The sequence below is a fragment of the Hyperolius riggenbachi genome, chromosome 6, assembly GCF_040937935.1.
Source record: "Hyperolius riggenbachi isolate aHypRig1 chromosome 6, aHypRig1.pri, whole genome shotgun sequence".
NCBI lineage: Eukaryota > Metazoa > Chordata > Amphibia > Anura > Hyperoliidae > Hyperolius > Hyperolius riggenbachi.
Window position 1 is genome coordinate 351,071,038 of NC_090651.1, and position 119,943 is coordinate 351,190,980.

Sequence of the window (119,943 nt, forward strand, 5' to 3'; positions counted from 1 at the left end):
GTATACATTGCCCAAAGCTGGCTCCCGGCTGGCATCTTCTCCGCATCACGGCATCCGTGTATAACTTCCTGTGTCACTGCAGTGACAGCGGAAGTACAAATAGAGGGCGCTCTATTTGAATTTCCGCTGTCACTGGAGTGACAGAAAGTTATAGGCGGATGCCGGATGTCGTGATGCGGAGAAGATGCCAGCCGGGGGCCGGGAGGTGATGCGGAGAAGGTAATGTATGTGGGGGGGGGGGGGGGGGGGACAGGCGACAGCGGCAGCTCAGCAGATGGTGAATCGGTTTCAAGCTGAAATCGATTCACAATCTGTTTGCAGTAAAGGCAGCGATACGATCCCTTTCTGATCAGATTCGATCAGAGAGGGATCTATCTGTTGGTCGAATCTGATGGCAAATCGACCAGTGTATGGCTACCTTTAAATATCAGGTATGTAAATGGCTGACTCAGTCCTGACTCAGACAGGAAGTGTACAGTGTGACCCTCACTGATAAGAAATTCCCCTTTGCATCTCTTTCTTGGTAGTAGAAATTACCTACCGCGAATCCTATGTTATTAGGCAAACCAGAGCGATGACAAAATCACTAGCGATTTGCAATTTAGCATCGCAATCGCCGCTAGTGGAGAAGGGCCCTGATAGCTGCTGCGGTGTGAAGGTGAGCTGGCTACCTATACTGAAAGGGGGTATGAAAAGGAGGGATTAAAGAGAGTCTGAAGCGAGAATAGATCTCGCTTCAGACCTCATATATAGCAGGGGCACGTGTGCCCCTGCTAAAACGCTGCTATAGCGCGGCTTAACGGGGGTCCCTGTCCCCCCAAACCCCCTCCGTGCAGCGGGGGAGCGCTTCCCGGTTGGGGCAGGGCTAACCGCCGCAGCCCTGCCCCATGCGCGTCTGTCAGACGCGTATCTCCGCCTCTCCCCCGCCCCTCTCAGTCTTCCTTCACTGAGAGGGGCGGGGGAGAGGCGGCGATGCGCGTCTGATAGACGCGCTGGGAGGCAGGGCTGCAGCCATTAGCCCTGCCTCCAGGAAGAGAGACAGCCAGCGACCATTTTCCGACCATCTTTTGCGGGGGGTGGGTTGGGGGTGAAGGGACCCCCGTTAAGCCGCGGGATAGCGGCGTTTTAGCAGGGGCACACGTGCCCCTGCTATATATAAGACCTGAAGCGAGATTTAGTCTCGCTTCAGTGTCTCTTTAAGGGAGTCATCTGGCTACCTATACTGGAAAGAAAGGGGGAGGAGTCATCTGGCTACCTATACTGGAAAGAAACGGGGAGGAGTCATCTGGCTACCTATACTGGAAAGAAAGGGGGAGGAGTCATCTGGCTACCTATACTGGAGGAAGGAGGGTCATCAGGTTAACTATACTAGAGGAAAGGGATCTGGCTACCTATATTGAAGGGGGGCGGCTGGTGACAGTGGCCTTGTTTGGTAAAGAGTACAAACCCGGCCCTGCTGATGACTTTGATTCAGTTCTGGCCTGCATACAATTTGATGACAGAGAATTAAAAGGGTTTTTTTTTTTTTTGTAACATTTTATATTTCAGAAATGTTTATTGTATTATTACAATGTAGAAATTGATGTGCTCCTCATTAGGGAGGGTCACAGAGATGCAAACAGAGTATGGTCGTGCCCTGAAAATTGATCAATAGTATTCCTTTAAAAGGAAATAAATATGGACGCCTCCAAATACCTCTCACTACAGTTGTCCTTTGTTAATTGTATACTTTTTTTTTAATTCACTTTAATGAATATGCAAATTCGCACAAAGAAAATGAGTTTACAGAGGTGATCACAGAGTGTAGGGAAAAGCTGAAAATGCATGCAAAATACCAGGCCAAAGGTGTTTCCTGCCTTAATATTAATAATAATAATCTGCTTGATGCCAGTGTGATTGCACCTGACTGTGTGGTGCAACCTGCCTCCTTCTGGTCCCACAGGGAAAAGCAGGCACAGCCATGTAAAGATGCCAGTGTGATTGCACCTGACTGTGTGGTGCAGCCTGCCTCCTTCTGGTCACACAGGGAGTAGCAGGCACAGCTGTGTAAGGATGCCAGTGTGATTGCACCTGACTGTGTGGTGCAGCCTGCCCCCTTGTGGCCACACAGGGAGTAGCAGGCACAGGCTTTTAAGGAATAATATTGAACCTCTCGCTTATCCAGCACACTGGTGATCTACCGCTGGATGGATGCGGTCAGCGCCGGTTCTAGACTTTTTGATGCCTGAGGCAAACTTGTGAGGATGCGCCCACGAAATGGAATGATCGCACAGCACCTGACGTTATAGCTGCGGTGAGCCCTCAGTATAGGTTAGCCAGGTACAGTTGCCCCCAGTATAAGTAGGTAGCCAGGTACAGTTGCCCCCAGTATAGGTTAGCCAGGCACTCTCTTCACTTCCTTTTTCTCCCTGCTGCTGCCCCCAGACTTCTGCCGCCTGAGGAAGTCGCCTCACTTTGCACTTCCCATCTGGACGAGCGACTCCTTCCCCTCTGCATCCTTCCATCACACAGCAGCCTGACTCACACATATGGCCCTTGTTCTGCTGCTCTTCTCTGTGTATCCGGCAAGGCACAATACTGAATCCCAAGTGTAAGATAGAAATTATAACTACAGTCCTATAACCAGTAACAGCCTCACATACAGCAAATATATAAACGTCCATCGCCTATTGCTACAGCTTATGTCTCGCTTCTAAAGGGATTAGGGAAGGTCACCGATATATCCATCTTCCTTCCAGCATCCTTATGGCTGATTCTCCCTGCAAGAGCTTGTTCTAAGCACTGGTGCATTGTGGGAGATAACAGTCACTCACTTAAAGAGACTCCGTAAAGAAAAAAAAACCCTGGTGGGTACTTACCTCGGGAGGGGGAAGGCTCAGAGTCCCAATGAGGCTTCCCCCACCCCTATAGCTGCAGGCAGTCCAGCGCTGGCTCCCCCAAATCCTCCCACGATAAGCTTAAAAGGAACCTAAACTGAGAAGGATGTGGATTTTTCCTTTTAAAATAATACCAGTTGCCTGACTCTCCTGCTGATCCTGCGTCTCTAATACTTCTAGCCACAGCCCCTGAACAAGCATGCAGATCAGGTGCTCTGACTGAAGTCAGACTGGATTAGCTGCATGCTTGTTTCAGGTGTATGATTCAGCCACTACTGCAGCCAAAGGCATCAGCAGGACTACCAGGCAACTGGTATTGTTTAAAAGGGAAAACATCCATATCCCTCTCAGTTTAGGTTCCCTTTAGCAAAGCTTGATTTATTTACCTCTCCTGGATCCTGCGCAGGCGCACTAGCCACTCTCTGTCCGGGTTAAGGCAGAAATAGCCGAGCCCGATCGTATCCACTCTGCTGCACAGAAACGAGTCCTTTGCTGCTGCGCAGTAGAGCGGATACGATCGGGCTCAGCTATTTCCACCTTAAAGAGAATCTGTATTGTTAAAATCGCACAAAAGTAAACATACCAGTGCGTTAGGGGACATCTCCTATTCCCCTCTGTCACAATTTCGCCGCTCCCCGCCGCATTAAAAGTGGTTAAAACCAGTTTTAAAAAAGTTTGTTTATAAACAAACAAAATGGCCACCAAAACAGGAAGTAGGTTGATGTACAGTATGTCCACACATAGAAAATACATCCATACACAATCAGGCTGTATACAGCCTTCCTTTTGAATCTCAAGAGATCATTTGTGTGTTTCTTTCCCCCTGCAGCTATCTTCCACTGAAGTGTCAGGCTGTTTCTTCCTGCAGAGTGTAGACAGCTGTGCCTGTATGTAATTCCTCAGTATGTGAAAGCCCAGCCAGCTCAGAGGAGGATTTATCCAGCTTGTAAAAGATAAGAGAGAAGAGAGAAGCTGCACTAATCTAAATAACACACAGGCAGTGTGCAGAGAGGGGCCTGGAGGGGGGATATGCATCACAGAACCACAACACTGAAGAACTTGGCAGCCTTCCAGACACAGGCTGACAAGTCTGACAAGAGAGAGATAAGTTGATTTATTACAGAGATGGTGATAGTAGAACGTGCTGCAGAAAGCCAGAACACATTAGAATAGCTTTTGGAACTTGTAGGATGATAAAAAACAGGATGCAATTTTTGTTACGGAGTCTCTTTAAAGGGGAACTGAAGTAAGAGGTATACGGAGGCTGCCATATTTATTTCCTTTTAAGCTATACCAGTTGCCTGGCAGCCCCGCTGGTCTATTTCTCTGCAGTAGTGTTTGAATAACACCAGAAACAAGCATGCAGCTAGTCTTGTCAGATCAGACTTATAAGTCTGAAACCCCTGATCTGCTGCATGCTTGTTCAGGGGCTATGGCTAATAGTATTAGAGGCAGAGGATCAGCAGGACTGCCAGGCAACTGGTATTGCTTAACCACCCTGGCGTTCTGATTAAATCGCCAGGGTGGCTGCGGGAGGGTTTTTTTTAGATAAAAAAAAAACTATTTCATGCAGCCAACTGAAAGTTGGCTGCATGAAAGCCCACTAGAGGGCGCTCCGGAGGCGATCTTCCGATCGCCTCCGGCGGCAAGAGATAACACGGAAGGTCGCAATGAGCGGCCCTCCGTGTTTCGCTTCCCTCGTCGCCATGGCGACGAGCGGAGTGACGTCATTGACGTCAGCCGACGTCTTGACGTCAGCCGCCTCCGATCCAGCCCTTAGCGCTGGCCGGAACTGTTTGTTCCGGCTATGCTGGGCTCGGGCGGCTGGGGGGACCCTCTTTCGCCGCTGCACGCGGCGGATCGCCGCGCTGCAGCGGCGATCAGGCAGCACACGCGGCTGGCAAAGTGCCGGCTGCGTGTGCTGCTTTTTATTTGGTGCAAATCGGCCCAGCAGGGCCTGAGCTGCAGCCTCTGGCGGTGTTGGACGAGCTGAGCTCGTCCAGACCGCTCAGCTGGTTAAAAGGAAATAAACATGGCAGCCTCCATATACCTCTCTCTTCAGTTCCCCTTTAAGCCAAAAGAAGAGCCGCTAGTGCGCCTGCGCAGGATCGCAGTAGGTAAATATTTACCTCGCCGCACTTCATGGGACCCTGGCACTTGCACCGTGGGACGGAGGAGGACGGGGGAAGAGGCTTTCCCCCTCCCAAGGTGAGTATCCCCCAGAGGGAATTTTTTTAAATTACAGATTCACCTTAAAGAGAACCTGAACTGAAAATAAAAAGTCTAAATAACCATACACAGGTCATACTTACCTCCTGTGTAGTCTACTACTCAATCTCTTTCTCCTCTCCTGCGTCCTATTTGTCCGCTGTGATCAATGGAATTCTCCGTCCTCCATTTTGAATATGGCCATTACCCCATAACAGCTTCCTGGTCAGTGCACTGTTAAACTGTAACATCACCCACTTGAGCCATAGGGAAACATGGACATTACCTTGCACATTCAGTTGTAACTGACAGCAGCTGATATATAACTGACAGCAACTGGTGTATTTCAGTTCTGACAAAATATTGTCAGAACTGGAAGGGATTATTGTCAGATGAAAATGGTGAGCTTCTGAGAGGAACTGATGGTGAGGCAAGTATGTAATATTCATTTGCAGTTATGTCATGTGTTTATTTTAAACAATTTTACTCACTTCAGGTTCCCTAACTTCCCTTTAAAGCTGAATTATTGCAAATACATTCTGTTTTAACTACCTAAAGACCGCCTAACGCCTATTGGCGTCAAGTCCTGGGGCTCTAATTTGCATGACATCCTGTGCACGCTGCGCGAGCATCTCCTGCTCAGGGGGCGGAGCTCCGTCCCCTCTTCAGTCTCCGAGCGGCTGCGTAGTCCACATAGACGCAAGTGCGACTGCGCAGCTCTAGTGCTCTTCCCGCCGCATCCTTGCTACAGGCTGTGCATGGATCGGGGGGAGGCCCTAAAGCTGCGCAGCCACAATCACGTGTATGCGATTGTGCAGCCGCGGCAAGCTCCGTTGGCCATGTTACTGGAGGAATAAGAGCCCGACCTGGGCGGTGGAGTCTGGAGCCGATCAGGGGGCCAGTAGCAGAGTGGGGACTCTGCGGAATTAAATGGAGGGCGCAGATGGCGTCCTCCGTAGATTCAAAATAGACACAGGTACTAAACTTTATTTTATACCATTCAGCTCGTAATTCCTTTAAGCAATATGATTTCATAAAAATCACTCATAGCATTGCATTAGCAAGATCTTTTCAAATCACTAGCGCTAAAAAAGCTCTTAGGCTCCCTGCACACTACATGCGATTCTGATTTTTTTAAAATAGTTTTTCACATCCGATTCCGATTTTTAATCGTTACTGCAATGCTGCATTTTTTCTGCATTTTTCTGTTGATAGCATTTAGGGAAAATCAGAATTGCAAATCGGAATCAAAATCAGAACCGCAGTGTGCAGGGAGCCTTACAGTGTGAACCAGACCCTGTACCATGCAGCCAGCGGGGTGATACCTGGAGCAAGCATGCAGCAAGGAGAATTACACCTGCAACCAGCATACAGCTAGTGGAGTCACACCTGGAACAAGCATGCAGCCAGTGGAGTCACACCTGGAACATGCATGCAGCCTGTGGAGTTTGTCCTGGAACAAGCATGCATCAAGGAGAATTACACCTGGAACCAGCATACAGCTAGTGGAGTCTGACCTGGAACAAGCATGCAGCCAGTGGAGTCACACCTGGAACAAGCATGCAGCCAGTGGGAAAAGGGGTGGCCAATTGTTACCAACCAATTAGGTTACAGCAGTCACTGGTTCAATCAGGTTTGATGAAGCAGACTAGGTCTACACGCTACTCACATCCAGCCAATCAGGGACGTGGGCATCAGTCAGCCATAAAACTGATGGAAGCAATGAACGTCCGCACATAGGTGTAAAATAGGGCAGCTCATCCTCACAAGTTTACCCCCCTCCCTTCCATCTCTGCTGCCTATCAATCCTGCTCCCTATCAATATGCAGCAGCAGCACGGTGTCCACAGGGGGTACCATGCACCCGCTTCTCACTGGTCCCTGGTTGATTGGAGGTCTGACGCTGCCTGTTACTTGATAGGCAGCGGAATAGACAGGCCACAGCAGGTGGGCGGCACTGATCCGAGGTCCTCATCACGGTGAGTGAGGTGGGGGTTCCTGTCACTACCTAAAACTGGGGGGCCCGTCACTAAATATGGGAGGCACCTGTCACCACCTAAAGGGGGGGCACCTGTGTCAGAGGCGCTCACGATCTAATCCCAACCATAGTCCTAGTCTAATGTCCCACCACCATTGCCAAGATCATGTAAAATTGGCTCCACCCATGACCACACCCACATCCAGGTTCATGGCCACCCCTATTTTTCAGCTACACGCCCCTTTTCCCCTTACTTTTTGATGGAAGGTACTTGAGAACTTCTGCAGAATAATCGAAATTCAGGGGATCATGAAGGGTTCCATAGGTTTTTTTTTTTATTATTATTATTTACTTTTAGTATAAAAATATGTATTTTGTCAGCAGAATATGAAATACAAGAAGTTAGCATTTTAAGCATGTTTCTACATGCCACCTGCTGGCAGGATAGGTCATTTATTATTAGTTGGGTAAGGTTCCCTTTCTGCTGTAGCAGATTCTCTGCATGATTCAGCCAGTACATGAATCACAGGAATGTATGGTGATTTGCAGTGGCCTAGCTAAGGAGCTGTGGGCCCCGATGCAAGGGCCCCCAAGCACTCTATACATAACAATTGATACGGTGCACCAAAACCTGCAAATGGCAACTACAGTGTCAGAGGTGCAAGAAGGGGATGGGGAGCAGTTTGTTAATGATTACCACTATTCAAAGTATCTATAGAAGTGATTATTATGAGCACAGGACCAATAGAGAGCTAATACTGTAGTTGAGGGAGGGCCCTTTGGGGCTCCTCTTGCCCAAGGGCCCCGATGCGGTCGCTACCGCTGCACCCCCTATTGCTACGCCCCTGGTGATTTGGTATCATGCTCCAATTTGTTAATGGATTTGGAAACCTGGGTTTTAATTGTTTTAATTATTTTAAGCATCTGCCATTAGGAATAGTTTTAACCACTTGACCACTGAGGGTTTTTCCCATTGAGGACCAGAGCACTTTTCACGTTTCAGCGCTCCTTCCATTCATTCGCCAATAACTTATTCGCTACTTATCACAACTACATGATGTATATCTTGTTTTTTTCACTACCAATTAGGCTTTCTTTGGATGGTGCACTAGGCTAAGATTTTATTCAAAATGCATTTGAATGGAAAGGAACAAAAAGAAAAAAAAAAAACAGTAAAAAAAATTGTTATTCCTCAGTTTTCAGCCATTATAGTTTTAAAATAAAACATTCTACGGATGATAAAAGCCACACATTTTATTTGTCCATTTGTCCTGGTTAATGAAACGTTTAAAATATTTCCCCAGTGTAATATATGGCGCCTATACTTTATTTTCAAATGAAGGTGCATTTTTTAAGTTTTGTATCAATCATTAATTACAACCCCGTAATTTAAAAATAGTAATATACACTCTTTGCATACGTATTAAAAAAGTTCAGTCCCCAAGCTATGTTTTTTTTCTAAATTGTCATTTTTTATGTACTATGGGAGAGGGTGGGAGGGAAGGAGTTAATTTTAAATGTAATTGTGGGTCTTGTAGGTGTAATGTATGTAGGTGTAATTTTAATATTTTGCCATAAGATGTCCTCGTGCATTATTTCCTATCAGAGTACTATAAGCATGCTAAACGGGAAGTAATGCGTTTATGTGTTACTCTGGAAGATACAATGACGCAGGCATCTCGTTGATGCCAGCGTTCATTGACACGAGGACTTAGATCAGTGAATGCGTTCCCGTTAATCAATCTCCCTGCTAACCGGCAGCAACGTGAACGAGTGTGGGAGATGTCGCGGAGAGCGCACGAGGCAGATCTACGCCCCTGGAATGGAAAACACCCTCCTGTGGGGCTTAGATATACTGCCTCAGTTTCATCAAGTGGTTAAACCTGTTCCCCGGTCATATTGGAACATGGTGAGGGTTGCTGCAACGTTAGCATATCAGAGTGTAGTAATGGTGAACCTTGAGCTCACCACTTTAATAAATCCAGAATATGGTAGTTTGAATTTGCAGACACATTGCTCCTGTACACTCTGCTTTCTGCAGTACTTGCTATGTTCTGTTATGACCCAGTCAAGTCCTGTAGTCCTTGGCTTGATACCAAACAGCAGATCATGTCTAGAAAAACCTCCAGGCCAGGATTTCTGCATCACTGATGTTCCCTAGACTTTGATAAAAAAAAACTTCAGAGGTCCGGTTTAGGAGAGGGGAAAGTCACACGAAAGCCCCCATAGGTGAGAACAGGGGGCGCTATTAAAGTGGACCCAAACCAAACATTTTTTGACACACACAAAGATAAATAAACACTCCTTCAAGCCTATGTGCATTTCAGTGCATGCTTTTCACCCTTCTCTTTTCATAACTAGGGTTATACAGGTGGCAGCCATTACTTCTGAGCTTAGTAGGAGGTTTCAGATCATGGGTGTGTTTGTCATCAGCTACCCTCCCTCACAGGGGTGTCATCTATGTGAAATCTCACACAAGCGGAGATCACTTCCCCTGTGACATCATCAGTAACAGCCTGTGGTTTTTTTTTTTAATCTCCTCCACCAGTCTGCCAGATTCTGTCCCGGCAATATGAAAGGAAGGGAGGGAGTTCCTCCAATAAATGTAAAATATTTTAAATTCATCATCATGCAGCTGAAAAAAGGCTGCTATTTATCATTATAATTTAGAAAATAGATTTTATTTCTGAAATCTTGTATTTTTAATTTGGGTCCACTTTAAGGATACCAAAAGTGACCATGAAGATGAAATGGTAGATCTTAGCCTGTCTACTCAAGTATGGACTGCAAAATACTCCCCATCTCCCTCCATGAATGATTAACTGCACAGAGCCCTTGTTACTCATTTTTATCACCCATTCTAAGCCAGCCACGTGACACACTTCCACTTGCCATTCTTTGTTGGTAACACCGTGGAATTGCTTTAGGGTTAAAGGACAACTGAAGCAAGAGGTATATGGAGGCTGCCATATTTATTTACTTTTAAAGGAAACCTGAACCAACCTGTAAAAACCTGTTTCACTTACCTGGGGCTTACCTCCTGCAGCCGCCCTGTACCTGAGGTGCTTTAGCTGATGAGGCAATGACTCCCTTGTCCATTCTGCCGGCCGTGTGACTATAAGGGGGGGAGGGTTCAGGGTGGCTGGGTGTGATCAGGCGGAAGTGGTAGTTTTATAGACAAATTTGTATGCCTGGCTGGTGTAATGCTGTATTAAAGGACAACTGAAATTAAAAGTATACGGAGGCAGCCATATTTTTTTCCTTTAAAAGAGTACTGTAAAGGGGGTAGAGGAAAAAAAGTTGAACTTACCGGGGACTTCTAATGGTCCCCTGCAGACGTCTTGTGCCCGCGCAGCCACTCGCTGATGCTCCGGTCCCCACTGCCGGTTCACTTCCGAAATTTGCGACAAACCACTGAGTCTGCGCGGCTGTGTCCTCGCTCCCGCTAACGTCACCGGGAGCATACTGTGCAGGCACAGTAGGTCTGCAGCTGTGCAGTACGCTCTCGGTGATGTCAGCGGGAGCAGGGACATGGCCGCACAGATACAGTGGTTTGCAAATTCCGGAAGTGAACCAGTGTCGGAGACTGGTGCATCGGCGAGTGGCTGCGTGGGCACAGGATGTCTGCAGGAGACCATTAGAAGCCACAGGTAAGTTCAACTCTTTTGCCCCCTACCCCCCTTACAGTACTGCTTTAAGAAATACCAGCTGCCTGGCTATCCTGCTGATCTATTTGGCTGCAGTAGTGTCTGAATAACACCAGAAACAAGCATGCAGCTAATCCTGTCAGATCTGACAATGTCAGAACCACCTGATCTGCTGCATGCTTGTTCAGGGTCTAGGGGTAAAAGTATTAGAGGCAGAGAATCAGCAGGACAGCCAGGCAACTGGTATTGTTTAAAAAGGAATAAATATGGCAGCCTTCTTATCCCTCTCTCTTCAGTTGTCCTGTAAGTGTACAGATCAGATATTGGTCGGTAGGAAGAGACAGACACAGCATTCGCTTCTGTTTGGTACCATTTATTAGTCATTAGGTAAAAGCTGAGAACAGGATAGGACGGACCCACGTTGGGATCCGAGCGCATACCCCCAACACGCAGAGCGGCGCAGCTGAGAAACCGCTGCAGGATGCTCCGATCATCTGTGCCAGCGACACACCTGCGTGACAAGCCTCAGGTAGAAGCTGCCCAACCGGATGCTTCTCACGCAGGGACTGTCCTCTGAGACAAAGAAAACCTGTCACCACACACGCCAGAGGCAATCCTATCCAATCACGAGGCTGCGGCTTAACAAACATGGCTGCTCTGTGATCTGGGATCGTCTACAAGGCCTGCGAAGGCTGCCGATCACTGATAACTGCCTGGTTACAACTCCAAGCAAAACACAGAGAACAAGTCCTAAAACTATCATTGTAACCAGGTATTAAGCCTCGTCTACACGTGCCGATAGTACTTATCAATCGAGTCGCTAATGCGGCTCGATTGATAACATCCGACAGGTCCGATTTTGTTGCAGCCGATTCCCTGCTCTTTCCCCACGAGGGGACAATGGCAGGAAATCGAGCGGAAGATAAGCAGCACTGGCGGGGACAAGCGGGAGATCGAATCCGACGCGCGGGCGAGTGGGGACGCGGAAGAAGCGATCCGGCAGCTAATCGAGCCGCCGGATCGCCCCGTGTAGACGAGGCTTTAAAGGAATACCGCGGTGAAAATAAATTGATGAGATAAACAATTGTATCTATCCTCCTCCTCCTAAAAATTCCTTTTTTTTTTTTTTTTTTTTTATAGATATCCCGCAGTTTTATTTTATATTTAAAATCTACATTTTAAGTTTTTACTGTGTCATCGCATTCATTGAAGTATGTCAGAGCTAAAATCTATGAACAGTTTACCCTTTTTATCTCTTTCCTGCTCAGGAAGCCATTTTCTGCCAGGAAAGTGTTTTATGGCTGTAATTCCTTATCAGTGAGGGTTAAGGCCCATACACACGTCGGATTTGCGCGAACGACGGGTCGTTTGAACGTTCCGTCGTTCGCACGTTTCCGCATGAAATCCGGCGTGTGTACAGACTATCGTTCGGGAGATAAGACTGGTTACCAGCGATCCGCCCGGCGGATCGTTGGTAACCAGTCTTATCTCCCGAACGATAGTCTGTACACACGCCGGATTTCATGCGGAAACGTGCGAACGACGGAACGTTCAAACGACCCGTCGTTCGCGCAAATCCGACGTGTGTATGGGCCTTTACACTATAGTCCAACTAAGTTCCAACTAGACAAACTGTTACTTGCATACCTAATGATTAACTCTTTCAGGCAGAGAAAAAAAAAAAAAAGTATCATCATCATAGGTGTGTGCTTGGCTCTATCTCATCATGTTATACGTCACCTCGATATTCCTTTAAGCAGACGTAAAATTTGAAATTTATAACAATTTCTTTCTCCAGAATACAGACAATGCTCAGAGGCGGAGCCACTATACCAGAATATTGATGGTCCTCAGAGGCAGAGCCGATAAACCAGCATAAAGTCAGGCCTTGGAGTAACTGCCATTCCAGACCTCGGAAGGAGCTGCTGCTATATCAGAATGCAGACAGTCCTCGTGGGCAGGGCTGCTATGCAGATGACAGACCTCGGAGGTGGATCTGCTGTACCAGAAGACAGACAAGATTTAGAGGAACTGCTATAACAGAAAGCAGGCAAGTCTGAGCTCAGAGCATGAGTTTGTTAAGCACAGCAATAAGCAGGGAGCATGGCGCACTTCGCAGCCAGATATGCTGCAATCAAGGAGCTGCCACTGGCATGTGCCAATGACCAACTCGTCCAGAAGAGTTTTGGGCAACATTGGTTTGATCTGTGCTCAGTCAAAAACACAAGGCTGAACAACACTGAAAGTGAAGGGTTAATGCTCGGACAGGTCCGACGTAAACAGAACATACGCGCTACAAAGTGCAAACATTAGTCTGGCATAATCAAGTCTATGCGCGTTAATAAAAACAGGAACATAAAAAATCTAAACGGTCCCAACCCTCCCAGCTAAGAGGGGAGACTCCGCCCACAGCGCCACCATCCCATGTGCAAATTATTCTACTACCGAAAGCTTTGTCGCCTCTCTCGCCATGCCGTCAGTGCAAAGGGTTAAATAAATACGGTATGCCATGGTTGGGGGGAGGGGGGAGTGCAGGCAGCAAATCGGTATGTGATTGGCGTCGCCGCAAAGGCCATGCTCTGTGAATAAGGGTAATGTGCGACCTCTCATCGTAACCCAATATGCCCCCCATGTACATGAAACTTCAAAAGGCGGGACCTAAACCGCAAGAAAAGCTAGAACTGTAATTTGCAAGATCGCCCCTAGAGGGCGGTGTCTGCCAGGAGCTACAAACAATTATTACCGTGCTGCCAGACGTCTAGCGAATTCGCAAAGAGATTCTCCCAGGGAAACCAGCAATTATCCACCAGGCCTGTTCAGGAAATTAAAGGAGGACTCCGTAACGACACGCCAGCAGGAACGGCAACTATAATTTATTCTATTTAAAAACTTTTTTGCCCGTCAGGCGAACATTCTCACTCTCACGCTATCCGATTCGCTTATCTAAAAAAAAAAAAAAGTATCAGCGGATAAAAAGACTAACCGGTTATTTACAGGATCAAGAACAATAGTGTTATCTTTAAGCACAATAGAATGCCAGGCAGAAGCAGTTTTTCACTATTAAAACAGGGCATGTGGTAAAGAATCTTGAAAATCCATTTAAACACGCCCCATGTCACACAGTGCATATTTCAAAGCAGGAGGAAAACCGTATTCGGAGATTGTATATATTGGGCGTAAGCAGGTGGATCCTAGCATTCTCCTTCAACTGGTGAATCCTGAAGGTGGATGCAACATACAAATATAGCAGAGGGTGCTACATAGAGCCAATCAGGTGACCTCAAGGTGCCACCCACATGCTAGTAACAGGGTGCTATGTATGCTGTGCAACAGATGGGGGCAGCACTGAGACACCGCTGCTCATCACCACAATACAGGCTCCACCCTGCCACAGACCAGCGTCCTACAGCAGCACTGGATCCCAATCAGCGCCCTACAAGCTCCCAGAATCCTTTGCTTCATCACAGAAGGCAGACATTATAGTGGTTTGCAGCAGACAGACTGATGTACACAACAGTCAGAAAGGCACTCTATCCCATGAGGGGCCCACCACACACCAAGGCATTACTGAGCCCCGAAATCCAAAACCGCATCTGTAAAAAAGAAAGTCATAAAAATACTAAAAGTAGCAGATTGTTAAAGACGAATAAAATCATCCAATCAGCAACAGACCGATCTGTACGACCCAACTGCGCAACCATACACTGCCAGATCCCGTCTGACACCAGTACAACCAGGAGTACCTATAGACCATGTACTTAACAGACCACACCCTCTTTTCTATACTGGCCCCTCCCATTTGGTATTTTTTTTGTCTCTAGTCTTCACATGGGTCGTATCAGATCATAGTGGGGTTAGGATACGGTTAATGATTTAGCTTTTGTGCAGTATCATATAACATCCCCACAATGTTCTGACCCAGGATTGCATCTCAATTCACCTTTTGTACACCCGCCTGATAGACATACATCTATACATTCAAACTGAGCCATGAGCACTTTTATACATCCCTCCAATATCACCAACTGCCCCTTACTGCTCCATATTTACCCCCTATATATACTCACCAACTTCCACTCAATATACCATACATTCACCTTTACATCAAACCTTTTCCAAATACTCCTGGAAGAATTTACTCCCAAACATAACCCCCAAATGCAAACATCCCATAATATGCACATATACCTTCCCTTAGCCCCTCCCTCACTCTCCAGACCCCGACGATGCTTGCCTCTCTGTCTTTCTCCTCCCCGTACGTAATCCCTCAATCCAAATATCCCATTATACATGCATACACCCCCTGTGATATCTCCTCCCCCCCCCCCCCCCCCAACTCTCCAAATCCCACAGTTCTTACCTCTCTGTGAGCCACCCAAATTTTAACACTTCAGTCTCCCCCCAACACACACACCTCAATACATTCCATACGACTCCCCTGTAGTACACCAGATTCACACACACCAGCATACATATAGAGCATACATTCCCAACTTTACCGTACCCGGTGCACCATTCTACAGTATGTGCGAGTGCACAGAGGGCACAACCTAAAAATAGCTAAAACTTCTTACTGAACCCCCAACTCACACATGCCATTACCATAAGCAGGTGGGATGAATGTAGCAGGGGGTGTGGCTTCAGGGAGGACATGTAGGTAGCTGTGATTGAGGAGCACGGCTCTTGGCTCCTCCCTGATCTCCCCGTACCCCCCCTCACCACCCATTCACTCTGCCAACCATACAGAGAAATAACAGAGGGTATTACAACGTGCAGAAGCGGTTGGTGGCAGACGCCGACCGGTTTCGGCAGACCGTGACACGTATGCTGAGTCAGCCTTGGAAGATGTGCAGAGAAAAGTCCGATGAGGAGACAAACATCAGATGGAAATAAAATCCTGGTTTGCCTTGGCACTGCTGGGTACGTAGAGAAATGCCAGAGATCAGGCCTGGCACAGCCGCCAATATGAGCGCAGGGGGTAAAGCAGCAGGTTGGCAGCATTATGTACACATATACACATTAGCTTATATATATATGTATAGATATACAGTCTCAGTATCGCTATGGCCAGTCCATGGGAGGGGGTTAATGTCTTTGCCGACCGTCATCCTTTCCTCTTATGATTGGCTATCAGCACCAGGGGTCTCGCGAAGAGCGGCCGCGGCACAGGCTGTCGCTGCGTTGCCAGGCGCTGTGTATGAGTGACAGGGCCTCTTCACACTTCTTCACAGAGGATTCACAGACCGGTTTGTGAGGAAGATCCACCTGAAATGACAGACGAATGTCAGACGCCTCCTGCAGTGCAACTCCAGCCACCACCACAGGGGGGCGATGCTCACCTGATAGATCGATTTCCAGGATGCCCCGACTATGGAGATGAAGCGCTCCAGTTCCTGCCGGCAGCTGAAGTAGACGACCCAGGGCGGGAGGAAGGTGCTGCACTCCTGCGCAAATTCCTGCAGGGAACACAAAGGTCGCATTATTCTCCTCTAATCTTTATTTTATTTTCTTACACCGTAGTGACAGCAGAATGCTGATTATTACTCAGCATATACACTTTTACGGTAATTTTCCTAGATTCAGCATCAGAAACCCTTCCTACATTATATATTGCTGTATATTGGTATGTAGCACTTCATAACTATCGGTTTATTGCTCGGTATTACAACATAGCACCCAAATGAATTTTACCTCCTTTTCTTCTCACAAATAGAGCTTTTTTTTGGGTGGTATTTGATTGCTGCTGTGCTTTTTTTTTTATTAAAAAAAGACATAAAATTAGTAAAAAAAATAATAAAAAAAAAAAAAACATACAGATAAGTCGATCGGCTTCCCCCTTAATTGGCCCTAGACTACGATACATATACTACAGGATACATACATGGACATATGGCTATGGCAAGGATTCGATTGTGAGCCCCTCTGAGGGACAGTTAACCACCCTGGCGTTCTATTTAAATTGCCAGGGTGGCAGCGGCAGGGTTTTTTCAACGTCATTTTGTTTTCGTGCTGCCAACTAAAAGTTGGCAGCATAAAAGCCCACTAGAGGGCGCACAAGGTGCGCCCTTCTGATCGCTTTCGGCGATCACAAGTAACAATAAATCCCGTGGAGAGCGGGATTTCTTGTTAGGCTTACCCCGTCGCCATGGCGACGATCGGGATGACGTCATGGACGTCAGACGCCTCCGATCCAACCCTTTGCGATGCCTGAAAGTGTTTGGTCCAGGCAGCGCAGGGCTCGGGGCCTCTTCCACCGCTGCACGCAGCGGATCGCCGCTAAGCGGCGGCGATCGAAGACCACACGCAGCTAGCAAAGTGCTAGCTGCGTGTGGCGCAGTTTATTTGGTGTCAATCGGCCCAGCAGGGCCAGAGATATCAGCCTCGGCGGCATACCGCCAGGAAGGTTAAGAGACAACACTTTACTCTATATATAGTGTTGACATCTTACGCATCACTGCAGTAACATGCCGATTAAAAAAAACAGTCTGCCAGCTCAAATCTCGACGCTTGTGAGATGACGCCATATGGTGCCACTGAGAGCTGATCTCCCGCCGCCATTCTGCGTTAGGCAGTTTTAGAATCAATCATCAAAATGATGGAAAGAAATAAGTATGGAGAAGGCATAGAACAGCTCATTATCCAAAGCATACCACATCATCCGTAAAACATGGTGGAGGCAATTTATAGGGCTTGGGCATGCATGGCTGCCAGTGGCAATGGGACACTAGTGTTTATTGATGATGTAACACAGGACAGAAGCAGCTGATTGAATTCTGAGGTGTTCAGAGACATTCTGTCTGCTCAAATCCAGCTAGATGTAGTCAAATTGATTGGGCGCTGTTTCATGATACAGACGGACAATGACCCAAAACACACAGCCAAAGCAACCCAGGAGTTTATTAAAGCAAAGAAGTAGAAAATAATTGAATGGCCAAGTCAGTCACCTGATCTTAACCTCCCTGGCGGTTTATTTATTTTGCCAGGGAGGCTGCGGGAGGGTTTTTTTTAAATTAAAAAAAAAAATATTTCATGCAGCCAACTGAAAGTTGGCTGCATGAAAGCCCACTAGAGGGCGCTCCGGAAGCGTACTTTCGATCGCCTCCGGCAATCGAAAGTAACAAGATAGGCCGCAATGAGCGGCCTATCTTGTTTCGCTTTCCTCGTCGCCATGGCGACGAGCGGAGTGACGTCATGGACGTCAGTCGACGTCCTGACGTCAGAGCCGCCCGATCCAGCCCCTAGCGCCGGCCGGAACTGTTTGTTCTGGCTGCGCTGGGCTCGGGCGGCTGGGGGGACCCTCTTTCGCCGCTGCACGCGGCGTATCGCCGCGGAGCGGCGGCGATCGGGCAGCACACGCGGCTGGCAAAGTGCCGGCTGCGTGTGCTGCTTTTTTCAGAATGAAAATCGGCCCAGCAGGGCTCAGCTCGGGATTACCGCCAAGGAGGTTAAAGGGACTCCGAGCTCAGAAAAAAAAGGAAAGTTGTACTCACCAGGGGCTTTTTCCAGCCCAGTGCTGGTCGGGAGGTCCCACGCCGGCGTCCTGGCTCCTCTCCTTCTCCCCGCTCCGGAATGGCTGGCAGGCCGCAGCCCGGGCGACACTCTCCCGAGTGTCGGGCTGCTTCTTCCGCATATGACGCGGATTACGTCACACGCCGGCCGCCTCGCGTCATCACGGCGGCCGGCGTGAAAGTACTGCGCATGCGCGAACAAAGCGCGCATGCGCAGTACTTTCACGCCGGCCGCCGTGATGACGCGAGGCGGCCGGCGTGTGACGTAATCCGCGTCATATGCGGAAGAAGCAGCCCGACACTCGGGAGAGTGTCGCCCGGGCTGCGGCCTGCCAGCCATTCCGGAGCGGGGAGAAGGAGAGGAGCCAGGACGCCGGCGTGGGACCTCCCGACCAGCACTGGGCTGGAAAAAGCCCCTGGTGAGTACAACTTTCCTTTTTTTTCTGAGCTCGGAGTCCCTTTAACCCAACTGAGCATACATTTCACTTTCTGAAGACTAAACTTCTTACAGAAAGGTCCACAAACAAACAACAACTGAAAGCCGCTGCAGTAAAGGCCTGGCAGAGCATTAAAGAGACACTGAAGCAAAAAAAAAAAAAAAAAATTATGATATCATGATTTGTATGTGTAGCACAGTTAAGAAATAAAACATTAAGATTAGATACATCAGTGTAATTGTTTCCAGTACAGGAAGAGTTAAGAAACTAGTTATCTCTATGCAAAAAAGCCATTAATCTCTACGACTTTCAAAGTCCTGGAGAGGGCTGTCTTCTGACTTTTATTATCTTAACTATAAGTGAACAGTTTTCTTTTTATCTGCTAGAGGAGAGCTCATTACTTCACAGACTGCTCTGAAAGACTCATTTTGAATGCTGAGTGTTGTGTAATCTGCACATATTATAGAATGATGCAATGTTAGAAAACACTATATACCTGAAAATAAAAATATGATAATATTTTCTTTGCTGCTAATCTTCTAGTAATTATTCATAGTACACAACCAATTCACTATATCATATTTTTTTCACTTCAGTATCTCTTTAAAAGGCAGGAAACCCAGCATCTGGTGATGTCCATGAGCTCAAGAGACTTCAGGCTGTCATAGCCAGAAAAGGGTTTTCAACCGAGTATTTGAAATTAACATTTTTTCCAGTTAATTTGTCCAATGACTTGAGTTGCCTCACGTTTTTGTGCAATCACTTTGTTCACCCCACTGAATTAAAGCTGCACTTCACCTGCATCTGAGTTGTTTCATTTAAAATTCATTGTAGTAATGTACAGAGCCAAAATTAGAAGAAAAAAAAAGTTGTCTGTCCAAATATTTATGGACCTAACTGGATGTAATCTGTCTCTAGAACACGTTACCCCATTAGCAAGCTTCAATAGAGTCATCTTGTTAGAGATAACTGCATGGGGGGGCGTGGCCAGCAGCCGAGGAAGATGGACGCGTGCTAGCCTTGTCCTGCACCTCCCGGCCGCATTAGATCCCAGCACGCCTACAGCAGACCTGCTCCAGCCGGCTCACCCGAACGGCAAAGCTCCCTAGCCCTCTCAGAGCACGAATGGGCGGCCGCCGCACCGGCAAACAGAACGGAGGAGACGCATCTCAGCCTCCCTCCACAAACAGCACTCCGCCCAAGATGGCGTCCGGGCAGCAGCAGCGCGCAGAGTCTCCAGCCCATGCTTCTGACGACAACAGCAGCGTCGCCTCAAGTCAATCGGTGGACCGCAGAAAGAAGCTCACTACCACACCTAAAGGTACCGGGGGCACAACTGCACGGGACAGGGCTCTATTGGAACAGTTTGAGGCAATTCTGCAGCGCAGATTAGATGAGGCCTCCATACATATCACATCCCAATTAAAGAGGGAGATCAGAGAGCTGGGAAAACGCACTAATGATCTTGAGCAAAGGATGGATAAAACCACAGTAGTTCTGGATGCACATGAAAAAGATATAGAAACAGTACAAGCAGATGTACAGTTCTCACATCTAAAAATGGAGGACTTTGAAAACAGGGCCCGGCGCTGCAACCTCAGGATCCGCGGGATCCCGGAAACAGTGACTGACCTCCAATCTACAGTTACTGCTCTCTTCCAGGAGCTGAACCCGTCTATACCCATCGACAGATTGGAGTTTGATCACATTCACAGGGCCCTCACCCCACTTAAAGAGAAGGGTCCTCCTCGTGATGTGATAGTGAAGCCTACTTTCTATAATACAAAAGAGGCCCTCCTGAAGGCAGCCCGTGATAAGGCCGATCCCGTATTCCAAGGCTACAGCTACCATCTCTTTGCAGACCTGGCCCCAGCCACAATCCAGCGCAGACGAGCAATGAAGCCTTTCCTACAAATACTGCTGGCACATAAGGTGAAATACAAATGGGGATTCCCCTTTAAACTGATGTTTACGTATCAAAACAAGCATATCACTGCTGCTTCACCTGAGGAAGTTCAACGAAAGTTTGAACTGTTACAGCTCAGCTTACCTGCTGGATCCCCTGCTCACAGTCAACATTCTAGCCGCTCTGAACCTCTCTGGGAAACAGTTAAATCTCGCCGCACTACTTCTAGACGAGATGCGACCTCACCCTCTCCTTCTAGAATGTCCGACCCAGGATGACTGTTTTACTTTTCCCTGCGAGATTGTCAATTTGATCTTAGTCCCTTTTCTTAATCTCAGTTTAAATATACCAGTTCATAAGTATGCTTGGAAAACAACGGACTTGCTGCTTACTTAATCTTGCCACTGACTCTAGTCCAGAGGCATGATATATAGAAACCTGATCCCACGGATAACTCAGGAATTGTACAGAAACACCAGAAGGGACATTGCCTGCCCACTATTTTTCCTGTCGATCCTCCTGGTTAAAAAGTATCACCTTAACATGCCTTTTAGCTCCTGATTAACCTTTTCCTTCCCTCAGGTGATGCTGGATCCGGATCTATATATACACTGTCCGTTGTATTTTACATTTTAGGTTGGAGCCTGTTCTGTTTTTTGTAGGCGTTTAAACTACGATATCTTTCTGTTTTAACAAACTATGCGGCTGGGGGAGGTCGCCGACCCCCTGCCATGTTTTTGGCTTTACTCTCAGCATTGCTGAGCGTGCTTTTGACTTTCCCTGCGCTCTTAAAGCGCAGGGCCAGTCACTCTCAGGTATTCTCAGGCCTCCCTCTGTTTGGCCTCCAACTAGGGGGACGCCTTCATCAAACTCTTCTTCACTACTCTTACCTAGTTTCTTATCCTTTGTTTCTTCAACTTTCTCTATTTCTTCACTGTCCTCTGGGGCCCTCTTTCTTCCTTTGGTATGATATCAATTTGGTTATAGAGTCATTTATCTGGTACAATGGCAACGCATAATGATATAGAAGGCTTAACCATAATTTCACATAATGTGCAAGGTTTCAATGCTCCACAGAAAAGAGCCAAGGCATTCCGTTATTACAAGTCCTGTAAGGCGGACATTGTCTGCCTACAGGAAACCAGATTCTCAGTGTCTTCCCACCCCTCTTTTCTCAGTTATCATTACCCACTGACCTATAGTTCTCGGGCGCGTGAGAAAGTGAGGGGGGTTACAATAGCATTCCGCAGAGGACTACCCTTTAAATGTATAACCCAAATCTCCGACCCAACCGGGAGATATGTGCTGTTGGTAGGGACCCTGGGAGATGTTCCCTTGACATTAGTGTCATATTATGCACCTAATAGATTCCAGGAACGGTTTCTTTCTCACCTAGTTCAGGTTATCAATAGTCATAAAGTGGGCACTCTCATATTGTGCGGGGATACCAACTCAGTACTAGATGAAAAGCTAGACAGGTCTAAACCAACACCCCAGACTACCTTACCCCAGACCCCTGGAGCCCCATGCCCATCGGTCATATATTCTTTATTTCGTTCTCAAAACTTACATGATGCCTGGAGGGAGGTAAACCCTACCACGCGAGATTATACATTTTATTCCAACCCCCACGGCAGCTTTTGCAGGATAGACCACTTGTTTCTGTCTCAACAACTACTCCCAAATATAGTTAAATCCAAAATATTAGCAGTCCCTTGGTCAGACCATAGCCCCCTGTTTACACAACTTTCCTCCCTGGTTCCCAGGAAGTCTAGTTTCAAGTGGCGAATGAACGATTCACTGTTCTCTGATCCAACAACTTTAGATAAAATTCACTCCTATTTGGAGGAATATTTGGACGAGAACGGTGAATCTGTTTCTTCTCCTGTGATCCTTTGGGAAGCACTGAAAGTGACAGTACGCGGCCGCATAATAGGCCTAGCCTCCCACATTAAAAAACAACGCCAGAAAGAGGTCGCGGAGCTGACAACCAAGTTTGAGGCAGCAGAAGCAGCCTGGAAAAAGACCCCTTCCACTCAATTGAAGCAAGAAAGGGATGCGCTTCGGGTGCAGCTAGATTCCAAATTGACTGATGCAGCCGAAAAATGCCTTAGATGGCAACAAAATAGATACTACAGATGGGCTAATAAGCCTCATACATTGCTAGCCAATAAACTGAAAAATAGGATCTATAGACCCCCTACAACAATGGTCCGCTTACCTACAGGTCAAACCACCTCAGACCCACTCAAAATCACTGATGGCTTCCATAACTTCTTAAGCAAGCTGTACGCACAGACGCACCCTCCCTCACCTTCAGATATTAAATCCTTTTTAGACTCGGTCCCACTCCCACAAATTCCTACGGACTCTATAGAATCCCTTAATGGAGATATAACATTAGACGAAATACTGGAAGCCATCAAAACAATCAAAACTTCTAAAACCCCAGGGCCTGATGGCTTCTCTGGCTTATTCTACCAAAAAATTTGCTACAGCACTGGGACCTCTGCTAGTCTCACTTTTTAATGCCTATAAGAGAGGCCAGACCCCCCATACTAGTTCCCTGCAAGCCAACATAGCAATGCTTCCTAAGACGGAGCAGGAGCCTCTAGATCTCCAACAATTCAGACCTATATCCCTGCTGAATATAGACAATAAATTACTAGGAAAGGTTCTGGCCACCCGAATAAATACGTTTTTAGCAAACATAATCCATAAAGACCAAACCGGTTTTGTACCAGGGCGCCAGGCCTCTGATGCTACGTTACGAGCACTCCAAGTATTTGAGTTATTACACTCCAGGAAAATAGAGGGTATGTGTCTCTCCCTTGATATTTACAAGGCCTTCGACACAGTCTCTTGGGAATACTTATTTGCAGTGTTGAATAAGTGGGGGCTAGATGGCTCTTTCTCTTCTTGAGTAAGAATTTTGTATTCCAATCCCTCAGCCAGCATTCATTATGCAGGTCAAACATCTCCCCTCTTTCAGATAAATAGAGGTACTAGACAAGGGTGCCCGTTGTCCCCTATCCTTTTCATCATGGCCATGGAGCCCTTGGCAACTGCCATCCGACAGAACAATGGAATTTCAGGGGTAGAATTGACAGGTATCCACCACAAACTCAACCTATTTGCGGATGATTTATTAACCACTTCCCGACCGCCCACTACACAGGGGCGGCGGGGAAGTGGAGCCCTGCAGGACGGCCTCACCCACAGAGGCGGCAGTCCATTTAAGGGCATGGGCGGAGCGATCGCGTCATCCGTGACGCGATCCTCCGCCCGGGATCGAAGCACGGGCATTTTGTCTCCGCTCGCCGGCCACTTAGCAGAGCCGGCGAGCGGCGGAATCCGCAGGATCCACCAATCAGGGAGTATAAGGCACTTTGTTAGGTAAACAAAGTGCCTTATACGTGCTTCCTCCTCGCCTCGTGGTCTCATTGTTGCAGAGACCACCAGCGAGGAGGAACCACTTGTAAGTGACATAGCTACACTGTGTTTTTTGCCCTCAGCCTCCCTGATCACCCACCCCAGCCTTCCTACCCCCCCTGATCACCCCAGCAGACCCCTGCCCATCACCCTTGCACCCCTGTAAAACCCCCACCCCCCCCACCTGCCACTAACTAGCGACGCTGCCCCTTAGTTTAGGTCCCTAACTGCCTCCTAGTCACCCCTGATCCCCCCCCCCCTACCTTTAGATCACCCCCACACCCCATCCCAGACTACCCCCCTGTATACTGTATACATCTGTATACAGCTACATTACCCTCTGATCCCCCTCTGATCACCTGTCTATCACCTGTCCATCAGCCCTCAGCACCCCCACCCATCAGAGCAGACCCTAACTGCCCCGCGGGGGTAACCGATCACCTGCCCAGGCCCTCGATTGCCCTCGTACCCCCCTTCTGATTACATCCCCTGCTGTTTGTTTACATCTGTCCTCCCCAGCAATCACTAACTGATCTTTGATCAGTAACCCCCTGTGTCTGCCTCTCATCAGATCAGGACTCAGTCTGCCCCGTGCAGGCTCCTGATCAAACCCCCACCCCCTCAAATCGCCCTCAGACCCCCCCCCTAATCACCGTCCAAGTGCATTGTATTTGACTGTGCTGCGCTTGTATTCGATTGTGCTGCGCTTGTATTCAATTGTGGTGTAATTGTATTTGATTGTCCCGTGATCGGCTTCGATTGCCCCGTGATTGTTTGATTGCCTGAGACCCCACTTCCCGCCACACCCAACCCCACCCTCCCCCCCACCACACCCAACCCCACCCCACCACCTCCAACCACCACCTTCCGAGTGCATCAGATTTGCTTGTGCTGTGATTGGAGTCGATTGTGCTGTAATTGTATTTGATTGTCCCGTGATCGACTTCGATTGCCCCGTGATTGTTTGATTGCCTGAGACCCCACTTCCCGCCACACCCAATCCCACCCTCCCCCATCACCTTCCGAGTGCATCAGATTTGATTGGGCTGTGATTGGAGTCGATTGTGCTGTAATTGTATTTGATTGTCCCGTGATCGGCTTCGATTGCCCCGTGATTGTTTGATTGCCTGAGACCCCACTTCCCGCCACACCCAATCCCACCCTCCCCCCATCACCTTCCGAGTGCATCAGATCTGCTTGTGCTGTGATTGGAGTCGATTGTGCTGTAATTGGATTTGATTGTCCCGTGATTGTTTGATTGCCTCTGAGACCCCACTTCCCACCAACCCCAATACCTCTCAAATACTCCCTTTTTGCTAGGTAGGTGCTCTTTTTTTCTGGGTAGTCTCGGAGGAAAACCCCATAAATTTAGCAATCCAAAATGGCAAGAAGGGGGCTTTCCGATGACGAGGTATACAGGTACATGGACCAGTCGGATGAGTTCTTTTGGGAAGAATCATCCGTCGAATCTTCCGGGTCCGATTTTGAACCTGTAGAAAGCAGTGGTTCCCTGACCGATACTGATGACGAGGCTATGGTCCCGGCTAGAGCCAGGCGTACCAGACCCCAAGTCGTTAGACCGCAGGTGGCGCAGGATCCGCCTCAAGGGCAGCAGGGTGGTGCTAGCGCTGTTGATAGTTTTCTTGGTGAGGCAGGCACCAGCAGCGCAGCATCTCCTGGACTTAGTGCCAGTGCTTCCGTAGACCCTGACGAAGTGGTGAGCGTCAGCATGGAAGTTGAAACTGGTACGGTGGCAAGTGCAGTAGTACCCCCGTCGCAGCCACCAAGAAGAAGACGGGCCCGTAGTACCCATAGACTCCCAGAGGTGCTGGCACAACCAGATTGGCAATCCCCTGATTCCGCCGCACCCGTAGTGCCCCCTTTCACCGCCCAGTCTGGAGTCCAGGTGGCGACAGCTCATCTAGGAACGGCCCTAGACTTTTTGCAGCTGTTCATCACCCAGGTTCTCTTGGACTTAATTGTGGTTGAGACCAACCGTAAAGCCACACAATTCATCACCGAGCACCCGGAGAGCATGTATGCCCAGCCTTTCGGGTGGAAACCAGTCCAAGTTTCCGACATTAAAATCTTTTTGGCCCTTATCCTTCACTTGGGACTAATGAAACAGAATGTACTGCGGTCGTATTGGTCTACGAACCCAGTAAATCATGTTCCCTTGTACCCTGCTGCCATGTCCAGGACACGATTTGAGTCCATCCTGCGCTTCCTGCACTTCAACGACGACAAAACCTGTCATGAAAAGGGCCACCCTGCTTATGACCGGCTCCACAAAATTCGGCCCCTCATAGACCACCTGTCATCAACATTTGCAGATGCTTATATCCCTGAACAGAACATCTGCGTAGACGAGTCCCTCTTACGCTTTACCGGGCGCCTTGGCATCAAACAGTACATCCAAAGCAAGCGCGCCCGGTATGGGGTGAAACTGTATAAGCTCTGTGAAAGGGCCACAGGCTATACATGTCGTTTTAGGGTCTATGAGGGAAAAGACTCAAAATTGGAGCCGGTCGGATGCCCTGACTACCTGGGGAGCAGTGGAAAGGTTGTGTGGGACTTGGTGTCACCCTTGTTCCAGAAGGGGTACCATCTTTTTGTGGACAATTATTACACAAGTGTGGCCCTCTTTCAGCACTTAAAGTTAGAAGGAATCCGATGCTGTGGCACTGCGCGGCCTAGTCGCCAGGGCTTCCCCCAACGGCTCGTTACCACCAGACTTTTACGGGGGCAGAGGGTCGCCTTGCGTACTGAAGACCTGCTCGCGGTGAAATGGAGGGACAAGAGGGACGTTTACTTTCTGTCCACCATTCACACAGACACGACAGTCCAAATTCAACGGGCAACTGCGGTCATTGAAAAGCCCCTTGTCGTCCACGAATATAATGTCAACATGGGAGGGGTGGACTTCAATGACCAGAGGTTAGCGCCCTATTTAGTTACCCGGAAAACAAGACGCTGGTATAAGAAAGTGTCTTTTTATCTGATTCAATTGGCAGTTTACAACAGCTTTGTTCTCTACAGTAAGGCTGGGAGAACTGGATCTTTCCTCCAATTTCAGGAAGAGATCATTATGGACATCCTGTATCCAGGAGGTGCCAGGCCCCCCCCCCCCCCCCAGATGCAACTAGCCGACTGCATGGAAGGCATTACGCCTATCAGCTTCCGTGTGCCCCAGGTCAACGCATCCGAAGAAAACGTTGCCGTGTCTGCAGCAGGGCTGGAACAAGGAGTGACACCGTTTATTATTGTCCCCGCTGTCCTGACCAGCCTGGTCTATGCGTAGGGCCGTGTTTTGAGAGGTACCACGAGCAGGTACACTATTAGAACCTAGGGAACTCCAGACACAGGAGTAGGCACACACTCAGTGGTCTTTCGCACATTGTCGCAGGGAGAGGAGAGGTAAGCTTGAAGACCAAACGGGTAAGCATAAAAATGGGAAGAAGGATCGGTTTCCATGCTTGATATTGCTGATCTGTCCTGGGTTGGCGATATAAGACGGCATGTTTGAATTTCCCTTGAGTGTGGACACCCCCGGTTTATATGTGATTTGGGCCTATGATGATGCTTTAATGCCACACAGAGTCATCTCTATTGGCAGGCATATTGCTGTATCCTACAGGCATAATGCTGTATACTAAAGTTCTGAGGCCCAGTCACATAAGTTGGTGGCTCACCCTGAGTGCAGGGTGGCACGGGGTGTCTCTCTCCTGAGGTTATCACTGCCATTGATGTGGAGGAAGATCTGCCATTGATGTGGAGCAAGGTATGTTTGCCGTTCATTTTTCCTTTCAGCCCAGAGTGCATTACTTGTATACCCAATATAAGGAGTATAGCAGAAACTCCTAATACTGGCCATACATGTAATGATTGCAGAGACCCTAAAATGCCAGGACAGACTCCACAAATGACCCCATTTTGGAAAGAGGACACCCTAAAGTATTATGTGAGGTGCACGGTGAGTTCATAAAAGATTTTAGTTTTTGTCACAAGTTAGCAGAATTTTTTTTTTTTTTAACAAAGTGTCATTTTCCGTTAACTTGTGACAAAAAATAAAATTTTCAATGACCTCACCATTCCCCTCATGGAATACCTTGTTGTGTATTCTTTCCAAAATGGAGTCATTTGTGGGGTTTGTTAACTGTCCTGGCAAGTGGGCGGGGTGCTAAATTTTGAGCACCCCTGTAAAGCCTAAAGGTACTCATTGGACTCTGGACCCCTTAGCGCAGTTAGGGTGCAAAAAGGTGCCACACATGTGGTATCGCCGTACTCGGGAGAAGTAGTACAATGTGTTTTGGGGTGTATTTTTACATATACCCATGCTGGGTGGGAGAAATACCTCTGTAAATGACAATCTTTTGATTTTTTTACACACAATTGTCCATTTACAGAGTTATTTCTCCCACCCAGCATGGGTATGTGTAAAAATACACCCCAAAACACATTGTACTACTTCTCCCGAGTACGGCGATACCACATGTGTGGCACTTTTTTGCACCCTAACTGCGCTAAAGGGCCCAAAGTCCAATGAGTACCTTTAGGATTTCACAGGTCATTTTGCGGAATTTGATTTCCAGACTCCTCCTCACGGTTTAGGGCCCCTAAAATGCCAGGGCAGTATAGGAACCCCACAAATGACCCCATTTTAGAAAGAAGACACCCCAAGGTATTCTGTTAGGAGTATGGTGAGTTCATAGAAGATTTTATTTTTTGTCAAAAGTTAGCGGAAAATTGATTTGTATTGTTTTTTTCACAAAGTGTCATTTTCCGCTAACTTGTGACAAAAAATAAAATCTTCTATGAACTCACCATACTCCTAACGGAATACCTTGGGGTGTCTTCTTTCTAAAATGGGGTCATTTGTGGGGTTCCTATACTGCCCTGGCATTTTAGGGGCCCTAAACCGTGAGGAGTAGTCTGGAAATCAAATTCCGCAAAATGACCTGTGAAAGCCTAAAGGTGCTCATTGGACTTTGGGCCCTTTAGCGCAGTTAGGGTGCAAAAAAGTGCCACACATGTGGTATTGCCGTACTCGGGAGAAGTAGTACAATGTGTTTTGGGGTGTATTTTTACACATACCCATGCTGGGTGGGAGAAATACCTCTGCAAATGACAATCTTTTGATTTTTTTACACACAATTGTCCATTTACAGAGATATTTCTCCCACCCAGCATGGGTATGTGTAAAAATTCACCCCAAAACACATTGTACTACTTCTCCCGAGTACGGTGATACCACATGTGTGGCACTTTTTTGCACCCTAACTGCGCTAAAGGGCCCAAAGTCCAATGAGCACCTTTAGGCTTTCACAGGTCATTTTGCGGAATTTGATTTCCAGACTACTCCTCACGGTTTAGGGCCCCTAAAATGCCAGGGCAGTATAGGAACCCCACAAATGACCCCATTTTAGAAAGAAGACACCCCAAGGTATTCCGTTAGGAGTATGGTGAGTTCATAGAAGATTTTATTTTTTGTCAAAAGTTAGTGGAAAATGACACTTTGTGAAAAAAACAAAAAAAAACAATTTTCCGCTAACTTTTGACAAAAAATAAAATCTTCTATGAACTCGCTATGCTACTAACGGAATACATTGGGGTGTCTTCTTTCTAAAATGGGGTCATTTGTGGGGTTCCTATACTGCCCTGGCATTTTAGGGGCCCTAAACCGTGAGGAGTAGTCTGGAAATCAAATTCCGCAAAATGACCTGTGAAATCCTAAAGGTACTCATTGGACTTTGGGCCCTTTAGCGCAGTTAGGGTGCAAAAAAGTGCCACACATGTGGTATCGCCGTACTCAGGAGAAGTAGTACAATGTGTTTTGGGGTGTATTTTTACACATACCCATGCTGGGTGGGAGAAATAAATCTGTAAATGGACAATTGTGTGTAAAAAAAATTAACAAATTGTCATTTACAGAGATATTTCTCCCACCCAGCATGGGTATGTGTAAAAATACACCCCAAAACACATTATACTACTTCTCCTGAGTACGGCAATACCACATGTGTGGCACTTTTTTGCAGCCTAACTGCGCTAAGGGGTCCAAAGTCCAATGAGCACCTTTAGGCTTTACAGGGGTGCTTACAATTTAGCACCCCCCAAAATGTCAGGACAGTAAACACACCCCACAAATGACCCCATTTTGGAAAGTAGACCCTTCAAGGTATTCAGAGAGGGGCATGGTGAGTCCGTGGCAGATTTCATTTTTTTTTTGGTGCAAGTTAGAAGAAATGGAAACTTTTTTTTTTTTTTTTTCGTGTCACAAAGTGTCATTTTCCGCTTACTTGTGACAAAAAATAATATCTTCTATGAACTCACTATGCCTCTCAGTGAATACTTTGGGATGTCTTCTTTCCAAAATGGGGTCATTTGGGGGGTATTTATACTATCCTGGAATTCTAGCCCCTCATGAAACATGACAGGGGGTCAGAAAAGTCAGAGATGCTTGAAAATGGGAAAATTCACTTTTTGCACCATAGTTTGTAAACGCTATAACTTTTACCCAAACCAATAAATATACGCTGAATGGGGTTTTTTTTTATCAAAAACATGTTTGTCCACATTTTTCGCGCTGCATGTATACAGAAATTTTACTTTATTTGAAAACTGTCAGCACAGAAAGTTAAAAAAAATCATTTTTTTGCCAAAATTCATGTCTTTTTTGCTGAATATAATAAAAAGTAAAAATCGCAGGAGCAATTAAATAGCACCAAAAGAAAGCTTTATTAGTGACAAGAAAAGGAGCCAAAATTCATTTAGGTGGTAGGTTGTATGAGCGAGCAATAAACCGTGAAAGCTGCAGTGGTCTGAATGGAAAAAAAGTGGCCGGTCCTTAAGGGGTAGAAAGCCCTAGGTCCTCAAGTGGTTAATATTTATCACTAAACCAGAATCCTCTCTCCCAGAACTTATGTCCCTATTAGCCAGATTCTCCAAGATCTCAGGGCTCCAGGTCAACACCGCCAAATCTAAACTCCTCAATATCACCCTATCTCCCAGCACAAGCAAATCTTTAAAAACTCAGTTCCCCTTTTTATGGTCAGATACTTTTATTGATTACCTGGGAATAAAACTGACGGCCTCTCATCAAGCGTTATTTCGACACAACTATTACCCTCTAGCAAAATCAATCACCCATTCCTTAGCACAATGGTCTTCATATAATCTCTCCTGGTTGGGTCGGATAAATTCCATAAAAATGACGCTCCTTCCTAAGATCCTCTATTATTTCAGGTTGTTACCGACCCACGTCCCTCCTCACTTTCTCAGGATGCTACAGAGCAAATTAAACAGTTTCATTTGGAATAAGTCCCGCCCCAGAGTTCCTAAAGCGACACTTTATGCGCATAGGAGGGATGGAGGCCTGGGGGTTCCCAACCTTGCCAACTATTATCGAGCAGCACAGCTGAATCACCTCATCTCCCTTTATAAAGGGTCCAGGATGCCCACGTGGACTCTATTCGACATCCCGACAGCTGCTCCCCAATCGATCCAAACCCCTGTCTGGCTCCCCAAGAAGCTTCGCCCCAAGAATCTAAGCGTAATTATGCAACACTGTCTAACAGTCTGGGACACGGTACGCTATTCTTCAGGTTTGATGTCACCCACTTTACCATTGGTATCCTTTATAGACAACCCGCTATTTACTCCAGCACACGACAACCCCAGGAGTTTTAAATGGTGGAGGGATCGGGGATTGGAGCAAGTTAAAGCTCTGACCAATAGCTCAGGCATATTGACCTGGGATAATCTCAGCGAAAAATACCAAATTCCGGCAACAGAAAGATTTCGTTACATGCAATTAAGCCACTGGCTGAAATCTTTACTTCCACCCCAGACACAATTTCCTCTTACTATGACCAGATTTGAGAGATATTGCGCTTCAGATCCCTTTGCCAAGGGAGCAATATCGGAAATATACGCTTTACTTAATGACCCACCCCAATACTTCCGCCACGGATATGTACAAAGATGGGAATCTGATCTGGGTAGCACAAAAACTAAAGAGGAGTGGGGAAAGATATGGGACACAACTCCTAAACTCTCTCTTAATCTAGCACTGGTCGAATCAGCCTATAAGGTGATGCTACGATGGTACTGGGTACCCTCCAGACTCCGACATCTCTCCCAATCTAACACTGGTAACTGTTTTCGAGGCTGTGATACTAAAGGTGACATGTTACACACCTTTTGGCAATGCCCCATGCTCTCAAGGTTCTGGTCTCGGGTGTACAGATTGCTCAGATCACTGTTCAACAAATCAGTTGCTAAAGACCCATGGTCTGCTCTCTTGCACTCCAGACTAGAAACACTTAATAAACCTCAAAACATTCTGGCTAACTTTATTTTCGTGGCAGCTTCTCAAGTAATAGCACGAGCATGGAGGACCCAGTTTGTTTCATTTGAGGAACTGAAGAATAGAGTAACAAATTTTATGATTCAAGAGCAGATGGCTGGAGTACTGGAAGATAAGATGGAGAGACATTACAAAACATGGAATCCTTGGCGCTCATATTACAGCTTGCCTCAAATTACATAGGCAATCACTGATTACCCTTATGCACATTGCTCTCTTGCAATGGATAGGAAGCTAAAAGAGGGCCCCAGATACCCTCAGCTCTTCTTTCTCCCTTTTTACTTTCTTTCCTACTTTTCTGTCTTCTCTTTTCTTCTACTTTGAAGGGACCCTTCCCCTTCAATCTTTATCTGTGGGTTTTAGCGCCCGATTTAGCTATGTTAAATTTAAAAGTCGATGGAAAACAGCACCTTGTCAGACGATGTTACTTTGGTGTAGATGTGAGCCTTTGGCTAGACTGTTGTGCTGATCCACCAACTTATAATATGCACATCATCATGTTTAGTTTGTTCTGTGCTAAGTCTGCAACAGATGACATACTGTATTGTGAAAATTTCAATAAAATTTTTTGAAAGAGAGATAACTGCATGGAATTGACCTCAGTCGGCAGAACTCATAGTGCTGTAATTTCTTGGAATGCTTTAGACCAACATCTAGACAGAAAATAGAGAAACTGAAAGCAGAAGTCCTATTATTGTCTCACACTGCCCCCTAGTGACAAGTGGCCATAAATACACGTTACAGCAGTACTAATTAGAAGCAAGGAAGTGTAAGAAATAAAGTACAGACACAGAGTAACAGCTTATACTGTACATACTGGAGGTAGCAGAGATCAGCACACACTGCAGCTAGTTCACTATCAGTACAGGCACAGAGTAACAGCTTATACTGTACATACTGGAGGTAGCAGAGATCAGCACACACTGCAGCTAGTTTACTATAGCTCACCACCCGACGGGTCCTGCGACGTTCTCTTGATGACGGTCGTTAGCATCGATACACGTCGGGAGCGAAGATGTCAAGCGATCGCGGTATTTTGCGTGGGAGTCGTCCAAGATCTTAGCGATCCGCTGTGACTGTCATTGTGGCGCAACGCTCGCATGGTCCTGTGTCTGTACCCACGTCACGATATCGCGGAAAAGGCCGATCAGTGCTCAAAAAATCGTCAGTCGTTGGGAAACTCGTGGCATGGGTACATAGCTTTGCAGTATAAACATAGAGTAAAAGGTTGGTATAAATCATGAACTTTGCTACTGTTCTTCTTAAATGATGGATATTGTTCTCTTGTAGAGATATTAGAAAAGATCACAGACATCAGTGTACACAAACACTCCAGAGTCCTCAGTCAGTTGGTGACACCTGCGGGGGCTTATGCTGTAGCCAGCACCCTGCGTGTCACCTGGGCAGGCTGCACTCACCATCACACAATACTCCTTGCCATCCACCGTGCCCAGCGAGGAGAGGTCCATCAGGTTACAGACACCCAGCGCTCGGAAGAAGCTGGTCTGACAGTCCTGGTGGCACGTGATGAGTTTGTCATCGGTAAGAACAAGACAGCAGGGGAGGCACGGCGAGGGGACGCCACCCTGAGGAATGACCTGCGGGGGAGGAGAGGGAGGGGGACATCTGCAATCAACGGCTTCCAACATTACTATAAACAGCAAAACACAGAATAGTTTATCAGTTTCAAGTTACAAAGCATACTGGGAGTAAAGTATCACAAAACAGTGGGAGGTTCCCTGATGCCGTGACAGTGTGTATAAGTCTGAAAACTCCACCCCATTCCCAGCTTGAAGTAGATGCAGCAGCTGCTTATTTGCTGCACACACAGCACCACCTTTTAGGTGGGATCGTTTCAGTCAAAAACTGGAGATCGGTGGTCATGTGACCAAAATGATAATCGGTTATTATAGGTATATGGCAACTTCATTACATGTGAAATGTATTGCAATTAGACTAGTGTCCGGAAAAATCACAAAACGACAGTTTTGTGATAAGTCCGGCTCAAACAAGAGGATTTACACTGCAACAGCCTGCATTCTTGCCTTACAGGTCTATTATCACTTTACGGGACACTATCTGAATGGAGTTTGTCCATTAATGTGCGTTTCCACTGAGATATTACAGCACACCTGGTTTCTGACATTATTGCTAGATCTGATGAGATTAGTTGCATACATGTTTTATGGTGTGAATCAGACACTACTGCAACCAGATAGATCACCAGGGTTGCCAAACAACTGGTATTGTTTAAAAGAAAAAATATGGCAGCCTCCATATCCCTGTCACTTTAGCTGCCCTTTAAAAACAGAGGCAGCCAATGATGAAGGGAGGGGTGTCCAGCCTCCAAATGAAAGCGCCTCCCACCGGTGTCCATTACTGTGCAGATATTTTCTGCAGTAGCAAAAAGAAACGGGACTCAGCAAATCAGGATTGGAGTTTTTCATTAGGTGGCGGAAATTTGTCTCCCCGGGTCATATCAGAGAATGACAACCATAAATAAGTGGTTTTGCTATGGCGGCTTTATGCAGCTCCTGTACACAATTCATGTTTAAGCTGCCCGGGATATACTGAATATACGCTTGTGCTGACTGGTTATAAATAAGAACAGCCCCCCTATAAAACCAGGCCTTTTACTGCAGCGTGCCAATCCCAGGATAGCCACATGAGGGCAGGGGAGGCGCCGTTCAATGCCGCTTGCTGCTTACAGACAGTCGTGAATGGGACAGATCTGTCCGGGGCTCTCCACAGTGAACACTGCGGTGTGTGGTCATATGACGATATTTAGCCATCTCAGACCAATGACAGCCGGCTAGAAAACACCTGGAAAACTGATCAATGTGGTTATCCGGACTAGGGATGGTCAATGAGATGCAAATAATGTCGAGTTGATGCAGCATTGTGCACATTTTGTATGCAAATTTATGCAGCTTGAAAATGAACCACTCAAACCCTGCTGAAGTCAAATTCTATCGGCCCATTTTCAGACTGCATAAATTTGCATACAAAATTAGCATAATACTGCATCAACTCAAAGTTATTTGTATCTAATTGACCATCTTTAATCCAGACATCCACAAAACTGTCAGCATTAACCACTTTACCACCACGGGTGCGTGTAGCTATGCCCCTTTAAACACCCTTTGACCACCAGGGGCGTAGATACACGCACCCCCCGACGCTGTCCGCACTCCCGCTAGTGCTTCCGCACTCGTGCACGCCGCCATCCGCCTGGAGATCAATGAATGGGAAAAACCATTCCCGTTCGTTGATCTCAGCCCCCCAGCAATGATCGGCTGGTTCTATGAAAAGCAGCGCAATCATTGTGAGGGGGAAAAAAAAAAAAAAAAAAAAAGTTTCACAGCCTGCCTGAACTTCTTGCAAGCATACTTCCTACGCTTGCAGGACGCATTTACAAAAAATTACTGTGGCCATCTTGTGGCCAAATAGTAAAACTACAGTCATAAGCATTTTTCATATACAAATACATTATTTTACATTATAAAATAACTCATTAACTACCACACTCCCCAATTGTACCATTTTTTTTTTTGTAATAAAAAAAAAAAAAAAATTACAATAAAAATAAAAAAAAAACCTTAAATAGTTTCCTTAGGGACTGAACTCTCAAAATATTTATCTCAAGAGGGTATAACACTTACTTTATAAACTATGGGCTTGTAATCATGGATGGACGCAAAACTGAAAAAAATGCACCTTTATTCCCAAATAAATTATTGGCGCCATACAATGTGATAGGGACATAATTTAAACGGTGTACTAATCGGGACAAATGGGCAAATACATTTCATGGATTTTAATTACAGTAGCATGCATTATTTAAAAACTATATTGGCCGAAAACGGAAAAATAATGATTTTTTCCCACATTTTTTCCTATTTTCCCATTAATACATATTTAGAATAAAATAATTCTTGGCATAATGTCCAACCTAAAGAAAGCCTAATTGGTGGCGAAAAAAACAAGATATAGTTCATTTCATTGCGATAAGCAATGATAAAGTTATAGACGAATGAATGGAAGGAGCGCTGAAAGGTGAAAATTGCTCTGGTGCTTAAGGGGTAAAACTCCTCAGTGGTGAAGTGGTTAATATCCGGATGGATAAGTGTCATATTTTTCCTCTATCGTTTTCTGTTATTGAACTAGAGATACAAATACCAGTAAATCACCATCACACCCTCCATGGACCCATCCCCACCCTGCGGACTCACCCCCTTGGACACCGCCTGACACAGATGCAGCATCCAGTCAGCCATGTCCTCCTCATTGGCGGCACTTAGCTCCAGGGATGGCTGGTCGGTCAGGATTACCTGGAAGGAGTGAGGTCTCTCCGTGGTATTGGCTCTACGGCAGCCACCGCACTGTTCCCCCCTGTAGGGCAGAAAACAGCCGTCAATGTGACTTTGCCTCCTCCGACAAGCACCATCACATGACCATACTTCAACAACCGCTCATCACATGACCATATTTCTTCCAACAATCACTCATCACATGACCATACTTCCTCCAACAACCGCTCGTCACATGACCATACCTCCTTCAACACTCCGCTTACCACATGACCATACTTCCTCCAACAACCACTCAACACATGACCATACTACTTCCAACAACCGCTCATCACATGACCATACTTCCTCCAACAATCGCTCATCACATGACTATACTTCCGCCATCGCATTACCACACTCCCACCACCTCTTACCCCAGATTGATAGACAGCATGGGGATGACATCAGTCCTGTCTGGATACTGGTATAAAATCCCATTACTGGAAAGAGACGAAAGACAGGAAATGATATGAATTTATCACAGCAGGTCTGAGGCTATCACAATGACATATTCCTGCAATGGCCATGTTTCTCTGCCTGGAAACCTGAGCAGTATTCTGGTCAGAGGCTCAGGCTACGTGCAGAGACTCACCATCTGGCACGCGTGACGGGCACACCCCACTGTGAGCACTGGGGTGGCATTAAATCACGGCGTGCGGAGGAGGAACACTGCTTAATGCCCATAACCAAACTATTCTCCCATAATGCACTAGGGCAGGGGAAGAGGAGAATCTGATTGGCTTGGTTCTTCCCTGGTGCCCCAGTAATGTTCCCCCAGTAAGGGCACCCCATCATACCGCCTCACCTGAGCACCACATAGCAGCTCTTCCACGTCTCCCACCCCAGAAGGGAGGTGCCCGCTCGGTAGTGTAGAACGCCCTCCTTTGTTACGGTCTGATCCTTTGTTGCTGGAACATCGGAGCCGAGCATCTCATCTAGAGGGTCCTCCCAGTGCACGAGGCCATAGTACAGCATGACCACCTCTGAGGCCTGGGGGGAGACAAGACAAAGTTAGAGCTGCCTGGGGAAACAACCTCAGGGACGGTCTATACAGGACGGCATCAGGACACCATTCCACACCAGCAGGTGGCGCTGCCTCGTACCTCTCGCTTAGACTCCTGCGACACAAACTTGGCAAGCGCCAGTCTCTCCATGGTGGCATCTGTGAGGACGCCGGGGTAAGGGGGCTCCCGGCACCCGTTTATCATGGCTGACTTCAAGGCAGAGATAAAAATCCTGGGAAAGAAAGGACGTCACTGAGTAGAGTGTTTCATGTAAAACAAAACTATTGGAGAAGTCATGTGATCGGTTTTATAAGGTGATAGATGTGAAGGGTCTGTGATCGCTTCCTGCTTTAGCACATGGCCATGACCAGCAAATCAGAGCCTTGCTAATCTGTCACCTGATCAGACCGATCACCTGACTTCACCACAAGTTCAGCTTCAGAAGTGAAAACAGATCTGTGTGAGGGAGGACCAGCAGGATGTAAAATTCAGGGGGTTCAAGGGAGGCCAGCAGGGGCTGGGGGAATTATTGGCTGCCCTTGGAGGCAAGGAGGGGTTAAAGGCTACAACACTTTACAGTGTAGGGGTGGTTAATGAGATGCAAATAATTCAGAGTTGATGCAGTATTACGCAAATTTTAAGCATCTTGAACATGAAGCAATCAAATCCTGCTGAGGTAAAATTCAATTGGTCCATTTTCAATATACATACAAAATGTGCATAATCCTGCATCAACTCAAAATTATTTGCATCTCATTGACCATCCCTAATGCAGTGCAGGCATTACCCCCTCCTGATCCCCAACTACAGCATTTAACTTTTCTGGGTAGACTTATACTTGAGTCATTAAAAAATTCCAGTTTAAAGTGATTCTGTAACAACAACAAAAAAACCCTCTGGGGGATACTCACTTCGGAAGGGGGAAGGCTCAGAGTCCCAAAGAGGCTTCCCCCTCCACTGTAGCTTTGGGGAATCCAGCGCTGGCTCCCCCAAAAGGCCCTCGACAAGAAGGCGCAGGCAATATTTACCTACTGCGATCCCGCTCAGGCGCACTAGCAGCTCTTCATTCGGGTTCAGGCGGAAATAGCCAAACCCAAATCGGATCCGCTATACTGCCCAGGCGCAAAGGACTCGCACCTGCGCAACAGAGTGGATAGATCGGGTTCGGCTATTGCTGCCTTAGATCCGGAGAGCTGCTAGTACGCCTGTTACATTTACTTACTGAGGAAAGGTGAGACCACCGCAGGATCACGGTAGGTAAATATTTACATGGCCCCTATTCAGGCACTGCAACGGAGTGATAGAGGAGGACAGGGGAAGCCTCGGTGGGATCCAGAGGCTTCCCCCCCTCCTGAGGTAAGTATCCCACCTGTATCTCTTTGATACAGGTTTTCTTTAACTATTTCTGCTGCCCAGACGTGAAGCTCACGTCCGGGCGGCTGCTCTGCCGTGCTCCCGCGCGTGATCACGCCCCCGTGGTGTCCCCCGGTAGCCCTGGGATCAGTGAACGGGAACATGGTTCCCGATCACTGATCCATGTCCCCCGCAGAAAAACCGAAGCGCCATCACAAGAGGCTTCAGTTTTTCTGCCCAGAAAAATTTCCGCATCCCTCTTGTACTTCCGCTTAGCGAGAAGCACAAGGAGGGAAAACAAAAATGAAGGTGGCCAGATAGTAAAACTACATCGACATATTTTTTACATTACAATTTACACATAAAACATTAAAAATTAACTGTCTATGTCCCACACGAAATTATTACCCAAATAAAATTAAGTGAAAAAAAAAATCAATAAATAAAAAAAAAAAGTTACCTAAGGGTCTGAACTTTTTAAATATGCATGTGAAGGGGTTATACTACAAACATTTTTTAAATTATAAGCTTGTAAATAGGGATGGAAGCAAAACGGAAACAATGCACCTTTATTTCCAAATAAAATATTGGCGCCATACATTGTGATAGGGACAAAATTGAAATGGTATAATAACCGAGACAAACTGGCAAATAAAATACATAGGTTTTAATTATGGTAGCGTGGATTATTTTAAAGCTATAATGGCCGAAAACTAAAAAATAATGAATTTTTTTTCAATTTTGAAAATTGCTCTGATGCATAAGGTGAAAAATCCCCGCGGGCTGAAATGGTTAAGGTGGTCAAATATTGGGGTAAACATACACAAGGTCGACTTATATCTATCTGAGGATACAACTCACTCAGTCAGAGAGACGTCCGCTGTGTCCACCAGAAACTGCCTCCGCCTGTTGGTACAAACAATCGTCACCGCTTGCTGGTCAAGCCCCACCTACCAGAGAAAATGGAAATATTAATGGAGGTTGGAAATACGCAGATAGCGAGAGGAAGGCGGAGTAAAGCAACACTCACAGAGACGTAATCTAGCTCATTATAGGAGACGGCGTCCTCCACCATGTACGGCTTGTCTGCAGCACCTGAGGGGAGGAGCCAGAAATGTCACGCGCCTACAGGAACAGGATACTACAAGAGTTTACCAACAACGTGGTCTCACCTTTCCTCAGTAAGTAAATGTAACAGTCAGTGAGAAGCACATAGACCAGCTGCAGATCCCCCTCCATGTGTCCTGTGCTCATCCGGAACATCTGAGGAGACAAGAGAACCTGTCGTTATTAGGACTGATTTAAAGGACAACTGAAGTGAGAGGGATACGGAGGCAGCATATTTATTTCCTTTTAAACAATATCAGTTGCCTGGCAGCCCTGCTGATCTATTTTGCTGCAGTAGTGTCTGAATCACACCAGATACAAGCATTCATATAATCTTGTCAGATCTGACAATGTCAGAAACACCAGATCTGCTGCATGCGTTCAGGATAAAAGTATTAGAGGCAGAGGCTCAGCAGGATAGCCAGGCAATGTGTATTGTTTTAAAAAAAAAATGGCAGCCACCGTATACCTCTTGCTACAGTTGTACGAGGTACACACCATGCAATTTCTACTACAGATCCTATTAGAGTGATTGCTCAGATTGATATTCAGATCCGACATCGATCAGCTACAGCAGAAGGCTAGAGTATCGAATTCCGATGACATTTCTGACCATTTCCTATTGGATAGAGATTAAAAATGATGCAAAAGGACCCTCAAACAGAACGATAGCCAGTATTTCAAATTCTATTTTCCAGCCTGTCTGATCTGCTCACAATTGAGAAAGAGACTGATTTTGAGCTGGAATCAGTTGCTGGCATTCAAGCTGTACATTTTTTCCCCCCAATCGGATCTTTTCCTCGACCACAAATAGCATCTGAAGGAAAAATTGCATGGTGTGTACTTACCATTATATTACTACTACTGATTAGCCCAATACCAACATCTTTCATGGAGCTGTACAAATAGATATCTAACCAACATGACAGGGAAATAAAGAAAAAAAACACAGCTATGTAACGCACCTTTTACTTACAGTATATGTGGCCAGGAAAAACAGGAAGCGCAGGGGTTAAAACAGTCCTGCCCATATGAGCTGATGGTCTAATTGCTGGGACTACACGGGTCGTTTTTGAGTCACTTAGATGACTCAAAATCCCTGGCCCGAAACGATCGGGCCAGGGATCGGACGTGTCGGAAATTATCTATCGAACCGATAGATAATTTCCGACACGTCCGATCCCTGGCCCGATCGTTTCGCCGCTCGATTCCGCATTGAACACAATGGAAGAAGATAAGAAAAACGAGCGGAATAGATAAGAGAATCGCCCCCCGAATCGAGCGGGGAATCGAACGGCAAAATCGAGCCATGTATGCCCAGCATTAAATTGTCCATTCACAAAATTTCTAAACTAATAATCGTATTGTTGATCAGATTATTGAGGCTGTATTGTATGAGAAGAGAGAAGCTTGATACAATTGCGTCTGGATTCAATATCAGGAATAGTTCGTATGCTGTGAATCGAATATCATTTTTTTTCCCAACTCTATAATCTTATAATAAGATTGTTCGCTAAAAAATTAACAATTAATGGGCACCTTAAAGTGAATGGGAACCGCTCCACTTCCAAATACCCTTTCGCGGGGGATTGAAACAGGGGAGAGCCAGCACAGGATAGGGAGCACCGAGAGAGGAGATGGAAGGCTCTATATGACCCAGAGCCTTCCCTCTTCTTAGGTAAGTATTTGCTTCATTTTTTTTAAAATGCGGTTCCCATTCACTTTAAAGGTACCTAGCAATAATACAATCTTAACCACTTTACCCCCGCGCGTACGGATTTCTCCGCCCCTTTTTCCATCCTTTCACCCCCAGGGACGGAGAAATCCGTACTTTGCGCACTCCCGCCGCTGTCCGCGCTCACGCTCGTAAACACGCCGCCCGCCGCTAGTAAACACGCCGCCGCCCGCTCGCCCAGAGATCAACGAACGGGAAAATCCATTCCCGTTCGTTGATCTAAGCCCCGCAATGATCTGCTCCCGCTAGGCTGAGCAGCGCGATCATTGTGAAAAAAATAAAGTCCCAGCCTCTTTCTACTTCCTGCAAGCGTCCGGAAGGACGCTTGCAGGTCGCATGAAACAAATTGGTAATGTTGCCATCTTGTGGCCAAATAGTAAAACTACACCCTAACCATTTTTTACACACAAATAAACTTGTTTTACACAAAAAATTAACTCCTTACCTCCCACACTCCCCAATTTTATTTTTTTTTGTAATTAAAAAAAAAATAAAAAATTTACAATTTAAAAAAAATACATAAATAGTTACCTTAGGGACTGAACTTTTTAAATATTTATGTCAAGAGGGTATAACACTGTTACTTTATAAACTATGGGCTTGTAATTAGGGATGGACGCAAAACTGAAAAAAATACACCTTTATTTCCAACTAAAATATTGGCGGCAAACATTGTGATAGGGACATAATTTAAACGGTTTTATAACCGGGATAAATAGGCATATACATTTAATGGGTTTTAATTACAGTAGCATGCATTATTTAAAAACTATAAAGGCCGAAAACTGAAAAATAAATTTTTTCCCACACTTTTTCCTATTTTCCCATTAAAACACATTTAGAATAAAATAATTCTTGGCATAATGTCCCACCTAAAGAAAGCCTAATTGGTGGCGAAAAAAACAAGATATAGTTCATTTCATTGCGATAAGTAATGATAAAAATATAGACGAATGAATGGAAGGAGCGCTGAAAGGTGAAAATTGCTCTGGTGGTCAGGGGGTAAAACCCCTCAGTTGGGAAGTGGTTAATTGTACGATTTTACCAAATCTATGTAGTAGGAAGATACAAGGCCGAAGGCGAGACACAGAACAGTTAAAGTGACACTAAAGCGAAAAAAAATCTATGATATAATGAATTGTATGGGTAGTAGGGATAAGGAATAGAACATTAGCAGCAAAGAAAATAGTCTCATTTTTATTTTCAGTTATATAGCTTTTTTATTTTTATAGCATTGCATCATATCGTCATATTTGGAGTTTGCTGTCTTACAGTTTAAAATACAGAGTGAGGTTTGCAGAGCTAATGATCCTTTGAACTTCTCGCTGAACTTTATCTGAAGCGGTTTGTCACTGTTTCTTTCATGTATAGTGCTCCAGAAATCAACAACCAATTCGGTTGTGGAGCTCAGAGAAGCTCTTTTGCATAGATAACAAATGAAGTTTCTTAACTCTTTCTGTACTGGAAACAACATGAGACTTGTTTCTTTGCTATTACTGCTTCTATTTTAGCTGTACCACACATACAATTCATTATTTCATAAGTTTATTTTCACTTCACCTTCCCTTTAAAGGGAAGGTCCAGGTAAGTTAAAAATCAACTTACCTCTGGCTTCCTCCAGCCCCTGACCGCCGCCCGGTGCCCTCGCCGCAGCTCTGGTGGCCCCCGGCCCCCTCCGGTACAGATGCTGACCTCGCCAGGTCGGGATCTACTTGCACTTCAGCGTGCGACTCATGGAGTCACACTGAAGTCATCCAGATTGTACTGCGCAGGCGCCGAACTACAGCACCTGTGCAGTACAGTCCGGATGTCAGCGCGACTATAAGAGACGCACGGTGGAGCGCAACTAGGCTTCTCGTACCGGAAGGGAGCCCGGACCAACAGCGAGGAGCGGAGCTGCGGCGAGGACACAGGACGGCTGTGAGGGGCTGGAGGAAGCCCGAGGCAAGTAGATTTGTGTTTATTTTTTTACCCTGGATGTGTCCTAGATGTGAGACAGCCAATGAGGGATCAGGAAGTGGATTTGGGGAGCTGTACTTCTCTCACCTTAAACAGCTGTTCCTCGTTTTCCCGAAAGACGTGAATCATCAGCAGCAGAAGGAGGTTATTATCCACCCTGCAGGCAAAACAAACACCATTAACTGCGCAATACGAGAGAGAAATCCCACAGGATCGAGCCCTACATGTTTACATTGGTGATCCCTAATTGGTGCAACAGCTGCATGCTGCTTTGCTCAGTCCCGGCTGGTCCTTAAAGAGAACCCGAGGTGGGTTTGCCAAATCCTATTAGGACACAGAGGCACATTTCTGCATACAATGCCCAGCCTCTGCGTCTGTACAGTGTCCCCCCCCCCCCGTCTCCCACCTCCCACCTCCTGTATAACACGGCTCCCCGCCTGTGTCCCTTCCCTCTCCTCCTCTATAAGCTTCCTCCAATTGGAAGCGGAGGCAAGAGGGAAGGGACACAGGCAGGGGAGCCGCGTTATGCAGGAGGCAGGAAAGCGGCGGGTGAATGACAGGGCAGAGGTAAATAACAGCAGAAGGAAATGGCAGCGCCTCCAAACAGACGCTGCACCCGAACTGACTACCTGTACAAGTATGCAGAGCTCAACCAACGGGCAGGTTACACACTCCGCCGCCAGGAGCGTACTACACCTGTGCAGCACTATTGCGCAGGTGCAGAATGTTCCTGGCTGTGGGAGCGGCATGCGGCCGGACAGCGCTGACTGGCTGAATTACCAGGACTCATAGCAGAAGATCTGGGTGGTGGAGGACAGCGAGGGACTGATTAGCCTGAAGGGGGCTGGAGGAAGCCCCAGGTATGTATAACACTTTTTACTTTTCATCCGTCTCAGTTACCCTTTAATTTGTAGTCACCAAACCAAATTTTAACAACATATCAAATTATTTGATTTCATCAGCAAAGGGAGTGCATACATTTGCATAAATCAGCATCAATGCAGAATTATTTCCATCTCGTTGACCATCTCTATTAGTGACACAGCTACACATCAGGCTTTATTCTTACAGCATAGATGTTATTTAGTATATATAAGAGATTCCTGTGTACACATCATATATACAGTCACAATCAGATATGTATATCTGACCTTAAATATACGGGGACTGCTTTATTGAAGCAGCACAAGTAACTAATTTTGATTGGTTTATTTCATTTTTGTGGACTAAGCACAGCTATTACTGTATATATACTGTATATATATAGATTATTTTTAATGACTATTATCTGAGAAATAGAACATTTTATCATATTTTCTATTTTAATTACAGTTACAAATTCATTCGGAGTCGGTGCATTTTTTCCCGACTCCGACTCCAGGCACCCAAAATTGCCAGACTCCGACTCCACAGCCCTGGTGTGAAGCATTAGGAAAATGAAATATCACAGACCAATTTTACCCCCTTCCATGTAGTATGAGAGCCATACTCTACACGGTCTATTCTATGGAGCTGAACTCCCCATCAGACAGAAATCTTTGCAAGATGCTGCACACAAAGATGCTGTAGACATTCAAAAGATCAGTTTCTGCAAAAGATCCATTCCTGCAAAATGCATTCATAGTCTGAGATCTGCAGATCATCATACACACCTTGTTTAACCCATTTTGGTTCCTGGACGTAGAAACTACGTCCAGGAACCATGCGCGCTACCGCGCGCTCCCGGCCGCGGATTTGGTAGCCAGGCAATCAGTGAATCGGGCTACGGTGCCCGATCACTGATTCCTCTCCCCCGCTGAAAAAGCGACAGCTTCTCTCGGAAGCTGCGCCTTTTCTGGCTGTTCCCTCCCCGATGCGTCACTCTAAGCGTGTGGTACACTTAGAGTGACGTCATGTAAACAAACTCATGGCCGCCATCTTGTGGCCAAAAAGTAATACTACAACTGAAAATAAAAAAAAATGAAAATCAACACACATTTAGATTACAAACCTATTGTTTACCTCCCACCCTCCCAAAACTACCCAAATAAAATGTTTACTATAAAATAAAATAAAAACATGTAAATATTTACCTAAGGGTCTAAACTTTTTAAATATCAATGTAAAGATGAAATATTTCTATATTTTTTTTATTTTAACCACTTAAGGACCAGGGGATTTTGCACTGATCGGTGCTGCGTGGGCTCTACAGCCCGCAGCACCGATCAGGAATGTGGCAGGGCGATCAGACTTCCCCCCTTTTTTCCCCACTAGGGGGATGTCCTGCAGGGGGGGTCTGATCGCCGCCGGCTACTACTGATTTGCGGGGGGGGCTCCTCAAAGCCCCCCTCCGCAGCGTTTTCTGGGCTCCCCGGCTTTCCCTCCCTCTACCTTTTTTTCTGAGCGGCGCAGGACGGAATTCCGTCCTGCGCCTGATAGGATAGGCTTCTGCCTATCAGATGACGGCGATCCCCGGCCAATCAGAGGCCAGGGATCGCCGATCTACGTCACGGCGCTGCTGCGCAGCAGCGCCGTGTGATGTAAACAGCGGGGATTTCTTCCCCGGATGTTTACATTATGCGTGCGAGCCGCGATCGGCGGCTCGCACCCTGTTCACGAAGGCAGTCTCCGTGAACTAGCATGGAGTTTCCATGCTACACCACTAACGACCCGCCGACGCCTATCGGCGTTAGGCGGTCGTTAAGTGGTTAAACTTGTAAATAGTGATAGATGCAAAACGGATAAAATGCACCTTTATTTCCAAATAAAATATTGTCGCCATACATTGTGATAGGGACATAATTTTAACGGTGTAATAACCGGGACATCTGGGCAAATACAATACGTGAGTTTTAATTATGGAGGCATGTATTACTTTAAAACTATAATGGCTGAAAACTGAGAAATAATGATTTTTTCCGTTTTTTTCTTATTCTTCCTGTTAAAATGCATTTACAGTAAAGTGGCTCTTAGCAAAATGTACCCCCCAAAGAAAGCCTAATTGGTGGCGGAAAAAAACAAGATATAGATCAGTTCACTGTGATAAGTAGTGATAAAGTTATAGGCTAATGAATGGGAGGTGAACATTTCTCACGTGAAAACGACGGAACCTGAATGGGTTAACAGACATTCATCTGCAGATCAGATCCACCAGGATGGAATTTCTGATCTGCAGATGAGTGTCGGTTAAACAAGGTGTGTATGAGGATCTGCAGATCTTATAGTCTATGAATGCAATTTGCAGGAACGTATCTTTGGCAGATACTGATCTTTTGTGTCTGTACAGCATCTGTGTGTGCAGCATCTTGCAAAGATTTCTGTCTGATGGGGAGTTCAGCTCCATAGAAAAGACTGTGAAGGTATGGCTCTCATACTACATGGAAGGGGGTAAAATTGGTCTGTGATCGTTCATTTTCCAAAGACTATGGTCTGATGTGTGTATGAGCCTTTACACTTTAAAGCTCACTGCCTCATCTGGTAACACCCGTGTCTTCTTCCATGTGTCTCAACCCTGCTACCCTCTGGATTGTAAGCTCACAAGGGCATGGACCTCCCTCTTTGGTTTCCAGTTTCTGTGCTATCAGTATTGGTGATGTTATTCAACCTACAAATCAACTGTATTTTTCTGTGCTTGTGTCACTGGTTGTCCTGATTGTACAGTATGTTGAACTGCTCATGTATCTATGCTGCCCATTGTTGTGTGTTTTGCATGTTGTACAGCGCTATGGAATATGTTGGTGCTCTATAAATAAAAATAATGATAATCTGCCAGCGATTGGATATGGCTATGAAAGCCAGTGTGTAGGCAATTTTCTCAATCCTGATCATTTTTGCAATTGGATATAGATCCAAAATGAATGGAAAGGGAATACACATGGAACAAAAACCAATATTTTGATCGACATTTTCCTGCATGTCCAATCTGCTTCTGGTAGAGAAAGATCAATTACTGCACACAACCAATCAAGTCCTTACCTAAATTCACAAGGGTGTGGAGCGTCTGTGGGGCTCCCCTGCCCCTCCTCCACTCCAGAATCCTCTGCAACACTGAGACTGGGGCTCCCCTTCCCACCGGAACCAGTGGTCAGAAGCGTCTGGCTGGACTGGTCCTCTATGGGTTCTGTAGGTGAAGTCTCTGAGCCTCTTCCTTCCTCCGTTTGTCCAACATCCTCAAGGCCACCAAAAACATGTGTTGGTTGGCTCGGGCCTGGAGAGTCATTGTCGCCACCACCTGCTGTAGCAGAGTATGGACTCTCTGGGGTAAAGTAGTAGAAGTCCATGGGGTCCTGCAACCCCTTACTAACGTCTTGGGATTGGGGGTCGCCGGGGGTCTCCCCCGGGGAGCAGGTCCGAAAGGGATGGTCGGTGGATTCGGGGTTGCAGGACCAGCTCTGAGGGTCCAGCTGGCCATTCAGCTTCTCGATGACCTCTGTGAGTGGCTGGCCGACCCTCTCCATGGACGTGTCCTGCATCTTGGCCAGGCGGAGGGCGGGTTCCACCAGCTCAGTCGGCTTCTCTGTCATTTCACCATTACAGACAACCTGCCTCTGATTGGGGTCTGGCTCCTCAGGCTCGGAGGTGCTGAGGAGGGAACGGGGGCCTCCATCCTCTGATCGGACTTTCTTGCGCTTTCCTCCGCGCTTCTTCCTCACCATCCTGAAACAAACAATGGAATTAAAGCACACTGAAGCGAGAGGGAATGGAGGCTGCTATATTGGTTTCCTTTTAAGCAATACCAGTTGCCTGGCTAGCCTGCAGATTCCCCTGCCACTAATACTTTTAGCCATAGACCCTGAACAAGCATGCAGCAGATCAGGTGTTTCTGACATTGTCAGAACTGACAAGATTAGCTGCATGCTTGTTTCTGGTGTTATTCAAACACTACTGCAGCCACATCAGCAGGACTGCCAGGCAACTAGTACTTTTTAAAAGGCAATACATATGGCAATTTCCATATTCTTCTTAATTCAGTTGTCTTTAAACACCTCACGTCCAGAGGATTCACAATGTACAAGTGTTATCACTTAGTCATTGGGGGCAGTTAAGAGATCTGCCCCCCCCCACCTCATCTACTGACTTCTTAAAGAGGAGCTGTTAGGTATAGGGTCTCAGAGAAAATAAACACATATATCAGTAGCTAAAGATTGGCTGTACTTACATTACATATGCATTTCACTGTCCACGTTTGGATTTCACAGATTTTGTATATAGTATATGCAGAGATAGATGCTCCTGACAGCTCATGGCAGGCTCCATGTTTGTGAAGCCAAATGTGTGGTCATGTCCTGCCTGCTTCTGATCACAGATAAGCTCGTTCTTGAACAACACGGTGTGCAGTGAATATTAATGAGCCATGTGGCTAGGAACAATAGCTGACTCCTGCAGTGTAGTCTGCCCGAGATTTATCAGTGCTTCGCGCTGGACTGATTAGAAGCTCCTGTACCGTCTCATTAGCAGCCGAGGGGAGGGCCCCAGAATGCTTTGCAGTTTAGCTGCGGCTTGCGTCTTTATGGGTCTATAACAGACTTTAAGATAAGCACACATCAAAGGTAACTGAAATGTTTATCTTCACTAATGGCTTTTGAGCTTCCTTCTAAACTGTTTAACACAGGAGAATAGAGGTTTAAATTAGCTTCTGCAGCCTGACAGTTACTCTTTAAACACATCAGACATTCTTCAAGCAAACATGAGCCGATATTTCAGGACACAGAAGTTTCTTATTCAAGGCAAATGGATCGGTTATATATCTAAACTGGAACAAGATCACTAGGCAACCAGATGGACCGCATCACTTACTGGTGAGTGAATTGGTAAAGGTGCCGGGTCTTGCTCCAGTTTAGATACGTTTACCAGACCCATTTGCACTTAAGAAGGGACTTTTGTGTCCAGAAATGTTGGCTCGTGTCTGCTTAAATAAAGTTATCACTTGTAGAAGTCTCTGCATTGCTTACAGATTGATAGAGGGGTACTATCAATCACCCAGAAAACCCTGACAAGAGCACTCCACTCACCAATATTTGTCTTATGCCAAAGGTGTGCGGGTGGTACTTCATGGCTGAGACATTCCATCCACAGAACAGAGGCATAGCTATGGGGGGGGCAAGGAGGAACATACGTCCCTGGGCGCAGCACTGTGAGAGCGCTCAGCACAGCTGCTGCATCCCCACATGCGTGAACGGCGGCTCGCTGACTGCCAGAAGCACCCCTGCTTCTCTCCCTCTCTCTACAGAGGAGTGCAGAAGCATTAGCAGCAGAAAAAGTGGGGCACATCTGGTTATCTACGGGGGGTGAGACATTGGGCTATCTGAATGGGGAAGGGGGCACATCTGGCCATCAAAACAGCATTTGTACATTTGACTCCACCCATGGCCACACCCATTCTGACAGTAAAAACTGTCTTTGCCGGAGAAGGCGTCGAAGCAGACAAAAAATTTATATTTAGGACCTTAATCAAAAACTGATCAGGGAAGGCAACATTTGTTAACTGTCGGTGAGGAGAAGCAGTAGATAGCTACACATACTGCAATAAATTCTAAGAAAATTCTGCTGTGAATAATGGGTTCCATGCTGCGTTTCATCTTCTTAGACTTCCGCCGTCATAGCGGAAGTTCGGGTTTCGAAGGCAGAAGTGCAAGAAGATGTAACGCGGCATGGAACGCATTTGAAGGGAGGCGGCAGCTTAGGCAAGGTACCCCCCACATACACAGCCCACGCCCTCCACACACTGTAGGACGATTTCACTTTTCATGAAATGTTTAAGAGGTTTATCATAATAAATGGTATTGTTGGCTCGCCATGACCCCACCTGATGACCTCCAGCTCCGCGTGGTTCTCGGTGTAGGTGGTGAAGTTGGCCTTCCTGCTGGCGCTGTGCACCGGGGTAGACTCAGAGGTGGAGAGCCCGTCCGCCACATCCTGGGTGCTGAGGTCGGTGCTGTCGGACGCCGCTTCGGAGGCCCTCGTTGGCTGGTTGTAGGACAAAGTGGTGTTGCTCAGGGACGTCACATCGACCTCCGAGTCCTGGGTGATGGGGTCACTCGTGTCGGGGGTGTCAGCGGCGGTCCCAGGCCCTGGGGTGACATCAGAAGACGACAGATCTTGTGTGAACGGGTTGTATCGATGCACCAGATTCCCGCTGTGTGATTTGAGGCCAGCGAGGAGAAATGGCGGCGGGCAGGGGAAGCTGCTGCCATCGGGGACTTCTCCGTCTGTTACAGGACAGCACGACAGAGAGGGGTGACAGTCAGCGAGGGAAGAGGACACTGAGGAGCGCTCGGGTAATAATACACCGTCTCTTAATCACAGCCCTAACCAAGAATCTGGCACAAGAAGGGCAAAATCATCAAAACTATGGTAAACCTGATTCATAAGAACTGGCAGTGGTTGGGAGTCGGGACTGATTACTCATTTCATTCTGGAATACAGAAAAATAACCGGATTATACCCACAGGTCACTAGAGGTCAGCCTCACAGAATGTAACTTCTATTCTCCGGACTATTCTAAAGCTGAGACCACACCCACTCCTGTAGCCTGACAAGTATTGTGACACGCAATGGTAATCCTTAGCAATCCTCACAATACTACCATAATATTACAGAAGGGATAAGCCAATACTGTGAATGTCACCATTATGCCACTCCCCCTGCCACTGTTATGCCACGCCCCCATCCTGCTCATCAACACAGCAAAGAAAGCTGGATTTCAGCTAAGTCCACAAATATAAGCACCTATACATACAGGAATAAAATAAACAATTCTTTAAGTGCCCAGTAACGATGCAATTTCCCGAAAGACAGACCGACCGACCCTTACGATCGAAAAAGGTCGCTCTGGATGCACTGCGAAGGGGAAAATGAGAAGCAAACCAATTAGCGGTACAATCTCCCGGGTGATTGACCATACGAATGATCGGATTGGGTACCATTAATGGAGCCGACTGACGACAAACGATCATTCTATTGATCATTCCGTCGATCTGTTAGTCTGATCGGATTGCTTCTCATTTTCGCCTTCATTGGTGGATTAGATCATTTCCAATCGTTCTCAACGACCGGATGGTCGATCATTCGGGACATTAGATTGTTAATGGCCACCTCTAAAGAATCAGTCGGAAATCTGGATTGACGGACTGATCGATAGAAAGATTGTTGATCGTCACCGTTAACGGTACACAAACCGATCGAACATACGGTCGAGAGATTGTATCGTCAATGGGCATCTTTACTGAACCTGCAGCACAAAACAGATACAGCCCTTCATAAAGGTTACTCAAGCTTCAGCATTAAAAGGGTGGTCAGGACTTTATTCCTCATCTATTGCCCCAGAATTCCTCCCCATCCCCTGCAGTTGCAGTTAAACATGCCCCCCCCTCCCCCCCCCCCCCCCCATATACTGCTGTGGCTGGATAGTGTACTGGTTAAGGGCTCTGCCTCTGACACACAAGACCAGGGTTCAAATCTCGTTCAGTAAGCCAGGACCTATTCAGTGAGGAGTCCTTGGGCAAGACTACCTAACACTGTCCAAGGTTAACTGCCCTATCGGTAAATCTCATCACACACTAACAAAGACATTATTAAATTGTTAGACAAACATTTCTATCTGGAAACAGATTAGTAACTAGACATAATACCGTTGCTAGAAATAGACATAAAACCACCAGAACAGTGCAGGTGACAAACGTTTCCGCCACACAGTGTACACACCAGCACACACCCACACTGTGAGGTTAGTTAGCAGGTTACATGGTTAGTTTAAAACAAAAACCCACAACATTCCAATTAGTGACACAAATCATCAGCCCTCAGGAGGAAGCGGCCGTGTCCAGTGAGAATAGCAGGGCTCCCTCTCCTGCCCGCCTCTGGTACTGCACCACATCAGGAAATACAGGAGGATATCTACCGGGAGGAATCCAGGCTCTACAGCTGCGAGGATATACAAATGTAATTATCTATAGGCCTCTAAGGGAGAGGAGGACTTGGCTACGGAATCAGAGAATTGCCATATATGCTCAAATATAAACCAAGATCCAAAATGACAGGTTCTCGGTTTATACTCCACCTCTGTCCATCCAGTGGTTGGATAGTGTACTGGTCAAGGACTCTGCCTCTGACAGTTTGAATCTCGGCTCTTCCAGTTTAGTAAGCCAGCAGTTATTCAGTAGGAGACCTTGGGCAAGACTCTCCAACGCTGCTACTGCCTATAGAGTGTGTCCCAGTGGCTGCAGGCAGCTCTGGTGCTTTGAGTCTGCCAGGAGAAAAGCGCTGTATAAAATGTTCTGTGTCTTGTCTTATCTCCCCATGATTCAGCCGTAATGTCTCACTTGTTCACCCGTGAAAGGGCGACAATTGTTGCCAGCAGAGTCCGCGATACGCTAAACGACAAGGCAGAGGACATGGCGGTCGGCCTATTTGGGGAAAGGGGGGCCGTAAAGACCCACCATCCAGGAAAAAAGGGCTCCTAGGTTTATAGACATATCGCCTATGTTTATCTGTTTTCTCATATAAAATAAAGGGACTCGGATGAGAGGAGTTGGAGAGCTGAGGGGCCAAGATGTAATCTATAGAGACATGCTAGGATTTGTCATCTCAAAGCAAATCTGAAGCAAAAAAATAAAATAAAATAATATAATGAGTTGTATGTGTAATACAGATAATGAATTGAACATTAGTAGCAAAGAAAAGAGATTCATTTTTATTTTTAGTTATATAAAACTTTTTTTCTTTAATAACATTGCATCATTCTGTCACATTTGCAGTTTAGAAACCACACACTGTATTTTAAAGAGAATCTGTACTCTAAAATTCTTACAATAAAAAGCATACCATTCTATTCATTATGTTCTCCTGGGCCCCTCTGTGCTGTTTCTGCCACTCCCTGCTGCAATCCTGGCTTGTAATTGCCAGTTTTAGGCAGCGTTTACAAACAAAAGACATGGCTGCTAACCAGAGTGTGATAGGCTGAGAGGAGCTCAGTCTGTGACTCATACAGAGCCTGCAGGGGGCTTGGAGCGGGTGTGTATAGCTTCTATCCTATCACAAGCAGACCAGCACATTCCTGCCTGAGTGCCTGAGCCCGACAAAGCCGTCAGAGGAAAGAAGATTAGATTATATAACAGAGATAATACAGCCACTGTGCAATTAGGATAGGCTGCAGTAAGACAGAGCACATTACAACAGGTATAGAAACTTATAGGATAGAAGAAATAAGGCTGAAATTTTTGTTACAGAGTCTCTTTAAGCTATAAAAAGCTGAAATAATGACCCTTTGAACTTTCCTGTAGTAAAACCTTATCTCAATCTGTCTCTGGCTGTTTCTTGGCTGTTTAAAAAGACTCTGAAGTCTCTTAAAAATGAGGTTTTGACTTTAAAAACCTCTAACATTTCCCCTATTAAAACTCTGCATCCCCATGGCTGAATAAGGAATAAATCAATCCAAACTCCCCCGGCAAAATCCACAACTTTCTTGGTCGTGGATTTTGCTGCCCTAAGGAGGCAGAGCTTTCAGCTGCAGCTCTGCCTCCATGCGTGTCAATCAGCATGCATCTCCGCCTCTCTCCGCCCCTCTCAGTGAAGGAAGACAGAGGGGCGGGGAGAGGCGGCGATCCGCGCTGATGGACGCGTGTAGAGGCAGAGCTACAGCCTAAAGCTCTGGCTCTTCACGGAAGAAGCCCTGCGATGTGCCCCGGACAGTTTGGGGTGATTTATTGCTTTTTCAGCAGCAGGGATGCTGAGTTTAATAGGGGCAATTATGTTAGGAGGTTTTTGAAGTAAAAACCTCATTTTTAGCACACTTCAGACTCTCTTTAAGTGCTTCAGAAAACAGGACTGTATTTGACCCAGTGGGCGGAATAGCTCAGAGAAGCTCTTTTGCATAGATAACTGAAGTTTTTCTTAACTCTTCCTGTACTGGAAAACAACATGAGAGACTATTCTTTGCTACTAATGTTCTATTTCTAAAGGCCCATACACACGTCGGATTTTAGCGAACGACCCGTCGTTTGAACGTTCCGTCGTTCGGACGTTTTCGCGTCAAATCCGACGTGTGTACAGACTATCGTTCGGGTGATAAGACTGGTTACCAACGGTCTAATTGTTTACAGTACAGGAAGAGTTGAGAAACTCCAGTTGTTATCTCTATGCAAACAAGCCATTAAGCTCTCCGACTAAGTTAGTCATGGAGAGGGCTGTTATCTGACTTTTATTATCTCAACTGTTCCTGGACTATTTACTTTTCCTCTGCTAGAGGAGAGGTCATTACTTCACAGACTGCTCTGAAAGACTCATTTTGAATGCTGAGTGTTGTGTAATCTGCACATATTATAGAATGATGCAATGTTAGAAAAAACACTACATACCTGAAAATAAAAGTATGAGAATATTTTCTTTGCTGCTAATCTTCTAGTAATTATTCATAGTACACAACCAATTCACTATATCATTTTTTTTTTTTCGCTTCAGTGTCTCTTTAAAGAGTGATAGTTTTGGGTGAGTTTTTTCTACAATCCCTGTGCAGGCAAGTTGCTGCGCTCTCTGTTGTGTTCTGTAGGGGGAAGCACACTTAGGGACCTGACTGTGAGTGTCCATAGTGGGGATTACAAGATGTCCACCTACTGCATACATCTAATTATGGAGAATAATGGCAGAGACACAAAACTCTCCTGAATTCAGTCTATGGCTCTCGCCTACACCCCTCCATAGACAGCAGTCTGTACAATCGGTGATTCTCAGAGTGTTGGTTAATGTGTGTAACCCAATCTGCAGCAAGGTCACATGTTAAAAGGTTAGAGAACCAACCGGCAGCATGCAGCAGCAGCGGGGGAGGGGGGGGATACAGGAAGTCCTCTGACATTGCGGCAGGAGGGGGAGGGAATGTAGAGGATGAGGATGACAGGGTGGACATATCAGGAGAAGAGGAAAAACAGACAACCAGATTCAGAGGGAGAAAAACAAAACATAAGACAACAGGCCTCGTCTGGCAGAGGGTGTGTAACAGAAACTGTCTGTGCTGCCTCCAGCATCCATATCCTCCATCATATCTTAAGGTGCCAATTAACGGTACAATTTTATCATCAGATCCAGCGACACTCTTTTTATGATCGAACTGTAAAGAAAACTGTGCAGCATGTGATGAAAATCGATGCGAACCGTTTCTTTGGTCGATTTGAACAGAAAATGTAATTGATCAAAAAAGTTGGATTTTACAAATCGTATCTGAAGAGAGAAAATGCCCTAACTGACCAGTTTATGGGAATTATTGATAAATTACCTTCCAATTACTTACGATCGTAAAAAGTGCATTGAAAAATCACATCTGAAGAAAAAAAAATTGTACCATTGATTGGCACCTTAAAACAAGGACAACGCAAGGTAGAGACTGACCGTTTCCTGGTGCTCACTGCTTTCTGTGTCCCCAAAGGGCAACTCTTTAGCGGTGACGCAGACAGTCATAAAGACACATAATGCAGATGTGTCCCTGTTAAGAGTCTCCCTTCTTGTGCTGCAGCCATCTCTCCAACAAAACCTGATGGAGGGCTTCCACTGGCTGCAGCTTGAGGAATTATCCAAATTATCCGAGGAATGGAGGAGACACTAGGAGGAGAGAACTGCCAGTATTCCTCCGCAGCCACCAATCACCTGCAAGCACAGATTCCAGCTGCCATCGGTGTGGCTGAATCTGATTGGTGGATGTGGGGAGATGAGGACAGTCCTCGTTACTGGTACAGAACACCCAATGGAGACTGGAGGGCTGATGGAGAAGAAAAGAACATACAGCCACACATGTGCAGAGATGGATGCTGGACAGCACAACACATGGAGGGAGGGGGCGGGGATGCATCACCACAGACAAAATAGTGAGGTATACGATTGGTGGAGGACAGAGGTATGGCACAGAGGGAGAGTGAACACATAACCAAAGACAGAGCAGCGTGAAGACATGATTGGTGGAGGACAGTGGCACGGAATGGAGGGAGCGGGAACACATAACAACAGACAATGTGACAGGTATGATTGGTGGAAGACAGCAGTTCGGTATGGAGGTGGCGGGGACACATGAGCACACACAATGTGACAGGTATGATTGGTGGAAGACAGCAGTACGGTATGGAGGTGGCGGGGACACATGAGCACACACAATGTGACAGGTATGATTGGTGGAAGACAGCAGTACGGTATGGAGGTGGCGGGGACACATGAGCACACACAATGTGACAAGTATGATTGGTGGAAGACAGCAGTACGGTATGGAGGTGGCGGGGACACATGAGCACACACAATGTGACAGGTATGATTGGTGGAAGACAGCAGTACGGTATGGAGGTGGCGGGGACACATGAGCACACACAATGTGACATGTATGATTGGTGGAAGACAGCAGTACGGTATGGAGGTGGCGGGGACACATGAGCACACACAATGTGACAGGTATGATTGGTGGAAGACAGCAGTACGGTATGGAGGTGGCGGGGACACATAAGCACACACAATGTGACAGGTATGATTGGTGGAAGACAGCAGTACGGTATGGAGGTGGCGGGGACACATGAGCACACACAATGTGACAGGTATGATTGGTGGAACAGAGCAGTACAGTATGGAGGGGGCAGGGACATGAGCACACACAATGTGACAGGTATGATTGGTGGAACAGAGCAGTACAGTATGGAGGGGGCGGGGACACGAGCACACACAATGTGACAGGTATGATTGGTGGAACAGAGCAGTACAGTATGGAGGGGGCGGGGACACATGAGCGCACACAATGTGACAGGTATGATTGGTGGAACAGAGCAGTACAGTATGGAAGGGGGTGGGAAAAGATGACCACAGACAATGTGAGAGGTATGATAGGTGGAGGACACTGGTATGGTATGAAGGGGGCAAAGACACATGACCACACACAAAGCAATGTGAAGGCATGATTGGTGGAGGACAACGGTACGGTATGGAGCGGGAACACATGACAACAGACAATGTGAGAGGTATGATTGGTGGAAGACAGCAGTATGGTATGGAGGGGGCGGGAACACATGACCACAGACAGAGCAGTGTGAAGACATGATTGGACGAGGACAGCCAGGTAATCTCAGTGCAGGGGTCGGTACATACAGGTCAGAGCGGGGATAAGCAGGGAAGTAAGCGATGGAGCGAGACGGCCATTCCCACCTTCCCAGTCTGTGCTGGGCACGGAGCGAGCTGCAGGATAAGCATCTCCAAAATCATAATCTACAGAGACCGGGGACAAAACAGCCAGTTAGAATCAGGCGCTGCAGACGGTGCTTCGCAGCTTAACGAAAAGAGAACCTGTTTGTGTGGCCGTAATCTGCTCTGTGAGCTGTGCTTCCTGAAGGATATATATATAGAGATATATATATATATATATATATATATATATATATATATATATATATATATATATATATATATATATATATATATATATATATATATATATATATATATATATATATATATATACATACACACATTATATATATATATAGATAGATAGATATCTCCAGCGATGGGCCGATCTCAGTCATGTCAGATTACAGCCATACAGATAGGCTACCCTTGTGTACAACATACAATTAAGCGCCCTCTAGTGCTGGGATGATCAACTGTTTACATAAAATAACTGTTACAGTATAGAGGGGGGGCTCGCACAAATACATAAGCAAACAAATTCTGACGTATAGCTGTTTTTGCACAAACCACTGTACCCCCCCAACTTAGTACAGGCCCCCCCCTGCAGTACCTTCGCTGGAGGGAGCGATGGCGCTGTCATCCCATTCCAGGTTGGCAGAGTTGATGGAGTTGAAGGAGTTGAGGGAGAGACTGTCGGAGCCACGGATGTTGCTGGGGAGCCGATCCTCAAAGTCCAGGAGGTACTGAGGTTTGTAGTATTCCGGCATGTATGGCGCCAGGTCCAAATATGGCACATCCTGCACAGAGAAGAAGAAGACGGGCGATACAATCTGAGCATTACCAGACACAGGGCTGTTTTCAGGCATAGGCAAACCAGGCAGATGCAGGAGGCGGTGCAACAGAGATATTCTTAGCACACTGTGCTTTATGGAACTCTTACACAAAGTGGTGATTTTATTAGGAAAGGGATGAATGAATTTTAATAACTATATCTAGCCATGTATGGGCAGGCAGATCGACCATGAGACATCTCTCTCTCTCTGTTCGAATCTGATCAGAGAGAGATCTGTTGCTAGCCCATACACTGCTGACCAATTCCCGAAAGCTTTCATTGTTAAATCTATGAGAAATTGGCCTAGCGCCGCCACTCCCCTAAAGTTCAATGTCCCCTTCAGTGCCCATGAGGTGTAAAATATCACCGGTCCCACTGGCCAGGGCTGTGGAGTCAGAGTAATTTTGGGACTTGGAGTCTGAGTTGGAGTCAAAGGTTTCATAAACTGAGGAGTTGGGAGTCGGAGCTGGAGGATTTTTATACCAAATCCACAGCCCTAGTAAGTGTAAGACTTAGGGCCCATTCACACCTAAAATCGCTAATCGCAAATCGGATTTGCAGTGTGCACAGAGCCTAATAGGGGGTACTGTAAAAAGAAGCACTAAATTGGGGGCAAGAGTAATAAATGAGCACATGAATAAAAAAAAAACTCTAGGATAAAGAGACAGTATAATGAGTAGCAGTGTATTAAGGGGTGTTATGGCAGTTGCCTCCTGCAAAATAAAGTTATCAGGAGGGTTCCTTCAGGGTAAAAAAAAAAAAAAAAAAAAAAAAAAGACAAACACTTATAGCGCTTTTCTCCTGGCGGACTCAAAGCGCCAGAGCTGCAGCCACTAGGACGCGCTCTATAGGCAGTAGCAGTGTTAGGGAGACTTGCCTAAGGTCTCCTACTGAATAGGTGCTGGCTTATCGAACCCTGGTCTCCTGCGTCAGAGGCAGAGCCCTTAACCATTACACCATCCAGCCCCAGAAAGTTTGAGAAAGGTTGGACTAGGTAGAAGCCCCCGGTAAGTTACACTGGGCAGGTTTATTCCACTTTAGGTTCCCTTTAAAGGGGACTCAGAGCTGAATGAAACAAAAAGATTTTATACATACCTGGGGCTTCCTCCAGCCCCATCCACACGGATCGTTCCTCCGCTGTTTTTAGCTTCAGGAACCAGGTCCCGTCACTGACGTCAGTCTGACATAAGAGAAGTGCGCCCTCTCCGAATCTCTCCAGCAGCTGCTGGACGGCGGCGTGGAAGCGATCCATGTGGATGGGGCTGGAGGAAGCACCAGGTATGTATAAAACTTTGTTTCATTCAGCTCTGGTACACTTTATGTATCGCAAATTTAGTTTTCAAAAATTAAAACAAAATGTGCCCTGCCTGAGGCACCAAAATAGGAAGAAACGGCCCTGGCCAGATTATCCGGTGTCTGAGCGAACTCTGCCGCCCCTGGCTAAAAACAGGCAGGTGTGAGTGCAACATCTCGCTACATTTCTTTTTACGACTACTTTCGTCCAATACATTTATGTTTAGTAATTATATAGCGCTGACAATTTCAGCAGCGCTGTGCAGAGTATATTGCCTTGTCACTAACTGTCCCTCAGAGGGGCTCACAATCTAGTCCCTACCATAGTCATATGTCTATGTATCGTGTATTGCATGTACAATACAATACAGCAAAAACTGTTGTGTGTCCCATTTCAAATGACTTGCCTAACGTGTTTAAAAGGGAAGGTTCAGGGACGATAAAAAAAAAAAAATCCATATCCACTTACCTGGGGCTTCCTCCAGCCCGTGGCAGGCAGGAGGTGCCCTCGGCGCCGCTCTGCAGGCTCCCGGTGGTCTCCTGTGGCCGACCCGACCTGGCCAGGCTTCTTCTGCGCTCCACGCCGGCGCGCTGACGTCATCGGACGTCCTCCGGGCTGTACTGCGCATGCTCAGTAGTTCTGAGTCTGCGCAGTACAGTCCGGAGGACGTCAGATGACGTCAGCGCGCCGGCGTGAAACGCAGAATGGAGCGCAGAAGAAGCCCGACCTGGTCGCCGGTCTGGCCAGGTCGGGTACCGGGAACCTGCGGAGCGGCGCCGAGGGCACCTCCTGCCTCCCACGGGGGCTGGAGGAAGCAGCAGGTAAGTGGATATGGATTTTTTTTTTTTATCGTCCCTGAACCTTCCCTTTAAAAGACACGTGAACTGAGACAGATATGGAGGCTGCCACATTTATTTCATTTTCAACAATACAAGTTGACCGGCAGCCCTTCTGATCCCTTTGGCTGCAGAAGTGTCTGAATCACACCAGAAACTAGCATGCAGTTAATCTAGTCACCCTTCAGCCAGAGCACCTGATCTACATATGGTCTGTGGTATATGGTTCATGGTCTATGGCTAAAAGTATTAGAGGCAGAGGAGCAGCAGAATAGCCACGTAACTGGTATTGTGTAAAAGGAAATAAATATGGCAGCCTCCGTATGCATCTCACTTCAGGTGTTTGTATTATCTGTGGAACAGAATATGGGGGGATTCTGAATGAACGATTCCCAGCAATGACTGGAATGTATGCAACAGAGCTGAGATTTTACTTATTTCAAAAATTAGCCACATTCTAGACAGACAGGCCAAATATCCACTCACCAGCTCCAGATCAAAGCGAATGAACTCCAAACCGGACACCAGGGTGAGGAAAAGGGTGAGATGATCATGGCTGCACACCAGGGCATTCCTGCAATACAATAAGAATACCGGAAGTGAAGCAGGAAGTGGCAGCATGACAGAAGAGGCGGAAATAAACAGGAGGGGTGGCGAGGCAGAAGAGAGAACAGATGGAGAAACAGGAGAGGCGGAGACGACAGACAGACAGACCGTAACAGGCGGAGACGACAGACAGACCGTAACAGGCGGAGACGACAGACAGACCGTAACAGGCGGAGACGACAGACAGACCGTAACAGGCGGAGACGACAGACAGACCGTAACAGGCGGAGACGACAGACAGACCGTAACAGGCGGAGACGACAGACAGACCGTAACAGGCGGAGACGACAGACCGTAACAGGCGGAGACGACAGACAGACCGTAACAGGCGGAGACAGACCGTTACAGGCAGAGACAGACAGAACGACAGAACAGGCAGAGACAGACAGAACGACAGAACAGGCAGAGACAGACAGAACGACAGAACAGGCAGAGACAGACAGAACGACAGAACAGGCAGAGACAGACAGAACGACAGAACAGGCAGAGACAGACAGAACGACAGAACAGGCAGAGACAGACAGAACGACAGAACAGGCAGAGACAGACAGAACGACAGAACAGGCAGAGACAGACAGAACGACAGAACAGGCAGAGACAGACAGAACAGGCAGAGACAGACAGAACAGGCAGAGACAGACAGAACAGGCAGAGACAGACAGAACAGGCAGAGACAGACAGAACAGGCAGAGACAGACAGAACAGGCAGAGACAGACAGAACAGGCAGAGACAGACAGAACAGGCAGAGACAGACAGAACAGGCAGAGACAGACAGAACAGGCAGAGACAGACAGAACAGGCAGAGACAGACAGACAGACAGACAGACAGAACAGGCAGAGACAGACAGACAGACAGACAGAACGACAGAACCGGCAGAGACAGACAGAACGACAGAACCGGCAGAGACAGACAGAACGACAGAACAGGCAGAGACAGACAGAACGACAGAACAGGCAGAGACAGACAGAACGACAGAACAGGCAGAGACAGACAGAACAGGCAGAGACAGACAGAGACAGGCAGAACGACAGAACAGGCAGAGACAGACAGAACGACAGAACAGGCAGAGACAGACAGAACAGGCAGAGACAGGCAGAGACAGACAGAACGACAGAATGACAGAACAGGCAGAGACAGACAGACAGGACAAACAGACAGAGACAGACAGAAACAGGCAGAGACAGACAGAAACAGGCAGGCAGGCAGAGACAGACAGACAGGACAAACAGACAGAACAGGCAGAGACAGACAGAACAGGCAGAGACAGGCAGAGACAGACAGAACAGGCAGAGACAGACAGACAGAACAGGCAGAGACAGACAGACAGAACAGGCAGAGACAGACAGACAGAACAGGCAGAGACAGACAGACAGAACAGGCAGAGACAGACAGACAGAACAGGCAGAGACAGACAGACAGAACAGGCAGAGACAGACAGACAGAACAGGCAGAGACAGACAGACAGAACAGGCAGAGACAGACAGACAGAACAGGCAGAGACAGACAGACAGAACAGGCAGAGACAGACAGACAGAACAGGCAGAGACAGACAGACAGAACAGGCAGAGACAGACAGACAGAACAGGCAGAGACAGACAGACAGAACAGGCAGAGACAGACAGACAGAACAGGCAGAGACAGACAGACAGAACAGGCAGAGACAGACAGACAGAACAGGCAGAGACAGACAGACAGAACAGGCAGAGACAGACAGACAGAACAGGCAGAGACAGACAGACAGAACAGGCAGAGACAGACAGACAGAACAGGCAGAGACAGACAGACAGAACAGGCAGAGACAGACAGACAGAACAGGCAGAGACAGACAGACAGAACAGGCAGAGACAGACAGACAGAACAGGCAGAGACAGACAGACAGAACAGGCAGAGACAGACAGACAGAACAGGCAGAGACAGACAGGCAGGCAGAGACAGACAGGCAGGCAGAGACAGACAGGCAGGCAGAGACAGACAGGCAGGCAGAGACAGACAGGCAGGCAGAGACAGACAGGCAGGCAGAGACAGACAGGCAGGCAGAGACAGACAGGCAGGCAGAGACAGACAGGCAGGCAGGCAGAGACAGACAGGCAGGCAGGCAGAGACAGACAGACAGAGACAGACAAACAGACAGGCAGAGACAGACAGACAGGCAGGCAGAGACAGACAGACAGGCAGGCAGAGACAGACAGACAGGCAGGCAGAGACAGACAGACAGGCAGGCAGAGACAGACAGACAGGCAGGCAGAGACAGACAGACAGGCAGGCAGAGACAGACAGACAGGCAGGCAGAGACAGACAGACAGGCAGGCAGAGACAGACAGACAGGCAGGCAGAGACAGACAGACAGGCAGGCAGAGACAGACAGACAGGCAGGCAGAGACAGACAGGCAGGCAGAGACAGACAGGCAGGCAGAGACAGACAGGCAGGCAGAGACAGACAGGCAGGCAGAGACAGACAGGCAGGCAGAGACAGACAGGCAGGCAGAGACAGACAGGCAGGCAGGCAGAGACAGACAGGCAGGCAGGCAGAGACAGACAGGCAGGCAGGCAGAGACAGACAGGCAGGCAGGCAGAGACAGACAAACAGAACAGGCAGAGACAGACAGACAGGCAGGCAGAGACAGACAGACAGGCAGGCAGAGACAGACAGACAGGCAGGCAGAGACAGACAGGCAGGCAGAGACAGACAGAACAGGCAGAGACAGACAGAAACAGGCAGAGACAGACAGAAACAGTGAGGCAGGCAGAGACAGACAGACAGGACAAACAGACAGAACAGGCAGAGACAGACAGAACAGGCAGAGACAGACAGAACAGGCAGAGACAGACAGAACAGGCAGAGACAGACAGAACAGGCAGAGACAGACAGAACAGGCAGAGACAGACAGAACAGGCAGAGACAGACAGAACAGGCAGAGACAGGCAGAGACAGACAGAACAGGCAGAGACAGACAGAACAGGCAGAGACAGACAGAACAGGCAGAGACAGACAGAACAGGCAGAGACAGACAGAACAGGCAGAGACAGACAGACAGACAGAACAGGCAGAGACAGACAGACAGACAGAACAGGCAGAGACAGACAGACAGACAGAACAGGCAGAGACAGACAGACAGACAGAACAGGCAGAGACAGACAGACAGAACAGGCAGAGACAGACAGACAGAACAGGCAGAGACAGACAGACAGAACAGGCAGAGACAGACAGACAGAACAGGCAGAGACAGACAGACAGAACAGGCAGAGACAGACAGACAGAACAGGCAGAGACAGACAGACAGAACAGGCAGAGACAGACAGACAGAACAGGCAGAGACAGACAGACAGAACAGGCAGAGACAGACAGACAGAACAGGCAGAGACAGACAGACAGAACAGGCAGAGACAGACAGACAGAACAGGCAGAGACAGACAGACAGAACAGGCAGAGACAGACAGACAGAACAGGCAGAGACAGACAGACAGAACAGGCAGAGACAGACAGACAGAACAGGCAGAGACAGACAGACAGAACAGGCAGAGACAGACAGACAGAACAGGCAGAGACAGACAGACAGAACAGGCAGAGACAGACAAACAGAACAGGCAGAGACAGACAAACAGAACAGGCAGAGACAGACAAACAGAACAGGCAGAGACAGACAAACAGGCAGGCAGAGACAGACAAACAGGCAGGCAGAGACAGACAGACAGGCAGGCAGAGACAGACAGACAGGCAGGCAGAGACAGACAGACAGGCAGGCAGAGACAGACAGGCAGGCAGAGACAGACAGACAGGCAGGCAGAGACAGACAGGCAGGCAGAGACAGACAGACAGGCAGGCAGAGACAGACAGGCAGGCAGAGACAGACAGGCAGGCAGAGACAGACAGGCAGGCAGAGACAGACAGGCAGGCAGAGACAGACAGGCAGGCAGAGACAGACAGGCAGGCAGAGACAGACAGGCAGGCAGAGACAGACAGGCAGGCAGAGACAGACAGGCAGGCAGGCAGAGACAGACAGGCAGGCAGGCAGAGACAGACAGACAGAACAGGCAGAGACAGACAAACAGACAGGCAGAGACAGACAGACAGGCAGGCAGAGACAGACAGACAGGCAGGCAGAGACAGACAGACAGGCAGGCAGAGACAGACAGACAGGCAGGCAGAGACAGACAGACAGGCAGGCAGAGACAGACAGGCAGGCAGGCAGAGACAGACAGGCAGGCAGGCAGAGACAGACAGGCAGGCAGAGACAGACAGGCAGGCAGAGACAGACAGGCAGGCAGAGACAGACAGGCAGGCAGAGACAGACAGGCAGGCAGAGACAGACAGGCAGGCAGAGACAGACAGGCAGGCAGAGACAGACAGACAGGCAGGCAGGCAGGCAGGCAGGCAGAGACAGACAGGCAGGCAGGCAGAGACAGACAGGCAGGCAGGCAGAGACAGACAGGCAGGCGGAGACAGACAGGAGAGGCGGAGACAGACAGGAGAGGCGGAGACAGACAGGAGAGGCGGAGACAGACAGGAGAGGCGGAGACAGACAGGAGAGGCGGAGACAGACAGGAGAGGCGGAGACAGACAGGAGAGGCAGCAGTAAAGGCATAGCGTGTGCTCAACTTACTTGTAGTAATATTTCTGTAACAGAGTTTGGTTCTCCTGGAATAACCTCAGGTAACTCTCCAGTGAATTCTCATTGAGCGCCAAATATAGCCAGGCCCGACCTGCCAAGGCACGTAGTGACATAAGACGTATGGTGGACACAGGAATTGTCAGAATTCAATTAGAAACTGTGGAATATGTCAGAGTTATATAACTGTATAACAACAATAATAGCGTGACTGTGGTGAGCACATTAGAGTGTAAGCTCCTCTGGTGCAGAGACTGCTTGGAATGGATCAGTGATCTCTGTAGAACATTGTGGAATATGTCAGATCTATATAAATGTATAATAATAATAATAATAATAATAAAAGGCGAGTGTGTGTGTTGAGGACATTATAGTGTAAGCTTATCTGGTGCAGAGACTGATGGGAATGGATCAGTGATCTCTATACACATTTGGGGGGAGTGTCTGAGCATAGGCTGACAAGGCAGAGTTTGGGGGAGGAGCATAAACCTGCGCCCACAATAGCCCAGAGATGGCGGTTCGGTACTTACTGCGGCCCAGGAGTGTAGCCACATGCTGCTGCTCCTCAATCTGTTTCACGGCCTCCCTGCGGGTAAAATGGACGACCAGCACCCAGTATCCGGAGGAGATGTCCTGCAGCCTGAGGAGGAGGGAGCAAAGCATTCCGTTACTGCAGCACAACATCCCACAATACAGAGCACAACACTGGCACTGCCGAGTGCAATCCTGCCTGCTGTTACTGCAGCACAAGATCCCACAATACAGAGCACAGCACTGGCACTGCCTGGTGCAATCCTACCTGCTGTTACTGCAGCACAACATGCCACAATACAGAGCACAACACTGGCCACTGCCTGGTGCAATCCTGCCTGCTGTTACTGCACCACAACATCCCACAATACAGAGCACAACACTGGCCACTGCCAGTGGCAATCCTGCCTGCTGTTACTGCAGCACAACGTCCCACAATACAGAGCACAGCACTGGCACTGCTGGGTGCAATCCTGCCTGCTGTTACTGCAGCACAACATCCCACAATACAGAGCACAACACTGGCCACTGCCTGGTGCAATCCTGCCTGCTGTTACTGAAGCACAACGTCCCACAATACAGAGCACAACACTGGCCACTGCCAGTGGCAATCCTGCCTGCTGTCACTGCAGCACAACATCCCACAATACAGAGCACAACACTGGCCACTGCCGGGTGCAATCCTGCCTGCTGTTACTGCACCACAACATCCCACAATACAGAGCACAACACTGGCCACTGCCAGTGGCAATCCTGCCTGCTGTTACTGCAGCACAACGTCCCACAATACAGAACACAGCACTGGCACTGCTGGGTGCAATCCTGCCTGCTGTTACTGCAGCACAACATCCCACAATACAGAGCACAACACTGGCCACTGCCTGGTGCAATCCTGCCTGCTGTTACTGCAGCACAACATCCCACAATACAGAGCACAGTACTGGCACTGCCGGGTGCAATCCTGCCTGCTGTTACTGCAGCACAACATCCCACAATACAGAGCACAACACTGGCCACTGCCTGGTGCAATCCTGCCTGCTGTTACTGCAGCACAACATCCCACAATACAGAGCACAGCACTGGCACTGCCGGGTGCAATCCTGCCTGCTGTTACTGCAGCACAACATCCCACAATACAGAGCACAGCACTGGCACTGCCGGGTGCAATCCTGCCTGCTGTTACTGCAGCACAACATCCCACAATACAGAGCACAACACTGGCCACTGCTGGGTGCAATCCTGCCTGCTGTTACTGCAGCACAACATCCCACAATACAGGGCACAACACTGGCCACTGCCGGGTGCAATCCTGCCTGCTGTAAGTGCAGCACAACATCCCACAATACAGAGCACAACACTGGCCATTGCCGGGTGCAATCCTGCCTGCTGTTACTGCAGCACAACATCCCACAATACAGAGCACAACACTGGCCATTGCCGGGTGCAATCCTGCCTGCTGTTACTGCAGCACAACATCCCACAATACAGAGCACAGCACTGGCACTGCCGGGTGCAATCCTGCCTGCTGTTACTGCAGCACAACATCCCACAATACAGAGCACAGCACTGGCCACTGCCGGGTGCAATCCTGCATGCTGTTACTGCAGCACAACATCCCACAATACAGAGCACAGCACTGGCCACTGTCGGGTGCAATCCTGCCTGCTGTTACTGCAGCACAACATCCCACAATACAGAGCACAACAGTGGCACTGCCGGGTGCAATCCTGCCTGCTGTTACTGCAGCACAACATTCCACAATACAGAGCACAACACTGGCCACTGCCGGGTGCAATCCTGCCTGCTGTTAATGCAGCACAACATGCCACAATACAGAGCCATACTGGCCGCTGCCTGGTGCAATCCTGCCTGCTGTTACTGCAGCACAACATCCCACAATACAGAGCACAACACTGGCCACTGCCTGGTGCAATCCTGCCTGCTGTTACTGCAGCACAACATCCCACAATACAGAGCACAACACTGGCCACTGCCTGGTGCAATCCTGCATGATGTTACTGCAGCACAACATCCCACAATACAGAGCACAGCACTGGCCACTGCCGGGTGCAATCCTGCCTGCTGTAAGTGCAGCACAACATCCCACAATACAGAGCACAACACTGGCACTGCCGGGTGCAATCCTGCCTGCTGTTACTGCAGCACAACATCCCACAATCCAGAGCACAGCACTGGCCACTGCTGGGTGCAATCCTGCATGCTGTTACTGCAGCACAACATCCCACAATACAGAGCACAGCACTGGCACTGCCGGGTGCAATCCTGCCTGCTGTTACTGCAGCACAACATCCCACAATACAGAGCACAGCACTGGCACTGCCGGGTGCAATCCTGCCTGCTGTTACTGCAGCACAACATCCCACAATACAGAGCACAACACTGGCCACTGCCTGGTGCAATCCTGCATGATGTTACTGCAGCACAACATCCCACAATACAGAGCACAGCACTGGCACTGCCGGGTGCAATCCTGCCTGCTGTTACTGCAGCACAACATCCCACAATACAGAGCACAGCACTGGCACTGCCGGGTGCAATCCTGCCTGCTGTTACTGCAGCACAAGATTAGCTGCCTGCTTGTTTCTGGTGTGATTCAGACAGTACTGCAGCCAAATAGATCAGCAGTTCTGCCAGGCAACTGGTATTGTATTAACAGGAAAGAAACATGGCAGCTCCCATATCCCTCTCACTTCAGTTGTCCTTTAAGCCTTTCCTTTCCAGTTTCTCTTTCCTCCCCCCTCCCACATCACCCTTATTCCTGTTCACCTCACAACCCCTTTCCAATGCCCCCCCCCCCACCCCTCCTGTACACCTCACAACCCCTTTCCAATGCCCCCCCTCATCCCTCCTGTACACCTCACAACCCCTTTCCAATGCCCCCCCCCCCCCCACCTCTCCTGTAACCCATCCTCCCGGAGGTCACGCACAGGTGACAGGTGAGCCGTGCGAGGCGGATGATCATTTGTTAATGTGCAGCTCCATAAACCAGCCTCATAAATCTATAGAATGAATATAGCATGAATACAACATTCCGCAACACGAGCTGTGCAACCGGAAGAGCAGGTACAGCGCCCAATGCTCCACCCCAAGCTGAATCAGGAGGAACGAATGTGACCCCAACGTAACCCTGAGCAACGTAAACTGAGCGAATAATTACAGTCCTCGATGAGAACAAAAACAAAAAATCGGTTAACCCTTTGCACACTTAAAGGGAACCTTCACTCTGGCAAAAAAGAAAAAAAAATTCACTTACCTGAGGCATATACCAGCCCCCTGCAGCCATCCTGTGCCCTCGACGCCAGTCACGTCTCCCCCGGCCCCCCGCTGGCAGCTAGTTTCGATTTTGCCGACTCTGAGTTGGCGGCTCCCAACGCGTACCTTTGCATGCGTTCCCGCTGGTGCAGGACGCTATCATGGGCGGCAACATGTATCTTTATACACGTTGCACCTGCCCCTGAAGCCAGGCTTACATCCAGAACCGCTAGGCCCTAGCGGCTAGGGTATAATGAGCCTATAGCTTATACATGTTACAGAGCCACATCAGCCCAGAATGCAGACAGCCTGTTTTGGACTTTTGGTGCTCCTCAGTGCCAAGCAGGGATTGAAGTGCCTCTATGAGATAAGGCCTGGTCAGAGGTCGAATTGGAGGCGTTCACAGGTCGTCACTCACCCGTACAGCAAGGCGTGGTCCAGGTGTTCACAGAGCCTCTGAAGGACGCGGTCGTGGTTGCGAATGGCCGGCGTCTCATCCTCGCACGCAGCGAAGTAACTCTGCAACTGGAAGCAGAATAGGAGACAGATCAGAAACACGACAGCAACGCATCGGCTTATTTTTTAAGCTATTCCACAGTTTTATTTTAAGTTTAAATCTACTTTTTAAGTTTGAACTGTTTTATTGCTTTTGCTCAATGACACATTCATTGAAGTATGCCAGAGCTAAAATCCAGGTGTTAGGATCCAGAGGCTTCCCCCTCCCGAGGTAAGTATCCCCCAGGGCCTGTTTTTTGTTTTTTTTTTGTTTTCCTTTAACCAGTTAAGGACGACACTAGTTGAAATCTACGCCCTGTTTTGATGCTGTTGTGGCTACCAGGGCGTAGATTTCAGCTCACCGCCACTCTCATCGCTCTCTGCCTGCAGCTCACTCGCCCTGCCGTCTCTATGACAGCAGAGCCCTGTGAGTCAGTCAAGAGCAGATTTCATTGGCTCCTGAACCTATTAATGTAAGCCATACCCATTGGCTTGCACCGATAGACAGGGTCAGGAGCCAATTAAAGCGTCTCCTGACTTGCTCACATGAACTCTGCCGTCATAGAGGGTGGCCTGAGATTCCTAGCGTGCAGGGCGGACATCAGTTGCAGTGTGTATGTGCGGTGTTTCGTCAGTATTCTGCCATTTAAGGTACCAGCGGTCTACGGTCCTTCAGGGGCCAGAGACTGCCGGTACTTAAAGGGAACCTAAACTGAGAGGGATATGGATGTTTCCTTTTAAACCATACCAGTTGCCTGGCAGTCCTGCTGATCTCTTTGGCTGCAGTAGTGGCTGAATCATACACCTGAAACACGCATGCAGCTAATCCAGTCTGACTTCAGTCAGAGCACCTGATCTGCATGCTTGTTCAGGGGCTGTGGCTAGAAGTATTAGAGACACAGGATCAGCAGGAGAGTCAGGCAACTGGTATTATTTTAAAAGGAAAAAAAATCCATATACTCAGGTTTAGGTTCCCTTTAAAGTGGTTAAAGATCAGAAATAAAACAGATCATCATGAACTAGTCCTTTAAAAGGGAAACCTGAAGTGAGAGGGATATGGAGGCTGCCATATTTATTTCCTTTTACAATGCAGATTGCCTGGCTGCCCTGCCGATCCTCTGCCTCTAATGCTGGGCATACAGGGGCCGATGCGCCCTTATCAATCGAGCTGCTAATGGCTCGATTGATAATTTCCGACAGGTCCGATGACCTGCCGGATCGATACCCCACTCAATCCCCGTGGGGACGAGCGGGAATCGATCCGGCCGCCCGCGGGGGCGAGTAGGGACGCGGCGGGAGTCAATCCGGCGGCTAATCGAGCCGCCGGGTCGACTCGTGTATGCCCAGCATAAAGGCTGGTGCACAACATCCAATTTACACTTCAGCTTGAGAAAAAGATATCTGCCAAAAAAAAATAAAATAAAACTGATTGTCAGCAATTTCAGATCAGAATCTCTATCTTGATTGGAATCAGACCGTAAAATATTGATTGAAATACAGTACTGGCTATTGTCCCGGGTATATGTCCTGTCAATTCATTTTTAATATCCCATCGTAAAATAAGAAATCTAATCAGCATTTGGAAAAATCTCATACGTGTACACGCAATCTTTATTCTATATCTGATCAATGTAAAATCTTTAACAATCACATTTCGCAAGTGCTCAACCGCCCAATCATAAGGATTGGAAACAATTGTACTGGCACACCAGAGGGGAAAAAGAGAGGGAGAGAGAGAGAGGAAAGAGGGAGGGAGGGAGAGAGAGAGAGAGAGAGAGAGAGAGAGAGAGAGAGAGAGAGAGAGAGAGAGAGAGAGAGAGAGAGAGAGAGAGAGAGGGAGAGAGAGAGAGGAGAGAGAGAGGGGGAGAGAGAGAGAGAGAGAGAGAGAGAGAGAGAGAGAGGGAGAGAGAGAGAGAGAGAGGAGAGAGAGAGGGAGAGGGAGAGGGAGAGGAGAGGGAGGAGGGAGAGGGAGAGGGAAGAGGAGAGGGAGAGAGGGAGAGGAGAGAGAGAGAGAGAGAGAGAGAGAGAGAGAGAGAGAGGTGGGGGGGGAAAGGGAGAGAGAGAGGGGGGGAAAGGGAGAGAGGGGGGGAAAGGGAGAGAGGGGGGGAAAGGGAGAGAGGGGGGGAAAAGGGAGAGAGAGGGGAAAAGGGAGAGAGAGGGGAAAAGGGAGAGAGAGGGGAAAGGGAGAGAGAGGGGAAAAGGGAGAGAGAGAGGGGAAGGAAGGGAGAGAGAGGGGAAAGGGAGAGAGAGGGGGAAAAGGGAGAGAGAGGGGAAAAGGGAGAGAGAGGGGAAAGGGGAGAGAGAGAGGGGAAAGGGAGAGAGAGGGGGAAAGGGAAGAGAGAGGGGAAAGGGAGATGAGAGGGGAAAGGGAGAGAGAGGGAAGGGAGAGAGAGGGGAAAGGGAGAGAGAGGGGAAAGGGAGAGAGAGGGAGAGGAGGGTGAGAGAGGGAGAGACCCAGTGCACACCAAAAAGCGCAAGCGTAATCATAACTGCTCAGCGATTTTTTAAGTGAATTTTTAAGAGAGATTCTAGGCATGTGCAGAGCGATTTCTAAACATGTCTAGCGGTTTTGGTGTAGTGTTTTTGTTACGGTACAGCTGTAACTGAACAGCTTCTATAACAAAAACGCTTAGAAAATCACTCTGATCTAGAGCTTTTCAGAGCGATTTTCCACTTTCCTATACTTAAAGGGGAACTGAAGTAAGAGGTGTACAGGGCTGCCATAGTTATTTCCTTTTAATCAATACCAGTTGCCTGGCAGCCCTGCTGGTCTATTTCCCAGCAGTATTGTCTGAATAACACCAGAAACAAGCATGCAGCTAATCTTGTCAGATCTGACAATGTCAGAAACACCTGATCTGCTGCATGCTTGTTCAGGGGCTATGGCTAAAAGTATTAGAGCGTCAGCATAAGAGCCAGGCAACTGGTATTGCTTAGATGGAAATAAATATGGCAGCCTCCATATCCTCTCACTTCAGTTGTCCTTTAAAGAGACACTGAAGCGAAAAAAAAATTATGATATTATGATTTGTATGTGTAGTACATCTAAGAAATAAAACATTAAGATCAGATACATCAGTCTAATTGTTTCCAGTACAGGAAGAGTTGAGAAACTCCAGTTGTTATCTCTATGCAAACAGGCCATTAAGCTCTCGGACTAAGTTAGTCGTGGAGAGGGCTGTTATCTGACTTTTATTATCTCAACTGTTCCTGGACAATTTACTTTTCCTCTGCTAGAGGAGAGGTCATTACTTCACAGACTGCTCTGAAAGACTCATTTTGAATGCTGAGTGTTGTGTAATCTGCACATATTATAGAATGATGCAATGTTAGAAAAAAACACTATATACCTGAAAATAAAAGTATGAGAATATTTTCTTTGCTGCTAATCTTCTAGTAATTATTCATAGTACACAACCAATTTGTTACATCATATTTTTTTTTCGCTTCAGTGTCTCTTTAAAGGGATTCTGTGGAGTACAAAAAGCAAAAACAGATACTTCTATCGGCCCACTGTAGCTGTAATGTCCCGCGCTGTCCTCCTACTATCTTCCGTTCCCCGCTGCCGGCACCGGTCAATTATTTGTCTAACAAGATGAATAGTGCATGCTCCCACTTACGTCTCCGGGAGCTTACTGCGCAGGATTTCTCGTACTGCGCCTGTGCGGTCAGCAAAAATGCTACAGGACCCGCGGTGTATTCCATCCCATTCAAATACATTAGCCAAGCGCTTTTCAAAGCACTGACGATTTTAAAAGCGCTCTTGGTGTGTGGGGAGAGAGAGAGAGAACACCAAAAAGCGCAAGCGTAATCATAAATGCTCAGCGATTTTTAAAGTGAATTTTTAAGAGAGATTCTAGGCATGTGCAGAGCGATTTTCTAAACATGCCTAGCGGTTTTGGTGTAGTGTTTGTTATTTTTTGTTACAGTACAGCAGACAAAACACAGTAAATCCAACTGCAACTCATCCCTGGGCGACAGCGAGTCACCTTATTAATGTTATTATTGTCATACAGGTGCGGCAATTATCTGCACTGACTAACTTTATATTGTGTGATCAGTGGCGGCGAAACGTGGCGTTCACAACCTCCGTGCTCAATCCTAGACAAACAGGCAGAACTCATTCTTAAAGTGAAACTGAAGTGAGAGGAATATGGAGGCGGCCATATTTATTTCCTCATAAACAATACCAGTTGCCTTTCTGTTCTGCTGATCTCTTTGGCTGCAGTAGTGTGACTTACACACCTGAACTCACCATGTAGCTAATCCAGCCACACTCAGAGCACCTGCCCTGCATGGTTGTTCAGGGTCTATGGCTAAAAGTATTAGAGGCAGAGGATCAGCGGGATAGCCAGGCAACTGGTATTGCTTAAAATAAATATGGCAGCCTCCATATCCCTCTCACTTCAGGTGTGCTTTAAAGAAATACTGTAGGGGGGGGGAGGGGGGGGTCAGGGGAAAAGGAGTTGAACTTACCTGTGGCTTCTAATGGTCCCCCGCAGACATCCTGTGCCCGCGCAGCCACTTACCGATGCTCCGGCCCCGCCTCTGGTTCACTTCTGGAATTTACGACTTTAAAGTCTGAAAACCACTGCGCCTGCACGGCTATGTCCTAGCTTGCGCGGACGTCACCAGGAGCGTATTGCACAGGCCCAGAACAGTCGGCGCCTGCGCAGTACACTTCTGGTGACTTCAGCGGGTGCGAGCACACAGCGGTTTTCTGACTTTAAAGTTGGAAATTTCACAAGTGAACCGGAGGCTGGGCCGGAGCATTGGGGAGTGGCTGCGCCAACACAGGACATCTGCGGGGGACCATTAGAAGCCCCGGGTAAGTTCAACTCATTTTCCCCCTACAGTACTCCTTTAAAGGGGAACTAAAGAGAGAGGTATATGGAGGCTGCCATGTTTATTTCCTTTCAAGCAATACCAGTTGCCTGGCAGCCCTGCTGCTCCTCTGCCTCTAATACTATTAGTCATAGCCCCTGAACAAGCATACAGCAGATCAGGTGTTTCAGACTTTAAAGTCAGATCTGACAAGACTAGCTGCATGCTTGTTTCTGGTGTTATTCAGATACTACTGCAGAGAAATAGACCAGCAGGGCTGCCAGGCAACTGGTATTGCTTAAAAGGAAATATGGTAGCCTCCGTATACCTCTTACTTCAGTTCCCTTTTAAAGGGTCACTCACACAAGAAATAGCATTTCTGCTTTAGGTAAAGGCTGGAATCCCAATTTTGACGGGCCCAATTTTAAGATGCATGATATTTTCATGCAAGCTGGAATTAGCATTTAACATGTGTGGCTTTGTGACTGCAGTGCAACCTGCATCATATCAGTTCACAGAAAGGGCTATAAGTTGGGTGAATACAGATGACAATAGAGGGCTAGAGGGATGTGTAGGTCATATCAGATCACAGTGTGTGAATTAGGGGCTGTGTGATGGCAGCCTGAGTCATATCAGATCACAGTGTGTGAATTAGGAGCCTTTATGATCATATTACAGACAACTCGAGTCGGCAACAAATAATATTTCAGTCACAGAGTATTAGGAATACCTAATGAGCCTGTACGGACATAATGACAAGAGATGACTTAGCGAGCTGGCCATGACTGCTAGGTCTATAGCGTTCCACCTGATAGGAGGATGGATCTGTACATTGTCTGATGAAAGGCAGCGCAGTGCTGCCTGCTGCGGAAAACAAAAAAAAAATAATACACATATCTGTAGTATATTCTGGGTGTGGCATGTTGCCGGGTGACCACATAAGTTCAGTAAAGAAATGTACTGCCAGGGGAGAAAAAAAGGGGAACTCATGGCCACAATGCAGAGTTGCAGTCACATGACCACACGAGAGGAGACCGTAAAGGCCAGATGATCATGTGACCAGAAGGAGGGGGAAGAACCATGGCTCTGCATACACACAATATCCAGCAACAGACCTCCAACTTCCCGATTTCATATTTGATCATCGTTGCACTTACACCTCAAAACGAGACGAAGCAGAACTGTCTGTGATGTCCAAAACAGCCAGTCATATACTTCCATTCTGCAACAAGATCACTGGATACACTGAGGGCATGTTTCCACTTGAGCGGAAACCGCCGCGAATCCGCAGAGTTTCCCCGCAGGCGAATAGTGCGGGGAAACTCTGCCATAGGGTGCAATGATAACGTCGGCCGAATCGCTACCGCTAGCGATTCGGCCGGCTTTTCCATCCGAATCGTCGCGGGAGGCTGCGGATCCCATTGCCGTGCATGGCACGGCTGATGGGATGCGTCTGCTTTCCCCGCAGACCCAGAAGAGCTCAAGTGGAATCGCGCCCTGAGGCCTGTTTTCCACGAGCATCTGACAGGGTGTGAATTCACTGCCTGTCAGCTGCTGCCATCCACCAGCCAGGCACTCGCTAGCTCTCAGCACATGAGGCGGACAAGCACTGATCTACCTAACACTGACTTTTGAAGATTATTCAGACTGAAGAACTGTGGCGGGATGACAGTAAAAAGAGGAAAGGAAGTCGATGAGGTGGCGCTACCTGCAGGACAGGTAGACATACAGACCAGCTACAAGGATCTTGCCATTACTAAACCCACATGGCAACCATAACATGGAGTCAAGTAAGAATGTAACAATCCAAGCACCAAAGGGGTAAGGACGGGCCCTGAAGAGCCAGCTCATTGAGAACAAGATCCAGACCATCAACACAGACACACTGCCAGGCTTCAGATTCCCTACAGTTCAAACTCCCAGTCTTCTCCCCAGACATTTTTTCCAGCCGGGTGGCATGAAAAAGTAGCCGGGTGGGGCGCAGCCAGGGGAATGCAGGGCTTACAGCATAGGAGGAGGAGGAAGAAGAAACAAGCTGATGTCAGCCGGGTGCTTACCAAAAGTAGCCGGGTGGAGCACCTGGTTAAAAGAGCCTGGGAAGAACACTGAACTCCAGTCCCTGAAGGCCATATCCATGCCAGTGTTTAGGACGGACTTGTTTTCTACTTGATGGATTACACCTTTCCTAATTCAGACCCATCAACTAATTTGAGTTGTGCCAAAAATGTGTAAGGACCTCAGCCCTTGAGGACTGGAGTTCAACACCCCTGCCCTACAGGTATGATAATTTGGTAGCCTCTATAGAGGACTTGGAGATTGCCAATGTAAAGAACAGAAAGATCCCCACAATGCACCCCCGAATCTAACACCCGGAGACTGTAGACCAGCTGGAAAGAAGGTGGGCAAGGTCTGGTGAGTGTCCTGGAGGAAACCCAGAGTAGACAGGAGTACACCAGTAAGATGGCACCAGAAGATGAGCTGCTGAGAGGAGGCAGCAGATATGGAAGGAAATCTAAGCTTGTTGAGGCAAGACAAGACACGGGATGTACCATCCACAGATAGAGTAGCTTTAAGGTGGCCATACACATAGATTCGCAGCAGATTCGACCATCAGATAGATGTCAGATACCTGTCAAGTCGAATCTGATGTGTCCCACACACTAGGAAAAGATTTCCAATAGATTTCAGAATGAAATCTGTTGGAAATCAATCAAAATGCATTATCGGACCATTAGATCCAATGTAACTCCATGGGCCATCATTCTGCTGCCAGCAGCAGATCAACCTAGATTTTCCACCCAGTCAGATAGATCAAATTGACCGCAAATCGATCCAAATGTGCCGCAAGTCGATTGATTTGCTAATTCGATAGGATCGATTTCCGATCGATTCCATCGAATCGATCGATGGCTGAAATCGACCAGTGTATGGGCCCCTTAAATAGTCGCTTTAGCCACTAGAGTGAGACACAGCCCAAGTGTGGGAGGTGCTTTAGCGTCAGGTGCTAGAGCAGGAGGGGCTTCATGAGATCTAGAGGGAGGAGGCACAAGAAGAGAGGACTTTCAGGCGTTGGAGAAAAAGTGGTGGTGGTGTGAAAACAATTACAGTAGAGTCCAGGTTATCCGGAACTCAACTAACCAGCAGTCTCAATAAACTGGCACAAATCACAGTGGTGAAGGGCAACTTCTTAGGCCAGAGATGGCTAACCTTGTCAATCCAGCTGTGACAAAACTACAAATCCCATCATGCCTCTGCCTCCCCGAGTTATGCTTAGAGCAGTCAGAGTATTGCAATGCCTCATGTGAATTGTAGTTCCATCACAGCTGAAGTGCCAAGGTTAGCCATCACTGTCTTAGGCTGTTAGTAGCTCTGCTGTGTTTAAAGAGAACCCCGAGGTGGGCAAATGGGATGCAGAGGCATGTTCTCTGCCTCCTGACATGCCTCTATGTCCCCACACCGCCGCTCTCTGCCCCCCCCCCCCCCCCCCGAGATTAGCAACAATATTTGTCGTTATCTAGGAGGTAAACATTGAGGAGAGCAATTCCCTGTTCAGGGTTTACAGAGCTGCCATTGGGCAGTTCTCTCTCCTTGGCCACTCCCCGCACACTGCGAGAGACACACAGTCTCTCTGTGCAGCGTCGTAACCTATAGATTACACAAGTGAAAGTGGGCCATTGCGGCTCACAGGAGGGGCATTTTTTGAGCCTACCTGATCCGCTCAGCCCCGCGGATCAGGTAGCCTATTTTTTTTTTTTGGGGGGGGGGGGGGGGGGGGGTTAGCCCACCTCGGGCTCAGTTGAGTCTCAAGCAACCGGTGTTGGATAACTGAGACAGTATTGTAATCTGGAGTTAGACAGAGAAGACCTCAGAACTTTGTTAAGAAATTAGATTTTAAAGGAGCCTTGACAGCCCTATCAGGAATTATCCAACCCAGATATATATATACACCCATCCATCTACAACTCTTATTTATTGGTGACACGTAGAGCTGAACATTCGAAATATTTCTGTCTGGTTCGGTTTATTAATAAACTAAACAATTAAAATTAATTTTCCAGCCAGACGGGATTCCTTCACAAGTCAGACGCATCATCTAGTCACATGACTGGGTTACGTGTCTGAACAACACAACTCACAATATCATGGTGCGTTCTTCACAACAAATGAGAGCCAATCAGATTTCAGCATACAGAGAGAGGTCAGCTCTGAATAATGAGCGCTAGACATCGACTGGTCACTCCAGTGAATCTACGCAGATCGCTAAGGGCTGGTGCACACCAAGAGCGTTTCTGAGCACTTTGAAAATCGCTTGGCTAATGTCTTTGAATGGGATGCAGCACACCAGAACGATAAGCTTTTTTCCCAAAAGCAAATGCGGGTCCTGCAGCATTTCTGCTGATTTCTGAGGCGATTCAGCCTCAATGTTAAGTATAGGAAAGTGGAAAATCGCTCTGAAAAGCGCTAGATCTAAAGAGATTTTCCAAGCGTTTTTGTTACAGAAACTGTTCAGTTCCAGCTCTACTGTAACCAAAAATTAAAATCGCTACTCCAAGACACTCCAAAAATCGCTACGCATGATTAGAAAATTGCTAGGCACATGCCTAGAATCACTCTGAAAAATCACTTCAAAAAGCGCTAAGCTTTTGCGATTATGCTAGCACTTTTTGGTGTGCACTGGCCATCATATGTAGAGAATGGCTATGAGGGGGATGTGAGATCTAAATTCCTCCTACAGAAATCCTCGCGGTGGACATAGACAGGATCATGACTGATCTGCAGCTCTGTGAATGCACCCATATCCTCAGGTCCACTGATACAGGCCATAGCCTGGGTAAGCAGCTCATGTTGTCTTCTCAGAGGAGGGGTCCAGAATGGCCATCACAGCAGAAACACATAAGGTACCTACACAAATTACGGTGGCCACTAACAATTCAATTTCTAGCGAAAAATCGTTAGAGCGATCAGAAATTGTGATTGGAAGTGAAATTGTTCACTACACCATCAACAAACCAATCTTTGCTTCCTATCTATCACAACCAACAAGAAAATCCAAATTTTGGTTTGACGAAATCCAATCGGACGACTGTTTTTATAGTCTTTCGTAATCGATTGTGCCCATCAATGGAGATTATTTACAACCAATCCGATCAGAATTTCAAATCGCTCGAACGATTTATTGGACCGTTAGTGGCCACTTTTAGACTTCTGCCCCACAAATGTGTAATGATGACAATTGCAGGCTGAAAACTTTCATGATTATAGGTGTGGCCTAAAGTCAGCTCCTCCCCTTCCAGCGCTCCTAGGCTGACCGTTATTAGTTGCAGGTGTTGGGGCAGCCCAGGAGTACAAAAATGGAGGAGTTTTATGCACCAGAGAGTGAGAGGAGGACCAAGGGGGATGTGCCTTAGTGACAGGTGCAATAGCGGGAGGGGCTTTATGTGCTCTAGACGCCCAAGTGGAGGAGAGCTTCAGGTGCTGGGGGCGGCCAAAGGTGAAGGAGCTTCAGGTGTTAGAGGCAGGGGGAGGAGCCGCCTGGGAGTACAAGGAGTGAAGGAGCTGAGACACTGGAGTGAGATGAGGTCCGTGGAGGCGGTTCCTTCGTGTCAGGTGCTAGAGCAGGAGGGGCTTCAGGTGATGTAGAGGGAGGAGGCATGAGGAGGTAGGACCTTCAGGTGTTGGAGAAAGGTAGTGGTATCGCCCTTTTGGACAGAGGAGGGACACAACAAACAAGAAGATTAACAATATTCTCACAGCGAATTACTTCACACGTTTCAGCTGCGTATTCAGCATCTGTACAGGAGGAAGTTGTCTGTGTGCCCAAACGGCTGTCGTCTAATAAGACAGGCATTATACTGCAGAGAGGGCCCCCTCCCGACGGAGCATGCCCTGGACCATACACCAGCTGTGCCCCACTCCGGACTATGGGCATGCCCTGTAAACAGACCGGTGCCAATACACTCGCTGTGCCCCCCCCCCCCCAGCTATGAGCATGCCCAGGACCATACACAAGCTGTGCCCCTCCCCCCTGACTAAGGGCATGTCCTGTAACCAGACCAGTGCCAATTCACCAGCTGTGCACCCCTCCCGACTATGGGCACGCCCTGTAAACAGACCAGTGCCAATACACTCACTGTGCCCCCCTCCCGGCTAAGCCCTGTAACCAGACCAGTGCCAATACACTCGCTGTGCCCCCCTCCCGGCTAAGCCCTGTAACCAGACCAGTGCCAATACACTCGATGTGCCCCCCTCCAGGCTAAGCCCTGTAACCAGACAAGAGCAGCTCCATATGAGCTGACGGGAGATCCATGCCAGATTTCTTCACCAGTCCCCTCTCCCACCTCGTTATATACAGATATTGTTTACTACAGCCTGAGAATCACATGGAGGTGATGCAGCCACAATACTCTCCGGAGTAAATACGTCACTGAATGCTGAGCGACAACACTGTGCCCCTCCGGCACACACTGCCATGTACAATGGGTGGGAGCCAAGCAAGAGTAAACATTCCAAGCAATACTGTGCACCCAGGAACCCCTCCCTCAGTACATAATAAATGAGAGGTCCCCCGGGGGCCAGGCACCAGAATGGGCATTTCAAATCGGCACCAAGGAAGAGAGCTACTGCTTTATGTGATTCCCCCATATTATTATTATGTATTTATATAGCACTGACCTCTTCTGTAGCACATTACAGAGTACATAGTCATGTCAGTGACTGTCCTCAGAGGAGCTCACAATCTAATCCTATCATAGTCATAGTCTAATGTCCTACCATATTATATTATTATTATGTATTTATATAGCACTGACATCTTTGGCAGCACTTTACAGAGTACATAGTCATGTCACTAACTGTCCTCATCGTATGTAGTTGTAAGGTATGGTGGGGTGCAGTATACAGGTATTGGGGTGTCAGACTCTGTAAGTACAGGTATAGGTACACAAGGGTTCAGTATTAGGGCACAGGCACACATATGGGGGTATATAGTATACAGATAAGGTTGGGGCAACAGGCATATAGGGGTATATGGGGGAGTAAATGATAATTTTTATTTGAGGGGGGATGCAGTATTGGACTGTCAGTCCACTACTATCTACACAGGTAGATATATTGGGGGGATGGTATATGTTAAAGGGATAAAGTGCTGGGGAGGGGGTCTGCAGTTTCAGGACACACAGGTGGAGGTAGATATATTGGGAGTGTACAGTACCCATATAAGGTATGGGGGGTACAGGTTGAGGGAGGTGCTGTAGTATGCAGGCACAGAGGTAGATATATTATTGGGGAAATGGTATATAGTATAAAGTGTTGGGGGGGGGGGGGGGGCACATAGATAGTATAGGGATAAAGTGCTGGGAGGCTGCAGTATCTGGGCACACAGGTGGAGGTAGATATATTGGGGGTGTATGTAGTTTAGGGATAAGGTATGGGGGTATGAGTAGGGGGGAAGGTGCTGTAGTATACAGGCACACAGGTAGATATATTGGTTTTGAGTATATAGGATAGAGATCTAGTATATATAGTTATCTGGTTTTGGGGTGTCTGTCTCTCTCTATACACACAAGCAGATATATTAGAAGGTATATGGGATAGTAAAGGGGGTGCAGGATCCGGGTACACAGGTGGAGGTAAGAATATTTCGGGGGGTAGTATATAGTATAGGGGCAAGGCATGGGGAGATTGGGGTACGGGTTGGGGGAGGGGCTCCGCTGGACCCGGGGCACACACGGGACGGCTCCGCCTCTCACCTTCTTGACGGACAGGTTGATGTTCTCCAGGATCCGGTCCTTCACCTCCCGCGGATCCATCCGCCCTGACCGGCCGTCATGTGACCCCCGGGTTCTCCGCGCATTGCCTGCCGGGACGTCAGGGAAGAGCTATGCTAATCCAGCCAGCGAGGCGGGGCTATGCGAACCCGCATACCACTATGGCGAGAGGCGGGGATATGCTAATCACAAGGCCTGGCAAGCACAGCAGAGGGCGGGGACGTGAGAATCCCTTGGCCCTGGTGAGAAGGGGGCGTGAATGTGGGCGGTGCAGGCAGCAGTGGGCGGTACTCAGCATGTTATGTTATTACGATAGTTTGTAATTGGTTAGTGTGCTGCCCCCATGTGGAGAATAACCGGAGCAGCGTTACGTGAGCATGACATAAGCAGTAGTGGCCTGGCCTCTAGCGGTGGACATACGCAGTACAGTGCCATATATGGAATATATTTGCGGAAACGCATGCGTTTTTAATGCGTTTTTTTTAAATCAGCCTAGTAACAACGCAATTTCCTGTTCTCTCAATTTCTTGTGAGGAAAGAAGGACTGCTGTGAGTTTGCAATATGGTGTTATCTGAGGTTGAGGAGATCCTGCTGGCTGGGCTGGCGATGTGCCTGATGCTATTGGCATGTGGATTCAGGGGGCCGCCTCTGAGGCATCCCCCAATGCGACAGCAGCGCTTACGCAGGGGTCGGTTTGCCGCCTTGTATAGGGACCTGCTGGCGAATCCTGACAAATTCCACAAGTACACCCAGATGAGCGTCCCTGCGTGAGTATTACGACCACATAGCTCCCAACTGTCCCTCTTTGGGAGCCCTGTCCCTCTTTCCTCCTCATTTGTCCCTTATTCAGGACTGTGTCCCTCTTTCTATGTAAATATATACTTCTCTACTAAAAAATGTGTTTGATTGACTTTAAACTTTATTCCCATCCTTTAAATTGATATATGACTCATTTTAAAATGTTAATATGAAGGAAAATGAACCAGGATAGAAAGGACCAGTGTTGTTTGAATTATAAAACAACATATTTTTCTTATAAAATCTTTATGGTATGCGTGACTAGGGGTGTGATGGGGGTGTGATCAGGGGTGTGGCTTAAGTGTCCCTCTTTCTCATCTCAAAAGTTAGGAGGTATGCTACCATTGCAATAGATGTTTATTTTTGGATGATCAGTAAGCAGAGGAGGGAACAGAATGTTAATGATTACCACCATTCAAAGCATATACAGAAGTGATCATTGCCAGCAGTGGCATAGCTAAGGAGCTGTGGGCCCCGATGCAAGTTTTACAATGGGGCCCAGTAGCACTCTATACATAACAATTGATACGGCGCACCAAAACCTGCCAATGGCAACTACAGTGTCAGAAGTGCAAGAAGGGGATGGGGGACAGTTTGTTAATGATTACCACAATTCAAAGCATCTATAGAAGTGATTATTATGAGCACAGGACCAATATAGAGCTAATACTGTATTTGAGGGAGGGCCCTCCGGGGCCCCTCTGGCCCAAGGGCCCCGATGCGGTCGCAACCTCTGCAACCTCTATTGCTACGCCCCTGATTGCCAGCCGAACACTAGGAATCCACCAGCACAGGAGATTTGGGCGCAGCTGGTGCCACCATAGACCATAATAGGAATTACGGCTATAGCGGGGCACAGTAAGTAACTTCGGTGGCATCAGAAGATGGAGCTAAAGTTACTTTTAAAACACTGTAAGGCCCCGTTCACACTTGCGTTTTGGCATGCAAACGGACCGGATCCGGATCGTATCAGGACCTGATCCGGATTGGAACCATACGGTTCCGATCCGGATCCGATCCGTTTGCATCAGGACTGCTTCAGGCTGCCATACGGATCCGTGGGGAAAAAAAAATAAATAAATTACCATAAAATTGTTGGGGTCTGCAGAAGGTGCACCTGGTGCAACCTGTAGAATCAGGTCCTCCGCTGTAGGCCTCACCTCCACCTCCGACATACTGCCAAACAGCTCCAGCACGTGTGTCACTGCTGCTCCACTCCAGACATGCTGGGCCCATGTGTCCCCATCTGAAATGGCCGCTATGATACGCATAGGAAGTGGGGTAGAACGTCCGGTGTTGTCTCCAGTGTGTTATGTGCTTCCGTTTCCCATAGGTTTTCTATATCCGGATGGTGCAGTCAGGCTCCGGTCCGGGTGCGTGGGTCGGATAATCCGGACCGAAAAATAGCGCATGTTGGAAAAGCGTCCGGAGTCCGGCTCCGTACTGTACGGAACGGACGCGTGTGAACGTCCGCATAGCCTTTGCATTGCTATGCGGAACGTACGTTCCGTTTGTACAGTATACGGTCCGGATCCGGCCCGGCGAATCCGGATAGGGAACGCTAAAGTGAACTGGGCCTAATTCAGCCGCCATCTATAGCTGGAAGCCGAATTACATCATTCCCCACTATCCACATGGACCTGGAGGGAGAATAGTAATTAACGCCGCCAGGACTTGTGCAGGAGCAAGATAAGCCATACCGGCTGTATCCTGCACCCAAGTCTCCAGGCAGCGATTTCCTTCATACGCATTGCCAGCATTAGCACTATTTAAGAGCTAATACTGTGGCTGAGGAAGGGCCCCTCTGGTCCAAGGGCCCCGGTGGGGTCGCAAACCTCTGCATATCCTATTGCTCCACCACTGCTGCCCCTTTTTAAAGTGAACCTGAAGTGGGCCAGACAAAAAGTTAAATACTCACCAATGTAGAGAAAAGGCTTTGCATCCTATAGTAGGGCCTTCCCAGCCCTCTCTCAGTGTCCCCGCTCCACTGCTGCCCCCCCATTGAAGTTCTTCAACCTTCAGGTTGAATACCTCTTTGGGCATCTTTCGGAAGTACTTGCGTTCCCGAGTACTTCCAAAGACTAGCACATCTGTACTGCGCATACGTGAGTTTGGGCTCGCACATGGATACACCCGTCTACTTAAAGGAACCCTGAGCAGTGCCATAAAAATGAAATCTGGACTTACCTGGGGCTTCCACCAGCTTCCTCCCCCCACAGTCCGCAAGGTTCCCCAGCATCTTTTGATCCCTTCCGTGGTTCCGCTGGTGGCTCTGGTAATCCGTCGATTTTGGCTAAAGTCGCACGTGTGCGCCCCAGGGTCCTGTGCGCTTCAGTCTTTATAGAACCCTGCATGCGCAGGACCCTTACGGCGACCGGCATGCTTACCGGAGCCACCAGCAGGACCACGGAAGGAACTAAGAAGATGCCGGGGGGTTTTGTGGCCTAAGGGAGGGGGGGGGGGGACTGGAGGAAGGCGGTAGTAATGCGCTATTCCCCAAAGGCTTGTTTCTGGTGGTGCAATGTGGTGCGGCGGTTTATAATGTGAAACTGGCCTAAAGGTTAAAACTAATGTTTGTAAATTATTATTATTTTTAATGATGTAGCTTCAACAAGCTTCTAGATCTTGTCCGGAGTGATCTGTCCAGACCGGATTATCGATTCCGCAATTCAATACCCCCAGATGAAAAGCTGATGGTCACTCTCCGGTAATTATGTTCACTCATCAATCATTCACACATGAACTATATGTATCTTTACATGAGATGACGGCACGTAGCACACCAAAATGAACCAGAGACGAAGCACCTTCATGTATTCTACCATATATATCAGTGGGAACATTAGAGAAAACACCTACCCTGCTCTCTGTTTCATTCTGCACTGCACAGCCTGCTTGTTATCAGCCCTGATAAAATCCACGACTGAGCATTGTCTGGCTTTGCTCAGGAATCATTATAGCTGAGTCATTATAGCAGAGCCAGAAGGAGGTAGGCTTGTGCTTGAAAAGACGCACGCACTACTTACGCCCACGACGGGTCCATCAGACCCTCCCGCTGGGCGGATGTTCAGCCGACAATAGCACGCGATCCGCTTGAGTGGATCATTCAGAAACAGCCTTATCAGCCTGCCGACAGCGCGTACACAAGTGCTACTGTTGGCTGAACATCCGCCCAGCGGGAGGGTCTGATGGAGGTGGTGGGAGGTTACACCTGATGAAGGGCGGAGCCCGTAACATGTAGTGTGTATCGACATGCAATAAAACTGAACGCAAGTTCTTGCCTGTGGAGTGCCTCCTTCTATTATATCTCGTATCACGGTGTGCAGCAGGGGTGGAGTGCCTGCTTGGAGGAGTTGCACCGGCACTGACTCTCCCGCAGGGATCGAGTCTCCAGAGTCAAGTCCAATCACCTACTATTGGAGGCTCTGACGGACCCGTCGTTGGTGGACGTAGTGTGTATGTACGCACCTTAAGCTATAATGATTCCTGAGCAAAGCCAGACTGAATGCTCAGTCGGGGATTCTTATCAGGGCTGATTACAGGCAGATTTAGCAGAGAAGAATGAAACAAAGAGCAGAGTAGGTGTTTGCTGTCATGTTTCCACTGATATATATGGTAAAATACATAAGGGTGCTTCGTCTCTGGCTCTCTTTAAGTGTCCAATATCGCAGACGTTTTTTCATTTCAGCATCGCAGTGCGATTGCATTTTTGTTTGTGTTTTCCAATTTTTTATTTTTTTTATTGTGGCAAAAAACAACAGAATTAACAACGCACGTTGTATGTGGGACAAACTCAATAACTGTCCAACTGTTTTAATGCAGAGGAAATGCAAAAACGGAAACAAATTACACCTTCATACATAAAACCACCGACATATACCACTACAATCAACCCTTTAACTAACACGCGCACGCGCACACACACACACACTAAAAGTTAATTAGCATATAAAGATGGACAATAAAAAAATGCATAAATAGTTACCTTAGGGACTGACATTTTTTTTAATATGTATGTATTATGTATGTGGGTATATTACCATTACTTTTGCAATTATGGGCTTGTAATTAGTGATGGACGCAAAACAGAAAAAATACACCTTTATTTCTGAATATAATATTGTAGCCATGCATTGTACGAGAGAAATATTTTAAACATTCCAATAACCGGACAAATGGCCAAATAAAATGTGGGGGTTTTATCCACAGTAGGACATTTTATTTTAAGACTATAATGGCCGAAAATTGAGACAGAATGATTTAAAAAAAAAATAAAAAAATTTTATTCCCATTAAAATGCATTTAGGATAAAATAATTCTTAGCAAAATATACCACACAAAGAAATCCTAATTGGTGGCAAAAAAACAAGCTATAGATCATTTCATTGTGCTAACTAGCTATAAAGTTATCGGCAAATGAATGGGAGGAGTGCTGACAGGTGAAAATTGCTCTGGTACACAAGGGGGAAAAAACCCTCAGTGCTCAAGTGGTTAAGGCTAATTTCACACAGGACGTTGCGTTAGAGGGGGCGTTAAGGTCGCATAACGTCCCCCTAACTCAACGCCTGGTGGTGCTGGATCTGGACGTCAGAGTGAGCCGCGTTGTGCAGCTCACTCTGGCGTCAGTGATGCCGTGATGCGCACTCTTGTGCGCATGCGGCATCACGTGGTCCCGCCGGCCAATCGCCGCACAGAGCGGCTGCTCCAGAAAGTAAACACTGCACGTCATAACGTGCAGTGCATATTAGTTAGCCATGTGCCTGGCCGCTCTCCGCTCCTCCCCAACATTACTGAGCATGTGCAAGCAGTCTCAGCCGCGTCTAAAGTACTGCATGCAGTACGTTGTCTTGTGACGCAGCGTTACAATGTAACGCAACGTCCGCACTGTGAACAGCCCCATTGATTTTTCATTACTGTGCGGTGGGCTGCGTTACAGGCTGCTCTAACGTGCGCCTGTAACGTCCCACTGTGAAACCAGCCTAAAGGACAACTGAAGTGACAGGGATATTGAGGCTGACATATTTATTTCCTTTTCAACAATGCAGATTGCCTGGCTGTCCTGCTGATCCTCAGCCTATAATGCATGCTATTTCAATCTGATTTCCAATTATTTTCTTTTATATAGAACGGACGGGACATTTGATCAGAAAAACGATCAGAAATAAGATTGCACCTGTCGGAAATGATCGGTTCGACATAACTGTCTTACAGGAAATTGCATGGTGGTGTACCACGCCTAATACTTTTAGCCATAGACTCTGAACAAGCTTGCCCTAGTGACCAGGCAATTTTTTACAATTCAGTGCCCTGCAGCTTTAACAGCTCGCTGCAGAGCCATACTACTCAGCACACAATCGAGTCTGCCCCCCCTTTTGTTGCCACCAACAGAGCTTTCTGTTGGGAGGCATCTGATTGCTGCTGTGATGTTTTGTTTTTTCTTTTTATTAATTTTATTGTAGTTTTTTAAATTCATGTTATTGTTGTTTAAAAAAAAAAACCATATTTTATTTAATTAACCCTCCCTCCCCTGGAGAGCCAATCAGAGTTGATCATCTCTCATAGGCATCAGCCTATGAGAGGGATCTTCTTATGATACCCTGGAGGGGACAGCTCAGTGACAGAGCTGTCCCCCGTACAGCACTGCGGTAGATCGTAGCGCTGTGCATGTAAATAAACTGTGCATGTAAATAAACTTTTTTAGTGTAACAGCCTGCCGTCCACCGATCGCAGGCAGGCTGACCTCGGAGCTCCGCTCCATCATTCAGTGGAGATTCACAATCCCCGCTAATCTCCTCCTTGACGCCAATCCGCGTTCGGTGGTCCTGGGGGAGCCACTCTGCAGCCCCCGATCGGCGTTGGGGCGGTCGTAAGATGGTTGAAGGTAAATAATTATGGCAGCCTCCATACCCCTCTCTCTTCTAGTGTCCATTCGGCCCTGGGTAAGAAAAGAAAATGTACGGTACATCATTGTTCAAATTTTACAAAGTGTAAATTGGCAAATGTGATTTGTCAGCGACTGCATAAGAATAACATTCCTTCCTCCCCCAGAACAAGGTCACAGAAAAGACAGAAGGTGGTAATGTCTATCGACCGCGGTACGCCGCACTCCCGCTTCTCTCGGCAGTCTTGGCATTTTCCCTCTCCTTTCAGTAAATGTCCTTCGCTGACCTCCGATCTTCTCTCATCTCCTCCACTACAACACGAAACAGTAAAGGTGCAGGACAAGTGACGAACACATGACGAAACCTCCGAAGCTGCCCCCCCCCCCAATGTGCCCCCAGTGCACTATACATTACCTGTCCGTATCCACCACTGGCTCCGTCCTCCGTCCATACAAGTGCCCCTTGTGGTTGCCAGAGTAACGTGGGCGTGTGTGTGAAGTCACACACATGCCCACGTGTACGCTGGCAACCACGTGGGGCACGTGTATGGACGGAGCCAGCAGTGGACACGGACATGTATTGTATAGTACACTGGGGGTGGACACATTGAACATTGGGGGGCAGTGTCGGGTTAGCGAGGCGGCAGATGTGGCGTCACAAGGCCAATTTCGGATCGATTTCAGCATGAAATTGATCGGGAATTGGCCTGCAGACAGTGTATGGGCAGCCGACAGATCTCTCTCTAATCAGTTTCGATTAGAGAAAGATTTGTCTCTTGGTCGAATCTGCCCATCATCGATGTATGGCTACCTTATTAATGTGTTCTTGTCTCTTACAGATATCTGGCCACAGGGCAGTCTTTTGTGTCTCTACAATCTGCTTTCCGATTGGGAAAATCTACCATCAGTCGTATTGTTCACGACACCATAAGAGTCATCTGGAGAAATCTGAGGGGTCAATACATGCCCTTTCCTGACCGTAGAAAATGGGAGGAAATAAAGGAGGTCTTCTGGAACAGATGCAAGTTTCCAAACTGCTGCGGTGCAATAGACGGAAAGCGCATCCGCGTTCTCACGCCCCCTGAGGGAAGAACCAAACTTTTCAGTTACAAAAGGAAATTTTCAGTTGTCCTCACGGCATTGGCTGATGCAGACTACAACTTCCTTTATATAGATGTAGGTACTTGCGGTAGTTCTAAAGGTTTCAGTGTGTCCCGAAGGACAACATTCTTCAAAAAGATGGAGGAAGGAACTTTGGATCTGCCTCCTCCAACTCCCTGGCCGGGGACGACCGAGCCTTCTTACCCACCTGTCTTTGTGGCCGATGAGGCATTTGCCCCTTCAACTAACTTAATGAGGCCCTACACATCTAAAGGCCTCAACTACACCAAGAAGATCTTCAACTACAGACTGAAGAGGGCAAGGCGACTGGGTGAGTGCTGCTTTGGGATGCTGACGACTAAGTGGAGGGTGCTAGTCGCTCCAATGAACGTCTCTTTAGCGAATGCAGTGGCGGTTATAAGAGCGGCTTGCGTCCTGCATAATTTTGTCAGACAAGAGGACGGTTACAGGATTGAAGATTTTGATGGGCCGCTGATGAAATCTGTCGCCAACAATCTCGGACGTTCCAGCATCGAGGCTCTGGCGAACCGGCGCATGCTAGGCAATTATTTTCTTTCACCAGAGGGCGTCGTTCCAAGGCAGGAAAATTTCATCTGATTAGTGTTGTGTGTTCATTCAAGTTGAAATATTATTTTGTTCGAATTGTCTAGTAATCTGATTACTAATATGATCACTTATGTTCTGTTAACATAACGTTTTGTTAATAAAGTTGACTAGAAAGGGCAATTTAGTATTTTTTATTTTTCATTAAGATCTTTATTACAAAAATGTACAAAAGGGTAACAGGAGCTGTTTGAGGCAATCTTGGAACCGCAGGCAATTCCTAAAGCGGTAATGAAATTCAGTGGAGGCGATTCCACATGAGCAATTGCCCCAAATTGCAAGAACTCCCAGAAACTCACTGACTACCAATCACTACAGATGGTTGTACACAATGGCCCTGTATATGGAGAGACTAAAGCACCCCAAAGACAGACAGACCCTGTCTGAGCGCCTACAGCCTGGAGATAGAGGCAGGGTGGCACAGACAGACATGGAAGCCCCGGGAGGAGAGTGTGCAGGCAGTATGACCAGGGGGTCCTGGAGGATGAGGCCCTCGAGAAAACTCTACATCCTACTGGAGGAAGAGGAAACAGTCATGCAAATAGTGGCCGATATGTTATAGCCTGTCACCAACTGAGAGGAACATGATACCCCATGGACTGCATACCCCTTATACCCTTCCCCCCTTCCATATGCCTATAATCCCGCAACCACCCCCTCCCATGCTAACATTAATGTTTTGCTTTGGCAATGCTAAATGTATTTGGTCCTGCCAAAAAAGGTTATTTGGAAATCACAATTACTGTAATCGCTGCAGAAAAATTGCTACCAATAGCGGGTTTGAAGGAGGAAGTAGTGGAGTTATGTGGACCATGAGTGGAATGCATTGGCTATAGTAGGCATAGGTAAGTTATCCCCTCCACCCCAGGGGCAGCACTATCTAGTTTAAGTTTGGAATACGAATAGCAATACATACTCATAGCTACCATCACTAGCTACCTATACTGGGTGGGGGTTTGTATTGCTGGGGACCCATCTGGCTATCTATACTGGCATATCTGCTACCTAAACTGGGCGCCTAGCTAATACTGAGGGCACATCTGCTACCTCTAGCTACCTAATATTGGGAGGCATCCCTGGCTAACTACACCGGGCAGGGGAGAGGTGACAGCCATGCCAGCCAGCACACTAGCGGTGCGGTTTGGTGGGTGTTGTTGTTAGGCTTTGTGGGAGGAGTCTAGGATTCCAGAACTTCTGTGCCTATAGGCTCATGAAATGTAAATCTGAGCCTGCCCATGTCATAAAGATGCACCATGCCAGAACTGTCCCAAAGTCCAGGCCAAGACATGCTTCCTTAACTGCAGCCCTGAATGGGAGGCGTGTCCTGGACTGTCAGGGTGCTGGACCTAGCTGGGCAGTCGGGGACTCATAGATTTGTGACAATGACAATCTGCATTTAGGAAAGTATTTAGGTACAACTTTATAAACTCGCATTGGCTGCTATGACTAGTGTCAGTTAGGGGTGGGTGTTGGGGTTTTTGTATGTAGTAACTAGTAAAGATTCTAGCGGTAGACATTGAGAAGTATTGAGGGTTATACAAAAGCCTGATTGTGGAACCAATACAGCAATTTTGTTCCAGACATTAGCGACTTGTTATTCTGGTCACCTGACAGGGTAATGACAGACTCTACAACCCGCCAGACCGGTCAGTGATCAGAGGGCGGCCATCGCGGACGGACAGACAGGAACAACAAAGTCAATCTCATGGAAATCACACAGCCTGATAATTATCACCTGCCAACACAACTGCTAAGGAGAGATTCAGACTCAATTCTCCAAAAACCTGATAAAAATTCCCCTTTCATGTGACTGACCTGCAGAGGGAGAAAAGACAATAAGACCTCTTTTCCACGGGCAGGTGAACTGTGCTCAGCAAGCAGTTACCAGGCAGCAGATGAGCACACAGCAGGGAGGAGTTTCATTCAGATTTCATCCTCTAGTAAGTGCACCTGAGCGGGTGTGTGCGGGGGGGGGGAGGGGGGGAGGGGTTAAACGTACCCAGCAGCCTTCTTCTTTAACCTGTCCCACAGCGCGCTCCAAGCCGCGTCACGTGACTACTACGCTTCCTCCTTCAACCCGGAAGTGTTTGTAGTCACGTGACCATGGCTTGGAACGTGCCGTGGGAAGGGATAAAGAAGAAGGCTGCTGGGAGAGTTTATCCGGAGCTCATCCCTGGCACACAGTTCAACTGCCCTTAGAGACCAGTGGTGCTCGCCAGGCCCCTGACAAACCAAAATGATTATTATTGATTTATAAAGCATCAACATAGATAAAATGTAAGAAACAAACATGAGGAACATAATAATACAGATAGTGGCCTAAACCAAATATAGACACTGGTAGAAAATATGGAGGGTGACTTCTTCGCAGTGGGAGGGATGAGTACCTAATAAGTTGCATGCAAGCTATTATGGAAACCAACATCCTCCAATGGTAGACAGGTGCATTTTATTTGAATGCTGGGTGTGTATTGTATCCCACTAGTGGGGCTTGCACTCTCAAGCAGGTAGTCATAAGGATGCAATCTGTTTTTAAGTAGCGCTGTTCCTTTCCTCGCCATGTACAAATGAAAGTAACTTTGGTCAGCTGCTCCCATGTAATAGCATTGCTTATTGATGTTTATGCAGAGCTTTTGTTTGGTTTCAAAGTGCGTTTGTAGTTTCTTGGGGGGGCTCAGCGCACCTCTGATTGGTGGCCATATGGAGGCGGCCTGGTGATGCGCTGATCCACCTTTGCGCAATAGAAAATATAGAACGGGTAGACATGGTAATTATAGAGACAAATGTAACAAGATGAAGAAAGGCATAGCAAATTCTAAGACCCAAAAGGGCGAGAAAGCCCTGCCCTTGTGAGCTTACAGTCTAATGCCTAGAACACACCATCAAATCGATAATTTACGGCATGTCCATTATGATTGCTTTTCTGATCGATTTTCCCATCATTTCTATACAAAATAGATCAAAAAAAGACCAGACCTGTCAGAAATTATGTATATTGTGTATTATGTATGTATAATATATATATAATATTACAATATATACATATATTATGTATTTGTATAGCACTGGCATCTCCTGCAGCACATTACAGAGTACATAGTCATGTCACTGACTGTCCTCAGAGGAGCTCACAATCTAATCCTACCATAGTCATAGTGTAATGGTCTACCATATTACTATTGTGCATTTATATTGTGCACTTATATAGCACATGTGATTAACCTATAGAGTGTGGGAAGATATAACACGTGCGTCTTTAAAATGGTACATTGCAGATTATCATTATTTCATATTTATATGGCGCCAACATCTTGCGCAGTGCTGTACAGAGTATATTGTCTTGTCACTAACTGTCCCTCAGAGGAGCTCACAATCTAATCCCTACCATAGTCATATGTGTATGTATGTATCATGCAGCGTATGTATCATAGTGCAGGACCAATTTAGGGGGAAGCCGATTAACTTATCTGTATGTTTTTTGGAATGTGGGAAGAAACCGGAGTGTCTGAAGGAAACCCACACAGACACGGGGAGAATATACAAACTCCGTGCAGATAGTGTCCTGGCTGGGATGTGAACCGGAGTCTAAACACTGCAAGGCAGGAATGCTAACCACTCCGCCACCGTGCTGCCCAGGATCCCAGAGGACTGCGATATGCTGTGCAATGCAATGTGGGCCATAGACTTGCACTAAGAATGATTTTGCGTACGTTTTTCGCTATGCATCAAAACACTCGATTCAAACTAGTCTGCTCCCAGGCATAATTAAAGGGAACCTGAGGTGAGAGGAATATGGAGGCTGACATATTTATTTCCTTTTAAATAATGCACATTGCCTGACGGTCCTGCTGATCCTCTGCCTCACTTCAAGCCAAGACCCTGATTATTCATGTATAGGGATGGCCCAGCCTTGGAGAACTCATGGAGAAGCACATTATCAGTTTGATCAGCTGATAGATATGTAAGGCTTTGATTTGCTGGTCCTGATCATGTGTTAAACCAAGAAGCAGGGCCGGATTTGTACTTTTTACCGCCCAAGGCCAACTATACTGTCTGTTTGGTTTTTATATCTGTGTGCCCCAATGAGCATTCTACTTACTTTCCATCATTGGATGTCACAGACAATAACTATTTTAGTAATATGCATATAGACTGTTATGTTTTCCTTAAGAACTTTTATGTTATGCTTGCCATCTCGTTAATGATGGAACCATTGAGTCACCATGAGAGTTAGGCTGATGTGTACCTGCATGATAGAGCTTACAGGTCTTGCAGGGACGACACAAGTACAGGACAGAGAGTTCAAAGGGTAAATCTGTCCTTGTAGATAGGGATGGCTCCATAGAACAGCTTTACTGCCCCTCACTGAGCCGCCCCTAAATTTCTGGTGCCCTAGGCCATGGCCTATGCGGCCTTGCCAGAAATCCGGCCCTGCCAAGAAGTCATCACAGCAAATCAGAGGCTTACAAATCTATCAGCTGATCAAGCTGATCATGTGCTTCTCCATGAGTTCTCCAAGGCTGGACCATCTCTAATCATGTAGATCAGATGTCTATGGCTGAAGTCTGACAAGATTAGCTGCATGCTTGTTTCAGACGTGAGAATTAGACCCTACTGACCAGGAAGTTCAGCGGGATGCCAGGCAACTGGTATTGTTTAAAAGGAAATGAATATGGCAGCTTCCATAAGTCTCACACCTCGAGTTCCTTTTAAGGTTAACCACAAACCCTTCCACTTGGCAACTTTTCACTGACTTGGTTTAGTTTGCTGTTCTGTACTGTGGGACTGTTGTGTGCAGCACCATGCAGTACGCATTGCGTACATTTTTACGCATTCCCGCTAGTGCAGGAACATTAACACATACATTTTTACACGTTACTGGTTCAATGCGTTAAAAATGTATGTGTTGATGTTCCTGCACTAGCGGGAATGCGTAAAAATGTACGCAATGCATCCGACGACCACCGAGGTCGGCAAGCTGCCAGCGGGGGACTGGAGCAGCAGTGAGTGACTGCGAGGGCACAGGATGGCTGCATGGGGCTGGTAGAAGCCCCAGGTAAGTGAAACTCATTTTTTAATTTTGCTTGAACCTTCCCTTTAAAAGGGTCACTATGGTGAAAAATTGGAAAAATTAAAATACATGTAAACATATACAAATATGAAGTATGTTTCTTCCAGAGTAAAATGAGCCATACATTACGTTTCTCCTATGTTGCTGTCACTTACAGTAGGTAGTAGAAATCTGACAGAAACGACAGGTTTTAAATTAGTCCATCTTTCTATGGGGGATTCTCAACAAGGCTTTTATTCTTTATAAAGACATTCCCTGAAAAGTACTTATACAATGATGTTGGCCAGCTTCCCTGCTCGCTGCACGTTTTTTTGGCAGTTGAAAAGAGCAATTGTTATTCACTAAATGCTTTTAAAACTAAACAAAACCCTGAGAATTCCCCATGAGGACATGGGCTAGTCCAAAACCTGTCGGTTCTGTCAGATTTCTACTACCTACTGTAAGTGACAGCAACATAGGAGAAAACGAATTTGTGGCTTATTTTACTCTGGAAGAAATGTACTTCTTTATTGTATGTGTTTATATATATTTAAAATGTTATGATTTTCACGATAGTGGCCTAAAGAAGGCACATTTCTGTTTTCCATAGCCTTTTAGTAAGAGGGCTTTTTGGACCATTGTAGCCTCACTCCTATTAGTTCTGGTTCACCATGAGCTTGCTGGGTATCTGTTACTATGGCAATCCAATCCTCTTCCAAAAAAGTGTCACACTTGCCCTGGCTGACCCTGGAACCTGATGCTGACACATACTGCGAGGTAAGCAGGACCACCTCACCTGTCACTTTGCTGGAGGCTACAACCTCCAGCAATACCCACCAAAAGCCCACATAATCTTACTATTGTACAGAAGCCCACATAGCATGCTGCTCTTTATTCTTCTGACGCAAGGTAACAGTGCTGCTCAGCTGCGTTGCAGACAAATTCTGCGTGTCAACTTACTGCCCTAACCATTCTATGAACTTGTTCACAGTAACGGATCGCGTTATTCTAACTTGCTGCATGCATAAGGGAACCTAAACTGAGAAGGATATAGATTTTTCCTTTTAAAATAATACCAGTTGCCCAGGGGCGTAACTAGAAATCACTGGGCCCCCCTGCGAATATTTGGATGGGGCCCCCCCCCATAGGTGCCAAATAATCGTAATGGGGCAGCGTTTCACTGTAAATTAATTGTAAAGTGGGCAGCATTTTACCAGACAATCGTAATGTGGGCAGAGTTCACCAGAAAATCGTAATGTGGGCCAGAAAATCATAATGTGGGCAGAGTTCACCAGAAAATCGTAATGTGGGCAGCAGTTACCAGAAAATTGTAACGTGGGCAGCAGTCACCAGAAAATTGTAACGTGGGCAGCAGTCACCAGAAAATTGTAAAGTGGACAGCATTCACCAGACAATCGTAATGTGGGCACTGCGTTCACCAGAATATCGTAATGTGGGCCAGAAAATCGTAATGTGGACAGAGTTCACCAGACAATCGTAACGTGGGCAGTGTTCACCAGAAAATCGTAATGTGGGCCAGAAAGTCGTAATGTGGGCAGAGTTCACCAGAAAATCGCAATGTGGGCAGCAGTCACCAGAAAATCGTAATGTGGGCAGCAGTCACCAGAAAATCGTAATGTGGGCAGCAGACACCAGAAAATCGTAATGTGGGCAGCAGACACTAGAAAATCGTAATGTGGGCAGCAGTCACCAGAAAATCCTAATGTGGGCAGCAGTCAGTCACCAGAATATCGTAATGTGAGCAGCAGACAGTCAGACACCAGAAAAAAAATGCCCCTGTAAAAAAACATTCCTTACCTGTCAGGAGTCTCTCCAGGCCTCTCAGCTCCCCGACGATCCTCCTGTGCACTGCAGCACATCTCCCGCGCTGACAGGCACTGTGCAGGGCTACGGCAAGATGGCTGCCGAAGCCCTGTACTGGAGACACAAATAGTCTCCAGTACAGGGCTTCGGCGGCCATCTTGCCGTAGCCCTGCTCTGCCTGCCGGAGACTATGCAGGCTGCTGGAGCGGGGCTGCGGGGAATGAACTGGCGCAGGGTCTATCAGACGCTGCGGCCAGTTGAGCACCTTGCTGGGGGGTCCAGAGCAGCGCTCCCCCCGCGCACAGTGAGCGGGCCCCAGAGCAGCCCCGGGCCCCCCTGCGGCTGAGGGGGTCGCATCCCCGGTAGGTACGCCGGTGGAGTTGCCTGACTCTCCTGCTGATCCTGTGTCTCTAATACATTCAGCCACAGCCCCTGAACAAGCATGAAGATCAGGTGCTCTGACTGAAGTCAGACTGGATTAGCTGCAATCTTGTTTCAGGTGTGATTCAGCCACTACTGCAGCCAAAGAGATCAGCAGGACTACCAGGCAACTGGTATTGTTTAAAAGGAAACATCCATATCCCTCTCAATTTAGGTTCCCTTTAAAGTCTATGGCCAGTCTCCATTGCAGTTCACATTCATTTTAACATGTGCGTTATGCAACTTACCACTGTGAATCCAGCCTGAGGTCTAACTCACATTGCATTCCGCTAGCGTTGGGCTTTTTTTGACGCATTTTTTTTTTCATTTTGTAGGCATTGCGTTTTTGTGAAAAGCTCTTTTCTAAGAGCTTTCCTCAAGCGTTTTTTTTTTTTAATTCACTCCCTGACGCAAGTCAGGAAGTGAACTCTTTGACTTGGAAAAGAATAAATACAATGTATTTATTCTTAAAAATGTGAACGCAATCGCCGCATAAAGCGGTTTTAGCGCTCTTCCTATACCTTCCATTATAGCAAAATCGCCTCAAAAATGGTCCAGGCAGCACTTTGCTGAACGCACAGCGCACGAACCGCGCATTCATTGCACAAGCGTTTTAGGGGCGAATTTAATAATCGCATGGGCTTGAAAAAAGGCCGAAAACGCCTCTAGTGTGATCGTACCCTGAGGGTCTATTCCCACTAGTTCTGCATCTTGATTTCCAGACGTGGCTACGGCCCGATCGACTTACATTAGCCACGTTTTGCATCCAAATCCCACCCGTATACGGAAAAATGCAGCGTACCATCCAGATTTGGTTATGCACTGCATCGTGTCCAAAAATTCGCATTGTATGGAAATGGCTCCATTCACTACCATGTGTTGCCTTTTGGAGGCAGAAATTCGTATCCGGAATCCACGAGTAGTGGAAATAGGCCCTAAGGCTCAGTTACAGGAATACGTTGCATAGTGTACACGTTATGAATGTGTGGCCGATTTCAGACTACAGATTGGCGGCAGCAGTGCAGAGCAGCCTGGGGCCGCACCGGCAAAAACAGGCCTTATTAATGTGGTAATCCCCTTCTGCCCAATATCCAAACAGAAAGTGACGCTCACTTGCGCTCACTTCCTGTTTTAAAAATACGGAAGTGCGCGGTAGCGTATTTTACAAATCCGCATCCGTCCATGCGCACACGCAATGCCGCTGAACTCCTGGGTCGCCATAGACTTACATGACTTCCAGTCCGACACAGATCACTGCAGGAGCGGCACGGCAACATAGGTATGCGCTTGTGTTAGATAGGGCACTTCCGGCAACCATAACACATGTACGCGAGACAGGGTGCTCTTTTTAAAGGGGAAGGGGTCTCTGACTTGTTGAGGGGGGGGGGGGGGGTGTTGGGGTGCAATTTGAGTATTTGCCATAGGCTCTATATTATTGCTGCTAAGCTGCACGCACTCAGGCTGGTGATCACGTATTTGTAAATTAGCCATGGGCTATAGACCCAAACGACAGGAGCCCCACACACAATGCAATTTCACACGTAGCAATGAAACAAGCGATCCTATAATACGGCACTGATCTGTAACACAATACCCTGCAGTCTCTCTCTAGGAAATGTAAATTCTCTGCTTAGCACACAAAAGACTTATTAAATATTTCATATTCCAAAAGGTGGAGCAGTGTGAAGAGAATATATACTAAAATATTTACAAAAACAAAAGTAAAAATGACAATGACACACAACAAGACATTCGCTTATCAAAATAAGGCCTCTTTCACACCAAGATGTTGCGTTTTAGGGGACGTTAAGGTCGCATAACGTACCCCTAACACAACGCCTGGTGGTGTTGGAGGTGGACGCCAGAGTGAGCCGCGTTGTGCGGCTGTTTGTGCGTCTTTTTTGTCTGATACTCTGCGAGGACCACGTGATAGGAACACTCCGCATCACATGGTCCCGCCAGCCAATCAGCGGCGGCTCCAGGAAGTAAACACTGCAGTAGTGGTGGGAAGTATGGCTCTTTTCAATGAATCGATTCATTGAAAAGAGCCGGACTTCCTATCTCTACTGTTCAGAATCGATTCAGAGGCAGAGCAGCAGGACTGAACCTAGTAATGGGAAGTCCAGTTCTTTTCAATGAATCGATTCTGAACAGTGGCCATACGAAGTCTGGCTCTTTTCAATGAATCAATTCAATAAATCGAGCCGAACTTCCCATCACTACACTGCAGTGCAGTGAATATTAATTAGCCATGTGGCTAACAATAGCGGACTCTCCCCTCCTCCTCAAAATAAAAAAAACACACAATACTGAGCATGTGCAAACAGTCTAACGTAGAACACACAGCATGGAGCACTTTCAAATAACGTGCAGCGTTACAATGTAACGCAACGTGGGCACTGTGAACAGCCCATTGATTTTTCATTACTGTGAGTTGGGCTGCGTTACTGGCTGCTCTAACGTGGGACTTTAACGTCCCACTGTGAAAGCAGCCTAAAAGGGAATAAAACTGAAATCAAACTGCCGCGTAGCAACCTCCGGAGGGATCGCCCTTACTGATCCTCAAAGCACTCATTTTATACTCCGAAATGTGTCTCTAGGCTGAGAAAGCAATCTCCTGCAGAAATTATATAATTGCCACCTTCCTATCAAATGGAATGGCATTCTAACATGCCTATTTACATGTGTCTGCCGACTGCCCTGAATACAGACCAGATAGCACTGTCTAGACTCAAGCCCGCGCATGCGCAGTAGCCGCTGATTGGCGGTGACCGGACAGCTTTGTTGGGGTTGCAGCTGCTAAATGGAGAGACTCGAAAGGACGGCGCGGGCACAGGAGGACTCCAGGGGGCTGCAAGAAGCCTTGGGTAAGTTAAACTGATTTTTTATTTTGACTTAGAGGACAACCGAGGTGACCTGTGACAAGATGAGCTAGACTTGTGTATGTACAGTGCCTAGCACACAAATAACTATGCTGTGTTCCTTTTTTTCTCTCTCTGCCTGAAAGAGTTAAACATCAGGTATGCAAGTGACAGGTTCTGTCTGGGCTGGAACCGGGTCGGACTGGGGCAGACTATAGCATAGCCCTCACTGATAAGTATTTACAGCCATAAAACACTTTCCTGTCAGTAAATGGCTTCTGGAGCAGGAAAGAGATAAAAAGGGTCAATAATACATTTGAGCTCTGGCATACTTCAACGAAGGTGTCATTGAGCAGAGACAATGAACCTGTAAAAACTTAAAAACTAGATTTAAATATAAAATAAAACTGTGATTTTTAGGAGAGGAAGGACAGATACAATAGTTTTTCTCATCAGTTTATTTTCACCTCGGATGTCTTTCAAAGGACAGGTCCAAGTAAAAATAAAAGATTTACTTACACGGGGCCTACTCCAGCCCCAGGCAACCGATATGTCCCTCACTGCAGCTCTGGTGTCCCGAGGCTCCTTCCCTTCTGCACCTGCGCACGGCTGTGCCGCTCATGGTCGCGCCCCAGCGTTTTTACGCAGGCGCAGTAGTTCCAGGCCACGTGAGAGTGTTTGCAAGCGGTGTGGCTGCGCGCTTGCACAGGCACAGAAGATACTGACCTGGCGAGGTCAGCATCTGCAATGGAGGGGTAGAGCTGTGGCGAGGGACATATTGGCTGGCAGGGGCTGGAGGAAGCCCCGTGTAAGTAGATCTTGTTGGGGTTTTTTTTACTCGGACCTGTCCTTTAACCTCCCTGGCGATCAATTAAATCCGCCAGGGAGGCAGCGCAGCACTGTTTTTAAAAAAATAAAAATTTAAATCATGTAGCTAGCCTAGCGCGTGATGACGTCATCGACATCGTGATGTCAGAGGAACATCGTGATGTCAGAGGGAGTCCCGATCCACTCCTCAGCGCTGCCTGCCACTGATTGGCCAGGCAGTGCACGGGGTCTCGGGAGGGAGGGGCACCCTCTAACGCGGCGGGTAGCGGTGAATCGGTGCGGCAGCGATCGTAAGTAACACGCAGCTAGCAAAGTGCTAGCTGTGTGTATAAGATAAAAAATTATGCAAATCGGCCCAGCGGGGCCTGGGCAATCCTCCGCAGCGGCTTACCCCGTGTCCAGCACGGGGTTACCGCTAAGGAGGTTAAGTAACCCTTTAAGGCTCAGTTCCCATCTGCCATCAGACCACGCACGGCCAGTGGGAGCAGATAGTGTAGTGTCCACTCCGATGGTCTGCCTGAAGCCCAGGGCAGACGTGTTACCCACATAGGCTATATGGAGAATGCACCTGCCTGTCCGGGATTATCGCAGGAGGAACAAAAGTCCAATGGATCTGTTGCAGGCTGACAAGTGTGAACAGCTCTGAAAGGATGGTAGCGAAGGTTCGTACTGTCAGAATTCTAGCAGTTTATTTATGCAGGAAAAGCTGTCCTATGTGTATGTTTTAGGTTTTAATGTTCTATGCAACATTTCATTGTAAACTGTAAAGTTAGAGTACTTCTTTAAAATATTGCTCTAGGACATCTCAGCATATTCCAGGCAGTGAAACTCATAATTATTATATTATTTTGGTTACAGAAGTTAAATTATTTTTTGTTTCTGTTACAAGCATTTTTCAAATGTCAAGGTTGTAGACAGCGCAGTATATGAAGAAAAGAAAGGAGTTTAGAAGTCACATTACTGCAGCAAACTTAGATATACATTTGCTCAGTTATTTCATATAAATATTAATAATCAATACAGTCCTTCCAAAGAAAGAAATAGTTATTGTTAAACCCTATAATTACATGTAATAGAATTTATTACTTTGAAATACATTTTAAAAGCTGGATTTTGCCACTGCTAGATGAGACAGTAACATTTTCATAAGATTTTTTTAGTTCTAGAAGATTTTTTATATGTTCTTTTTACTTGAAGGACGTCTCAGCTAGCTGAACACTGATGATACATGCTATGTTTTGGGAAAATTCATCAACTATATAAAACAATAAGGGGTTTTCCCAATTATTTAAAAATTATTAAATAGTGACATCTGCCGGTGGAATTATTACATTTATTTATTCATAAAGAAGACAAATATATATAGAAAATGTTAAACTATATGCAATTATATTTTATATGATTAATTGTTTTAAGAAGAATTATATAATAAGCTTTATATTTAAATAAGTATATTAGAAGCCCTGTATGTTTAAATAAGCCTTAAATTGCTGAAGACTCTTACAGGTCTGTTGTGAGAGAACGCGGAAAAGCCGCCGCGTGTACTGGCGGTCAGGCGGCTGATTCCGCGTCCAGCGCGGCGGTTTGTCTGCGGTGGCGTGCGTCTGGTGTGGCTGGGTCTGTTAGTTCACACGGATGGAGGAATATGCACGCGTGCGCGCTGAGAGGCAGAACCTATATGACAAACCAGGTCGGTCAGCTGACCTCAAGGCAAGTGGCTATTGGTTGATCGCTGATGGGTGGCGCTGGAGAGTGCTGCCCTATATATAGTCACTGCTGGTCAGTCACAAGTTGTCTGCCGTTGCGAACACTACGTGGAAGCACTCAGACCTTAGTCAGATCCAACAGTGTGTTTGAACCAGGAGGACCTGGGAATTCACACTGAGCCAGATTACTACTGTGTTATTATTGTGTTATACTTCAGACTAGTTCCAGGGTGTCGAGACCACGGACCTCACACCCAAGACTAGGGACATGTGTATCATTCTGTTATACATCAGACTAGTTCCAGGGTGTAGAGACCACGGACCTCACACCCAAGACTAGGCATTGTTTGATATCTGTTATGACCTATTGCTTTCCTGACTACCTCTCCGCTCGCTGATTCGGTACCACGCATATCTGATCATCCGTTGCCAACCCTGCCTGCCTTGGATACGAATCAGCCTTCTGTCTTTGTACTTTGTCTGTCTGTGTGTTGCCGACCTGGCTTGCCCGACCTCGAGAGCTATCTCTCTCCTTTAGGACATAGTCTCCAGATCAGCTAGTGACATCCACCTTCAGGTGTCACTCACTCACTGGTCCTTCCTACCTTCAGCCTGAGACTCCACCCCTTGGAAGATCTCAGGCTGCTGGAAGGTTCTTGTGCTTCTCAAAAGAGCAGTGTTGCCCACACTGCCAAGGAGCACCTGCTCATCAGGTGGATTACTCAAAGTAAATACTCTTGCACCAAACACTCACGATATATACAGGTGTCCAGAGGTTAGTACTATATCTGTATTATTGGTGATTCTGCAGATCATCAATAATCAGGTATATATCTGTATTCTTGGTGATACTGCAGATCACCAATAATCAGATTCTATGTGCTGACACCGATCGTTACATCTGTGTTACAGTGTCAACCTGAACAATCTTATGTCTGGGAAAGGACAGACACATTCCAAATTAATTAGCAGAAGGCTAGTCTAGTCTCATTTCTGAGTTGAACGGTTGAATGTTGTGTGGTAGATTGTCAATTTATTAATATATACACCCAAGCAATTTTCTCTGAGTTTTGAATAATTTTTATCATAATTGAGGAAAATTGAACATGTGTGTGGTACATTGATCAGATTTTTTAAATGTTACAGTCACTCAGAAAAATGCATTGCTATTCTTGAATTGAACAGATATTTGAAAAATTGTATGGTGTGTGGCCACCTTAAGATCTACTAGGTAAGATGGCTACCCTGTCCTGCATATACCGTCACAATGCTTACTATTCTGCTTCAGTGTCCTGGTCTGGTATCCTATTCATCTCGTACAAGAGTATTATTCCCCTCTGTACTCCTGCCTCACTGTTGTGTGCGTCTCTATAGTCCCGCCTCCGTCGCCCATAGCAACAGAGTGCATCACAAGGTTGCAACAGGGCTGTGGAGTCGGAGTCGAGGAGTCTGAGTAATTTTAGGTACCTGGAGTCTGAGGTTTCATAAACTGAGGAGTTGGATAATTTTTGTACCAAATCCACAGCCCTGGTAAATATTAGACCAAGGAGTTGAGGAGTCGGAGCCATTTTGGGTACCTGGAGTCGGAGTCGGTGGTTTCATAACCTGAGGAGTTGGAGTTGGAGTCGGATGATTTTTGTACCGACTCCACAGCCCTGGGTTGCAAACTATCACTCGAGGGATTAACCCCCTTGGCGGTATGAAAAATACCGCCAGGGGGCAGCGCAGCAGTTTTTTTTTGATTATTTTTTTTTTTAAATCATGTAGCGAGCCCAGGGCTCGCTACATGATAGCCGCTGCTCAGCGGCATCCCCCCAGCCCTGCCGATCGCCTCCGGCGATAGGCGATCAGGAAATCCCGTTCAAAGAACGGGATTTCCTGGAGGGCTTCCCCCATCGCCATGGCGACGGGGCGGGATGACGTCAGCGACGTCGGGACGTCATTGGGAGACCCGATCCACCCCTTGTCGCTGCCTGGCACTGATTGGCCAGGCAGCGCAGGGGTCTGGGGGGGGGGGGGGCCGCGCGCCGCACCGGATAGCGGCGATCGGGCGCGCGGCGGCGGCGATCGCGGTGCTGGCGCAGCTAGCAAAGTGCTAGCTGCGTCCAGCAAAAAAAAAATTATGAAAATCGGCCCAGCAGGGCCTGAGCGGCACCCTCCGGCGGCTTACCCCGTGTCACACACGGGGTTACCGCTAAGGAGGTTAAGTCTCGATCCTTACAAGCGACAATCTGTGTAGGTACGCATCTTTACTCACTTTTACACTCAGGTCTTTAAGAGACCCTGTAGCAACATATAGTAGAATGCAGTAAATTATTCAGGATACCCCCTTTTACAGTAATTTTCATGGTGTCAGCATCAGAAACACTTCCTATATCTATATATTGCTGTATATCATTATGTAGCCCCACCCTCCCAGTGATGTCACAGCCTAGGCTGTTTAGCTATGCGGAATTCTCCACCCAGAGCATTCTGGGAGACCAGGTATATTTTGTACTGGTTTAGGAATTCTCAGAAACAAACGTTCTGCAGAGCTGCACCTGACAGGACTAAAGATGTTGCCACCTGTGATAAATGTGAGTCAGGGAAAGGTTTTTTTCAGTACAGTTCCTCTCTCAGTATGCGCTCACACAAGGCAAATCTATAAAACATCATCACACACCTAAACAATGGAGAGGTGTCCTTGCTGGGGTTTGCCCAGTACACAGTGTGGGTGGGAGAACATCAGGTCTTCCATTCATCCACTATCAGAGGCAGCCATGATGTGATGCAGATACAACTGTGTCCCCTGCACTTACCCAGATACAAATCACAAGATAAACACTGCAGGGACAAAGGTTGTGAGCTGATCTGCACAGCCCCATCATCCCATCCTTCATATATCAGCAGGCACAGCCAATAATAAAAGTGGCCATACACTGGCAGATGGTAAGCAGATTAAGGTCGCATTCACAGTGCGACGTTATGGTCGCACGTTATAAAGGCCCACCGCACTGCAATGCTAATTCTATGGGCCGTTCACAGTGCGCCGTTAAAGTAGCAATAAAAAAAATGTTGCCGGATGTAGTAAAAGGGATGGACATGGTCAGAAACAATGCTCAGGTAGCCCGTGGCATTTAAACGATGCCCAATTGGCACTAAGGGGCCTAAAGTGTGCCAAGAAAACATCCTCCACACTAGAGTTGGGCCGAACCTCCGATTTTAGGTTCGCGAACCTGGTTCGCGAACTTCCGCGGAAGGTTCGGTTCGCGTTAAAGTTCGCGAACCGCAATAGACTTCAATGGGGATGCGAACTTTGAAAAAAAAAATAATTATGCTGGCCACAAAAGTGATGGAAAAGATGTTTCAAGGGGTCTAACACCTGGAGGGGGGCATTGCGGAGTGGGATACATGCCAAAAGTCCCGGGGAAAAATCTGGATTTGACGCAAAGCAGCGTTTTAAGGGCAGAAATCACATTGAATGCTAAATGACAGGCCTAAAGTGCTTTCAAACATCTTGCATGTGTATACATCAATCAGGTAGTGTAATTAAGGTACTGCTTCACACTGACACACCAAACTCACCGTGTAACGCAGCGCAAACAGCTGTTTGTGTAGTGACGGCCGTGCTGGACTGGTGCGCACCATGGCGAGAGTGCAGGTTTTGGTGGCTTTACAGCCCATATGGTCCACTGAACAGAACAGGTATGCAGTGGCGGGTTCACTAAACAGAACAGGTATACAGTGGCGGGTTCACTAAACAGAACAGGTATACAGTGGCGGGTTCACAGAACAGGTATACAGTGGCGGGTCCACTGAACAGAACAGGTATGCAGTGGCAGGTTCACTGAACAGGTATGCAGTGGTGGGTTCACTGAACAGGTATGCAGTGGTGGGTTCACAGCACAGGTATGCAGTGGTGGGTTCACAGCACAGGTATGCAGTGGTGGGTTCACAACACAGGTATGCAGCCAGACAGGAACAAGTTAAGCCTAACTAATCTTTCCCTGAGAGACAGTCTGCAGCAGCTCGCCCTACTCTCACTAACGCAGGCAGCACACGAGTGACCGTAATGGCCGCCGCTGCCTGCCTTATATAAGGGGGGGTGGGGCTCCAGGGGCTAGTGTAGCCTAATTGGCTACACTGGGCCTGCTGACTGTGATGTAGAGGGTCAAAGTTGACCCTCCATGTGCATTATGGGGCGAACCGAACTTCCGCAAAGGTTCGCCTGCGGGACGCGAACGCAAACCACTGAAGTTCGCATGGAACCGTTCGCAGGCGAACCGTTCGGCCCAACTCTACCCCACACCATTACACCACCACCACCACCAGCCTGCACAGTGGTAACAAGGCATGATGGATCCATGTTCTCATTCTGTTTACGCCAAATTCTGACTCTATTGAGACTCATCAGACCAGGCAACATTTTCCAGTCTTCAACTGTCCAATTTTGCAAATTGTAGCCTCTTTTTCCTATTTGTGGTGGAGATGAGTGGTACCCGGTGGGGTCTTCTGCTGTAGCCCATCCGCCTCAAGGTTGTGCGTGTTGTGGCTTCACAAATGCTTTGCTGCATACCTCGGTTGTAACGAGTGGTAATTTCAGTTAACGTTACTCTTCTGTCAGCTTGAATCAGTCGGCCCATTCTCCTCTGACCTCTAGCATCAACAAGGCATTTTCACCCACAGGACTGCCGCATACTAGACGTTTTTCCCTTTTCACACCATTCTTTATAAACCCTAGAAATGGTTATGCGTGTTCCTAATAATCCTTTAGGTGAGTGCTATATCAATGCACAACAAGACGGACTCTGCAAAGGATGGACTTTAGCAGCAGGAGACCATCAAGAGTGCCTTTGGTATTACAGAAAAATAGGAAAAAAGGCCTGTTGTGGGTCCTTGCCACCGTGCTCGATTGGTCTCAAATCGGTTTGAGGAACATCAATCAGAGTGTAACCTGCTCCCATGGCCAACTCAGTCTCCTGACCTCAATCCTATTGAGCATTTGTGGGACAAAGTCGAAAGATCACTTCAAAGATTGGAAACGCCACCATCCAATCTTACCCAACTTAGAGCTGCCATTATGTCAGCATGGGCTAACATTCCTCAGCAACGGTATCAGCATCTTGTTGAGTCCATGCCTAGAAAATTATCGGCTGTGATCAGGTAAAGGTGGGCTAGCTCGTTAATACAGGGTGTCACTCATTTTTTCATTTGTCTGCCATGAACCAATGATAATTCTCCCTGTTGCTGAGGATTCCCATTGGTCCTTTGCAGCCCAATGGAGATACCTGGTCTTCTGCCAGGCTGTGTACAGGGACCGGGCGGCAGTGGGACACGTTGCCTGGGGCAGATGCTCTCCCCTATAGACTATATAGAGCATACGTCAAACTTCGTTTGGCCTTCAGAGCCATTAAATTTGGCCCTCAAGTTGTTTCCCCACTTTGCATTATGTCTGGCCCACTCTAAATCACCAGGGAAGCTGTATTGGAGGAGATGTCCAAGAACACCAGGGAAACCATATGGGCAGGTAGGGGAAAAGCACTGAACACTAGAGAACTGTATAGGGGAGGGTGGGGGCCTCTAGACACTAGGAAACTGTATAGAGGTTGGAGGGGTGCCATTAGACACCAGGGAACTTTATAAAGGGAAGAAAGTGGCCAGTAGACATTGAGGTTGGCCTGCGACTTGGTCCCAGTGTACAATTTCGGCACACTTTGTATTTGAGTTTGACACTCTTGATATACAGGAATGCATCTGCCTGCCCGCGATTATCATGCACTGCACAGAAGTGCGGCTCTCTTACCACAACGAATTCCGCGGATCCATTGCAGTGTGACAAGTATGAACGGCTCCTATGTATAAAATAGGAGCCGTTCACTCGATGAGCAGAGAACAGACAAAAAAAATATCAGTTCCTCCGTTTAAAGAAAACCTGTATCGAAAAAACCCTCCCCTGGGGGGTACTCACCTCAGGTGGGTGAAGACTCCGGATCCTATTGAGGCTTCCCCCGTCCTCCTCGGTCCCACCGCGGCGGCAATAAAGCTCCCCGAACAGCGGGGGATGTAAATATTTACCTTCCCGGCTCCAGTGCAGGCGCAGTATCGGCTCTCCGCCTCGGAGATAGGCGGAAATAGCCGATTGCTTTCAGTCCGCTCTACTGCGCAGGTGCAAGTCTCCTGCGCAGTTGGACCCGACAAAGGTCGGCTATTTTCACCTATCTCCGTGTGGAGAGCCGCAACAGCGCCCCCGCTGGAGCCAGGAAAGGTGAATAAATCGGTGCTTATCAGGCTTGTCGAGGGAGGATTCCAGGACACTTCGGGGGAGCCAGTGCTGGACTGCCTGCAGCTACAGGGGAGTGGGAAGCCTCATTAGGACCCTGAGGCTTCCCCCTATCGAGGTCAGTACCCCCCAGGGGAACTTATTTTTGTTACAGATTCTCTTTAACCACTTGCCGACCGCCCACAGCCCATGGGCGGCGGCAAAGTGGATGCCTAAAGGACCGCAATACGCCTTCAGGCGGCGCGTCCTTTAGGCATGCCGGGGGAGCGATCGCGTCATTGATGACGCGCGCTTCCCCCGGCAACTGGCTCCGCCCACCCGCCGTAACAACCCGCCGGCCATACGGAAGCGCCGGCGGGATGTTAACCCCGCGATCGCCGCATACAAAGTGTATAATACACTTTGTAATGTATACAAAGTGTATTATACAGGCTGCCTCCTGCCCTGGTGGTCCCAGTGTCCGAGGGACCACCAGGGCAGGCTGCAGCCACCCTAGTCTGCACCCAAACACACTGATCTGCCCCCCCCGCCCACTGATCGCCCACAGCACCCCTCAGACCCCCCCCTGCCCACCCCCCAGACCCCTGTTTGCACCCAATCACCCCCCTAATAACCCATCAATCACTCCCTGTCACTATCTGTCAACGCTATTTTTTTTTTATATCCCCCCCTGCCCCCCTCCTGATCACCCCCCCACCCCCTCAGATTCTCCCCAGACCCCCCCCCCCCCCTGTGTACTGTATGCATCTATCTTCCCTGATAACCTGTCAATCACCCGTCAATCACCCATCAATCACCCCCTGTCACTGCCACCCAACAATCAGCCCCTAACCTGCCCCTTGCGGGCAATCTGATCACCCACCCACACCAATAGATCGCCCGCAGATCCGACATCAGATCACCTCCCAAATCCATTGTTTACATCTATTCTCTCCTCTAAACACCCACTAATTACCCATCAATCACCCCCTATCACCACCTGTCACTTTTACCTATCAGATCAGACCCTAATCTGCCCCTTGCGGGCACCCAATCACCCGCCAACACGCTCAGATTGCCCTCTGACCCCCCCTTATCAATTCGCCAGTGCATTAATTACATCTGTTCTTCCCTGTAATAACCCACTGATCACCTGTCAATCACCTGCCAATCACCCATCACCCATCAATCACCCCCTGTCACTGCCACCCATCAATCAGCCCCTAACCTGCCCCTTGCGGGCAATCTGATCTCCCACCCACACCATTAGATCGCCCGCAAACCCGCCGTCAGATTACCTCCCAAATGTATTGTTTACATCTGTTATCTTCTCTAAACACCCACTAATTACCCATCAATCACCCATCAATCACCCCCTATCACCACCTGTCACTGTTACCTATCAGATCAGACCCTAAGCTGCCCCTTGCGGGCACCCAATCACCCGCCCACACGCTCAGATTGCCCTCAGACACCCCCCCCCCCTTATCAATTCACCAGTGCATTAATTACATCTGTCCTTCCATGTAATAACCCACTGATCACCTGTCAATCACCTGCCAATCACCTATCACCCATCAATCACCCCCTGTCACTGCCACCCAACAATCAGCCCCTAACCTGCCCCTTGCGGGCAAACTGATCACCCACCCACACCAATAGATCGCCCGCAGATCCGACATCAGATCACCACCCAAGCGCAGTGTTTCCATCTATTCTCTCCTCTAAACACTCACTAATTACCCATCAATCACCCCCTATCACCACCTGTCACTGTTACCCATCAGATCAGACCCTAATCTGCCCCTTGCGGGCACCCAATCACCCGCCTACACGCTCAGATTGCCCTCAGACCCCCCCTTATCAATTCGCCAGGGCATTATTTACATCTGTCCTTCCCTGTAATAACCCACTGATCACCTGTCAATCACCTGTCAATCACCCATCAATCACCCCCTGTCACTGCCACCCATCAATCACCCCCTGTCACTGCCACCCATCAATCAGCCCCTAACCTGCCCCTTGCGGGCAAACTGAACACCCACCCACACCAATAGATCGCCCGCAGATCCGACGTCCGATCACCTCCCAAGTGCAGTGTTCACATCTGTTCTCTACCCTAAACACCCACTAATTACCCATCAATCACCCCCTGTCACTGCTACCTATCAGATTAGACCCCTATCTGCCCCTAGGGCACTCAATCACCCGCCCACACCCTCAGAATGCCCTCAGACCCCAGCCCTGATCACCTCGCCAGTGCATTGCTTGCATCTATTCCCCCCTCTAATCACACCTTGAGACACCCATCAATCACCTCCTGTCACCCCCTAGCACACCTACCCATCAGATCAGGCCCTAATTTGCCCCGTGTGGGCTCCTGATCACTCGGCCAAACCCTCAGATCCCCCTCAGACCCCCTTCCGATCACCTCCCCAGTGCATTGATTGCATCTATTTTCCCCTCTAACCACCCCCTGAGACACCCATCAATCACCTCCTGTCACCCCCCTAGCACTCCTATCCATCAGATCAGGCCCAATACAACCTGTCATCTAAAAGGCCACCCTGCTTATGACCGGTTCCACAAAATTCGCCCCCTCATAGACCACCTGTCATCAAAATTTGCAGATGCTTATACCCCTGAACAGTCATTTTGAGACATTTGGTTTCCAGACTACTCACGGTTTTGGGCCCGTAAAATGCCAGGGCGGTATAGGAACCCCACAAGTGACCCCATTTTAGAAAAAAAGACACCCCAAGGTATTCTGTTAGGTGTATGACGAGTTCATAGAAGATTTTATTTTTTGTCAAAAGTTAGCGGAAATTGATTTTTTATTGGTTTTTTTTTCACAAAGTGTCATTTTTCACTAACTTGTGACAAAAAATAAAATCTTCTATGAACTCGCCATACACCTAACGGAATAACTTGGGGTGTCTTCTTTCTAAAATGGGGTCACTTGTGGGGTTCCTATACTGCCCTGGCATTTTAGGGGCCCTAAACCGCGAGGAGTAGTCTAGAAAACAAATGCCTCAAAATGACGCGTGAATAGGACGTTGGGCCCCTTAGCGCACCTAGGCTGCAAAAAAGTGTCACACATGTGGTACCGCCGTACTCAGGAAAAGTAGTATAATGTGTTTTGGGGTGTATTTTTACACATACCCATGCTGGGTGGGAGAAATTTCTATGTAAATGGTCAATTGTGTGTAAAACAAATCAAACAATTGTCATTTACAGAGATATTTCTCCCACTTAGCATGGGTATGTGTAAAAATACACCCCAAAACACATTATACTACTTCTCCTGAGTACGGCGGTACCACGTGTGGCACTTTTTTACACCCTAAGTACGCTAAGGGGCCCAAAGTCCAATGAGTACCTCTAGGATTTCACAGGTCATTTTGCGACATTTGGTTTCAAGACTACTCCTCACGGTTTAGGGCCCCTAAAATGCCAGGGCAGTATAGTAACCCCACAAATGACCCCATTCTAGAAAGAAGACACCCAAAGGTATTCCGTTAGGAGTATGGTGAGTTCATAGAAGATTTTATTTTTTGTCAAAAGTTAGCGGAAAATTGATTTTTATTGTTTTTTTCACAAAGTGTCATTTTCCACTAACTTGTGACAAAAAATAAAATCTTATATGAACTCACCATACTCCTAACGGAATACCTTGGGGTGTCTTCTTTCTAAAATGGGGTCATTTGTGGGGTTCCTATACTGAACTGGCATTTTAGGGGCCCTAAACCGTGAGGAGTAGTCTGGAAATCAAATTTCGCAAAATGACCTGTGAAATCCTAAAGGTACTCATTGGACTTTGGGCCCTTTAGCGCAGTTAGGGTGCAAAAAAGTGCCACACATGTGGTATTGCCATACTCGGGAGAAGTAGTACAATGTGTTTTGGGGTGTATTTTTACACATACCCATGCTGGGTGGGAGAAATACCTCTGTAAATGACAATCTTTTGATTTTTTTACACACAATTGTCCATTTACAGAGTTATTTCTCCCACCCAGCATGGGTATGTGTAAAAATACACCCCAAAACACATTGTACTACTTCTACCGAGTACGGCGATACCACATGTGTGGCACTTTTTTGCACCCTAACTGCGCTAAAGGGCCCAAAGTCCAATGAGTACCTTTAGGATTTCACAGGTCATTTTGCGGAATTTGATTTCCAGACTACTCCTCACGGTTTAGGGCCCCTAAAATGCCAGGGCAGTATAGGAACCCCACAAATGACCCCATTTTAGAAAGAAGACACCCCAAGGTATTCCGTTAGGAGTATGGTGAGTTCATAGAAGATTTTATTTTTTGTCACAAGTTAGTGGAAAATGACACTTTGTGAAAAAAACAATAAAAATCAATTTTCCGCTAACTTTTGACAAAAAATAAAATCTTCTATGAACTCACCATACTCCTAACGGAATACCTTGGGGTGTCTTCTTTCTAAAATGGGGTCATTTGTGGGGTTCCTATACTGCCCTGGCATTTTAGGGGCCCTAAACCGTGAGGAGTAGTCTGGAAATCAAATTCCGCAAAATGACTTGTGAAATCCTAAAGGTACTCATTGGACTTTGGGCCCTTTAGCGCAGTTAGGGTGCAAAAAAGTGCCACACATGTGGTATCGCCGTACTCGGGAGAAGTAGTACAATGTGTTTTGGGGTGTATTTTTACACATACCCATGCTGGGTGGGAGAAATAACTCTGTAAATGGACAATTGTGTGTAAAAAAAATGAAAAAATTGTCATTTACAGAGATATTTCTCCCACCCAGCATGGGTATGTGTAAAAATACACCCCAAAACACATTCTACTACTTCTCTTGAGTACGGCAATACCACATGTGTGGCACTTTTTTGCAGCCTAACTGCGCTAAGGGGCCCAAAGTCCAATGAGCACTTTTAGGCTTTACAGGGGTGCTTACAAATTAGCACCCCCCAAAATGCGAGGACAGTAAACACACCCCACAAATGACCCCATTTTGGAAAGTAGACACTTCAAGGTATTCAGAGAGGGGCATGGTGAGTCCGTGGCAGATTTCATTTTTTTTTGTCGCAAGTTAGAAGAAATGGATTCTTTTTTTTTTTCTTTTTTTTGTCACAAAGTGTCATTTTCCGCTTACTTGTGACAAAAAATAATATCTTCTATGAACTCACTATGCCTGTCAGTGAATACTTTGGGATGTCTTCTTTCCAAAATGGGGTCATTTGGGGGGTATTTATACTATCCTGGAATTCTAGCCCCTCATGAAACATGACAGGGGGTCAGAAAAGTCAGAGATGCTTGAAAATGGGAAAATTCACTTTTTGCACCATAGTTTGTAAACGCTATAACTTTTACCCAAACCAATAAATATACACTGAATGGGTTTTTTTTTATCAAAAACATGTTTGTCCACATTTTTCGCGCTGCATGTATACAGAAATTTTACTTTATTTGAAAATTGTCAGCACAGAAAGTTAAAAAAATCATTTTTTTGCCAAAATTCATGTCTTTTTTGATGAATATAATAAAAAGTAAAAATCGCAGGAGCAATCAAATAGCACCAAAAGAAAGCTTTATTAGTGACAAGAAAAGGAGCCAAAATTCATTTAGGTGGTAGGTTGTATGAGCGAGCAATAAACCGTGAAAGCTGCAGTGGTCTGAGTGGAAAAAAAGTGCCTGGTCCTTAAGGGTTAGAAAGACTGTAGTCCTCAAGTGGTTAAGTGGGAACATAGCCACAGCGTATGCAGATATAGGAAGTGTTTCTTATACTGAAACCAGGAAATTACTGAAAAAATTCACTGAATAATTGACTGCATTCTACTATATGCCACTACAGTGCCTCTTTCACACTCTCCCCCAACTCTTTATTCACCTGGTGGATTTACAGGTCAACATTCCTTCTTGCAAACAAAGCTTTTATAAGCTGCAAACAAACCCAGCTTGCGTCTAACCTTAGCAAATAGACTTCTAATAAAAGGCAGGCACAACGTTCAGGGTTGATATTAGGTGAACACATTTGCTTGTTCACAGTACACAATGGGATGTGCTAAATACAAACATTTCCCCCAGTTACTGCAATTTATTTGTCTCTTTCTTGAGCGATTTTAAGTCGAGTGATATAAGGTGCCCATACACATCAATTTTCTCATTTTCATTTTCTTGCCGATTCAATTCACCTTCTGGGAATCGATTCCCCAAAATGTCAGATTGATCAATTTTTGATCCATTTTAAACCAAAATCGATTCAGACAGGATAGAAAATGTAAAACAATTGGGGGCAGAGCAAATGCATTGGCAGATCGATGGCTTATAAGCTTTGCACTGCATTGAACAGTGCAACTCTGCAGTTCAATCAATTTTCAATAGATAGCTTGCTGGAATCTATTGGAAATTGATGTGCAGTGTATGGTAGAAATTGATTGCTTTTACATCAATTCTTCTTGGAAAAGGAATATCGTTTTGGAACATTAGGTGGAAATCTATAAGTGTATGGCCAGCTAAAGCAATCAGCAGTGCAGTTGTTCGAAAGTTGATTGTCTAGTCGCCCACACACTACAAGCAAGATCCTATGCCATACTCCTTCACTGATCGATCTGAACAATGCTCTGCCTCCGTTCTCTGACACTAAAAATTAATTTTGTGTCGATCAACATCATGATAATAGTAGCAGATTTCTTTAAGATCAACCAATGATCTTTTAATATTTTCCATTCTGCACAATCAAGTAAATTGGTCGATTCAACCAGAAATCAACCAATTTTCATCGATTGAGCAGAATGGAACATAAACAATTCCCTCCCGATCCAATAAAATGATCATATCTAGTGGTCAATCGCACAGGAGAATCTAGTAATGTATGGGCACCTTAATAGTATTTTTATGACCGACAAAACTCGATTTTGGAACGAGATAAAGCGACTTAATCACTCTTTGTTTTATGATTGATAGTTTGTATGAAGCTCTGAACGCACGCTACATGTTTCTTGGCAGAGGCGGCCCTGATTAGCGTATATATATGGTGGCGCATTGGAGAGCCATCAGCCTTCTGGATCAACTCAGCTGAGCGCATTGTTCTTCTACTCAACCCGCCCACTCTGTAGTGCACCAAACTATCACCCAAGGAATGGAGTCCTGATCCGTCCCTGGTGACAGTCATCATATCAGTAGGGGCAGTTCTCCCATGAGCTTCTGGGTGGCAACAATCAGGCCTCATTCACACCTAAAATGAAGCACAAGCATTTTACGTTTTTGTGCGTTTTTTTTTTTGAGCCCACTCCCGATGCTCCACTGCGCGCTGCATTTCTGGCAAAAGCGCTTTTCTAACCGCAGTTTTGTAATTCACTCCCTGACGCAAGGAAGTAAATTGAAGGAAGTAAACTCTTTAACCCGGAAAATAATAAATATAATGTATTTATTCGAAAAACCCCGAACGCAATTGCCGCATAAAGCAGTTTTGTGAGCTTTTAGCCCTCTTCCTATACCTTCCATTATAGCAAAAACACCCCCAAAAAGGTACAGGCACCGCTTTTCTGAACGCACAGCTCACCAACCGCGCTGATATGAACCTTCTCAGACATTCATTGCACAAGTATTTTGTGGTCGATTTTAAAAATCGCCTGTGCTTGTAAAAAGGACAGAAATGTCCCTAGTGTGAACATGCCCTTAGAGGGTGGCAAATGTACCCCTCCTCGCCCTCCCTGGATGCGCTGCACTGCTTCACTCACCTGCTCTCAGCATTCCAGCAATGGGATCTCCATCTGCCCGTCCAGTGTCCTGTATCCATCGCTACAGCAGTGCCTCATGTGATCTGTTACATGCTACCGGGTCATATGAGGTGCCGCTGTAGTAAGAGAGGAAGTAGGACTTTACATGTGGCTAATCTGCTGAGAGCGGGCGAGTGATGCAGCGCCGGTGCAGCACATACCTGGCATCCTGGGGATCAGACGCTGCAGGCCAGCAGGGAGGAGAGGCTGTCTTGCAGGAAACTGAGGGAGGTAAGCATAGTGCCAGTGCGGCGCCTGCAATGCATGGCCCGATGGGTCTCTTTTCTCCGGCATCCCCACAATGTATTGCTTCAGGTGGCAGATTAGCGAAGGGATCACCATATGTGAAGTCCTGCTTCCTATCTTGACTACAGTGGCACCTCATGTGACCAAGCAGCACGTAACAGGTCACATGATGCACCGCTGTAGCCCTGGATACAGGACGCTGGATGGGAGGATGGAGATCCCATTGCTGGAATGCTGAGAGCAGGTGAGTGAAGTCGCGCTTCTAGGGAGTGGGAGACGGAATGTGAGGAGGGGGCATTTGTGGAGGGAAGCCGCTTTTTGCCGCCCTGAAGCACATGATGCATGTTGCTTCATGGAAGAACCATCCCTGCATGTATGCAAAGTGCTCTTAATATGCAGACCACAGGGAAAAAAATAAAAAATTATGTACAGCACATGGTAATGCAGGAAAAAATAAACATATTAAAAAGTAAACAATATATGTTTTGCATGCCATATCAGTTGCCTATAGAAGACAGGCAAAGACTGAAGTAACTTATGTGATGTTAACTATTCCCCCTGGTCTGCCGCATATTGCAGTTCCTGCAGACCTACAGCCTGTTCCCTGAAGTGAGGCCTACAGGGAGCAGCAGGAGGCCGGGGAGACTGGTTGCCTGGTTAGGTAAGTTGTGGCGTGTCACTATTTTTAGTTCTCTGACATAACACTAGACACGAGGGGGAGGATTTTCTGACAGATGTTGTTACATAGAGCCCATAAATGATTTGTATATTTCCAATGGCACCATGATGAGATTTGTATAGATTGCTAATGCACCTTATAGGCGTATGGTTTGAGGTAAACACATCATGTATCTTTTTAAGCAATATTTTTTCGGTGCTCTGGGAAGTTTTTGGCCCGTACCCCCTCATGTATCATATATTCTGTATTTGTTTTTCCAGCGACAGGCAGATTGAACTCTTGGCATTGCGCCGTTTATACACATAGATATCAGCGACGTAGGGATCACCATAGCAGCTGCCAAGGGGGGCCCAGATGGTCTCGTCTTGAGATTATGGGGTGTGCTGCGGGCCTCATGGAGACCTGTGGTGGGAACCTTGAATTGCAGGGCATAAAGAGTGAAGGGGTGGAGGGTTGTAATATACCTCCTCTCCAGGCTCCACCCATCTATTTTCTTCCAGTCTCCATGACTACAGCACCCTCTCTCATCACATGGTTTAACCTCCCTGGCACGGGCTATGGCGCGCAGGAGGATTTCTCAGGCCCTGCTGGGCCGATTTGCATAATTTTTTTTTTTGCAACACGCAGCTAGCACTTTGCTAGCTGCGTGTGCACTCTGATCGGCGCCGCTCTGCGCCGATTGTCCGCCGCTAGCCACGCCCCGCCCAGACCCCGTGCGCTGCCTGGCCAATCAGTGCCAGGCAGCGCTAAGGGGTAGATCGGGACTCCCAATGACGCCACGACGTCGATGACGTCATGGCGACGGGGAAAGCCCTCCAGGAAATCCCGTTCTTTGAACTGTTGTGGGACTTGTAGTTCCTTAACAGCTGGAGGG

General features: G+C 47.3%; 2 protein-coding genes across 5 annotated transcripts; one reads left to right on the forward strand and one right to left on the reverse strand.

Moving 5' to 3' along the window:
• Positions 1 to 15,050: 15,050 nt before the first annotated feature.
• PLEKHM2 (pleckstrin homology and RUN domain containing M2) lies at positions 15,051 to 83,219 on the reverse strand. 4 transcript variants are annotated; one of them, XM_068241654.1, is made up of 20 exons: positions 83,042 to 83,219; positions 70,393 to 70,499; positions 66,701 to 66,810; positions 66,165 to 66,264; positions 61,442 to 61,529; positions 58,604 to 58,790; positions 58,012 to 58,071; positions 50,654 to 51,056; positions 47,824 to 48,504; positions 43,957 to 44,026; positions 40,241 to 40,331; positions 40,099 to 40,163; positions 39,930 to 40,018; positions 37,815 to 37,947; positions 37,517 to 37,701; positions 37,086 to 37,151; positions 36,592 to 36,751; positions 33,778 to 33,957; positions 16,048 to 16,164; positions 15,051 to 15,973 (listed from the first exon to the last, which is right to left on the reverse strand). In XM_068241654.1, exons 1-20 carry the CDS (start codon positions 83,099 to 83,101, stop codon positions 15,839 to 15,841), a joined length of 3,087 nt encoding a protein of 1,028 aa, XP_068097755.1. In that variant the 5' UTR covers positions 83,102 to 83,219; the 3' UTR covers positions 15,051 to 15,838. The 4 variants fall into 4 exon arrangements, with proteins under 4 accessions (XP_068097755.1, XP_068097757.1, XP_068097758.1 ...); XM_068241656.1 differs by having other exon boundaries at positions 50,654 to 50,918; positions 83,042 to 83,218; XM_068241657.1 differs by lacking the exon at positions 58,012 to 58,071 and having other exon boundaries at positions 50,654 to 50,918; positions 83,042 to 83,218.
• Positions 83,220 to 83,349: 130 nt separating this feature from the next.
• Positions 83,350 to 91,587, forward strand: LOC137522981 (uncharacterized). Its single transcript, XM_068243158.1, has 3 exons — positions 83,350 to 83,827; positions 86,464 to 86,565; positions 90,579 to 91,587. Exons 1-3 carry the CDS (start codon positions 83,622 to 83,624, stop codon positions 91,456 to 91,458), a joined length of 1,188 nt encoding a protein of 395 aa, XP_068099259.1. The 5' UTR covers positions 83,350 to 83,621; the 3' UTR covers positions 91,459 to 91,587.
• Positions 91,588 to 119,943: the final 28,356 nt, after the last annotated feature.

Coding starts and splice junctions, on each gene's coding strand:
- PLEKHM2 (XM_068241654.1), bottom strand. CDS start 83,101: ATGGATCCGCGGGAGGTGAAGGACCGGATCCTGGAGAACATCAACCTG. Junction 40,332..43,956: donor ACGAGGAACAGCTGTTTAAG/GTGAGAGAAGTA, acceptor TTGTCTCCTCAG/ATGTTCCGGATGAGCACAGG. Junction 37,948..39,929: donor GCGGACGTCTCTCTGACTGA/GTGAGTTGTATC, acceptor TTTCTTTCCCAG/GATTTTTATCTCTGCCTTGA.
- LOC137522981 (XM_068243158.1), top strand. CDS start 83,622: ATGGTGTTATCTGAGGTTGAGGAGATCCTGCTGGCTGGGCTGGCGATG. Junction 83,828..86,463: donor ACCCAGATGAGCGTCCCTGC/GTGAGTATTACG, acceptor TTAATGATGTAG/CTTCAACAAGCTTCTAGATC. Junction 86,566..90,578: donor AAGCTGATGGTCACTCTCCG/GTAATTATGTTC, acceptor TGTCTCTTACAG/ATATCTGGCCACAGGGCAGT.